The sequence below is a fragment of the Myotis myotis genome, unplaced genomic scaffold, assembly GCF_014108235.1.
Source record: "Myotis myotis isolate mMyoMyo1 unplaced genomic scaffold, mMyoMyo1.p scaffold_m19_p_1, whole genome shotgun sequence".
Lineage (NCBI taxonomy): Eukaryota > Metazoa > Chordata > Mammalia > Chiroptera > Vespertilionidae > Myotis > Myotis myotis.
Window position 1 is genome coordinate 104,851,818 of NW_023416313.1, and position 144,179 is coordinate 104,995,996.

Sequence of the window (144,179 nt, forward strand, 5' to 3'; positions counted from 1 at the left end):
CAAAAGGAATATGACTATAACAATTTTTAAAACTGTTTAATGAGTGAGGAAATTCTATCATTTTGCTTATTTGTAATTTTAAAAGTAATTATAGGCAAGACAAATTCAACATAAAAGCACATAAAGTTATTCCAATATGACAAGAAAATTCTCATCCCTGGACAGATTACAAACTAACTCTCCTTAAGAGCAAACTGCATACTCCAAAACCAATATGTAATTTTAACAAAGTGGAAACCAAATTCTAGTCTTGCAGTAATATAACAATTGCCGGTAAAGAACTCATAAGATTTCTTTTTATTTTGAAAAATCTAATCCAAACAGAACCAAATTTGTCAAAATTTTAGCACATTTCATTGCTTCTTTTTAGGCTCATTATCTTCAGGTTTTTAAAAACAAAATACAAATTTACTTCTTCTCAAACATTCACTTCCCCTCAAATGTTCTCCCACTTTCTGTATATCTGAAAATTGATGTTTTAATATCTTCTTTCACTTTATGGCACAATTACACATTTTGAGTTTAAGGTATTAGTCTCTATCTCTTTTTTTCTTTAATAAATGGAAACTACAGTATTAGTTAAAATATACAATTTTCAATAAGCATTTATATTTCTTTAATACCTTGGTTCTATTATCGTTTGATCATCCTTATTAATTATAATTGTAACTGAAATAATTTTTTTCTACAGACATGTGGAAAATTGAGAGAAGGGTAATTATGTATATTATACATAAAACCAGTATTGCTCACAAATTTATACTGTATGTTCCACATATCTACTTGAAATTAGGGAAAGATACAGTATTAATGTTGTATGTTTTCTTTTGCTACATAATGAATTACCACCATATGTCCAGCTTAAAAATACACAGATGCATTATCTCAGTTTTCATGGCTCAGGAGTCCAGCCATGGCTTACTAGTATTTGAGCTCCCTACTCAGTCTGGGCAGGCTGAAATCAAGGTGTCTGTTTGGCTAGCACTGTAATCTTTACTGAAGTTTGGGGCCTTCTAAATTCATGCCAGCTGCTAGTATAATTAAGTTCCTTGTGACTGTAGGACTAAGATTCATTTCCTTTCTGACTGTTGAATTAAGGGTCATTCTTACCTCCTAGAAATTGTCCTCATGTCTTAGCCATATGGCTCTCATTTTCAAAACCAACAGGAGGTTCTCTGTGGGCAATGATAGGCTGGGACCTCCTATTTTGCCATTTGATGGCACCAAAAGTTCAAGGAATTTTTTTATTAACTAGGTTTTCTAAGAAAAACAAACAAATAGAATCCTTAAAATTTTGAATATGTACTTTTATTATATTCTACACAAATAAAAAAAAATAGTGATTGTGCTAGCAGCTTCTGTGAGAAGGCATTTTTATGAAAAGTCTAGTATATTTAAAGTATTAGAAGTTTAGCTTCTTTATTTTTTTATCAGATTTCTATAAGCATTTATTCTTCATTAGCCAGCCAGAATAGGAACTTCTGTAAAGTTAAGAAACTTTATAATCTAGACAACTTTATAATTCTAGAAAAAAATTTACACTAATATTAACACAACAAGAATGCTTTTTCTTTTACAGATAAAATGCCAACCACAAAGTGCTTAAGACTTCTGTTTTACAACTTTATCCATAGATCAAATAAAATACAGGCACAGAAAGACAAAAAAACAACTCCAGTAGTGTTAAAGGGACCAAAAAAACAAAGAAACAACAACAACAACAAAATTCAAGTGGGCAGACCTCTAAGAATGCAAAAATTCTTACCTTAAAATATGTATACATTATTTCACTCTTTCTTCAATTGTAAGAAACATTTTCTTTCCCACTTACTTTGTGATACTAAGGAGATAGAACAGGGTTAGGCAGCCAATTCCAAAAAGGAGGCGATGGGGCAGAGTGCAGCTTGCTTACTGAACCACAGAGACAAACAAGGGACCTAGAACTGAACCCACCTAGGTGGGAGTTGCTAAGACAACCTAGTTGGACTGGGAAAGGCTGGCACCTGTGGGAGACATGAGCTTTAAAATGTATGGATGTTAAAACAGGCAGCTTGCAGATAACCAATCGCAAGAATGTTACTAAGGCAGAATTCTTTGAAAGAACCAATCAGGAGTTAGCAAAGCAAATATCTACTCCTAGATAAAGAATCACTTCTTTTTTTCCCCCTCTTCTCTCTCTGGCACACTGGGTCCCTGGCTTTCCTATGGCAGGGGATAAACTCCCTGCCACCACATGGATTATGGTCATGTGGGACTCCATACATGGGCCAATGGACTTTAATTAGCTGGCTGCTGAACTACATTTGATTGCAACATGGAATGAAAGCTGTGGACACTGGCAGGATGCTTTTGGATCTCTTGGAACCTCAGCTGCACATTTTTCAGGACTGACTTAAGGAGCATGAGACTTTGGAACTGAGACAAAGAAGCTTCACCAGTAACCTGGCTTTCGGCCCCCTCCCTGCTGCTCCCTGCTGCAGGGAATCCTTCTATCTCTCAATAAACTTTGCTTTTGCTAACCATTTTTTGTCCGCCAATTCATTCTTCAATTTTGTGAGACAATGAACTCAAACCCGACTGAAAATTTTGACATAAATACCAAGCTCTCAAAGCCATAAAATTCCTTAAACTGAAGAAATACTAACAGACATCTCAAAGTTCATTTTCTAATTTCACCTTTTGAAGCTTTGACAGATTTTTTTACATTGAAACAGTGGCGTCCCAGACAGTATACCAGCTTCAAAACTAAAAAGACAGATGTACAGCCAGAACCAGATGGACAAGGTTCTGACTTTGGGGGCAAACCTGCCACTCTGAACTCCAAGACCAGGCCAGACTAGAGATTTCAGACTCCTATTTGAAAGATAATAAACAGAATAACAAGATCATAACCAACTTTCAGTCATTACTTACAGGGTTTTTTTTTTATTTTTTTAATTTTTGAAAGATAAATATGTATTAGGTCATTAGACATTAACATATGAAGCTTTGGAAATAAAGCCATTGGGCCACAATTCAGCAAGAGCTCCCTGATCAGAAAGGTCAGAGATTTCAAAGTTGTAATTTCCTGGATCCACGAGCTGTTTCCAATCCAGTGTGTAAAACCTCAGTGGGACTTCTATAAGAGTCCCTGATAATTCTCAAAATGTTGAAAACATAATGCTCAAATAAATAAAATGCATGTATCAAAATTGCATTTACTTAATAAGGGAGCCAGCAGGATGCAAAGCTAGTTCAGAGAAAACTTGGGAACTAACATTTTGTATAGTCAGTGAAGAAAAGGAACAATGAAGTGAGATCAGTAAATTATTAACAAATGATTTTTGTAAACTTTTAGGCTTATTCTCTCTTTACTGGACAGAAAAAAATCACACTTCTTAGTTTTTATAGAATTACAAACTACACCAGCCCCACACAATTGTTCAAAGTTTCAATCCTCCAAAAAGTGAGGCAGGCTCATTTGCTCAGGCAGACTTGTTAGAAAATGTGCTAGCATAGTCTTTAAAGAATACAGTCATCTTTTACCTTATTTTAAACTTTGGATAATTTTTATTAACATATACAAGTTAATTTTTTCTTTTACTATAATAAAGTGTGTGTGTGTGTGTGTGTATATATATATATATATATATATATATATATATATATATATATCACAAACACCCTCATACATAGTTTGTGCATGATAAAAATATAAGAAGAACCCATTAATTCACAACCCAAATAAGGTATTAAACAATGGCAAAAATAATTGGATTTTTTAGTCCTTTTTATGCTGAGAGTTTATCACTGATTCCAACTCTCTTTTCACCCAGAAGTAAACCACTTGCCAGAATGTTGTGTTTATAGCTTCGTGGTTATAGATTTTGTATAAATCTATACATACTGATTAGTTTTGTGTGATTTGCTCTTTATATTTAATGATATAATATTGGTTGTTTTTTTCTCTGACCAGAGAGAAAAATGATTCATTTTGATACATGCAACTGCATTTCATTAATGTTCACACTATGAACATGTTGTGATTTATTTATTCATTTCCTTAGTGATTAAAACATTGTTTCTGGCCGTAACCAGTTTGGCTCAGTGGAAAACATTGTTTCTGGCCTTTTTCTATTCTATTATAAACAGAATTGCTTGGGCATATTGGAGATGTTACCTAGTATATATATCTATTGAGTATTTATCAAGGAGAACAAGTCATAGGTTGTTTAGCTTCTCAATTTTATAAGATAATATCAAAATGAAATTATTGTACTTTTTTATTCTCAAATATAACATTTAAGCATGTTATTCATTGCACATTCTCACATGGTAATCATTTTAATAACATTGTAGAAGAAAATTTATGAACATGTCAATGCCCTTCAACCAACAACCACCAGAAAAGCACCTGTAGTTAAATATCTTGAGTTTACTACTTGTTGCAATGTTGGAGAACACAGTTTTGGGAACTATCAAGGGTCTTAGTAGTTGGATTTTAAAAATATATATAGTGTTTAGGCTCTGGCTGGGTAATTTGGGGAAGGTACTAAAGAAGCAGGGGTTCATTCTTGATTGGATACTGTCAAAAAGTAGGAGAATTGTATAGGTTGGACATGTCAATAAATATTTTCTGTAAGAGGGCAGACCAGTATGAGAATCCTATATAATAAAAGGCTAATATGCAAATTGACTGAATAGCAAAACGACCGGTCGCTATGATGCACAGTGACCACCAGGGAGCAGACACTCAATACAGGAGCTGCCCCCTCATGGTCAGTGTGCTCTCACAGAGGGAGTACTGCTCAGCCAGAAGCCAGGCTCACGGCTGGCAAGTGCAGAGGCAGTGGCTGGCAGTTGGACATCCCCTGAGGGCTCCTGGACTGTGAGAGGGCACAGGCTGAGCCGAGGCAGCCCCTGAGTGCACGAATTTCATGCACCAGGCCTCTATTAAAGTTATAATTGGTAAAGTCCCTTAGTCAGTGTGGGGACCCTATTCCAGATACACCAGATGTTCAAGGTCACTCTGAGTGTGGAAATCTTAATCAGGGTGTACAAGGCTAAGATACTATACATAGGTGCAAGGACACAGCAATCTATAACTCAAAAGACTGAGGTCACTATTTAGAAAGAAGCCTCTTTTGTTTCATAGTATAAAGTTATTACTGAACAGCTGGTAGTGGTAGTGCAAGGCTGCTTAGATAATGATTGTGAGTACAGAGACTGCTACTACTATGTAGGAAAGATCTATTGTTACCTAGCAGGTATGTGGCTACCTGTTGTATGGGACTTTGCTTTGAAGAACTGTTTTGTCTACTGGCTCCTTGTTAGCAATGGCTACATGGCCACTAACTTCTACAATAAAGACTCTCTTATATACCTATAACTTCTCATGTCTTCTTCATCTACCAGCCAGCCTTCAAGAAGGTCAAACCCTGGCATAGGGGTTTGAACCCAACAATGACCATTAGTATTTTGTGAATTGCCTAGTGGCCTGGTTTTTGTTTCATTTTATCATGGTCTCAGAGTAACTTTAAATTGACATCTGTTACATTGTTATGTTAAACTAGAGGCCCGGTGCACAAAAATTTGTGCACTTGGGGTGGAGGGGGGTCCCTCAGCCCGGCCTGTGCCCTCTTGCAGTCTGGGACCCCTCGGGAGATAACGACCTGCTGTTTTAGGCCTGCTCCCGGGTGGCAGAGGGCAGGCCCAATCCCTAGGTGCAGCCCCTGGTCGGGCTCAGAGCAGGGCCGATTGGGGAGTTGGGGCGCCGCCCCCTGTCATGCACAGAGCAGGGCGGATTGGGAGGTTGCGTTGCCACCCTCAGTCACGATCAGGGTAGGGCCGATTGGGGAGTTGGGGCACCGTCCCCTGTCACACTCAAGGCAGGATCGATGGGGAGGTTGCGGCACCACCCCCTGTCATGCACAGAGCAAGGCCAATCAGGGGGTTGGGGCACTGTCCCCTGTCACTCACAGAGCAGGGCCCATCAGGGGTTTTGGGGCTCTGTACCCTGTCATGCACAGAGCAGGGCCAATCAGGGGGTTGGGGCACTGCCCCTTGTCACTCACAGAGCAGGGCCCATCAGGGGGTTGGGGCGCTGCCCTCTATCACCCACAGAGCAGGGCCGATCAGGGGGTTGGGGCACCGCCACACTCACACTAAGGGCAGGGCCCATGGGGAGGTTATGGCTCTACCCTGTCACACACAGAGCAGGGCCCATGGGGGGGGGGGGCATTGGGGTGCCGCACCCTGTCACACACAGAGCAGGGCTGATCAGGGGGTTGGGGTGCTGCACCCTGTCACACACAGAGCCGCAGGGCAATCAGGGGGTTGAGGAGCTCCCCCCTATCAGGCACAGAGCAGGGCTGATCAGGGGGTTGGAGCACCTTCCCCTGTCAGGAACAGAGCAGGGCGGATAGGGAGGTTGTGGCCCCGCCCCTTGTCACACACAGAGCCTCAGGCGATCAGGGGGTTTGGGCGCTGCCCCGTGTCACGCTGATCCCAGTGCCGGGAGGCCTCGCGGCTCCGCTGATCCCGGTGCTTGGAGGCATATTACCCCTTTACTATATAGGGTAGAGGCCTGGTGCACGGGTGGGGGCCAGCTGTTTGCCCTGAAGGGTGTCCTGGATCAGGGTGGGGGTCCCCACTGGGGTGCCTGGCCAGCCTGGGTGAGGTGATGATGGCTGTTTGCAGCTGGTCACACACCCTTCAGAGTGGGGGTCCCCACTGGGGTGCCTGGCCAGTCTGGGTGAGGGACTGAGGGCTGTTTTCAGGCTGGGGGTGACTGAAGCTCCCAACTGCTCCTTTTTTTCTTTTTTCTTTTTTTATTCTGGGCCAGCTTTAGCTTTGAGGCTTGGCTCTAGCTCTTAGGCCTCCGCTGCTAAAAGTATGTTTCTGGCCTTTGTGTACAATATTGTGATCCTGCGGGCTTCAGGACTATAGCAGGTTTCTGGGGTTTTGTTTAGTTTCTATATTTGTTACATAATTGCTTAGAGTTGCAGCTCAGAGGCCTGCAGCGGCAGGTGGGGAACGTTGGAGTCCTCCGTCACTGAAGCAAGCAAGCCTCATATTAGTTTCAAGCTGCCTGGCTGCCGGCCGCCATCTTGGCTGGCAGTCAATTTGCATATTGCCCTGATTAGCCAATGGGAAGGGTAGCGGTCATATGCCAATTACCATGTTTCTCTTTTATTAGATAGAATAATGGGAAAAATGATTTTGGTGTAAGCATTAATCAGTTTGTAATAACATCAAGTCTAGTTAAATAAATTTCTGGATATCAGAGGCTGATTTCCCCCACTTCCCACTTTTTTTCAACAAATATAATAAAAAGTCTAGGAAGAAATAAATAGAGTTTATGAGAGGTTCTTATATTAAATATAAGGCACTATAATATCACTTGAAGGTAAAGCATAAGTTAAAGAGGTATATAAACTCGAAAGCAATCATTAAAAAAAAAACACAATTAATGAGCAAATAAAGAAGATAAAATTGAATTTAAAATGTATTCAATTTGTCTAAAATAAAGTAGAATAAGAAAAAAAAATGGAATAAGAACAGATGGATAAACACAGCTAACAAAGCAAAACAGTAGATTTAAACCCGGCATTCTCAATAATCAAAATAAAGTAATTAGAGTAAGTGACAGAACTTGACATATCCTATATAATAAAAGAGAAACATGCAAATTAACCACCACTCCATCACTGTGCCACTCCGCTACACCCCCCAGCCAATCAGAGTGACTATGCAAATTAACCCAACAAAGATGGCGGTTAATTTGCATACACAGGCACAGAGCGAAGACTGAAGACAACATGGAGCTGGAGCGAGCAGGAGGCTTGGGTTGCTCCCAGCGACAAAGGAAGCCAAGCTTCCTGCAGGCCCTGGACTCCACTCAAGGAGTGGCTGGGGGCCTTGGTCACCCAGTGCCCATAGCCACAAGATGGCGGCTCCCAGTCCCCTCAGCTCTGCTGGAGTCCCTGATCCTGTCAGCCCCACAGGGTGAGGGTGTGGTAAGCGAGCCCCACCCATCCCCATTCCTGTCAGCCCCGCCTATGAGCAGTCCTGTCAGCAGCCTTGCAAAGAACATACAGCAAGGCCAGCTGGCCTGCTCGCCTGGTCGCCATGGCAACCTGCAAGCAGGACCTGCTCTTTGCTCTCTGCAGGGCATGCTTGTCGGCTCACCACACTTCCCTCAGTCCCACTGGCCCTGCGGCACCCTCCCTGACCTGTTCCCAGTGAGGCCTCTGTGAAGATCCCACCCTCCCAGCACTCCTGGCTCTGGAGGAAGCAGGCAGAACCACAGGCATCACAGCAGGCAGCCTGGCTCCCTGTGTGCTGAGGGCCTGGGAGGACCCCACCAACAGAGTTAGCACCTGCCCAGGACTTCTGGCCCTGCCCCCTCCCTGCCAGGAAAGAGGAAGAGGGAGACAGGGAGGCAGGGCGGCCTGAAGGACTGCTGAGAAAAACAAAGAGAGACAGAGACTGGGTTAGACAAGGCCAGCAGGGGAGGGCAGTTAGGGGTGATCAGACAGGCAGAGGCAGTTATGGGCAAGATCAGGCCGGCAGGGGAGAGCACTTGGGGGCTATCAGGCAGGCAGGCAGAGGCAGTTAGAGGAGATCAGGCAGGCAGACAGAGAGGTTAGGGGCAATCAGGCAGAGGCAGTTAGGGGTGATCAGGCAGGCAGGCAGGTGAGCAGTTAGGAGCCAATGGTCCCAGATCGTGAGAGAGATGTCCCCAATTGGAAAGGGTGCAGGCTGGGCTGAGTGACCCCCCCTCCCCATGCATGAATTTCGTGTACCGGGCCGCTAGTTGTATATAATAGAAAACAAGGCCCAAATACATGCAACTTACACAAAAAACACATTAAATATCCTATATAATAAAAAGCTAATATGCAAATCGACTGAACTGCGGAAGAACCAGTCACAATGCGCACACTGACCACCAGGGGGCAGATGCTCAATGCAGGAGTTGCACCCTGGTGGTCAGTGCGCTTCCACAGGGGGAGCACCACTCAGCCAGAAGCCAGCTCACGGGCTGGTGAGCGAAAGGCAGTGGCAGGAGCCTCTCCTGTCTCCACAGCAGGGCTAAGAATGTCCAACTGATATCCTTAGGCCCATGGGAAGCATGGTTAAGCCTTCAGTTGGATGTCCCCCAAGGGCCACCAGACTGCAAGAGGGCACAGGCCAGGCTGAGGGACCCCTGAGTGCACAAATTTCATGCACTGGGCCTCTAGTATAACTATATAACTATAAAAAGTTAAAGGTAAAATAATGGAAAAGATTACTATGCTATATCTTTCAAAAAAAGAGGTGTTTCTATTAATGTCAAAGTAGATTTCAGAGCAAATGATAAATGATAATGATAATTATACCATGACAAGAGGATCAATTAATCAAAAAACAAACAGTGTAATCATAGATATCTTTGCACCTAATAAGAAAGATTTAAAATACTTAAGGACAAACTGATAACACTGAAAGGTGAAATTGATAAACCCATAACAGTACTTGCAGATATCAACAAATAGACAAGAAAACCAGTAAGGTTTGAAAAAATTGAACAACACTATTAAACAAGTTTATCATATTGATATTTATAGAACATTTTACCCAACAACAGCAGAATGCACCTTCTTTTTCAGTGCACATAAAACATTTATGAAGAACATGCATTCTATATTATGTTATAAAACAAAGCTCAAATAATTCAAAAGGATTTAAATAGTACAATATTCTGTGACTATGAAGGAATTAATTAAAAATCAATAATTAAAGATAATTTCAAATATTTGAAAATTAAATAGCATACTTCTAAATAAACATGGGTAAAATTAAAAATAAAAGGGAATTTATAAATATTTTCAATGTAGTGAAAATGAGAACACAACATCCTAATTTTTTGGATGCAGCTAAAACTTAAAGGGAAAATTATAGCAGTAAATTTCTAAATTAGAATAGTATAAAGATTCCTAATGACTGTGCTTGATATTACCTTAAGAAACTAGAGAAAGAAGAGCAGTTAAATAGAAAAGTAAACAAATGAAAAGAAATACTAAAGATCAGAGTAGAAATCAGAAATACAGAAAACAGCAACAAAAAACTCAGTGAAAACAAATGTTTCTTTTAGAAAATTGATAAAATTGAATAACCTCTGTTAAGACTTATATGAAGGAGAGAGAGACACACACAGTATTTACAAATATTAGGAGTCAGTGGTGCCACTTACAGTAGCATAAAAATACAAACTACTTAGACATAATTCCAACAACATAAATCTAAGAACTATGCACTGAAAAATATAAAACATTAAGAAATTATAAGAGACCTAAATAAATGGTAATATATACAATATTTATGCATTAAGAGATCCAATATGTTTATTTCAATTCTTCCTAAACTGATCTACAGATTCAATACAATTCCAATAAAAATCCCAGCAGGAATTTTTGTATGACTTAACCAACTGAAAGTCATGTTGAAATGCAAAGGACCTACAATAGCTCTGATGGTTAGGTTTATGTATCAATGTGACTGGGCCACAGACTGTCCAGATAGCCCATCAAATATTACTCAGGATGCTTCTGTATGGGAGTGTTTGCAAATGAGTCTACATTATAATTGTTAGATGGAGCAAAACAGATCATTCATCATAATGTGGATGGGCCTCATCCAATCAGTTGAAGTCTTAGATAGAACACAATGGCTGACCTTTTTTCAAGTAGGAAAGAATTCTTCTTCCTGACTACTTATAACTAGGACATTGACTTTTTTCTGCTTTAGGACTCAAACTGATACATCAGCTCTCCTGGGATAACAAGCCTGTCAGCCTTTGAGTTGCTAGCTTGCAGTCTCAACATACAGATTTTAGGACTTGTCAAGACACACACACACTCACACACACACACACACACACCCTGTCAGTTTTGTTTCTCTGAAGAACCCTGACTAATACAATAGCCAAAAGAGCTTTCATAACATAGTAAAGTTAGAAGATGTGTTATAAACTTACAGCAATCAATAAAATGTGGTACTGGCAGAAATAGATCAATATAGAGTTCATAACTAGATCCATAGATATGTGATCAATTGATATTGGTCAAAAGTGAAAATGCATTTCTGTGGATAGAGAATGGTCTTTTCAACAAATAGTGTATAAGCCACAACTATAAAACTTCTAGAAGAAAAGATGATGGGAATTTTTTGTGACTTTTTGTTAGCCAATATTTTTTTATATGACACAACATCATCACTAAAAGAGAAAAAACACAAATTGTTCTTATTAAATATAAAAAATTGCTCCTCAAAAACAATGGTAAGACAATTAAAAGCATACTATAGAGTGAATATTTGCAAGTAATGAATCTGATAAAATACTTATATTCAAAATATATAAAGAACTCACAAAACTCAATCAGATGAAAAGAAGCAACATAATTGTTTCAAAAATGAGCAGAAGATTTAATCACATGCTTTATTAAATAAGTTATATGGATCAAATATTTGTGCAAAATCATTAGTCGTTAGGGAATGTCAATTAAGCCACAATGATATACCATTATATGCTTAATAAAATGCTTTAAATTCTAGTTAATAACAAACACAGAAAACCAAGTGGGAGTGAAGATGTAGAACAATTAGAGTTCTCATACACCTAAAGTAGTACAACCATTTTGGGTAAAGGATAAAGTAACAGTTTGGAATGTTGTAAAAGTGAAATCTATGATTAGCATTAAACTGGCATTACATTATTAGGTGTTTACTTAAGAGAAATGAAAGACTGTCCACAGAAAGATTGTTGTACAAAATTTCATAAAGAATTTGTTTGTAATAACTATAGTAAAAAATTTTAACAACATAAATATTTTTCAAGTGGTGAATTAACAAAACATGGTGAACTGATTAACAAAATGTTTAGTCAACATTTTTATGATGAAATATTAATTTTAAAAAAATGTTACATGCAGCAACATGGATCAACCTCAAAGTAGTTAAGCTGAGTAAAACAAGCCAGACACTCTCTCCCACACAAAGATATGGCATAGTAATGATTCCAATACATACATCCTTAAATGCAAACAAATATAGAATGATATAGGGTAGAAAGAACTGTGGTTATCTGAGGCATAGGAGGGATGCTTAACGGGGTGGACATGGAGGTGAAGAGTGGCAGGATGGATGGAGTAATTTCGAATGAGCATGAGGAAGCTCTCAGAGGTGATGGATAGCTCAATTATCTTCATTGTGGTGATGGCTTCATGTCTACACAGAAAACTTACAAAATTATGCACTTTCAGCATATACATGTCAACTCTACTTCAATAAATCTATTAAAGCTATTTAAACAATTTGCATTTATTATATGGCAAGTAAAGCAGGATATGCTAGATGACTGAAGGAATAAAGCATCACATATATGTACTAGAGGCTTGATGCACGAAGATTCGTGCAAGAATGGGCCTTCCTTCCTCTGGCTGCTCAGAGGTCCCAAGGGGCTGGGGCAGTGCAGAATGCCTGTGTTGTTGACATGGCAATGATGCAAACATCCTGCCCCACCCCCGGCAGCTCTGCATGCCTACATATGCAAATTAACCAGCCATCTTTGTTGGGTTAATTTGATACTCACTCCTGATTGGCTGGTGGGCATCACAAAGGTATGGTCAATTTGCATCTTTCTCTTTTATTAGTGTAGATTAGCCCTAGGTTTTTTCTGTTCTGTGAAATACCAGCTCGTGTTTGACTCTGGCAGGGTCTAGGACCAGTGTTCAGTTTCCCCTTAGAACTATAATGCCTTCAATTTTTTCCAGCTTTACTGAGGTATAACTGACAAAGAAAATCGTATATACTTAAAGGGTAGCACATCATGACTTGATCTACATATACAACGTGAAATGATATAATAGCAAGTTATTTATCACCTCTGTTACCTCACACAGCTACCTTTTGAGTGTAGTGTGAAGGCACTAAATTTTGATTTTCTGTGTTGGGGGTGAGAGAGGGGAGGGGAACAAAACCATCTTCTGCATTCATTCATCTTTTTAACTTACCTCTGGTTTCTAGAATCAGATACAGTTTTTGGTTGTGGAAGTTTGATTTGCTTTTCTTGGATATTTCTTGTATAAGTTCTTAAAAGCTTCAAAATATTTTTATATTTGTTTTATTTATCTAAATCATAAATGCTTTGCTTTTCATGATGCCAATAATGCTATGCTGTTATAAACTGATGTCCTAGATAGATTTATGTGTTTTGGTGTGTGTGTGTGTGTGTGTGTGTGTGTGTGTGTGTGTGTGTGTAAAACACTAAAGACTCATATATGTGATTCTGGTGTAACTCTGGAAGAACAGGAGATATATTTTGACATAATTATAAATTCATAAAAATTTCAGTGCTAATGTCAAATCTCCTAATGTATGAGATAATTTCCAACTTGATAACAGAGGAGAGTTTTCTTGCCTTAGAAATCTTTTTGTTTCTTCTGTGTATGTGTGTGAGAGAGAGAGAGTGTGTAAAAGATGACAATCCCCAGAGGTTGCTATAGAAGTAAAGGTTAAAACTAAGAGCAGAATTGAGAGAGAGAGAGAGAGAGAGACCAGGAAATTTGTGAACCAGAAATCTTGGAAAAGAGAGAAAAATCCTAAATCATGGAACCCTGATCTCAGAATCTTAAGCTCCAGACTTGATCCTGCCACATACTAAATATAAATTTGGGAAAATCATCAAATCTGAAACTCAATTTTCCTTCTTTAAATTGGCAATGATAATTTACTTATGAGATAAGGCAGTGACTTTCAAATGTTTTTCCTATGCTCTACTGTAATAGGTGCATTGCATTAAGAACAGAATCACCTGTGTGCCCGCATGCGAGTACATGCAAACGCGTGCATGTGCACACACACACGAAAATTCACACAAAAGTTATACAGAATAATGCTTAATCTTTCTAAAAGTGATGAACTGCCGGGGTCCAACCCCAGCGGGTCCAGGGGTCCCCAAAGGTGTGGACGGAGTCGGTGAAGAAGGAATGACACGGAGATAGCGTTCAGTTGATCAGCAGCCTAGCCAGGATCTCTAGCCAGGATCTCCAGCGAAGTTCTGGTCTGGATCTCCAGCCAGGTTCAGTCACCAGGTTCTAGTCAGGTTCTCTTGCCAATTTCTGTAGTCAGGTTCAGTCCAGGATCTTTTGCCATGTTCTCTCCAGCGAAGTTCTTCTGTCTGTAGAGAACGTTCTGTGTAGGTTCTGTGCTTAGGTTCCGTCTCTTTTGGTTCTGTCTTCTGAGTTCTGTGTTCTAAGTTCTGTCTCTTGCTGTCTTATTACATCTGTATTTATACCAGTTGATTCAATCCTATCAATCTCTATTACAAAGGTTAGGGCATTTCTTATCTTCATTCCAGGGGGTAAAAATTATGTAGCTTAAGCACGATTGTTCGTAGTTAAAGTGATTAATTACCCGCCTGGCACTTAGTTAAGAGGTTTTATTCCCTCCCTAACTTCAGGGGAAAATCCCTACCTGGGGAAACACCCTTTCTCAGAGACCTTGGTTAAAACACATAGTGCCAAGAAGGTGAGCAAACATATTAAGAACAGTATGCCATATATGCCAGGTCCCTTGAAACAGCAAGCATGGACCGGCTCCCGGCAATGAACTCTGAAATACATATTCTTTTCTATATTATTCTATGAGAACATGTGGTTTGAGACAGTAAGATGATCTCATGGCACCTGGAGGGGGTTAGATCATAGTTGTAAAAATGCAGATAATGTACATAAAGCCCTTATCACAGATATATTCTAAGCGATTTTTAAAAAATTGGTACTTATTGATTTTTTTTAAAGAGAGAGAGAGAGAGAAAGCATCAATTTGTTATTTCATTTATTCATGCATTCATTGGTTGATTTTTGTATGTGCCCTGACTGGGGATAGAACCCACAACCTTGGAATATCAGGATGATGCTCTAACCAACTCAGATACCCAGCCAAGGCTTAAAGCAATTATTTAAAAACCATATTGCTCTGCCAATATGGTTCAGTGGTTGAGCATCTAACCATGAACCAGGAGGCCAGTGTTGTATTCCTAGTCAGGGCACATGCCCAGGTTACAGGCTCCACCCCCAGTCGGGGATGTGTGGAAGGTAGCTGATCAAGCATTCTCTCTCATCATTGATATTTCTATATCTCCCTCTCCCTTTCTCTGAAATCAATAAAAATATTTTTAAAAGAAGTTTAGCATCTTAGTTTTTGTATTACATTTAATTTTTTATTCTTTTTACTTTTGCTTTTTCTTTTTAAATGATTGTTTGCCTTGATGTCCATAGTATATTTCCATTCAGTGTACATAATATAAGCATTTATTTCCTCTGTATTTTCTTCTATGTTTGCTTTTTCTTTTCAGATTTTTTAAAAAACAGCGTATGTTTTGTGCAATATGAATATGATAGCACTTTAATGAATATCCTTGTCCCTGTATCTTATATTCAGAAAGTTCATAAAGATGGAAGTACTGGTCTTAGGATTTATTCAATATTAAGGATTTTTCTACATCTTGATAAATTTATTTGGTTGCTATAAAATTTGCATATTTTTCAAAGTATATTTGTCAGTTTAATATTTTTAGTTGACTCTGTCCTCCCCATATCAATTGTTTTTTGTTTGCTTGTTTTTCTTTATTGCCTTGATGAATGAACTTTATGAGAATTAAAGAGATGAAATGCTTCATATTATGCAAATTCTATTAAGTATCTGAATACATTTTAAATTAACATAATATGATTTTGAAACACCATACACTGAGTAATATTTAAAAATACTTATTACTGAGGGAAGTAGATCAGATTTTTATGCATTTCAATTATATTCCTTACATTGAATATTATTAAACATTTTTTGGCTTAATTGCTGTCTGTGGAATCAAACCTTAATTACTAATTATTTTAATTTTTTGCTACCTCATATCATTCAAATATGTCTTATTTATATCTGCATCCCTAGAGCCTAAAATAAAGGCGCACTGTGGGAGCACAGTAATCTTGAATGGAATTTTTAAAAAGTCATCAAGATAAATGTTGTTTATAATTTTAATAAGTTGCTCAATATTTAGAAAGAAGCAGTATAATTAATGTCTTAGGAAAGTATTAATAAATAATCCATACAAAGTGTTAATAAATTCAAGGGTTCAACATCGGAGTTAATGTATTTTTCTTTAACTCTAATCCCACTGGACAATGAACTCCACTGGAACTGGACAGTGTCTTTTCATCTTTATATCTCTAGGACTCAGCACTGTCCGCAGAACACATAAGACACTCAATAAAAGTGTTTTGAACAACTGAATCGATAAGTTCAAAAAATATGTTACAGTATATTAATGGACAAAGGATTATTTAGAAACACTACGGATTAGAAATCTATGACCATCAATTTTATCACTATTTTATTTTGAAAGTCCCCCTCAGAATCATAGGTAATATAGCAGAATTTTAATTAAAGGAATTTAAGTAATATTTATTTATTTTAAAAATATCTGCCAACTTCTTGAGATCACTAAAATCATCTGGAATACTTCAGAGGTATAAATAAAAGAAAAATATCTAAGTTTACTAATGGAAATTTATCAGGGAAGGTAATAATTAGCTATGTTTTTCCACTTAAAATAATTAGAATTCAACAACTCACAAGAATAAATTACTAATTTCATGGTATATAGTTTATATTTGTTTAGACTTTTTATATGCATAGATATTTATAGTTAATAAGAATTTTTGATAATTATATCTATATTCTACATATAATAATGAGTAGTTTTTCCACAAAATATAACAACTTTTTCTGTTATATTTTTACAGGTAATTTGTAGCTGTTTTAATGACTACAAAATATTCCATCCAATAAGATGTTGTTAACTATTTTTGTTTAATGATTTTGGGCAATTTTTAAGGTAATAATCATTATTATTAAATTCACTGGGGCTCTGTTTTCTAATCTATACAGTGAAAATATTAACAGTATAAGAATTGTAGATTTTTTAATGTAAGGAAAATCACATGATTTATTTAAAGCACTAAGCAGAGTGCTTGACACAATTTACAATGAGTAAATGCATTGACTATAATCAATATTAATTTGAATTAACAATGACACTTTCATTAAGTAAGACCCAGACTAAACTGTAATAGTGATGAGATTAAATGAAACTGTATTCTTTTTAAATATGTTTTGTTGTTGAGAGAGAGAGAGAGAGAGAGAGAGAGAGAGAGAGAGAGAGAGACATTGAGAGAGAGAGAGAGAGAGACATTGATGTGTAAGAAAAATATCTATCAGTTGCCTCGTGTATGCACCTCAACCAGCAATTGAACCCAAAACCTGGGTATGTGCCCTGACTGGGAATGGAATCAGCGACCTTTTTGTGCACAGGGCAATGTTCAACCAACTGAGCCGCCCTGGCCAGGGTGATACTGTATTCTTTATTTAACTCATGAAACAATCTAGAGTGGTTCTCAACCTTCCTAGTGCCGCAACTGCGACCCTTTAATACAGTTCCTCATGTTGTGGTGATCCCCAACCATAAAATTATTTTCATTGCTACTTCATAACTGTAATTTTGCTACTGTTATGAGTCGTAATGTAAATATCTGATATGCAGGATGTATTTTCATTGTTACAAATTGAACATAATTAAAGCATAGTGATTAATCACAAAACAATATGTAATTCTATATGTTTTCTGATGGTCTTAGGCGACCCCTGTGAAAGGGTCGTTCGACCCCCAAAGGGGTCGTGAACCACAGGTTGGCGACCCACAGGTCTAAGGAGGTTTGCAGTTCTGTTCCAGAGCCTGTGGCAGCCGCCCTAGAGTATGTTTACTGGTCTCTTTACCAGTAAGCTAGATGGAAATTCTGCTTTTGTTACTTGTTTTTGCCTCCCAGTTAGTAAAAGTTATTGAATTTCCTTTGGTTTCTTCCCATGACTCTGTCTATGCTGGCATTGTTATCATTTGTTTCATCTAGCTGAGTTCTGCCTATTTAAGTGCAAACATCTTTTTAAACTTCAAACACTTTTTCCTGATCATTTTTTCCCTAAGAATATTGTTCTGTATTTTACTTCATAAACTGACCTGACATAATTGAAACTTTACTAGATGACTCAGCATTTTCTTAAAGAATCTTTATTCTCTTACTGTGTGATGGCATCACTCAAGTCAGCTTGTTATTTTTTTATCTTTCAGTCTCAGTTCAGTCTCACCTTTTACCTGTTCCTAATATTCTCACTCTGGTTTTCTATTCCAATCTGTTTCACCAGAATGGAGACCTGGTCTTGAGTGGGTCAGCCTAGGGCTGCCTGGTGGTGGGCGGATTCTCTACTTCATGCAGGAAAGATTTCACAACATGAGTCCAGGTAAATTTCAGAGGATGTTTATTAAAGCTGGGGTCAGTGAAACAAGGGAGGGCCTAGGATAGAAGAAGCAACAGGAGAAAGACTAAGTGGGGAAATGAGCCTAGGCTGAGCTGCTTTGACTCACTAAGAAGTCAGAGAAAAGGGGGCCTTAGAGAGGATCTCAATAGAATGAATATTCATCAGCTTTATGCTAATGTGCCAAACTTAAATTTATTCCATTCACTTCATTTGTCCTGGGTGTGGTTGGCAAATGGAACTAACTAGATTTCTGCTTTCTATCTCCCTGAATAGGGTGATTTAAACTATTTATACTCTGTTTGGGGAGAAATGTAAATCACTTATTCTTAAGTGTCCTTGTTTTAGGTGGCTGCAAACTGCTTGTTTAACTATCTGTCTCAATTTCCCTATGCAGCTTGTCCTGGCTCACTAGCCTGTCTTATTTGCATAGGCTGATACCAACTAACTAATTTTAAAAGTTATATATTAAATAAAAATCCCTGGTTTGGTGAACATGTGGAGATTTGGGGAGACTGGCATGCTCCGAGAAGACATGAAAGCTCTCTCTAACCTTTCTCCATACCTTTCCCTATGCATCTCTTCCACCTGACTGTTCCTGAGTCATATTTTTAATATAACCTGTAATCCATTGGTTTCCAACCTTCTTCCTCCTGAGAACTTGCTGCTTATAGAAAGATTCCCTGGAAGAGAGGAGGTCAGTGGGAAGGACAAAGCCTCTGTGATGCTTGTCATCACCCAGGTTCCTTGTCATACCTCTGAGATACCATGGCTCAGTTCTAGATCACTGCAATACAGTCCCTAGAAAGGTTGGAGGTGTTTCCATCTGCAGTAGGTGACTGCACAATTCAGCGCCCGTCCACTGATAGAGGGAGGAATCAACAACTTGGAAATTCATCTCAGCACCCCCAGATCTGTGCAGGAAGCAGCCTGCCAGCCATAACCCATGTGGAACCACCACCCACAATGCACTGGCAACGAGCAATGCAGTACTGCAATGTGGGTCTCAGACGTCTTCAGTGAGAAGGCATCAGACAGACCTCCGGAGCTGAGCCTCCTAACCAGAGCCAGCATCCCAGGATACCATGCTTCAGGTCCTCATGCTGTAAGTGCAAGCCACAGGTTCCTCACTTCCCACTCCATCCCTAATCACAATACAGAACCTCAGCCAGGTGTGTCCTACAACCCTGCCCAGACAGAGTCCTAGCCAGGCGAGCACCACACCCCTGGCACAGACTGAGTGCACGCCACCACCAGCTTAGGCAGAGCCCTCACAGGGTGGGCATCCCACCCCTTGCACAGACTGAGTGTGCTCCCTTGGCAAACAGAGCCCTCATGGGGCGAGTGCCCAGCCCCCGGCATAGAGAGAGCAGACTCCGCCGCTAGCAAAGATAGACCCTTTGGCTAAAGTGTACACCACTTAGGCACAGACAGAGCTGCAGACCAGTGAATGCTACACACCTTGCAGAGACAAAACATTGAGCCAGTGGGTGCTCTGCCATCATAGACACACCCTACCCTCAGAAGAGACAGAAATGTCACCTGGTGCACGCCCTACCCACAGTTCAGATCAGAGCTGCTGGAGCAACCTGGTATGCCAAAGCACAGGTCACGGGTCCATGCTGCAAGTGCACTGCCAAAAAGACTAGTGCACCATCTGCCTTATGGGTTGGAGCAGCACAGTGAACTGCATTCCAGAGAGGTCTGGGCCCTCATGGAGAGTCTCACACTAGGGTTACTATGCACCTGCCCTCCACCAACCCAAGAAACAGATAATTGAGTGACCAGAACTGTGGGAAAATGGGGTACAACTCAGAACAGAGACAATAAAGGTGTGAAACTCACAACAAACCCAGCCCACAGGGCTAGCTAGTCCAGAACTATTGGACTGTGAGGGGCCTCAACCCCTTAGACCCCAAGCAAGTAGCCCAGGGCCAGAAAGAGATAGCAAAAATGGGGAAATAAAAAAAAAAAAAGGAAAGAAAAGGAGGCATCACCAGAAAAGGAACTAAATGAAACAGAGGCATGCATTATGTCAGAAAAAAGAATTCAGAATAAAGGTCATACAATTCTTAAACAGGATGGATGAGAAAATCAACAACCTATGTAAGAATCAGGAAGAAATAAAGAGTGATATAGCTACAATAAAAACCACCATGGAAGCTTTCAACAGCATACTAGGAGAAGAGAAGGATAGAATTAAAGAATTAGAAGACAGGGAAGCAAAACACAGCCAATCTGAACTGCAATTGGAGAAAAAAATCAAAAGGCAGAAAGAGAGCCTGAGGAAACTTTGGGACAATATAAAATGAAGCAACATACGTATAATAGGGGTTCCAGAAAGACAAGAAGATGATCAAGGCTTAAACAACCTATTTGAAGAATAATGTCAGAAAACTTTCCTGATTGGGGGAAGAACAAAATTAGACAAGCACAGAGAGTCCCAAATAAGATGAACCCCAAAATACCTACACCAAGACATGATGTAATTACAATGGCAAACAGTAATTACAAAGAGAGAATCTTAAAGCCTATAAGAGAGAGTCAGAAAGTTACCTACAGCCCTAACTGGTTTGGCTCAGTGGATAGAGCGTCAGCCTGCAGACTGGAAGGTCCCAGGTTTGATTCCAGTCAATGGCATGTACCTTGGTTGTGGGTACATCCCCAGTAGGAGGTGTGCAGGAGGCAGCTGATCGATGTTTCTCTCTCATCAATGTTTCTAACTCTCTATCCCTCTTGCTTCCTCTCTGTAAAAATTCAGTAAAATATTTTTTAAAAAAGAAAGTTACCTACAAGGGATCTACCATTAGATTATCAAATGATTTATCAACAGAAACACATTAGGCCAGAAAGGAATGGAAAGAAGTATACAAAGTGTTGCAAAGCAAGGTACTGAATCCAACAATACTCTGAATCCAGCAAGGCTATCATTCAAAATTGAAGGGGAAATAAGGAGCTTCACAGACAAAAAAAGGCGAAGGGAGTTTATCACTACCAAGCCAGCAATGCACGAAATGTTAAAAGGACTGTCATAAAAAGAAGAAGGAGAAGAAGAAGAAGAAGAAGAAGAAGAAGAAGAAGAAGAAGAAGAAAGGAACACAGGCACCAAAAATAAAAATGGCTACAAACAAGTACCTACCAATAATAACTTTAAACGTAAATGGACTAAATGCTCAAATCAAAAGGCATCGAGTGGCTGAATGGATAAGAAAACATGACCCATATATATGCTGCCTACACGAGACCCACCTAAGAATAAGAGACTCACACAAACTGAAATTGAAGGGATGGATAAATATATTTCAGGCAAATGGAAATGAAATAAAAGCTGGGGTAGCAATAATTATATCTGACAAAATAAACCTCAAATTGAAGGCCATAACAAGAGATAAAGAAGGCCACTTCATAATACTAAAGAGGTCAATACAACAAGAGGATATAACTCTGGTAAACATATAGCACCCAATGCAGGACCACCCAAATACATAAAAAAAATAAAATAAAAATTCTGGAAGGTAGCAAGGGAAAGATCTGCAGCAATACGATCATAGTAGGGGACTTAAATAAACCACTGACATCACTTGATAAATCATCTAAACAAAAAATCAGCAAAGAAACATCAATCCTAAATGACTCACTAATCAGATGAACTTAAATTGACAACTTCAGAAAATTTCACCCCAAAGCCTCAGAATATACATTCTTCTCAAGGGCACATGGAACATTTTCAAAGATAGACCACATATTGGGTCACAGGCAAAGTTTCTACAAATTCAAGAAGATTGAAATCATATCAAGCATCTTCTCAGACCACAATGGCATAATATTAGAAATCAACTACAATAAAAACAATAAAAAAATTCCAACACTTGGAGGCTGAATAGCATGCTATTCAACAATGATTGAGTTACCAAAGAGATCAAAGAAGAAATTAAAATCATCCTGGAAATGAATGACAATGAAAACACAACAATCCAAAATGTATGGGACACAGTGAAAGCAGTCTTGAGAGGGAAGTTCATAGCTCTACAGGCCTACCTCAAAAAACAAGAAAAAATGGTAATAAATTATATAACTCTACAATGTAAAGAATTAGAAAGAGAGTAACAAGAAAAGCCCAGAATGAGCAGAAGGAAGGAGATAATAAAGATCAGAGCAGAAATAAATGACATAGAGACAAAAAAAAAAAAAAAATCAATGAAACCTAGAGATCTTTGAAAGGATAAACAAGATAGATGAACCTCTAGCCAGTCTCACCAAGCAACAAAGAGAGAGGACCCAAATAAACAAAATAAGAAATTAAAGACATGAAATAACAATGGACCATACAGAAATATAAAGGATTGTAAAAAAAAATAATATGAACAACTCTATTCCAACAAACTAAACAACCTAGAGGAAATGGACATATTCCTAGAAAAAATACAACCTTCCAAAACTCAATCAAGAATAAAAAAATCTCAACAGGCCCATAACTAAGGAGGAAATTGAAGCAGTCATCAAAAAACTCCCAGCAAACAAAAGCCTGGGGCCAGAGGACTTCACAGAGGAATTTCACCAAACATTCAAAGAAGAACTAAAACCTATCCTTCTCAGACTATTCCAAAAAATTCAAGAGGAAGGAATACTTCAAGCTCTTTCTATGAAGCCAGCATTACCCTAATCTTAAAACCAGATAACGACACTACAAAAAGGAGAACTACAGGACAATATCCTTCATAAACATAGATGATAAAATCCTCAACAAAATTCTAGCAAATCAGAGCCAGCATTACATTAGAAAGATCATACACCATGACTTAGTGGGATTTATTCCAGGGATGCCAGGATGGTACAATATTCACAAATGAATAAACGTGATACATCACATAAACAAATCAAGAGACAAAAACCACATAACCATATCAATTGATGCAGAAAACGCATTTGACAAAATCCAACACCCTTTCTTGATAAAATCTCTCAGCAAAGTGGGAATAGAGGAATCATACCTCAACATAATAAAAGCCTTATATGACAAACCTACAGCCAACATCATACTCAATGGGCAAATACTAAAACCATTTCCCCTAAGAACAGGAACAAGACAGGGATGCCCATGCTCACCACACCTGTTCTACATAGTTCTGGAAGTGCTAGCCATAGCAATTAGACAAGAAGAAGAAACAAAAGGTATCCAAATTGGAAAAGAAGACTTAAAACTGCCATTATTCACAGATGACATGACACTGTACATAGAAAACCCTAAAGACTATAAAAAAATACTAGAACTAATAAATGAATTTGGCAATGTAGCAGGATACAAAATCAACACCCAGAAATCTATGGCTTTTTTTATATACCAATAATAAACTCACAGAAAGAGAAACTAAAAAAAAATCCCATTTACCATTGCAACAATCAAAAATTAAGATACCTAAGATAACTGGAACTGTGAGCAGTGGTGTTTTGCCCTGAGGGCTCGTGTTTCGCAACTCAGAAGAATGATTTCCACAGACCAGAAGATTTAAGCAAAAGTGTGGAAAGTTTATTACAAGCAGATTCAGTCTCCCCTCAAGAGGAGGGGAACCCAATTGTGGGCTGCCCATTAAAGCCTATTAGTCCAGGGGTATATATTTGCTACAAGCCTGCTCTGTGTTTACCTGGGTCATCACCTGATTGATTCCCTCATTGTTTTTGCCCAGCAACGACCTGAACTTTCCCTGATTCTGTGTGTTCTTTCTCTGCTCCAATGCTGAACTTTCTCTGTTTCTTTTTTTAAAATTTCTTTATTGATTAAGTTATTAAATATGTGTCCTTATCCCCACATTACCCCCATCCTCCCCAAATAGACACAGACAACAGGGAGGTGAGAACTTTCTCTGTTTCTATGCATTTGTACACCTTGCTGCTACAGGCTCTCCCTTGTTTTCCCATGCCTCTCGCTTTGAGTCCAGAAACATTTTATTATTTCTGCTTGGTTGGTTCCTGTGGTGAGGCTGCTCAAACTTCAGTGTTTGCCCCTGCCTATGCTCCACCTGCCTTTGTTTCCACTGGACCCTGCCCTGTCTGCCTGCATCTCAAGTTAACTCTCTCACTAGTTAAATGGCTTTTTTGCTAAATGTTGACATTTTATTGCCAAGCATGCAATCTTGAGACACTGCTGTTACCCGGGAGATGAGGAAACCTTGGTTCTTATCTTCTGGAGGGAAATATTTCAATTAAAAAAAAGTGTAGAAAAGCAAACAAGGATTTCTGACCTCAGAAAAAAATATATTTAGGAGAGTGTAACAAGGAGGGCAGAGAAGAAGCAACAGGAGAGCCTAAGTTGGGTGCCTTAGCTCATTGGGAAGTCAGAGAATAGGGGGCCTTAGAGGCAGGTTCAGGGGGTTAGTCCAGGACCAGTTGCTGCGGCTCATTTCCCCTCTGGTTGCAAATGTCAAGGGGCGCCTTAGAGGTTACAGGACACATGCCTGTGGAGAGGAGAGGAGAGGGGGAAGGGATTGGCACGGGCATGCTCCCTGGAGGGAGAGCCCTGGGGTTTTAAAGGCTGGATGTTTAGGGGAGGTCTTAGGTGAGAATGAATAGAATATTCGTAAGCTTTATGCTAATGTACTAAAATAAGATTTAGTCGCTTGATTTGTCTGGCCTTTGGTGTGGTTGACAAATGGCACTAATTAGATTTCTGTTCTGTTTCCCTGAGTAGGGTGACTGAAGCTATTTACCCTCTACTTGGGGAGAAGGAGTGCAAACCATTTACTCTTATGTCCTTGGCGTAGGGAAGATAGGACTTACTAGGTGACCACAAACTGCTATTTTTAAAAATTATACCATTTTTCTGTGCTTTGATTCATTTGGAAGAGATATTTCAAATATTCTATGTAATATAGGAAAATGCTGAATTTGAATTCAATAGATTAACACTGATATACATATAGTTATTTTCTCACTACCGACCCTAATATTGTGTTTAGACCATGCAGTAGTGACTCAGAAAGCAATACTGCTGTTGTAAACTGCTCAGCTCGGGCCAAATATTTCCTGCTCTCCCATCCCTGCTTCAAAATGTCATGTCTTTCAGCTGTTCAATTTCCAGCTGCCAAAAACCAATGATTTTGCATCTGCTGGTTCTAGTTTCTTGTTCTAAATCAATTCACTGCCAATTTGATAAAACAAAAATTAGCAACATGATATTATTGTTGGTAACAGTCATAACAAATACATTTACCAGAGGCATAAATCATCTAAAATTATGTTTTTATATTTATATTTTTCAAATAGGTGGGAAAGTAGACAGAATTTTTGTAATCTAATAAAGAAATTTCTGATATATATGTATAACATGTGAAGTTTGTTTTATGGAAGTAAAACAAAGTTTTAAGTTATTACTGTCCAAGCAGAAGTATCAGTATAACATCAATATCAACTCAAAGTTTTGTAATCTTTTTTGAGATTTTCTTGCAACTCAGCTAAAGTTTCATCATATAGAGAAATGAAAATCATAGAAAATTCTGTGACTGAAAATTTTCAAACGGTACTTTAAATTTCTGCTGTTGCACAGAAATGTTTTCACAAGCCTTTATCTTCACAGAAGCCAAGTACTGTTTTTTTTTAAATTTATAACACTTTTTATAATTGTCAATTTTTAAGATGCCTAAAATTTTCACATTAAAATTGAAATTGGCCATAAATAAATTGATGGATGGAATAAAGAAAATAGATATGAGGAAAAATATATATGTGTATTTTTTTATCTTTTTTTGTAAACCATGGAAAAAGACCGAAATTTTTAACTAAATTTTAGGCAAATACAAAAGTGAATACAGTGTAAGTTTATAAATTAATGCACTTTACTGGGATATTATTACTAATCTATTTCAACTATTATTTCTCCCAACATGTAAGGCTTATATTAGATATAGCTCTCCTGGCCTGACAGTTGAATAGTATAAAAACTAAGAGTAAGAACCATTTAGAAATAGGAATAGCAATTTTTACACACAAACATAAATTCTCATTAAGCTGTTGCCTAATTCTTTCCTCAAACTCTTTGTGCTACTTATGAAATAGGTATTAACTACTATCAGCTTGATACCTCTCCTGGGCAAGACAGAACACCTTATTTGAAGGAAATAATTTAGACATATAAAGTTTTCTATTTGCATTAATAGGAAGAGACCTAGCTAGACACCCGGGAAGTTTGCATTTCCATTTAAAAGGCTTTGCCTATTCTGATTTTCAGGGTAATAAACCTGAGAATGACTTGTGTAAGAAGTCTGATTAGTCCAGCATATAGGTCAAGCAGCCCTGAACTCGCCTCAATATGCTGAACAATAGATACCTAAGTTTTTCAGTGATTCATGATCTATTCTAATTAATAATTGCAAACTCAGCCTATTGGTCAGGTCTCAGTAAGGTGTGTTGAAGAAAATTAATTTATCAGAAAAATCTATAGCTAATGCTTGCAAATAACACTTGTAAAATTAAGGGAAATTTTAAATGCCAAGATTTTAAAAATGGACTTATTGCTTTACTTTCTGTTTAGAGCTGACCATAGGGCACTGTATAAAGATTATATTCAGTCTATATTTTTTCTTTTAAGGTATAAATTTCAGTTTTATTCATGCTGTAGTAACATATCTAAGTAAGTAAACTTGACATATTAAACATTTATAAAATTTTTTAATTTTCCTTTTCTAAAGGAAGTATTTTTATTTCCACACACAATTCAGTTTTTCACCTGAACAGCCTTTTCCTCCATATTATTGCTGCCTACAATGATTATACCAAGTTGCAACATCCTGAATATAACATCTTTATAGTAATGTATATCCAGAAAATGGCCACAAAATAACCCATCACCAGTTCACTCCAACATGTCAAACTGCGATTATCTGCTTAGTTGTATCTCCCATGCTAGTCTCCTTTTACTTTGAGTGCAGGACTGCATTGCTATTTACTGTTGTCAAATGGTTTATTTTTGGAAACGTCATCAATTCTAGTACTGCTGGCAGCCAATAGCTGGACAGATTTCCTTATGAAATTTGACAACTTGTTTTTATAATATTTTGAAGCAGTCTAGTAACTTTTCAGACAAATAGATTCTGAATCAGATGAATAATTCCCAGCTATCATGTTTGTTATTAATATGTTGATATGTTCTTTAATCATCAAAACACCTGGGATACACGCTCAGTTGATCAAGCACTTGGAACAAAAAGAGGGAAGGCAATCAATCAAAGACAAGAAACTCATGAAAAATTGTATGATTTTTCTAAAGGAAAGAATAAAACAATTTAAATTATAATAGAGATACCATTGAGTAAATTGGGACTCAATGAAGTGAAGTGAATTTTAGAAAAGCTAACTATACTGAGAGTTTCTGACTCAGAGTCACAAATTCCTTGGATCAAGTCCTTAAAGTAATTTAATGCCAATGTTAGTGGGCATAGTTTTCCCCAGATGTAAAGTAGAGGAAATACTACTACTATTACTGCACAGAAACCTTATTTTCTTTCATCTGGCCTTTTATTTTGATTTTTTCCCTTTGACTCAAACTGGCCTCAACCCATCACTCACCACCTCCTTCTTTCTTGCTTAATGATTAAGCCCTCAGGTCAGTGAGGTTCTGGTTAACAAAGTCCTGGGTCTATTGACTACTGAGACAGTTTTCAATCAAACTAAACATAATATCTTTGTCTCAGTTGTGTTTTAGCTCTGGACCCAGGAAAGCAGAATAATACCATAGAACAAATCCTTGCAAATTGGACAGAACAACCCCCTACTCTAGTAGCAACCAATCAATACAGACCATGACCCTAAATTCATTAGGTGCCATGACTAATGTGTGTTTTGTTTGTTTGTTTGTTTGTTTTTTCCCTATATAATCCATCCACTAAAGCCCTCAGGGGGCAGGTCTTTGAGCATGAACTACCTGTGACTCCAGGCATGGTGCCGTCTCCTTAATAAACCTTTATTTTCTTGGCTACAAACTTCTGTTTCTGTCTTATTGGGCAGGCAAATGGACCCCTTCAGTAAGGTAACACTAATTCAAGTAGGTGTTAGATAGACTAAGTGAGAAAATTAGTTGATTAATAATTGTAGCTCTTTCCTTTTTTCTTCTGAATTCAAGGCTTCTTTGAACTCTCTTTAAAGTTCTTTTAAGAATATGTATTTTAAGAATATGAATATTACATATATCAGGGCATATTCTATTTTTATAATCATTTAATTCTTTCCCTCTGGTGAAGAATTATTGGAATGTTCTACAAAAATATTTCATAGTCATAAAACAGAATTGTAATGCAAGTTTTGCCCCATCAGCAACATTTCTCTAATTAATGCCACTTCTTTCAGTTATTTACAGAATCTGGCACCATGGGTAAGAGATAGACAAAACAATGTTATTTCATGTGGTTAATGTTGTCTTAATGTGATAAGTAAAATAATGCATATATGAAGCTCAAATCTTAGTTCACATGGTAAAAAGAAAAAGTAAAATGCAACAAATCATGCAGCAAATACATGCACCAGTCCTATGAGGAGAGGGACACTGTGACTGTGGAAGTCTTCCCAAATGAGATAAAACTGATTCAGCCCTTGAAGGATGCGTATCAGTTTAGAGATAAACAAAATGAACTGGAGTTCCAGGTTGAAAGAAGAGCATATATAAATCAGTGAAGGAGTAGAAGATCATTAGATACACAGAAAACTACAAATTGTCTAGGATTGCTGAAGTATAGAGTGCGAAGATTGGTTTGAAGGATAAGATCCTATGAAACCTAAATAGTATGTCTTCCTAAGGATTTTGTATTTTTTTTCTAGAAATACAACAATGCTGAAATATATAGTAAAGAAAGGGGGGAAAAGAGTGGAGGAGAGGAGAGGAGAGGAGAGGAGAGGAGAGGAGAGGAGAGGAGGAGGGAGGGGAGGGGGGGGGAGGGGAGGGGAGGGGAGGGGAGGGGAGGAGAGGAGAGGAGAGGGGAGGAGAGGAGAGGAGAGGAGAGGAGAGGAGAGGAGAGGAGAGGAGAGGAGAGGAGAGGAGAGGAGAGGAGAGGAGAGGAGAGGAAGAGAAAGAAGAGAGAGAGAGAGAGAGAGAGAGAGAGAGAGAGAGAGAGAGAGATCTATGTGAAAGAGATACATCAACCTAATTGGTTGCCTCCCATACACACCCCAGCCAGGGATGGAAGCAGCAACCTAGGCCTAGGTATTTCCCGGACCAGGAATCAAATCCCCGACCTTCTTGTGTACAGGACAACACTCCAACCAACTGAGCCATACCCGCAAGGACAATGTTGAAAGGTTTTAAGACAGGCTATGGCTTGATATGATTTGAAATTTTAAAAGATTATTTGATACTAGTGTGAAAGATGGGTTTATTAATGAGGACATAAATGGAAGCAGATAGAGCAGTTAAAAGAATTTAGGTAAGAGTCTGGTATATCTTTATAGCAGAGAGGATGGGAAAGAGAAGATTTTGGAGCTAGATGTGAGGTAAATTGGAAGATTTTAATAATTAACTCAATGTGAATAAAGAGAATGTCATGGGGTAGGCTTCCCTGGAAACAGATCTTGTATCAAAGTTTATACTGGATTGTTCTAGGAGTCAATCCTATGCAGGAAAGGGCAGAAGCAGTTGGGTTATGGATGTAGATGCAACAAAGGACATTCAATTATATGGGGACTCTGAAGCTAGAATGGTAGTTCAGAGCTGTCCAGAATTGGGCATGGGTCAGTCATTGAGCTTGACCTTGGGTGTGTTCTTGAGCAAATTCAGGGCAATGAGGTTGGGGTCTCAAGTGTGAACTGTTAGTCCCAGGAGAATTAATGTGTTAGGATTGGGAGATATGGGCAATGCATGACTTTATCCATGGCAGAGAAGGAGGAAAAAAAAGGGGGAGGCTGAATTTTTTTTCTGAGCTATGCGATTAAGGTGATCTAAGTGTGATCTGGGGACAGTTTCCTAAAAATATATGTTCCTATCAATTACATTAGTTATCATATATCACTATTCAGGTCCTTTTTGAGAACCATCTAGAGCAACAAAAACCTTTGTGTGTGTGTGTGTGTGTATGTGTGTGATTGTCCTCAAAAAAATGGAAAACACCAATAAGATCATCTTAGGCCAAGTTATTTAAAGTCTGTCCTCTTTGGAATAATCAGAAATAGCCAAACTCAAAAAAACTTGAATATTAGATGACTTTGGTTATTTTGTCTCACTTCCTAAGAATATTCAGTCAAGCATTTAAACAAAAGATTTCAAATTTTAATATTAAAACACAGATATGATCTTATCCTAAAAGGGATGAAAACAAATTAACGGTTAAACAAATAGCTTTTGTTAAGAATGAATAAAGTTTATTTTATCTAGCATTATTAACCTTAATGTTTAAATATTTTTGCTAAAATGTCTTTAATTTATAAAAAATGTCTGTCTCCATGTAAAATTTATAGTTGCTATCTAAAATTTTAAATATAATTTCAATAGATAAATTTTCAGCTATATTATATATTGCATATGAGCTTTAAATATATTTTAAATCAAAATTCTGGATCTACAGATTTCGATCATTAAATTTATAAAAAAAATATTCACCATGTATTACCTACAGCCAGTTCTCACTGTCAAATTTATCAACTAAATTAGATTAGCTTTCTGCTTCACCCTTTTCTCCTTCCAATACATGTTTCTTCTAACTACTGAATTCTAACATAGATGGAGTGAAGGAAGGAAGGGAGAGAGAAAAGGAGAAAGTCATCTTCAGGTGGTAAAATTATTTATGGCACTTAAGGATCTACAATTCTTTTAAGAAATCCACATCTAAGAACCCGCTGGGAAGTCTGTGCTTTTCTAGGAGTACAGATACTCCAGTAGGTAGTGTTCTGTGGAAAAAGTCTGTGGCTATTTAACCTCACTTAGTTTGTATAACTATTACCTTCTTGTGGTCACTGACCACTTGCTTTATTCTTAAATAATATACTTAGATTAAAGGAAAAGAGTCATTCATTTTTTCTTAATATTTATCAGTACATTTTATGTTATCATATACCCATTTGTTTAATTTATTTATGGCTTGTTTCTCTTCACTAAAATGTAAGCTACCTGAGTGCAGCTGGTTCACACTATATTTCCTCTACTTACAACAAACTGTTTCTTAGGTATGTAGATAAATTTCAACGGTTTTATGTGTATTTGTTTTAGACACAACTATGGAAATCTTGGCAGGATCCATAAAGAAGTGCATATCACATTTTTCTATATAAAACAATTAAATATTTTTATTTTGCATGTAAAAGTGACAATTTCGCCCTGGTTAGCTTGGCTCAGCAGATAGAGTGTCAGCCTGTGGACTGAAGGGTCCCAGATTCCGTCCGGGTACATGCCTGGGTGGTGGGGTACATGCCTGGGTGGTGGGCTCCATCCCCAGTAGGGGGCATGTGGGAGGCAGCCCATCAATGATTCTCTCATCATTGCTGTTTCTATCTCTCTCTCTTTTTCCCTTCCTCTCTGAAATCAATAAAGAAATATATATTTTTTAAAAAGTGACAATTCCTTTTTTTCTGAAGTGAATATCTTATGTATATTATTGAGACATAATTAATATAACATACTAGAGGCCTGGTGCATGGACTTGTGCACCGATGGGGTCCCTCAGCCTGCCCTGTGCTCTTTCGTCATCTAGGACCCCTTGGGGGATGTTGGAGAACCAGTTTCAGCCCGATCCCACAGCCCAGGCTGAGGGACCCCACTGGTGCACGAATTCGTGCAGTGGGCCTCTAGTTGAGATAATAATGTGATTTTTATCCTTTGTTCTGTTAATGTGGTGTACCACATTGATTTATTTTTGCATGTTGAAGCATCTTTGTATCCTAGGGATAAGTCACACTTGGTCATGGTGTGCTATTCTTTTAATGTGTTAATAAATTCAGTTTGCTGGAATTTTGTTGAGAATTTCTGCATCTGTATTCATCAGGAATATTGATATGATTTCGGGATAATGCTGGCTCATAATAAGAGCTTGGAAGTATTCCTTCCTCTTCATTTTTTAAAAAGAGTTTGAGAAGTATTATTATTCTTCCTTAAATGGTTAATAGAATCCATCCAGTCCTGATCTATTCTTTTTTGGAAGGTTTTTGATTGCTGATGCAGTATCCTTGCTAGCTATAGTTCTATCCAGATTTTCTTTTCTTCTGACTTAGTTTTAATTGGTTGTATATTTCCTTTTTAATTTATTGTTGGGTGTTTTTTTGCACTTGGGAGGTGTGGAGGAAGTAAAAGGGAAAGGGAAAGGAGTGAGCTTGCTCCAGGGAGGGAGAGCCAGTTGCACGGTTGTATATTTCTTATTCTTTTTGACTTTTTGTTCCTCTGACTAGATAATTTCAAATGACTTGTATTCAAGTTTGCTTATTATTTTTTTCAGCTTGATCACTTCTTCTCTAGAACCCCTTTGATGAACTTATCAATGCAGTATTTGTATCCTTGAGATCCAAAATTTCTTTTTGGGCCTTTAAAAAATATTTTCTATCTCTTTGTTGAAATTTTCATTTTGGTAATGCATTGTTTTTCTGAACATGATGAGCATCTTTATTATGATTGTCTTAAGTTATTTTTCAGGTGATTCTGAAGCATAGTAATCCCTCCTTTGAAAAAACTGCTGTTTGAAACTGCTGTTGGAATTACTCTATTATTCTTAGTCTCTTATTCTGCAGGTCAACTCTGTTATTTTTAGACTGTAAAATAACTTTTTTTAGCTTGAATAATAGAAAAGATAAGCTTAATTGTCTGACCTTGCAAGCTAGCCATCTAACTGATACGCTGATATTGATGCCAGGTGCCTGTATAGATATGATACTCAAGGTTACAGGTGTCTGTATAGATATGATATGTACTCAAGGTTACACACAGTCTACATAAATAACTTACACAAAGAACTAGAAGGATATAGAAAGGAAATACTCCCTCCTGTGTTTGTTCAGAATTTGACAGAGTTCATCTGCTCTGAACCTGTGCGCAATAAAGATGACTCCTAACTAATTGGCTGATTAAGGTGTCTTGTCCAGCTCGCTGATTTGGGATACAACAATTCATAGACCTCGTTTATTTATATTTAATTTCTAGATATCTATTTAATTACTTTGAGCTATGTTTCCCTATTTGTTTGTGTTTCTCATAATTTTATGTTTGTATCTATGCATTTGAAAAAACAACCATCTCTTCCAGTCTTTACAGTCTCGATTCATAGGGAAACACCTTTGATGATCAGGCCCTTAGACATTCTAAGGGTCTCTCATAGTTTTCTGTGGATGTGGCTCTGCTGGCCAATGGCTTGTAAATTTCCAATTTTATGGATTTTTAAGGTTTCTCGTTTCAGGAGCCTGTGATCTCTTGCTCTCTCCAGAGTCTATTTGTGGTGCTGGTTTTGTGACGCAGCAGGAGGCCATGATATAGTGGTCCACCTCTCTTTTGTTCTCAGTGGCCCCCAGGATTGTAGAGTATTCTGGGTGCCATCAGTGTATCCAATAGGAAAAGAATAAATAAATAAATAAACCAGTGCTTCAGACAGCCCGCTGGAAAGCTAGAATGTCAGATGTGAACTTCAGCTCTTTCCCCTTCTGAGGGGGAGCCAGGAGTTGGGAGTTTTCTTATGAACACTCCATAGTGTTACGGGGGAAGGGCTCTGACCGGCATGTCCATTTGTACATAGTAGTCCAAAGTCACCTTTGTTCTTACTGCCTCCTAACTTGGCACTTTCATTTCAGCTCTTAGATTTGGGAAAGACAGGAACCAGTCTCGTGGGCAGATTCTTCTCCTCCCTGGATGTAGAACTCGCAAGCTTGCTAATCAATTTCTGTCTGCTCTAACGAGTGTCCTCTGAAGCAGGAGCAAGCCATAAACAAACAAACCTTCTCTCTTTTGTTCTCATTAGCTCCCAGGCAACTAAAATATATTGGTCCCATCAGCATTCAGAGACAAAGGATACAAAAACCATTTGAAAATGCAGCCTCTCACTCCCCCAAAGCCACAGTGTTGGACTCGTGCTCCGACATTTTCTCTCCACAGAGAGCAGCTGGGAGTTGTTGCTTTTTATTGCTTTGTGATCTGCGTGGGAGAATGGTGGGTGTAATACATGTTATTCTAAACTATCAGTTTTGTTCTCTGAGTCCCCTAGATTCAGGCAAAACAGAAATCTGTCTGACACCCTCCAGCAAAGTCAAAACATTGTTTGTATGGTCCAGTCTTCTTTCTTTTTTCCACAAGAAACTGAGAGTTGGGATTTTCTTCTGCATTGCCCTATACCAGTGGTCGGCAAACTGCGGCTTGCGAGTCACATGCGGCTCTTTGGCCCCTTGAGTATGGCTCTTCCTAAGCCTTAGGAGTACCTTAATTAAGTTAATAACAATGTACTTACCTATATAGTTTAAGTTTAAAAAATTTGGCTATCAAAAGAAATTTCAATCGCTGTACTGTTGATATTTGGCTCTGTTGACTAACAAGTTTGCTGACCACTGCCCTATACCAGTGGTTCTCAACCTTGGCTGCACATTAGAATCACCTGGGAATCTTTTTAAAATCCTGATTTCTGGGCCTCATCCTCCAGAAATTCTGTTTCTTTGTTATGGGGTCGGGCCACAACATTAGTAACAAAGAAACAGAATTTCCAGAGGATGAGGCCCAGAAATCAAGATCTTAAGAAGATTCCCAGGTGATTCTAATGTGCAGCCAAGGTTGAGAACCACTGCCCTATACACTGCTGGGGGAGAGGGTATGGAGAATGGATGCCACAGATTTTTCTATGAGCTTCAAAGAAGCTGGTTCACATTCACCTAGGATGCAGGAGCCTCTTAACTGATATTTGGATTTTACACAAAGAGTATTGGTCCATGTATTGCTGATTTACATGTATTGCTAATTTAAAATCTTAGTAGTATAGCCTGGCCAGCATGGCTCAATCGTTGAGTGTCTACCTATAAACCAGGAGGTCCTGGTTCAATTCCCAGTCAGGGCATATGCCTGTGTTGCAGGCTCGATCCCCAGTGCAGGGCCTGCAGGAAGCAGCCGATCAACTATTCTCTCTCATCATTGATGTTTTTAACTCTCTCTTGCTCCCTTCCTCTCTGAAAGCAATAAGAATATATATTTAAAAAAATAAAAAATAATAAAATTCTCAAGATCTCTTTAAAAAAATCTTAGTAGTGTAAATGGTGAACAAGGGGGTTTCTGGCCAGAGATAGTACTCTGTGCCCCCAGTTCTTGTCTTGCTTGTGGGAATAAATTCAAACAAGAGAAAACAAATAACAGCAAAGGCAGGTGAGGATTTATTTGTTGGAAAGCAATACACTCAGATAGGACCTGAGCAGGCAACTCAGCTGTCTGAAACCGAAACAGTGCCAAGATATTTAGGAGTTTAGAGGATTTATATCCCTAAGGTTGAATGTCTCTAGGCAAGGAGCTAGTCACCCCTCAATCATGTCTCAAAAAAATGTATCTTTAAGCTACAAGGCTCCTTCATCTAGGACCTAGATTCTAGGTGTTATGCCACCAGTTAGACCACATCCTGGCTCTGAATCTTTCCTGCTCACTTAGGGGCCCGTCACCTCCATTGTCTGTTTTCAGTTTGTCATATCTCATACCCATTTACTCCAAGCTCCAGCGGCTTCTCCCAGCCTCTCCCTTCTATCTTCCTACTCTAACAGTAGGTAAAGGGGGGTCTGGGATTTCCTCTTCTACCATCTTGCTAACATCTCTCTCTTCAAAGGCACTATGTTTAATCTAACTATACAATTATAAACTTTCTTCCTCTGAGTGTTGCAGCAGTTTATTTAAACATTTTAGAAACACACAATTTTGCATATATAAGAATTTAATATTTACTCTGTAATCCCTTATAGATTACAATTTTCAGAGAAAAGCAATGTCTTTTTTCAACTTTGTACCAGTACGTTAGCTAATCATTTTAAGGGCTTAAATAATTACTAAATGAACAGGGGACTGAATAAATAAATAATTGAATCATGTATTTCTTTCAAGTTTCTGCTCCATTTACGTAAAAAAAAATAATTCCTTCCCATTTGTCAACAATATCTCCAAACCTCTTCTTCACATGCTTATATGTGTAGCTATGAAGATCCCACTTTTCATTGTATTTTTTAATTTCAAATTACAATTTTTCATTGCTTGCCTATAGACAATCAATTAACCTTTTGTCATGTAATCTTGCTATAATTGTTTGTTAGTTCCAGGAGACTTTTTGTTGATTCCTCAGAATCTGAGGATGATTAGTGACTTTGAGCATTTTTTATGTCAATAGGCCATCTGTATATCCATTTTGGAAAAGTGTCTATTTAGGTCCTTTGCCCATTTTTTAATTGGATTGTTTGACTTCCTTTTGTTAAGTAGTATGTGTTCCTTATACATTTTGGATATTGGCCCTTTACTAGATGTATCTCCTACCTATATAAAAGGCTAAGTCAGTGGTTGGCAAACTCATTAGTCAACAGAGCCAAATATCAACAGTACAACGATTAAAATTTCTTTTGAGAGCCACATATTTTTAAACTTAAACTATATAGGTCGGTACATTGTTATTAACTTAATTAGGGTACTCCTAAGCTGGCCTTTGCTAAAAACGTCCTCAATCTGATTGAGGTACGTTCGCTGAGGTTGACCCCTTCCAACTCTCCCATCCACACTCGTCTTGTATACTTGTTTCGTCTATCTCCTTTCGTTCATCCTCTCTATATGTCCAAACCATCTCAACATACCTTTCTCAATCCTCGACACTACATCTTCTTTCACTCCACAACGTTCCCTAAAATTAACTTAATAAACTTTACTTAAAGTTTTAAGTCTTAGTTAAACTATATGTACATTGAATAAAACTTGATATCATACTTAATAACAGTATTATTTATTGATAAAATTAAATTCCTTACAATTTACCTTACAATATCCATAAAATTAAATCATGACAATGACTGACAAACACTAATGTGAACAATGGCCTTGCATCTCCTTGGAAAGTTTGGGTAAGTCAGGTTTCTATGTTGCTGTTTTTAATTTTAGGCACAATTCCAGGTTCTCATCAATAAGACGACATATCAATTTACTCTTGATAAGGTTCATGCTTGAAAATGATTGTTTGAATAAATATGTAGACCCGAATAAGGAAAGAACAGCAAATGCTAGTTTTTTCAGTTGATTATATGAGTCAGGAATACTATTCCAGGTGTTAAAAATCAACATATATTCCTTCTCCAGGTCTTTCAAAGCCCTTGGGGGATGTCCACTTGCCAGCAGGGAGCAGACCTAAGCTGCAGTCAGACATCCTTAGCACTGCTGAGGAGGCAGGAGAGGCTCCCACTACCACCGCTGTACTGGCAGCCATCAGCCTGGCTTGTGGCTGAGCAGAGCTCCCCCATGTGAGAGTGCACTGACCACCAGAGGGCAGCTCCTGCTTTGAGCGTCTGCCCCTGGTGGTCAGTGTGTGTCATAGTGACCAGTCATTCCCAGTCCTTCTGCTGTTAGGATCAGTTTGCATATTACCCTTTTACTATATAGGATAGAGGCCTGGTGCATGGGTGGGCGCCAGGTGGTTTGCCCTGAAGGGTGTCCCAGGTCAGGGTGGGGGTCCCGCTGGGGTGCCTTGCCAGCCTGGATGACGGGCTGAGGGCCATTTTCAGGATTGCCACACCCCTTTAGGGTGGGGGTCCCCACTGGGGTGCCTGGCCAGTTTGGGTGAGGGGCTGAGGGCCGTTTTCAGGCTGGCTGGCGACTGAAGCTCCCAGCCTCTCCTTTTATTCTTTGTATTTTATTCTGGGATTTATTTACCTTCTATAATTGAAACTTTGTTGCCGTCACTGGAGCTGAGAGCCGGCTCCTACTCGCTCCAGCTGAGGCCAGGGTCTGCTGAAAGCAGGTATCTGGGGTTTGTTTAGCTTCTATAATTGAAACTTTGTTGCTTTCGGAGCTCAGAGCCAGGTTGTGGCAGGCGGGGAACCTTGGCTTCCTCCATCACTGGAGCAAGCAAGCCTCCTGCTCACTTCAGCTGCATGGCTGTCGGCTGCCATCTTGGTTGGGTTAATTTGCATATTTCGCTGGTTAGGCAATGGGAGGTGTAGCGAAGGTATGGTCAACTACCATGTTTGTCTATTATTAGATAGGAGATATATATATATATATATATATATATATATATATATATATATTGCAGTTTTGATAACACACTCGCATTTATATTTTTCATTTTCAACAATACAATGCTATGATGTCTAGATAGGCATAGACTATTTTTTATTATACAGATGGTAAAACTGAGTCACATGGTAAATATTTTATCCAAGGTTGTAAAACTTAAAAAGGCAAATCCATCAGTCTAATGATGGTTCTCATTTTAAGAAACCATTTCCACTCTGCCATCTTTCCAATACTGTTTGGGAGGTGTGACAAAAACACCACACATCTAAGCTTAAGACTATAAAAATGATTATAAGAACACATCTAAATACAAATGCTTTCACTCACTTTTGGTCTTTCCTAATACTCATCCAAAAAGAGCGTTCTTCTCTGAGAGAGTCAACATAATGCACTCTCTGACACCTGCAATTTGATTTTGTGAACTACTTTTCTTCATTTGAGGTAAATATTCACATATTGGGAGACAAATCAGATGTCCCACTTAATAGAATTTTCCTCCTGAGCACTAGTTCTTAGTCCTCCTGGTAAGGTTTTAAGTTGAAAGATCTCTGCTTTTGGCCACTTGATATATAAGACAGTTCTACCTACCCATGACCCCACATTCAGAATTTTATGAATTCTGATATTTCCAAAAGCACCCAACCAGTGAGGCTTTCTTGAGTTATTACCCTCTTTCTTTATGCATTCTATTTTTAAATATTTATTTATTTACTTCTGTTCGCCTTGACTTTTAAAAATTAAACTTTATTTGAGAAGAGTTTTAGATTTACAGAAAAGTTGCGATTATAGTATAGAAAGTTGCCATGTATTTTACACCGAGTCTCTCCTATTATTAACATCTTACATTAGTATACATTTCTCACAATTAATGAACCAATATTTATGATAAAAGATAATGATGAAGATGGTGATGATTATTAACTATACTTCATTTTATGAGAGTGAGTTGTAAAGTTCTAGAACTGTGGGTTGAGAGACATCATTGTGACCATCTTTGGAAAATGCAATGCATCAATGTGAGGTATAAGCAGAAATCAATCTTATGGTTTTTCCTATTGACCCTTTAAAACTGCTCTGTGAACTCATTCTTCCCCTGAATAAAATTTCATTTCAATCCCATGCTATTGTGGACTGTATTTATCTTCATTTGGTGCCTCTCTCTGCAGGAGGCTCATACATTCCTGTCTTGATGAACTCAGGTATAGTCTTAGATGTATGACTTAAACAGTAGTGATACACATCACTTCAAGACAGAACCTTTAACAGATAACATGGGTTCACCATGCTTCCCTTTCCCTTTGTCATGATAACAAGTAATGTTCCAGAGAGTGGCCACTCCCTCAGTTTGGGTCTAGAGTGAACCATAACCACAGTCAGGCTGTAATAGGTGTGCTCTAGCACACTGCTTTAGGATGTAAGGGGCACATGGCATGTGTTACATAGCTCTGCTCTATTGGGCCTCTCTAAAACACTGGGAGTTTCTATGGGCTTTACTGACACTCCAAAACAGAAAGTACTATTTTGACATCCCATTTCTACTGTCTCTTACAGTCTTCTTTCTCAAGAGTTTATATGTATGGAAATATTTTACAAAATTTAGACCTACAGGGTTGTTTTGAAAATCAGTGTTAATATATAGAAAGAAAAGTATTTGTATAAATTCATGACCACAATAACAAGTGACATCCAATAATCGACTTCATTTCTGTGTTGTTTGTTTTTCTGGTAAGTGAAAATACCCTATTTTAAAGAATTGCTAAGAAAATATAAACTATGTATAGAATACATAAATTAACAAATTTTAGGGCACTGTTTTTGGCCTCTTTGATACAGACACAACTATTTTAAAAGATCTCTTTCATAGCTTCGCTCGAAAGCTAAGGCTGCATGCAAATAGATGACAGAACTATGCTTTAGTATCATTCTTTCTGCCTCTGTCCTATTTGGCAAAAATGTATGTCTACTGCCACTATAGATGGATATCATTTAATTGCTTTTTTCTACATCTTTGTCTATAACAGTAGGATAAGACAAAGGATAAAAGAAGTTTTGTGTCTTATTTAAAGTGACTGAGTATCTCCTTTGGTTCTGAAACCAGCACACATGAGTTTCTGCTTAATGTAAATAACTGTTTTATCCCTCCTTTTTCTTCTCATCACTTTCATTAAAAAGTTCCCCTAGCCCTGATTGGTTTGGCTCAGGGAATGGAGCATCGGCCTGCAGACCAAAGGGTCCTGGGTTTGATTCTGGTCAAGGGCACATACCTTGGTTTCAGGCTTCTCCTCTGCCTGGGCCCTGGTCTGGGCTTGTGCAGGAGGCAACCAATTGATGTGTTTCTCTCACATCAATGTTTCTCCCTGTCTTTCCCTCTCTCTTCCAAGCTCCATAAAAATCAATGGGAAAATATCCTCCGGTGAGGATTAAAAAAGAAAAACTTCCCGTACACAACAAACCACAGTAATGTGTCAAAGTTTCCTTCTCCATTATAGGTGCCTTCCTGGTAGAAAATAATGTCCTATTAATGTGTTGATAAGCAGGAGATAAGATTAAAACCACATAACTAGGCATTTCTCTACTTCCCACTGGCAGTAATGCTATCAATATGCCTTTTCTGTAATTGGGAAAATGGAATGCTACATTTTGAGAATGGAGGTATGGTGGTGGCAGTAGGTACTGATCAGAAAAAGCAATCAAAATCTACATGACCCTGGAAATCACCATATTGTTATTATAGTTGACAAGCATTGATTATTAGCCTTATTCATATATATATATATATAGTGTAATATGCTAATTATATGAGACATCCTTCCAGACAATCTTCCGGATGAAGCCGGGGCTGCGAGGGAAGCCTGGGTCCTGGGTGCCAGAGAGAAGCCAATGCCAGCAGCTGGGGGAAGGAAGGCCTACTCTTGCATGAATTTCGTGCATAGGGCCTCTAGTATATATATAATTTCAGAAAGGAAGGGGGAGGGAAAGATAGATAGAAACAACCACTAATATCAAGCGAGGTGAGAGAAAACAGAAGCACAAAAATAACCGGGGGAAAAAAACAACAGAAAAAGAAAAACAATCTCACAAACAAGCATTAAAAAAAACCAATATACTCAACCATCAAGCAAACCACAAAAAGACGACAGAGAGAAAAAAAAAGTTTGGATAGTGAAGAAAGATAAGAGAGAGGTGTATATGGATTTAGAGCAGGGGACTGGAAATTAGATATATAAATAGGATGAAATTTTGACAGGGGGTAAAATGAAGGAATAGGGAAAATCTAAAGCAGGAATAGGGTAAGAGAAACAGGACAACAAAAGGGGAAAAGTGAGGAAGAGACTTTTGGCATAAAGGTAAAGTTGAGGTAGAGAAAAATGATGCTAAAGGAACAATGAAAATAGAATGTAGAACACTAATCCCAAAATAAAATAAAGAGAAAATAAAATGACACTTTAAAAATGGTAAAATTGTAGTAGTAATAATACTGGTTAAAAATAAAAATGTAGTAATTAAAAAGGTAAAATCAGGTGATGAAAAAAGAAAAAAATTAGTTTCTTAATTAAAAGCTGAAAAAAGAATAAAAAAAATAAAAATGTGCAGTAGTGAAGGTCCTTCAGTTCCTCTACTCTTCTGTTTGGCATGTCTTAGTCCTGCCAGGTATTCTGGAGAGTGTTGAATTTCCCTGCGATACACTGTTCCTCCATGTTGTAAACCACAGTCCTGATTTTAAAGCGGGCAGTATTTGTTTCCCAGACTGCCTTTATTTGTATTTACAGAAGAGTCAGTTCGTGGTTCAGCTCCTGGGTGGCAGTGTTTCTGGATAAGTCCTCTCTATCCAGTAGTTAGGGTTTATTTTCCCTATCGCATTTAAAACTAGTTTGGGAGAGTTGACTGCCCAGAGCTGGTTCTTTAATCGTTACTCCCTGCTCTGTTTCCCAGGTTCCACAAAAACAACTTTCCTCTGCACTCTCTGTGAGTGACCCCAATTGGGCAATCCTATGTATTGTGTTTAATAATCAAACGCAAAGATTTAAGGGGAAGAGAAAAAACAAGAGCCTGAGAAGTTGCGTGACTTTGCAACCCTCCACCTTCCAGTTCTGTGCGCAGCCTCTTCCGCGCATCCTCTCTCCCCTGGCACTAAGCAGCCAGCACACTGGCAAAATCCGAGACTGCCTTTTTGCACCCAGTCCAGCTATGGGCTTATTTTTAGCATTCCCTTCTGCCAGCAGCCCTGCGGAACCCCTTCCACACTCGTGGATCACGCTGGCCCCAAAGGCCACAGACTTTGTAGGGCGCAGATTTCCCCACACACGTTCCTCTCTCCAACCTGAATTGCAAACCACACCTTTATCTAGGCGAAATCTGACCTTTCTGTGAGGAGGAGCAGGGCTCCTTTGAGTCCACGTAGTCGCGCTGCTTGAGATCTGGTGTTTCCAGGTTAGTAGCCCATCTCTGGATGCTGTGGATGCCGGGTCTTTGGATGTATACACTTCCAATAACAGCCACTCAAGATGGCACAGTCTCCGCAGCTAAGCCAGCGCTCCGGGAGAGATTTCAGCCACAGTCTCCAACCGTCCTTTTTCTTCAGGAGTCCTCTGTCTTTCCCGGCTGCAAGCTATCTCCCAGCTGAATATCTTCTGCTTATTCGGGCTGTATGTTACCCGTTTCAGCTGCTCACCCTATCTGCTCTGGGACAAGGCACAGGACACGTCCGTCTATACCTCCACCATTTTCTTCCTCTTCATTATGCTTTTAATTACATTTTCCTAATAATAATATTGAATATCTTATTTGCTCTTAGTGTGTGGTATTTTGTGAAATATATTTTCCTGTATTTTGAACATTTTTAATCGGACTGTTTGATTTTGATTGGTGTACCAGGTATGAGTGAAGAAACTGGGTTTTGTTGGCCACCTTTGGTTATCCAGGGAATCTTGATCTTTCTCTTGAAACTTCTACCCCACCCTAGTGCTGAACAAAAGAAATGGAATAAAAAATCTACATGATGAAGACAAAGACCTCAGAGGACAATGTTAAAGGAATATCCTTCCAGAGAGCAGAATCAAGGCTTTGTACACCACTGGACCATAAAGAACCACTTCTAGACCTAAGGGAGAAGACCTAAGCACAGCTGAAGGTTCATTTGAATGTGCACTGAAGGATCCCAGGTTTGATTCCAGTCAGGGAACATGTTCTGGTTGAAGGTTCAATCCCCAGTAGGGGGTGTGAAGGAGGCAGCCAATCAGTGATTTTTTTCTCTTCATTAATGTTTTATTCAGGTATAACCAAAGTACTAACATATTTCTTAGTATTAAAATTACTGATTAGTAAAGGAGGTATACCCTATTTAATTCCTCTGTATTTACCTTTTAGAAACTTACTTGTGTATTTTATGGTCATAAAGGCAATACTTTTTAATTATAAAACAATGTATTACATAGATAATTATAAGGAATAATCCTATCTATATCAGCCTAATCCTTTTTTTCATTCTTTTCTACTGTAATGGTATTGTCTTTTATCTTGAAATCATGTTGATCATTTCTCTCATGCTTTGCATTATATCACTTTTCTGCTTTCTCAGTAAACTTGAGCTATCAATTAACCCTTTGCCTTTAAACTTCTGCATATCTTATTTTCCTTCCATTAGCAATTATGTATGCTCAAGTGAGTCTCATTCAAAACACAAAGTCAAAGCAAAAAGCACAGAAATAACCTTCAATGTCAATTTTCCTCTCTGCATTTGATTTTCCCCTCTTACCAAATTCTATTTACTCCTTCTGAACAATATAGTTACTATCCTTGAATTTCCAAAGATGTTGCAATCATTAAAGACATCAATAATCTCAATGTTTTCAAAAAGTATACACAAACAGTTCTGCCACTTAAAATTTTCATTATCATTCATTGTTCCCCCATTCTCAAGTCAGCAGCAGGCACACTGTACTTTGTATTTAATGAAAAGGAGTTATAATGTGAAGCTAATGACACTTAAACTTTAGGACCCTTCACTTACACTGTAAGGTGCAGTAGCAATGCATTCACATTTTTGTATTTTTATACAATTTTAAAAAGTAAGACATTTTTATTGCAAAAGGTTAAAACCACTATCTTTTTATTTACATTCTAAATTATTTTCATTCACAGTTCCCTTTTGGGGGTGGCTTAGACATGGCCTCTGGTATTTCTGAGTTTTATCAAAGGAGGTGCTGAGATTTGGCTAGTGGGATATATTTATGTGGTTCATAACTGTTTTTTTAATAGTATTTTTTAAGTTGTGTCATAAGAATGGTTTCCCAGAATATTCCTTCTTTCTTCTATACCTACACACTAGATATCATGACATGAAATATAGAACCAGACATCTTACTGAAATATAAAAGTATTCTGTCATCCCCAATCCCAAAATACATGAGGAAAAAAAGGAACCTGGAAATGTGCAAAGCCAGACGTAAACCTTTGGAAAATTCTTTCAGTAATTAGATGTGAAAAAGTGTTAAGCAGAGCACTTGTTTCTTTCTGAAGCATGGTCAAACCAGACGTCCTCTTCTGACAAGAATATGTGAAGAAGTGATCATCGATGGTATATCCAAACTTTCAGAGAAAAATGTATTTGAATGGTATGTGAGGCAGTTAACCATTATAAACTTTGTTATTTTTCTGGATATTTTCAAGTTTTTGGTAGTATATAAACTTTTCCTTAAATTCTATTTTGTAGTGGCTTTTCTAATTCTAAATGAGCATCCATTTTCATATATGATTTTGTGCTTGTTATTGTTATTTTGTACTTTTTTAAGAAAACAGCAACCAAATTTTAAATATTCAGTTCTCATAAAACCTGCAGTTCTCTTTGTTTATTCCAGTGTTTATTTATACTTCACAGAATGGCCATTCCAACTAGACATCTCTGATCTGAGCCTCTGATATGTATGCATTTATGGAGAGCCTTTCTGTTTGTATATTTCTAATGAATAATTCTATAGCCATGTCTGAAAAAAGCCTAGGTACAGATCAGTAGCTGTTGAGATTAATAAAAATACCTGGACAGTGGGTCATATTAGAGCAGAGATCTCCAATCAGGTGAGTATCTCAACTTGCAGGGCACAAAAGCAAAGGTCAGTGCAAGGAAATGCATTTGAAATAAGTCATGTTCAGGAATTATGTATATGTAGCTGCCAAAGGACAAGGTAAGTAGGACAAGATGTCAAAATCTGAGAAGACAAGCCAGAAATCAAAATATTCTGAAGAACAATTCTGCCCTCTTTACCCTCAGGAATAGTAAAAAAAATAAAATCATTAAATATAGAAAATATGATAAAATAGCATGTTATTAATATTCAGAATATCAGTGAGTCCACTCTGGTCATGTGTAGGGAGGGCATGTGTATTAGTTTAAGTGAATAGCATCAATGTACTCCCAGAAATGGCTGCAGCATTTTAAACTCAAACCAGCTGGCAAATACTCCTTGATACTTGGCATCCTCCATATTTCAGATTATCCTCAACTGACAGACATGTATGCCATTTTCATTTGCATCCACAATGTGTATTTATGCATCTCTTCATGTGCTCACAACCTTGGCATTCATTTTATTGTATGAAGCTGTTGCCATTTTTACACTGAGGTTTCTGCCCTTTTATTTCTGGTTTCCATGTGTTATTGATGTACTCCAGATATTTAATAATTTTTTTTCTTAGGCACAGCATATAACCTTGTATCCTGTCACCTATATTCACTCTGTCTATGGTAGCTTTCTTTGTACAAAGTCATCTAATTCATTTGTGTGTGTGTGTGTGTGTGTGTGTGTGTGTGTGTGTGTGTGTGTTTAAATAAAAGGGTAAGTCTAAAATAAAGGCAGTCAATTTATAGAGTCTTGGGATAAATACTAGATTTACAAGAATTAGCACTACCATGTCATTCATTACCTATTTATCTTGACCTAAATTGGAAATATTACTGATATAGTTGATTTGAAAATATTAAGTGGAAAATGCCAGAAATAAGTTTTAAGTAGTGTGTTGTACTGAGTAGCATGATGCAATCTACTGTCCACCGAGGATGCGAACCATCCCTTTGTCCATCCTATCCACATCATATATACTGCCCACCTGGTAGTCACTCAGTAGCTGTCTAGGTTATCAGATCCACTGTTGTGGTATCACGGTACTTGCATACAAATAAATCTTAATTTAGCTAATAATGGACCCAAAGCTATTCACATAACTTTTATTAAAGTATAATACCATAATTGTTCCAATTTATTACTAGTTAGTTTTTTATTGTGATTAACATAATTTTATCATAGGTATGTACTAAGATACTTTGGAAACATTTTTCTACTCACATTGTTTAACTTAAAAAGTCATGAATCTTGGCAACATTTTTCTACACTCCTTCACTGTATGAGTTTATCTTACTGTTTTGATAAAGGCACCAGGCTTTCCATGGCATTTTACTTCCTGATATTCTAGTACAGTAATTGCTCTATATTCTCATCAACCTATTAGGTATGATTTTGTAAAACCTATGATAAACTTTGACAGTAGAGATCTCAAAGATCAATCAACCTAAAGCAATTCAATGCTTTAAGATATCTCAGCAGTATAAAATATAAAATAATGACTCATAATTCTTTCTCATTTTTTTCACCCAGATATTTAACTCGTTTAAACATTGATAACATTTTAAAAGGTATGGAAGCTAAAAATTAAATCAATCTGTTTTTTCATGGTATAAATTTCTAATTTAAAATTAAGTAATTGCTGTTTCTTTAAGAGAAAGAAATGACAATAAATAGAAGGGCAGTACTTTGGCAGATACCTCAGCAGAGAGAAAGAATTCCTATAGTTACCTAGAGTATAATTGTGTGTGTGTGTGTGTGTGTGGGGGGGGGGGTGTTGAACAAAAACAAAGTAACCTAGGCTTGCAGTTTATTATTAGCAAGGAAACTTACATAGCATACCAATAAATAAGTGTAATAGCTCAAGAGGAATGGGAGGCTCATATTTATTATATATTAATACTAGTATGCTATAATTAGTGCTGTCTGTTTCAGTGATGTTTCTCAGTCACTTTGTAATATATCATTTTTGTGTTGTAAACTAGAAAATTAAGGTTTAGAAAGTTTAAATGATTTGTCTAAAGTTACACAATAGTTAGAGACAAAACCAGGGTATCACCCAATTCAGGCTCTTTTCATTGTACTACACTGCCTCCAGGTACCTCTGGAGGGCATTGTAAGAGTTTCACTTTCAGCCATATGTTAGTGCCATTTTCCTTTTCCTTATTGGAGCATCAGAGAAAAGTGCTTATTCAGTCAGTCGTTCCAAGTATATTAAACTAGGAATTTATATAATTGTATCAAGTAAAGCTCCATCAGAATTCCTACATCAGATTTTTATTAACAAAATAGAAAAAAACGTAATCAATATAAGAAAAGAAACATTTTGGATGTTACATAAGTATATGGTATTTTAATCTGACTTCTGATTTAGACTTCATATTTCTCTTCTTAAGAAATAATTAGCTTTAAACAATTTCAACTGAAGTATCATATATTGTTGTACAATAGAAAATATATAAAGAATAGTAGTGTCATTAATTCAATTTTTAATTTGTGACATTTCTTTTAGCCCTAGGTATCATTTTACTTTAGAAATTAATGCTTGCCTGGCCCTTGTGGCTCAGTAGCAGAGTGTGGATCTATGAACCAGGAAGTCATGGTTCGATTCCCAGTCAGGGCACATGCCTCGATTTCAGGTGGATCCCCAGTGCAGGGTGTACAGAAGTCAGCCTATTGATGATTTTTTTTTCTCATCATTTATGTTTCTATCTCTCTCTCCCTCTCCCTTCCACTCTCTGAAATAAATAAAAACATATTTTAAAAAAAGAAATTAACGCTTGAACAAAAGCTGCCAGTATATTCTTGAGTTCTGTGTATTACAACTAAAATACTGCTTAATATTTCAAAAGGAAGCCAAAGCATATCATTTTTTAGGTCCCTGCTCAATAAAACTACATATAAAACAGATTACATGTTTGTTTTTGAAAAGTAGGTGTTATTAAACAGGTCCACAAAAATAATCGATAAAGGAAGACAGTTCTAGGGAAAAATCGGCGATGCTGAGTATGCATTTCCTAAAACCTGTCTGGGGAAGCAGCCACGAAAGCTCCTGGATATCCCAAGAGGAGTGACAGTGATTGAAGAAAGAGAGCCTACAAGAATTTTTCTCAGAGTTGGCCAGAGGTTTGGTTTCCATTAAAGGTACTGTGACACGGAGCAGAAGAAATATGAGTCTAAAACAAGTTGAAGGGATTTAAGTTAAGACTGCCTAACACAGATACGTACTGTATACTTGTTTGAGGCTTTGTGAGCTGGCTTCGAATATTGCAAAGCCTTGCCAAAACCACTGGGAGTTAGAATCTGCTTTGAAGCAGCAGTAATAAGTTGGGTTTAACTAGGCTGTCATAAGCGAAGTGTGAAAAAATATATTTTAGGAAACTCTGGATGTAGCTCAGTTGACAGTTTTTCTGACAAAAAAAAATTCATTTGTAAATTTATCTTTGGATCTCTGAATCCATTTCTCAAAATATATAATACTGATTAGTACATCAAAGTTAAGCTGCAGATATCTAATTAATCCATATATATATATTACTCAATATATATCATTGAGTAATGCTTTTCTCATATGGTGAAATTACAGTCTAAGTTCCCAATGAGGTTGGCCAGGACCTGCCTCACTGCCTGAGGACGCACCACCCCCAGGACCTGCTGGCTGTAGTGATGAATCACGTGGGGCGGGCTAGGGTATGGACTCAAAAAAACAAGTATAACAGAGCCTCTGAGAACTTTTTAAAGGTAGTTTTCTTTATAGCAATAAATGTTCTTTATAAGACTTTAAAGATAGTTTAACTAAAACATGTAGAATAGGTTTATAAGATGGTATTATATCTTTGGTCCTAAAGAATATTATTTTACTGATATTTATTTATTAGATGTTTATTCTCTGGTAGGTGTGGTTTTGTTTATTTGTTTTGTTTGTTACAATGGCATTAATTATCACTTGTGAAGCTTCTCCTACACTGGATTGTGTGTGTGTGTGTGTGTGTGTGTGTTTGAGGCGGGGGGGGGGGGGGGGGCAGGGGATGGTGCAGGGAGAGATGAGGGCATGCTAGAAAAGTCAAAATGGCACAGGGGGACTCAGGGGGAGGTGCTTGACCCTAGAGGCCTATCAGTCTAAACTGGGAAAGATTTCATTGGACCTGTCAGAAGCCCAGAAATCTTGGGAAGTTAATTGGTTATGTTAAAAAGTCTCCTGGTAAAACCCTTGGAGAACAAAGCTCTTTCTCTCTCTTGCTTGTGACCGGCACTCACCCCATCTTCATATCTCCCTCACCCAGGAACACATGGCCATGCCAGTCTAGTAGCCACGTGGGGCCCACAGCAGACTGCATAGGTCCCAAAGGACCGTGAAGCAAAAACTCTGGGCACTGGCCTTTGCCTTGGCCTTGCTGAAGACATATTGGACGTTTTTCATAGCAGGACAGAGGGAGATGGGACAATGGGAACCCAAGAGGAGAACTCGTTTGGTATTGCATCACAAATAAAACATCACAATCTCCCATGTGTGGGTCCCTGGAATTCTGTCCTCGAAATCCTGTGGAAGAGCCTGTTTCCCACCAACAGCACAACTACTCTTCTCCTTGTTTTCTTTCTCCCGCCTCCTTCTCAGATTGTCGCTCTCCCTCCCTCCCCCAATGTTGCTCTCTCCTACTCTTGCACATTCTCATTCCACAGATAAGCAATTATATGTTCCAGGCACTGGACTAGGTGTTGGGGAAACAGTGGTAACCAAGGAGAGTCTGCCTCTGCACTCAAGAGGCTGACATCTATTGGAAAAGACAGACATGAAACATCTGTTAAGAGTAAGATAATTATTACAAAAAAACTGTGAAATACAGGGAACTGTGAGGTATATAAAATGAGTTTCTGAAGTTAAGTTTACACTTGGGATAGGAATTAAATGAAAGAATTTATAATATATTGGTAAATTGAATAATCCACCTAAAATGTATACATAGCATTACATTCCAATATAATTTATTTTTTTCTGCCTAAAAATGTTGTTCAATTTGAGAGCAATTACAGAGAAAACAAAAGGAGTGATTTAGTGTTGGGACCCACACGACATAGAGGGCATTGGAATTTTGGACTCCCAGTAAAGACTTAAAGTTCTTGCTAGAACCAACTTCTTGCTTTTCTGGTGACCTGTTATTGACCCTTGTTCACAGATGCTTTGTTCTAGGAAACATAAAACAAGAGGTAAAGGAAGATAGCTCTAACCCTCTCTCTTTGGTTGTTATGCTGCTGCTAATGTCAATGCATCTTCCCTCTTTGTCTCTTTTTGTGTTTCTTTAGTTTGTAAACACCTGATGCTTAAACTCTTTTCCTTTAGGTCTCCACCTCTGTTAACCCAGATTCCTGTGCCTGGGTTCAGCAGTTTATTCCTTGAGCTTTGGCTTGACTTATTTATCACTCTTTCACTAGTAATGGTTTTGCCCATAATTGTCCCTTCCTTCTTAAAAAAAAAAAATCTGGATGTAACCCAGCTTGCCTTGCTGCAATCTTCCCTCCTTACTGATCTCATTTGACATTTGCCAACTGCTTTCCTAAGTGGAGCAGATTTTATGCCTGTTTCTCTTGCTTCTGGCACCACAGGATCCAGAGCCAGCCATGTCCATAGACTTGTCACACAGCCTGCCAACTGTCCCCTGTGCCAGCTGGGCATTTTCATTTGAAATCTTCATAGTTTTTTATACCTTTGAGCTCCACCTTTGCTAACCTGACTTTGGGTGCTCTTTCACCCAGTAGGAAATGCTCTCCTTGAGGTCAGGCCTGTTTCCATTATAGCCATAACTGAATGCCCAGTGTTCAATAAATGTTGAATGGTAAACTCATGCACCAGTGGGGTCCCTCCGCCTGGACTGCAGAATCTGAGCGAAACTGGCTCTCCGACATCCCCTGAGGGGTCCAGGATTGCGAGAGGGCACAGGCCAGGCCTAGGGACCCCACCGGTGCACAATCAAGGCCAGGGAGGGATGCAGGAGGTTGGTCAGTCAGGGAGGGACCAAGGGAGGGCTCCTGGGTGTGTCCGGCCCATCTCTCTCAGTCCTGATCAGCTAGACCCCAGCAGCAAGCTAACCTACATGTCAAGGCATCTGCCCCCTGGTGGTCAGTGCATGTCATAGTGCGTGGTTGAGCAGCCTTAGTATATCATTAGCCTGTTACACTTTGATTGGTTAATGGCCAATTGTTCAACTGGACACTTAGAATATTAGGCTTTTATTATATAGGATAAATAATTTGCTTTTTTTACTTTAAATCTTTCATGTTTATAAAATATACCTATAGTTATGTGTTTAAACTACTGTAAATATGGCTATATTTCATACCACTTTGTATTTCATAATTGTGCATCTGATTCAGTATTTTAACAAACATTTCTAAATGGGGAAACTGTGCTGAACTATGCTAACTTTGCTCCTTCAAAACAAAACAGCTGGGAATACTGATTTTATAGTTTTCCTAATAACACACCTTCACCAAGATATCACACATTGTTTATTTTGAATGTGATATATGCATTCTCTATGACATAAAAGCACTCCTAATGGAACAAAAATTATTTTTGTGTGAGCGTAAAATAATCTTACTCTTTTTATGTATAATACACATGTTTATAGAGTATAGAACAAATAGTATATTTGTGATATCAATACCTCATGGAATTGGTTAGAAAAAAAAAGTTGAGAAACACAAAAGTAAGAAAGGGCCTCATCCCTGCTTTAGAGAGCATCCAAGGCAACAGGTAACACCAGGGATTGACTCATTTAAAAATGGCATGTTTTGCCCCAGTCAGGTGGTTCAGCTGGTTGAAACATTGTCCCATGCATCAAAAAGGTTGCAGGTTGATTCCTGGTCAGGGCACATACCTAAGTTCAGGCTTGATCCCTGTCAGGGGGCTGGGGTGCCTACGGAGGCAACCAATTGATGTTTCTCTCTCTCTCTCTCTCTCTCTCTCTCTCTCTCTCTCTCTCTCTCTCTCTTTCTCTCTCTCTCTCCCTCTCTCTCTCTCTCTCTCTCTCTCTCTCTCTCTCTCATCAATAAGCATATGGGTGATGATTTTTTAAAAAATTTTGAAAAAAAAGGACGTGGCATTTTTTCCCCATTGTCCATGAATGTATTTAATCCAACTTCATACGCCCCATCTCTCCCCAAAGACCCTAAAACACCTTCACTAAGGCTTCCTGTCCTGGGCAGGTCACTCTGCTCCAGATGAGGCCAGGCCAGGTTTCATGGGTGGGTGACTTGGTGCTCTGAAGGGCCCAGCGCTTGAGTGCTCTGCTGTCTCCGTCTTTTAAGTTCTGAATAATTCTAAACGGCAGAGCCCCTCCTGGAATACCACCTGCCATCTGGAAAGGCCAGCGGGAGAGGAGGTAGAGTGGGTCTCGCACACTCAGCCTCCATCTCACACCTCCCAGCCACAGGATCCTGCTTCCGTGGAAATGGTCCCTGTCAATCACACATCATGACTCAAACACGGTGCCTCCAGCCAGGCTCACCGGCCCACTGGCCTCTTTTGGTTGCTCTCCCGTTCAGGTCACCTCCTTGCTGGGTATCGAATGTTGAGCGTGACTTCCGCGCTAAGTGAACCCTGATTTGGGGCAGCAACGTGCCCAGCCTTGGAAACGAGGCCCTGGTGTAGCCAGTCACTGCTCTTCTTTTTTTTTTTTTTAATTAAATCTTTATTGTTCAGATTATTACAGTTGTTCCTCTTTTTCCCCTCCATAGCTCCCCTCCACCCAATTCCCACCCCACCCTCTGCCCTTACCCCCACCACCCACTGTTCTCATCCATAGGTGCACGATTTTTGTCCAGTCTCTTCCCACACCCCCAACACTCCTTTTCCTCTGAGAATAGTCAGTCCACCCCCTTTCTATGCCCCTGATTCTATTATATTCACCAGTTTATTCTGTTCATCAGATTATTTATTCACTTGATTTTTGAATTCACTTGTTGATAGATGTGTATTTGTTGTTCCTAATTTGTATCTTTATCTTTTTTTCTTCTTCCTCTTCTTAAAGGATACCTTTCAGCATTTCATATAATACTGGTTTGGTGGTGATGAACTCCTTTAGTTTTTTCTTATCTGTGAAGCTCTTTATCTGACCTTCAATTCTGAATGATAGCTTTGCTGGGTAAAGTAATCTAGGTTGTAGGTTCTTGCTATTCACCACTTTGAATATTTCTTGCCACTCCCTTCTGGCCTGCATAGTTTCTGTTGAGAAATCAGCTGACAGTCGTATGGGTACTCCCTTGTAGGTAACTAACTTTTTTCTCTTGCTGCTTTTAAGATTCTCTCTTTGTCTTTTGCTCTCAGCATTTAAATTATGATGTGTCTTGGTGTGGTCCTCTTTGGATTCCTTTTGTTTGGGGTTCTCTGTGCTTACTGGACTTGTAAGTCTATTTCTTTCACCAGGTAGGAGAAGTTTTCTGTCATTATTTCTTCAAATAGGTTTTCAATACCTTGCTCTCTCCCTTTTTCTGGAACCCCCATAATTCAGATGTTGGTACACTTGAAGTTGCCCCAGAGGCTCCTTACACTATCTTCATATTTTTGGATTCTTTTTTCTTTTTGTTTTTCCAGGTTGGGTAATTTTTGCTTCTTCGTATTTCAAATCTTTGACTTGATTCTTGCGATCCTCTAGTCTGCTGTTGGAATTCTGCATAATATCTTTTATTTCAGTCAGTGTATGCTTAATTTCTAGTTGGTCCTTTTTCATAACCTCAAGGGTCTCACTAGATTTCTTGAGGGTCTCACTAAATTTATCAGCAGTCTCACTAGATTTCTTGAGGGTCTTACTAAATTTTTTGGCGGTTTCTAGAAAATTCTTGAAAAACCTTAAAAGTGTGGTTTTGAACTCTATATCCAGTTGTTTGCTTTCCTCCATTTCTGTCATTTGTGACTTGTTTCTTTGTCTCCGCATTTTGGCTGCTTCCCTGTGTTGATAGAGTGGCTTTCTGTGTTAGGTGTCCTATAGGGCCCAGTGGCTCAGCCTCCCCAATTACCTGAGGTGGACACTCTTGATGCACCCCTTTGTTGGCTTTGTGCACAGTCTTGTTGTAGTTAAGCCTTGATTGTTGTAGTTATCACTGGGAGGAATTGACCTCCAGGCCAATTGGCTGTGAGAATCAGCTATGTCTTCAGTGGGAGAGCTTCTGAGCTGGAGACACTCTTCTGGGGCAAGACTTGCTTCAGTGGGGCTTTGGTGCTCACTGAGTCTGCCCCCTGAGTGTGTCCCTTATGGATCTGAGGAGTTGTAATCTGGATGGTCCCACTCTGACCACTGGGTACACTGGTTCTTGGATCTCTAAGGAGGTGCTAATTTAGCCTCTGCCTGAGGCTACCCAGCAGGAGCTATGGAGAGATTCCTCTTCTTTGTTTGGGTTTTGGAGGTGCCCAGATGAGGCCCAGCTGTGAAGCAATGCAAGCTGCTGTGGGGCCATGGACCTTCTTTTGGAAGTTCTGGGTCTCTCTGTTTTAGCTGCAGTTTGTTAGGTAATTTTCAGGTTGCAAAGGGCCAGGCCTTTCATATGCAAAAGCCCCTGTGCACAGCTTGGGTGGGGCAGGGTCTCAGGGGATCAACAGCTCGGATCAAGCAGTTATGAGTGTTCCCCAGTCCTACCCTAAGAGGCCCTGCATCTCAGTGTCCCAGTAATTGCTGCAAGCACCTCTGAGAGAAAGCTGCCCTTGAGTTCTGCCCGATGCCAGACAGTCCAGTTTCTCCCCGTATGAGTCTGGGTCCCCAGAGACTTATCCGGAACTGGAGTTCAGAGCAGTCGGGAGTTTGAGACTCTCTCCTGATTGAAAAAGACAACAGTGTCCTCAGCTGCCAGCCCTTTCCACATGCAGTTGCCAGCCCTTCCCATGTGCGCCTCTATACCTCTGTACTTTACTTCCGTACCTCCTCTGAGTCTCAGTGTGCTTTTCTCTTTCCTTCTAGTTGTAGAATTTCCACTCAGCCAGCCTTCCTGTGGTTCTGGATGATGTCCGTTTTGTTTTTTAGTTGTATTTTTGAAGTGGTTGTGAGAGTCAGCAATTTCCGGTGTTTACCTATGCCGCCATCTTGGTTTTTTTCGTCACTGCTCTTCTGACCTCTTATGCCTGATCAGATGGGGCATGTTTTGAGAAAACTGTAAGCATAGCCTGGAAAACGATGTGGTAGACACAGAGGAACATAGTCAAGTGATACTTTCCAGATTGTCAACTTCTTTCAAACTTATAAAGAATTTTTAATTTGCTATCTGACAATCTTTCAAGCTTTCAATTATTTTTTAAATTTCCTATGTAAAATAAATAGCCATTTAATATATATATATATATATATATATATATATATAGACACAAGCTTTTCATACTAATGCCATATTACTTTTTAAAATATATTTTTTTATTGATTTTAGAGAGGAAGGGAGAGAGAGAGAGAGAGAGAGAGAGAGAGAGAGAGAGAGAGAGAGAGAGAGAGAGAGAGATTAATGATGAGAGAAAATAATTGATCTGCTGCCTCCTGCGTGACCCTCACAGGGGATAGAGTCTGAAACCCAGGCATGTGCCCTGAATATGAATCTAACCATGACCTCCTGGTTCATAGATCGATGTTCAACCACTGAGCCATACTGGCCAGGGTCCCATATTAATTTTTAAAGCCATATACAGATAGTCCCAGACTTATTATGATTTAACTTATGAATTTTTGCCTTTACAATGATGCAAAGGCAATACACATTCAGTAAAAATCTTACTTTGAATTTTGATCTTTTCCTGGGCTGGTGATATGTAGTATTCTTGTGTCATACAGGATAGGAGCAGTGAGCCACAGCTCCCAGTGAGCCATGCAAGGGTAAACAACCAATTCCCCACAGTGTACTCATTGTGTTCAATGCTTTTGCCCAACAGTTGGCTAATATAAGTATTCTGAGCACATTTAAGATGAGTTAGGCTAAACGATGATGTTCATTCAGTAGGTTAGGTGTATTGAATGCATTTTTGACTTAATATTTTCAGTTGATGATGGGTTTATCAGGATGTAACACCATCATAAGTTGAGGAGCATCAGAAATTATGTGAAGCATATATTTTAGTTCAAAAGAACAAAATAAATTGGATTCAAATAGGTATCTCTATTGTCGCCTGAAGCACACAAATTCATTTAGTCACAGCTACTTCTGAGAGGAAATTATTTTCTACAGAAATAATTCATTTCAGTTATAGCCAACTTTGCACAAGTCTCAAAGGTCCTGTATATTCTAAGAAATGAGCACGCTTCACAACTCAAGTGCCATCAGAGCCACAACTCCAACATTTGAAAATATTTTCTTTGGATTGATGACTTACATTAACTTTACTATCTCTAACCTTCCTCTCCATTCAATGACTTTCTTTATTCTGCCAATTACAACAACCCACTTCAATACTTATTGTCTTGGAATTCTGTAACACTTAAATGTTATATTTTTGTCATACCTATTACATGTTAAAGACAATCAATTAGATGATATCGTCTAAACTCACATCCACTTGATCTTTTGTAGCATTTGACAGATTTTAATATCCTTTAATTTTGCTTTTTTGTTACATGTTGTGGTACTGCATTTTTTCAGATTTTAATCTTAGTGCTATTTTCATTCTCTGTCCTTATCCCCTCTGTTCTAAGACTATTACCTTTTTCTTTCTGGTTATATACATTCTCAACAATTTCCAATAGTTTAATATCAGTTATGTAGCAAGCAAACTATATTAATATGCAAGGTGCTAAGTACATACAAAGGTAGACTAAATATAAATCTGCCTTCTAGAAGCTCTGATAAAATCTTTCTTAAATGTCATACATATATTAGGAACGTAAATTCAGAAATCTTTACTTTTAAGCTTTGAGAACATTTCAAGCTTACTCTATACTATAACCCTAAAACATATTCTTCTTCCTGCATGCCTCTATCTTGGTAAATGGCACAGCATCCGTCATAACAATTACATAGCTAACTTTTTCTCTTGTCTCTTCCTCAAACCTTAAATAAAACCAGAAAAAAATAATTTATTTTATAAGTATGTCTCTTTATTCAAGAGTGTATTAATGGTTTTAGAGACTCATTAAGATCAGTTTCAAATTATGGTTTCTCCACTTACAACTTGCATTGTCTTGAGCAAGACAAATAAAATCCTTGTAACTCAATTCCCTTATTGATACAATAGACGTAAACTCTAAATAATCGGATGTTGTAAGAATTACAATATGTGAGGCAACATGTGAAGTGCATAACACATAATATGTACTGAATACACTTTCATATTTTCCCTTTCCTCAAGTGTTCCTCCTTTCTCATGCCACTGCATAGATTATAAACTTATTCAGTATCACTTGGATATTCTGGCACAGGTTTACATGTATCTATTCTTTGCCAATATTTATCTAAATACCACTATGTATTAAGTTGATTATTCTGCTGAAAGCATTCCAGAATTATCAATTGTCCACAATAAAAACATTAATTTCTGTAACATAGCTTATAAGAATCTTTATCCCATCTTATATTCCTTAGTATATATATGCCCAATAGAACACAGTATTAGGCATAGAGCAGGTATTTGTCTAATGTTCTCTGAATTTGGTTACCTCTCTTTATAAAAACTTGTGTATAAAGGCCACCCTGATATTACTCATTTTTGAAAGACAGCTGTTATAGTCAATCTAATGTTAATTTAAGAATTGTATGGGTTTGGAAGAAGGGACTGAGTTAAGGCACAACTTCCATTGGTTTTATAGAATCTAATGTCTCCTTACCAAATTTGTTTCCTCTTATGTTTTATTGGCATCTTTCTGTGTAATTTTTATTGTTTGGGAGATGAGAAAAGCCCATAGTAAAGTCACATAATCTATATACTCTCAGTTGGAGCTAATACTTATTTTACCATCCTTTTTCATTCCTATACTATTCCCTGAATGAAAACTAAGTCTGAATAGTGATGATAACAATTAATAATAATAATGGGATATAAGCATCCCATTGGGATATAATCTCATCCCCTATGAGATTCACCTCTCTTGTATTTTTGTGGTGGGTATGGCTTCAATCATTATAGGAAAATCTGGGTTCTTACTGTTCTCATGTGATACTAGGTCCTAAACCTTGGTGATTGAATGTGACCATACTTTGACACTTTTTGGAAAAATATCTCTCTTGCTTGAGAATGAAGGTATTATGTACCATCTTTTAGCATCTTCATACAATTTAATCCAGATTTAACAAAATATGGCAATATTTCTTTCTAGTTTTTAGCTTGATGTTAGCAAGACTCATTTTTGTTAGTTTGGAGTGCAATGTTAGCAGGGCTTTTTTTCTGATTTCACATGTCTTTAACTCTGATGAAATCAAGTTACTTGTTAACAACAGTAATTTGGAAATATAAAGTTTTGCATAGATGAATATAGAAAATTTGATAGAATATGAAATGTCTAGTAATCAAATTGTCACCATCTCAAGCTCTACAGGAGACCTTTCCTTTAATGGTCTAAAAAGATCTCTTGAAGGGTTTTATTGTATGGACTCTAGAAGATAAATTTTCATTTCCAATATTTTGCATAATATAATTTTATCCTTGTTATAACTTCAATTTTGTATGAGCATAGCACAGTTCTTTTTGAAATGAAAGAAATTTTCAAGTTATAATTTTCATAAATACGTTCATACAAAATAAAAAGCAAAGTATAAATGTGTGCTTTCTTATTAAATTGATATATTTGGTTGCAATATACTTTTTAGCTCTAATTCCATTTCTTATCAAATATTCTAGTTTCTAAGCAGATCAAAGCAGTGGTAAAGCTGCAAGCACATCCTTAATTTTCTTTTTTTACCATGTGTCTTGACTACTTAAATTGCTGTTTTCATCTACAACAGTCGCCTCACAACCATCCAACAGAAATTGAAATATTTTACTTTTCTTCTGCTCTTCGTTGTACTCTAGGTTAGCATTGAGACCATCATATTCTGAGGTAAATTACTGATGTTTGATGTGTTACTTCTTTTTTTACCAAATTAAAGATTTCTTGAGGGTAGTAACCATGTCTTGTTTTGTGTGTTTTTTAATCTTTATTGTTGAAAGTATTATATATGTTCCCCTTTTCCCCCATTGTCCCCTTCTAGCCTGCCCCCACCTCCCGCTCCAGGCTTTCACCACCTTATTGTCTGTGTCCATGGGTTATGCATATATGCTTACAAGTTATTTGGTTGATCACTTCCCAAGCACCCACCCTCCCTAACCTTGCCTCCGTGATTCCATAGTCTGTTCTGTGCTTCTATGTCTCTGGAACTATTTTGTTCATCAGTTTATTTAGTTCATTAGATTCCACATATGAGTGAGATCATTTGATACTTGTCTTTCTCTGACTGGCTTATTTCACTTAGCATAATATGCTCAGGTCCCTTCATGTTGTCTCAAAGGGTAAGAAACTGCTGCTTTGTATCCCATGGTATAAGTGTACCACTGCTTTTTTATCCACTCATCTACTGTTGGGCGCTTGGGCTGTTTCCAGGTCTTAGCTATTGTAAATCGTGCTGCTATGAACATAGGGGTGCCTATCTTTTTTCATGCTGTTGAGCATCCTTGCCATCATTATTAATGTCAGACACTGTTTCTGACTGGCCCTGAGTACCCTGTTTGGAGCTATCAGCAATCCACAGCTGTGGCTCCCTCGGCTGGGGCTGGGTATCTTCGGAAAGGATGACGATGTGCAGCAGGGTCTGCTTTTCCTTGCCCTGAGCCCAGAAGGAGATCTTACAAAGACTCAAAGCCTTTACAGACCAGTCTCTGCCTGAAGTCTTATTGTATTCAGGCTTGATTAGCTTCAAGTTATGGATCACAGGGTGGGGAGAGAGGTCTACCAAGAGGGTGGAGCAACTGTCTTCCCCCAGGCAAAAACCGCCAGAATGGCAAAGGTCCATGGAGAAAGATGTCCTCTGCAGCGTGAGGGAATGACCACTCAGTCCAGGAAACCAGGGTGACTGCCTTCTGAGCTCCAACCCTAGAACCCTTCAACCCTGGACTCTCCTCACACAGCTTCAGTCCATTCTGCCCTCCCTCTGCCAGAGCCCAAGGTGAGTGGCTGACCATGAAATTTTGTGTGTTGGCCCTTTAATCGTGTGCCTGCATATCCAGCTCTCTCTGGTTGGCAGGCAATCTTACTGCTTTTCACAGCCAGATGTTCTGTGGGCACCTTTCTCAGTTCTGGTTCTCTGGGCTGGGTAGCCCAGCTTGGGGGTTAGACCCCAAAGTTCTCGGGGGAAGCCCCTCCTTCCACAGCTGAGATATCCTTCTGGACCTTCAGCTGCTGTCTATGGTTTCCAGGCCAGCCCTTTCACGTCTCCACACTTCCTACCAGTCTCTATGCAGTCTCCACTTTCTGTCCTTGGTTATCAGTGTTCTCTCCAGCTAGTCTTCAGTTGATTTTTCAGGATAGTTTTTCTGTTTTTTAGTTGTATTTCCAGTTTGGTCCTGGGAGAGTGTCAGTGTAGCTTCCACTTATTCTACCCCATTTTTAAGGCTAGTCCGAGGATATATTTTTCATTGATTTCTAGAGTAAATAGAAGGGAGGGAGGAAGAAGGGAAAGATAGAGAAAAACATTGATGTGAGAGAGACACATCTATTGGTTTTTCACCTGCATGTGCCCTGACTTGCAACTGAGGTGCATGCCCTTGGTTGGGAATCAAACCTGAGACCCTTCAGTCGGTGGGTTGATGCTCTAACTATTGAGCTAAATCAGCACCAGTGCTCTTTTTCTTTTTTTATGAAATTTATTGGGGTGATATTAATTAATAGGATAATATAGGTTACGGTTATAGATGTCTATGAGACAAGATTTGTATATTACACTGTTTGTGCCCACCACCCTAAATCAAATCATCTCCCATCACCATATATCAAGCCCCTTTCACCTCCTAACCTTAAGAAGAAACTTTTAAGAAACAGTAATAAGAGATTTTTTTCCCCAGACCAATGAACTGATCTTATTTTTCGATTAAAAAAAAAAAAGATATAAAAGAAACTGCTCTGGTTTGGTACTTCAGTAACTGAAATACCGTTACTAATCCTATCTAATAATAGAGAAACATGGCAATTAACCATAACTTCGCTACCCTTCCCATTGGCTAATCAGCGAGATATGCAAATTAACTGTCAGCCAAGATGGCAGCCTGCAGCCAGGCAGCTGAAATGAACATGAACATGAGGCTTGCTTACTCCAGTGATGGAGGAAGTCAACCTTCCCCGCCTGCCGCAGCTCAGCTCTGAGCTCCGGATTAAACAATGTTGAAATTATAGAACCTAAACAAACCCCAGAAACCTGCTTTCAGCCAGCGCGGCCTCAAAGCTTAGAGCGGCCAGTGATGGCAACAGAGTTTCAATTATAGAATCTAAACAAACCCAGGTACCTGCTTTCAGCGTGCAACGGCCTCAGAGCTGGAGCCTGCTCTCAGCTCCAGTGACAGCTATAGAAGGTAAATTAATCCCAGAATAAATTAAAAAAAATAAAAAAGGAGAGGCTGGGAGCTTTAGTCACCCACCAGCCTGAAAACAGCCCTAAGCCCCTCACCCAGACTGGCCAGGCACCCCAATGGGGACCCCCACCCTGAAGGGTGTGTGACCAGCTGCAAACAGCCATCATCCCATCATCCAGGCTGGCCAGGCACCCAAGCAGGACCCCCACCCTGAAGGGGGTGTGACCAGCTGCAAAAAGTCATCATCCCATCATCCAGGCTGGCTAGGCACCCAAGCAGGACACCCACACTGATCCGGGACACCCTTCAGGGCAAACCAGCCGGCCCTCACCCATGCACCAGGCCTCTATCCTATATAGTAAATGGGTAATATGGAAACTGACCCTAACAGCAGAAAGACTAGGAATGACTGGGCACTATGACACACACTGACCACCAGGGGGCAGATGCTCAATGCAGAAGCTGCCCTCTGGTGGTCAGGGCGCTCTCACATGGGAGGAGCTCTGCTCAGCCACAAGCCAGGCTGATGCCTGCCAGTACAGTGGTGGTGGTGGGAGCCTCTCCTGCCTCCTCAGCAGCGCTAAGGATGTCTGACTGCAGCTTAGGTCTGCTCTCCGCTGGCAAGTGGACATCCCCCAAGGGCTCCCGGGCTGCCAGAGGGATGTCTGATTGCCATCACAGGCCCAATCCCTTAGGGAGTGGGCCTAAGCCTGCAGGTGGTCATCCCCTGCAGGGTCCCAGACTGCGAGAGGGCACAGGCCGGGCTGAGGGTCCCCCCCATCTCCCCTGAGTGCACAAATTTTTGTGCACTGGGCCTCTAGTATCTAAATAAGTCACATGGTAGAAATATATCTGTGCCTGTTGTATGTACTGAGCCTTGGCGGTCTATTCTTTGCATGTGAGTGGGAAGGAAGATCTCTAAGGAAGGCCTTTGCCAGGCATACTGAGAGCAGAAATGGGGTAGGAATGGAACCAATGAAGGAACGTTGGTGTATTTGTGACAAAATGAGAAAGTTTTTAGTGGATTTAAAAATGAAATTAACCAGCAGAAGGTGAAGGGAGGTGGCTCTTGAGACTTAAGGGAGAAAATATACAAGATTTTGCTAAGTTATTGGCATGTGTAAGGGAATGGTGATAAGGAAGGGAATCTACATACAAATAAACACATGGGCATTTATAGCATGCTTACTATGCTAAAGTACTTTCTAAGATATTAAAAAGATCTTAACTTTTTGTTGAATTAGATATAGTATTAAATGCATTTTCTAAGTTTTCTCTTAAAGAAAATAGCTTTTCAAAATGAAATTCATGCAAAAACGTAGGCATAATTACACATAAGAGTCATAATTTACTCCTTCATTATACAGCCTAATGCTTAAAGTGGAGATGAAGGGAATTTGAATATTTCCAGAATAGAATTCTGGGTGAACGATTTTTAGAGCAAAAGATATTAAACTAGCAGACTTACCTAAATAAGTTCAAACTTTAGCTTACAATCCAGGAATTACTGTATTATGGTCATTCTAATTTATCTTTCATCCAGTGTGTTTCACTAAAGAAGTTGATTTGAAACAATCATATGCCCTTTAGATCCTGTATAATGCCAGAGCACTTGAATGTAGAATTCTGAAGAGAGACATGCGACACAGAGCATCTTCTGAGCTGTGACTGTCAGTGCCAGACCTGTGGGGATCAGCACAAAGATCAATATTTCTTCTCAACCACTAATTTTCCAGCCAGGCAGAGCTGAATATGAGTGAAATTCTGCAAACATGTGTTAAAGCAATTGCCTGCTTAGGAAATCTGGAGAATAAAATAAAGGTATAATTTAGTTAAAGACCAGGAAATTAAATGAGGAGGTTTAACAGGAAATTAATGGTGAAGACAATTTTAGGAAAGGTTTGATTGACAGAAATATCTGAAATTACATCTGGCTACTAAGTAGCAGATCTGATCTATGTACCATTTTACTCCATTGTGCTCCCTCTGAACATATTCTCATCCTTATTCAGACAGTTTTAGGATTTTTCCAGGGTTCTACAACTATTCAGTCATCTATGCACTGCCCAACAGCATTCACTTGGTATACAGTAGACAAGTTAAAATAATTATTTATACATATAATTTATTTTGTGTCCCCATTTTACAATTGAGTATAATAATGTCTTTCCAGCCAGAAGGCAAGTGTCCAGGAAAATCAATTTATTGAGTTATGAGGCTGAGATTGTTTTATTATGTGACAAGTCAGTTTATTGCTGTTTTGCTAAATTGTTGTTACCGATGATCATAACAGTTAGCCTTCTCAAAGTTTCTTGGTGAATGCAGTAATAAAATGACAAACTTTGTTTAGTTTTGATTCTCGCATGTATTTTAGAATTATCACTCAGGTACTCAGCCATGAATTCTTGGTAACTGCTCTTGTAGAATGATTTGAGTTCAGTACTCAGAATCATCTTCCTCTTAAGTTAGTCCATTGTCCTTGCACTTAAACTACACCACCAATCTTCTCCTTTTTCTTGGTTTAATATATGGGGTGTCCCAAACAAGTACACACACACTCTGAATAATTATAAAGGCAGTGTTTATTAAAATACATTTCATCTTCAAAATTGAGCGATCAGCTGTTAAAGTGTGCATACACTTTTTGGGACACTCCCTCGAATAGACCATTGTTTGCTTCCTATCAGTTCTCTGGAAATGCTATTTTTTTAGGGTGATCAGAATAAGGATATGAACCCAGGTCATCACAAAAAAAAATACCTGCCATTCAGCTCACTTGAATACATAGCCACAGTATTGTGCTTATGGGAATTCTTTAAGGTTTTACATTTGGAAGAGAAAAAAAACTAGTGGAATATGCTTTTCAGAGTAAAGAAGATGGTGAACTAGAAAAAAATTTTAAACAGCAACATTCAAAAACAAAAACTTCATTTGAAAATGATAAAAGGTTAGATCATATGGGAATTATTAAAAAATACTTTTCAAATAGGAGGTAATCAACTATAAATATATATTCCAGGGAACAATTGAAGATATGAAACATGAATACATAAAAATCAATTTAAAAAGTAAAATCAGACCTAGTTGGTTTGGCTCAGTAGGTAGAGTCCTGGCCTGCAGACTGAAGGTTTGAGTGTTCAATTCCAGGTCAAGGGCATATACTTCTGTTGAGGGCTCGATCCCCACTAGAGGCAACTAGTGGGTGTGTCTCTCTCTCATCAATGTTTCTCTCTCTCCCCTCTCCTTTCATTTTTTTAATAAAAAAATCAATGAAAAAATATCCTTGGGTGAGGATTAACAAAAAAAGGATAAATTATTATAGGCCAATATACTTGATAGTGTGCTATCACACAGTTTAATTTTTTTTTCTTTTAAATCAAATGGTTATAAATATTGCTTCAGTTTTTTTTTTAATTTTTTTTATATGTATTTTATTGAGTTTTTACAGAGAGGAAGGGAGAGAGATAGAGAGTTAGAAACATCGATGAGAGAGAAACATCGATCAGCTGCCTCCTGCACATCTCCTACTGGGGATGTGCCCGCAACCCAGGTACATGCCCTTGACCGGAATCGAACCTGGGACCTTTCAGTCTGCAGGCCGACGCTCTATCCACTGAGCCAAACCGGTTTCGGCAAATATTGCTTCAGTTTTTTAAATATAAAATTTTATCTCCTAAATTCACTATTTTTTTTCTGAAATCTTTGGAGAGTAGCAATACCTTTCTATAAATGTCTATCCTGTGATTCACCTTTATTTTCTCAATTTCCCTAAGAACTTAGTTTATAGCCCATTAATGTTTTCTTCAAAATATTAAACATAATCCAGCTAACTCAGATTCCTGTCCTCAAATGTGAATAGTAGACAACTACTACATTTCGCAATCTCTTTCATTCTCTCACTTAGGAAAATATTTTATTTAATTCACAGTTGTCACTTACTTTTACAAGTTTACCTGACTCCAGCATCCTATTCATTCAAATTCCCATTTCTTTAATTACTTGCTGTATGTAAAGGTTTTATACAGTCTATCTCTTTTATTTCACTGGATCATCAGATAAATTTTAGTCACATCTTTTGAAGAAAATGAGATTGCTAGGATATAGTTTATCAATTTATAGATGTTGTCATTTATAGTTGTGCAAGCCACATGCTGAAATCCTGAATTTGAGGGGAATATAAAATGTTTGCATAACTTAACATGTTATATTTTAATATAATTCTTAGGAACCTGTTATTTCTTGATAACAATTTAATACCAATTTTGAGTCCTTTTTCTGTCAGAGGGGTGAGATATTCAATCTGTTACCCCAGACTTGTCCCACAGTTCTAATATTCTATATAGAGCAGTGGCGTAAGTGATGAAGCTTTGATTAACAGCAGTTGACTGGATCCTCAAGAGCCCATTGTATGGTCTGTAAAAATCTCCAGGCTATTAGCTCTGTTGCTTCCATAATGCAGCCTCTGAAGGCACATAGCACAGTCATCCCCCTCCCGCTCTTATCACCCCAAAAGAAGTGCCACAGATTTGTGGCCATATCTCTACTTTCTGTCACCAGCCCCACCACACCTCTCAATTTTTCACTGTATTGTTATCTGAAAATGTTAGCCTTTCTCCTCTCTTGCCCTCAAGAGTAGGGCAATAAGGACCCAGAACAGCCCCTCAATAAGTTTAGACTTCTACGAAAGTTGGAAAGATGGCTTCACACAACTACTGTTTTCTGCTCTGTAAAAAATATCTGAAGCAAAAACATGCATGGGGTTTGGGTATATGCTTGGAAGTAAGGGGTAGGAAATGGGGAGAAATACAGTGATGCATAGGCACTCCATCTTGTTACCGTAATTTCTATTTTGTAAAAACTGCTGTTTGAAATTTTAACCCTGCTATTCTTGGCTTCTGTAAACATGCTTGTTTGCTTGAGTAATAGAGAAAATAAGCTCAACTCTCTGACCTTGCAAGCCGCTCCGCTGCCGTCCCTGGTTCCTCCCACCCCAGGTGCCTGCCAGTTATCTGAAATGTTATGCTCAAGGCTACTGAGTTGTGCTGTGCTCAAGGTTACAAACTTCTTGCAACAAATGTCTGCATAAGGCTCTTTGAAAAGCCTGCAAAATACGGAAACTCCATATTTGAGAGACAAAGGATCTAGAGGGTATAAAGGGAAAGTTTTCTCCATGTTGCTTTGCTCAGACTTTGAGAGACAGCTCCTCTGAGACCGCTAGCATAATAAAAGACTCCAAATTAATTTGGCTTACTGACTGATTAAGGCATCCTCTGTTTAGCTCACTGATTTACAATATAACAACAGAAACACATATTCTTACCTTACTAAATTCTCCTAACATGTAAACAAATATCTTAGGCTTTGAAAAACTTTAGTAAACATTCATTTTCAGGCTCAGCTTTGAAACAGGTAAGGCATATTTCATAGTTATGATAAGGCAAATGAGGATCGTACAATAGTATGTAACTTACCTAAGGTAAGATGGGGAAAAGTGATGAAGAAATTGCTGTTGTCTTTATAAATTTTATAATATAGTGGAGAAAATAAATATTATAGATATAGGAGTAAAAGAACAGTGTAAGACAATAGGGTTTAATGTAAAATCATAAATTCTACTTTGGATTGTGTATTAGCTTTCTACTTCTAATTTAACAAATTACCATACACGTAATGGCTTAATGAAGCCCAAATTTATTATCTTAAAGTCCTGTAGGTTAGAAGAACACTGGACTAAAATAAATGTGTTGGCCTGGCCATATTCCATTCTGGAGGCTCTAGCAGAGAATTCATTTCCTTCTACCTTCTAGCTTTAAAAGACACCTTACATTCCATGGTTGGTGATCCCCTTACTCCATTTTCAAAGCCAGCAACATTTCATATCACTGGGACTTTTCCATAATCACAGCTTCTGACCACATTCAGAAAAGGTTCTCAGCTTTGAAGGACTCGTGGGATTATACCGGACCCACTTGGACAATCTCTACAACTCAATATTTTTAACTTAATCTTATCTTCAAAGTCCCTTTATAATGTGAGATAACAAAATCATGGCTCCCAGGAATTAGAAAGTGGACATCTCCAAGGGGTGGGGTGGGTATTAGGTATCTTTGAGACAGATTTTTCCTCAGTAGTTTTTGAACTATGGTTAAAAATATCTGTTCTCTGTTGGAGTTTCTTTCTAAATAAAGTGTTCAGAATGGCTTATTGGCCTCATTTAATTGGTTTTAAGTTTTGGGCATGGGGACATTAGCCAGGAAGAATAGAAAATCCATTACCTGGACCTCACTAAATATCTTGATTAGAGAAAAGTAGATAAAATCATTGACTTAACAGGTTTCAAGTGGCTAGAACAAAGATCTCCTTTTAATCTTTTTTTTTTTTTTTTTAGTGGAATAAAAGCCAATGTGTTTCAAATAGTAATAAAAATCTGATTATTCTGTTGACCATATGCATGAAAGTGGGATCTTAGGAAGTATCTTACTATAGAGTGCTTAATGCTAAATTCAAACTCTAAGCAATTCAGGAAAATATTAGAAATACAGCCCTAACTCCATGAGTACACATGCTCACCGGCACCAGTGTTAACCTCTGGCAAGTCTTGGCAAGATATTTTAAATACAGAGATGAGAAACTTTAGAAAATATGAGAGTGATAGCCATCATTGAAATACATTTTTATGGATTTTCTAAATCTATAAAATTGTTTATTTTGCAAACTAATAGTTATTCCTGAATAAAAGCATCATACATCTAGTTAAATACAGATAAAAATAGAATTGATTTATTTTTATGTAGTCCCATTTGTTTATCTCCTTAGATTCCATTGCTACAACAAATGTCTGCTATTTTGCTGCCTATAGCTTCTTCTAAGATTTTTATGGTTTCCTGTCTTACATGTAAGTCCTTTATCCATTTTGAGTTTATTTTTGTGTATTGTGTAAGTTGGTGGTCTAGTTTCATTTTTTTGTATACATCTGTCCAATTTTCCCAATACCATTTATTGAAGAGACTGTCTTGACTCCATTGTTTATTGCTGGGATACAGGAAAACAATTGACTTTATATGTTCTTGTATTCTGCAACCTTGCAGTAGTCAATAGTTCCAGGAATACTTTTTTGTTGATTATTTGGTATTTTCTTCATAGAGAACCAAGTCATCTGTTAACAAAGGATACTTTATTTCATTTTTTTTCAAAACTATATAATTATTTTATTTATTTGTCTTCTGTTAAGCTCCCATTGAACATCCAGTGCAATTTTAAATAGCAGTATTGAAAAAGGATAACTTTTCTGATCTTAAGTTAAACATGTCCAGTGTCCCACCATTAAGTACAATAGCTATATATTTTTGAAATGTTATTTTTCAAGATGAGGAAGTTCCTAACTTATTAGAGTTTTTACTATGAATGGGTGTTAGATTTTCTCAAATGCTATTCCTGTATCTATTGATATGATCATATGATTTTTTTCTTTAGTGTTTTGTTGAATTGAATTATACTGTTCAATTTTCATTTTTTGAACCAACCTTACAAAACTGGAATAAATTTCACTTAATCATGGTATATAATTCTTCTTTCATATTCTTGGATATAACTTGCTAATATTTTGTTGAGGTATGTTGTCTGTTTGTTTATGAGAGATATTAGCCTGTATTTTCCCTTTCTCCTAGTATGTCTTACTTTCTTGTAATTAGTAAACTTTTAATCTATTGTCCTAAGGTGAAAGCTAAGATTACTTTTTTAGGTCTTTCTTCTTTTCTTATACGTGTGTTTAATGTCATGACTTCTCTAAGCAGCAATTTCACTGCATCCCCAAATTTGCATAACTATTTTTTTCATTTTCATTTAGTTTAAGATATTTTTTAATTTCTCTTGAGTCTTTTACCTATGTGTTATTTAGAAATGTTTTGTTAAATATTTTGAGATTTTGAGTATTCTTTCTCTTATTAATTGCTAGTTTATTTCCATTGTGGTCTTTGAACATACTTGATAAAATTTCTATTTTATTTAATATGTTAATGTGTTTTGTAGCCCACTATATTCCATCTTGTTGGATATTCAATGGGAGCTTAAGAATCTATATTCTCCTGTTGTTGGATGAAGTATTCTATAAATAACAATGGGGTCCGGTTAACTCAGAATGTTGTTTAGGTCAGCTCTATTTTTACTGATTTTCTGCCTGCTTATCTATCATTTACCAAAATGGGGGAGTTAAAATATCAACTACAACAATGGGTATGTCATTTCCCTTTGGAATTCTATCAGTTTTTGCTTCACAATTTTGGTACTGTGTGGTTAGTTGCATACACATTGAGGATTATTCTTTTTGAAGAATTATCACTATTAATTCCCTTTATCATTATAAATTCCCTCTTTATTGCTGATAATTTTTTTAAGTTAGCTTTGTCTGTAATTAATATAGCTATCTCTTTATTAGTGGTTATATAGCATATGTCTCTTTACCTCTAAACTTTTTAAAGTCAATAAACTTTACTTTTAGAGCAGTTTGGAATCACTATTGAGTGAGAAGTATGGGATTACTATATAATCCTTACACCCACACATACATACTCTCTTTATTCATTTATATTGATGAACACTGACACATCATTATCATCCTCAGCCCATAATTTGCATAGGGTTCACTTTCTGCATTGTATATTCTATGGGATTGGAAAAATGTATGGATTTAGGAAAGCATGTATTCACCACAGTAGTATCAAACAGAATAGTTTCTGTGACCTAAATGTATTCACCACAGTAGTATCAAACAAAATAGTTTCTGTGCTCTGCCTATTCTTTCCTCTCTAACCCAACTCCAGGCAACCACTAATAATTGCACTATCTCCATACTCTTCCACAATGTCATAGAGTTGAAATCACATAGTGTGCAGCCTTTTCAGATTGGGCTCTTCAACTAGTAATATGCACTTAAGCTTAAGTTTCTTCCATGTTCTTTCATGGCTTGGTTGCTTATTTATTTTTAGTACTAAATAATATTCAGTTTTCTTAATGTACAAGTCTATTTATCCATATATTTATTGTAGGACAACTTGGTTGCTTTGAAATTTTGGCAACTATGAATTAAGCTGATATAAACATCAGTGTACAGGTTTTATATGGAAATACATTTTCAATTTATTTGGGTGAATACTAAGGAATACAATTGCTAGATCATATGTTTCATTTTGTAAGAAACTTCTAAATTGTCTTCCAAAGTAGCTGTACCATTTTGCATTCCTATCAGGAGTGAATGAGAGTTCCTATTTCTCTATATCCTCACCAGCATTGGTATTATCAGTGTTTTGGATTATGGTCTTAATAAGTGTATAGTGGTATTTCGTTATTTAAATTTGCAATTCCCTAAAGTAAACTATGCCTAAACTTTACTGTTATTGTTGTTTTTTTTTAAATGCTTAATAACCAATGTGGGCTTCCTTTTATCTCCTAGATTAAATCCAGGTTTAACTTAGTTTTCAAGAACTGCACTAAGGGGTGACATCACCGAGATAACAACATAAGCCATTTCTGACTTCACCCCCCGTCACAAGAACAACTAACAACTATTCATAGACAGTATGCTACTGAGAAAATTCTAGAACATGGGGGTGAAGCTGAAGCATCTCTCTGCACCCCTGCAACAGACTGCATTAGAAGGGTAAGAGGGGCAGCTGCCTGTTGACCGCATTACTCCTTTCTCAGACAAGGGCAGCACCACACCAAGGGGCCTCCTAGCCTAAGCCTAGAGTTGCTCAGTGGCAAGAGAGAGAGCCCAGGATGGGAATCCAGCTTCCCCGGCATTGAGGATTGCTTCTTGGGATTACCCACTGCAGTTTCACCCCTTGGGTACTAGGGGGACCTATGGGACTTGACCATTGGGAATCTGATTGAGACAGAGAAGGGGGAAGGCCTTGCAACCAGCACTCCGATATTGGCAGACCAAGTTCCTATCTGCTGCACCTAAATAGTGGCCCCAACCAGCAACTACAGAGCCAAGATTGTGGCACACAGGCTGCTTGATTTGGGATTTCAAATAAAGAGCATTGTCAACTTCGGCGCTTAACTGCCTCCTCCTCACCTGCTGCATGGGCAGGGAAACTGAGTCAGAGCCCGGCCTATTGGTGAGTATAACTTCTGCCCAACCAGAAAGCCATCCAGAACACCTGAAAGCTTTGTAGCCCAGCAAGTCTGGAGCAAAGAGTCCAGCAGGCAGGACCAATTAATCACAAAGCAAAGCCAGCAGCACTTCTTAGCCATAGAACTTGAGGCACAGGTGGCTTGAGTCAAGTCCACAAACAATTTAGCCAATCTTGGAGCTGGTTTACCCACCCTGCCTAGGTATAGGAGCTAATTCACAGCCTTACCCTGCAGCAGAGTGTGTAGCTCAGCCCTGCCAGGCCAGAAAGCCTGATTGGAACACCTGGGAAGCTGGTTGGCACAACTCTGCCACCCTACCTGTGCAGGGGAGCTAATGCATAGCCTCCCACTCCACCTGTGCAGGGGAGCGAATGCATAGCCTCCCACTCCACCTGTGCAGGGGAGCGAATGCATAGCCTCCCACTCCACCTGTGCAGGGGAGCGAATGCATAGCCTCCCACTCCACCTGTGCAGGGGAGCGAATGCATAGCCTCCCACTCCACCTGTGCAGGGGAGCTAATTCAATGCCGCCCTCACTGATGAGCATAGCTTCCAGCTCCACCCAACCAGGAAGCCTGGCCTGAGCACATGGAAACCTGTGTAGCCCAGCAACACTCTAATGTAGAGCCAGCCAACAGTGCTGCCTGTCAGTGGAGCAAAACAGGTGGCCCATTTTCGGTAGAAAACTTGGTGTGTGGTTCTGCTTTACTGGCCTTACTCACCTTTGAGCCAGTTTTGCCACCATGAGTGGGAAGGGGAACTAATTCATATCCTGGCTCATGCAGAGGGTAGCTTCTGGATCTGTCTGACCAGGAAACCTGGTCCAAGCACCTGGGAAATGGTTTGGGCCAGCAGCACTCAAGCAGAGATCTGAGCCAGTGACTGCCCTCTGAAGCGATAAGCCAGCTATTCCATCTGCCCCAGGAGTTTGATGCACAGGTAAGCCTCATTAGGCCTTGCCTGACATGGGGCTTGCTCTGAGACTGTGCCTCAGACAGGGGAGCTATTTCATAGCTCTGCCCATTGCTGAATACAGCCTCCAACGCTCTAACTAGCAAACTTCACCAGAGTTCCTGCGAATGTTGGTAAACCACCTGCATCCCCAATTACAGCAGCACTTAATTAAAGAACCCTACCAGTGGTCTGACATCTGCAGAGCCAACACAGTGGCTCCAACTGCTCAGGTGGCTTAGCTAGCAGGACTGTCAGATTTAATTTCCAAATCAAGAGCCTTGTTAACCCTGAGGCCTGTTCTGCAGTGCCAAATGGGCAGAGAAGCTAATTTACAGCCCCCAGCTAAAGCTAAATACAGCCTCCAGTGCAATTCAACCAGGAAAGCTAACCAGAGCTCCCAGGAACCTATGTAGTCCATCTTTGCAAGCAGAACTTGAGCAGAGAGCGTGGCAGGCAGGCCTGTTCATCTGTAGAGCTAGGAGAGTGGCCTGTCAGGCCAGGGAACTTGGTGCATATTTCTGCCTAATTTGAGTTTCAAGTAAGAGCCTTGTCACCTGGGCAGAGAAACTAATGTTTAACTCTACCCGCTACTGACTATGATCTTCAGCTCACCTGACCAGTCACAGAGCACAGAGGAACTTAGCAGCCCAGCCCATCCTACAGGCCTATCTGTAGTGGCACTAGAGCAAAACTGTAGGGCAAAACAGGGCCCTATCTGACCAGGAAATTCAGTGCTCAATCCAGCCTGAGCTAGGTCCCCAAACAATGAGTATTTCTGTCGTTGAGCCCATTCTGCTGCCAACTATTGCGAAGTATAGTACCCAGTCCAGGAGCCCGACCAGAGAATGCAGGAAACGACAAAACCCATACTACAGCCTTGCTTGTGCAGAGAGCCAAGCCAGCAGTCCTACCCAACAGCTCTCAGCCGGCATGGGCAATGGTCTTTCCCTAACGTAGACCCTGATGGTTTCACCTGTACTAGGACATTACCTGCAGGCACATCCAGAAGATCAAGCCAAGCAGACAGGTGAAGAACTGCCTCTGCCAAAGTGAGCCTATGTGATATATTTGAAAGTTGCTAAGAGCTAAATCCTAAAAGTTCTCAAGAAAAGAAAAAAACTTTTTCCTAATTTTTTTTTTTAATCTATATGAAATGATGGATGTTAACTAAACTAGACTTAGTGTGGCAATCATTTCATATATATGTAAGTTCAGTCATTGTGCTTCACAACCTAATCTTATATTGTGCTGTTTGTCAATTACATCTCAATAAAACTGGAAAAAAAAAAAGAACTGCATCAACTCATAGCTACACTACCTTTATTTTGTTTTTATTTCACACAGATTCTTTTTTTTTCTGCTTTAACACATGTGGTTTATACTACCAATTAGATATGTAAACAAATTAATGCAATGTAATCCTATATATTAAAAGGCTAATATGCAAATAGACAGAACAGCGGAACCCCCAGAACAACCGAACAACCAGTCGCTATGACGCGCGCTGACCACCAGGGAGTGTGTGTGTGTGCAGAACATGGCGGGTGTTGGCCGCAGCTGGATGGTAAAGCAGGTGAGCGAAGGTGCCAGACCAAGGTAGAGTGCCAGTTGCTGTCATCGGGGTGAGCCTCTGGTAGTTACTGAAAATTCTTTGCTCCGGAGTGCCACAGTCCCGCCCTGTGCTTGCACCCCCTGCCGCCCAGCACCGGTCCCGATCACTAGGCGCCATCAGCGGGTGTGAGCAGCAGCTGATGGCCCTGATCGCTCTGGAGGGCTTCTCCACCTCCCCCTGCTCCTGAGGGGCTAACAGGGCCGGCAGCTGGCTCTCGCACCCGCTGATGGTGCCAGCCCTGCTCACATCCACTGCTGGCACTGGCTCCAATCGCCCCACATCATCAGCAGGTGCTAGTGGGTCTGGTGCCATCAGTGTGTGGGAGCAGCAGTGGGAGCGGGCCTACCAGCAGACAGGGGACCAGAGGCCATGGTGGGAGGGGCCAGGTGTGAGCGCAGAGGATGGGCCGAGACCAGCCCCTATGCCTACCGCAGCCTTGCGGCCCACAGTTCTTTCAAGGTGCACGAATTTGTGCACTGGGCTCCTAGTATGAAATAATATAGTAAATTCTTGCTACTCACATAGCCCTGCAAGCAGCTAAAACTGAGTTTTGGGTGAGTGGAAGATATCCTGGAGCAGGTGACATTTTGGCTATGTTTATAGAGTAGGTACAAGAAAGTAATTGAACAAAAGGGCTGACACACAAGCCAAGTGAATGCAATAGTGTGTGTATAGTCCCCAAAGGTTAGATGAGCTGAGGATTTAAAAATAATATTTTTTCAATATAACTCAAGCATGGCATATGGATCTAGAAATTGCAATTGTTGAAGATAGAAAAGTAAAGAAGACTCTGATAAGAAGAATCTTAAGTGTAGCATCAAGAATTTGATGTTTCCCTTAAAGATATCACTGGATTTTAGAGAGATGTGACATGGTCAGATCTGTATTCTATATTTTAAAATTTTTATTGAATTTATTGAGGTGACATTAGTTAATAAAATTATATAAGTTTCAGGTGAACAATTCTATAATACATCATCTGTATACTGAATTGTGTGTTCACCACCCCAAGTCAAGTCTTCCATCACTATTTATCCCCCCATTTACCCTCTTCTAGCTCCCCCACCTCCTTTACTCTCTGGCAAACACATTCTGGCAACAACAAGACAGATAAATTAGAGAAGAAAAACATTAGAACAAGCATATCAAACTCAAAGGCTAACATGGGCTAAATAAACAAGGTTTAAGTTTATGTGGGCTGCAAAAACACAAAAGCTTCAATTTTCATAGAAACATGGGTTTATTTCAATAGAGACATGCTAAATACAAAAGGCTAAAATAAATGAGTAATCCTTAACATAAAATAATAGAACATTAATATTTTTCTTGAACATTAACTTACCAGACACTGAATAACTGCACAAATTAATAAGCATAATGCAAATAAACCTGTTTTTCTTGTTCACTGAAAGCGAAATATTTCCTGTTGCACACACCAAGTAAGTCGGTCCAAGACTAATGACATGGCAATCGGCTGCTAAAAAATTCACTGCTAGTATTATTGGAGAGAAATGGCGGGCCTGCGCATAAGGCGTATAAGGGAAATGAATGCAACACGGTTATATTAATCAGTCATTAGCGAACGTTGTACTTCGTTACTAATAATTATTATATAACAGGGTATTGTAAAAATTAAATTATGAAATTTTTATTAAAACGTTTCTTACACACTGTTATATTGGCTGGGCCACAAAAATACTTGTTGTGGGCCACATGTGGCCTATGGGCTGTGAGTTTGACATGCTTTCACTAGAAGAAGGAAAACTAGTAAAGAGACTATTACAGTGTACAGTTAAGGAACAATGGGGATCTGAACTAAGGAAGTGATATTCACATAAGCAAAACCCATGCAGAATTTAGTGTCTTAGCAGGTCATTCCCAGAGACCTCTTCCTGCTTTGGTATGCCCATCTCATAACTCTTGCCTATGTTGCTGCCAATGGCTCCCACCTGTAGGCTCTGCCAAAGAACTGTCCTTGCATAAATGCAGCAATCTCACAGTTTTTATCATCCCATGATCTACTGATATGAATGACCAATTTTATAGAATTGGGGATAGGGGTGGGGAGATAACTGGTGGAAAAGCCTAATTCTATAGCCTCAACAGGACTAATTCTGTGGCACAATTTATACTTCCCTCTGAATCAAGCTAAACCTAGACTTCACCTCAAACTTCAATATTGTTTGGCTTTCCCCTCAATTATGGACTGAACTATATATCCTGGAAATTCTTATGTTGAAGTATTAACTCCCAAGGTGATTATCTTTGAAAATAAATTTCTGTTGTTTACTAGTAAGCCACCCAGTCTGTGATATTTTATTACAGCAGCCCCTGCAGACAAGTTACTGCATCTCCTTTTCTATATTATTTTGCCCTCACAGTTTCTCCTGAAAAAATATCCTTAAAGTTATCACTTGCATGAAAATCCCCAGCTCAGGCTTTGGATCTAGGGAATCTGAGTTTATAGGTGACATATTGAATATTAAATGGGAGTAAATATAGGGAGACCTCCAGATTTGGGTTTGTGGCATTGGATGTAGACATTGGGGAGAAACATGGAATTTTATTCTCTCTGAGTCATTAACTAAGGGTGGTATTTTTATTGACACTTACATTCTTAGGCTTCACTTTCTCCATCTTTAAATTGGATCCCCCTGACTCTAAGTCAGTTGGTGTTCTGCATCCTGTACTAGGTTTTTAACATTTGAGTGCATTAACTGGCATTACACCTTTATTTTTTATCCCCCTGCTTTTATTTTATTATTTTTTAAAATTTATCTTTATTGTTGAGAGTATTACAGATGTCCCTCTTTTTCACCTATTGCCCCCCTCCACCTGGTTCTTGCCCCACCTCAGGCCTTCACCACCCTAATGTCTGTGTCCAGGGGTCATGCATAAGTGCATGTAAGTTCTCTTGTAATCTCTTCCCGCCCCTACTCCTCCCTTCCCTCTGAGATCCATCAGTCTGTGCCATGCCTCGGTCTATTTTGTATGTCAGTTTATTTTACTCATTAAATTCCAGATATAAGTGAGATCATGTGATACTTGTCTTTTTCTGACTGTCTTATTTCCTTTAGTATAATAATCTCCAGGCCCCTCCTTGCTGTCTCAAAGGGTAAACAATCCTTCTTTTTTATAGCTGCATAGTATTCTATTGAGTAAATGCACCATCCATCATTTGATGAAGCCCCTCTACTCTATTGGAGGCAGTGAATGATCAGTTATATTCTTCACTTACTAATCTCATAGAGAGCAGTACAGAGAGGCCAAAGGAACCCCTCACACATCAAGTACAAATTAATGTCCCTTTTCAAGTGTTGGGGAGAAAGACACCTAGAATATATATATGTATCTGCAGCTATTTTAGCTCTTTCAATTAACTGTGACCATTTTGGAGAAAGATAAATGAGATTAGCCAGCTAATTTTTGCTTCAATCCAAACATTTAAAAGGTTAGCTTTTGTTTTCTAAACATGCTAGATTCTGTGTCTGCAGAGAGCTTATAATGCACAGACATGATAATCAAAGTAATCTGCTCACCTTGGCAATACACGCAAGATTCTGGATAAGAATGAAGTAAAAAAATATGTGAAAAAAGTCAGATTGGCACACAATATGGGCCATAAAACACTATGATGGCTAAAGAGAATGAGAGCAGACTGAATAAAAAACATTAATCAAGAACTGACATGTGTTGTATTCAAAGCAGGACATGAGTTTGTTGAAAGTCCTTCACATTTGTCAAGCTTATACAGAAAAAAAATGGCAAATTTTACTTTGGAGGACAAAACAGCTTGAATGTGAGAATGCTAATCATTCAGTAACAGCAAATTAATTTTAAAGAGGTAGACATTTATCTGAGGGTTACATTATAATTCATATCATGTGCAGGCAAAAAATAAGTCTCTTTGTGCAGGAATCCTACAAGATTTTTCTAGGGTTTTGCTTTATCATTAAGACATTATTTTTTCTCCTACAGGGGTTGTTGTAGAATGGTTCAGGCTTCATTGAGTTAATTCATGACCAATATTATGATGGTTACATATACCAGTGAATAATTATATGGTAAGGACTACCCAAAACACCAAAAAAAGACCCCAATAATTTTTTTAATTAGCATTTGTAAAATGCAATATCTACTTTGTGACAGAAACTCCATGTGACAAAATTTGGAATGTTCTTTCCTAGAAGGTTAATAAGTAGTTGGTAACTGAGGTTGTAACAAAGCAGACATTTTAGCAAAGACTGCATGTCGAGTATTTCTGAAAAGGAATTACATGTTTTATTACATTCTTATACTTATGTGTGCAGAGTAACTAGCGCACATCCCCTTGTATACCCTTGCACGTTGCACAAGAAGTTTCAGACTCTTTGTAAATACAGTCTTTACAAAATAAGTGACCTTTCTTAGGTACACCTGTTATGAAAGAAATTTCTTTCAAGTACTTGACAAAGACAACTACATTCTTTTAGCAAAAATTGTATGGGGGTGGGGGAAGAAATACTTTGTGAAGAAAAATCAACAGTGAAGTTTTGACTCATAGCATTTGAGGTCCCCATGACCCTTTTCATTGCCAAATTTTTGAAATATCTTTATGTTGTAGGAATAAAGGGAATAAATTAAATTTATATCTGTGACTATATTGGCTTAGAAATAGAAGATAACTTCACATATTTATGGGTTCAAATAATGTTGCCAAGACTAAAGGAGCTCTATGTGGTCTTCAGTTATTTTGGCCTCATTCTTTAAATTTTTTTTAAATGGGGAAGAGATGACTATAGAAAATAACCTATGAAAGAGGACACTCATAATAAGAAAACATATGTTACAGCACTAGGTAGAAAGTAAAAAAATAGGAATTCTAGCCCAACTCAGCCACTTATTTACATGACATTAACTTTATGAAACATGTTTCCTTATCTTTAAAATGAATATAGAGAACTCCCAGTTTATGAGGTAAAAATGCAAGGTAAAAAAATGCAGCTGTTAAATCTACAAATGGCTAGTGAAAATAAATTACTACACAAAAGCATAAATGTTACTGTAGTTATTATCATCATCTTTTTCAATGGCTGACTTTCTAAACAGTCTACCAAAATAAGCAGCTGGCCAAGCAAAGATGAATTGTTACTTCCGGCAGTAATGGACATCGTCAGGGTCTTAGTAGTGTCTCTGAAAGGCAGGTGAGTAGATATGACAAGGATTAGACTCTGATTTAGGGCGGTCTTTTACTATAACAAGCTATAATTCATGATATAATAATTGAGAATTATTAGAGAGTAGCCAGGGCTTTGAAGGTGTCTTAATGAATGACCATTCGTTAGATAAGAGAATGAGTTCACTTCTTGCATAATTCATTGCCCTGAGAAGGCAGGCCAATGGATTAGTCTATTATTCATATTAAGTAGATTTTCAGGAAGTTTCTGAAACAAACAGTATTTTTATTGCCATATTATCTTCCTGGGCAAAAATTTCCTGAAAAAGTAAAAACATGTCAATTTAGACTGTCTTAGTTTGTGTGTGTGTGTTTTTTAATTCTAGTAATTATATGTTTACATGCAGTTTGTTATAACAATTATAAAGTTAAGAAATTATCTTGTGGGCTACATTGAGGCATTCTTCTACTTGGTGCTGTACATAACAAATCTTATTTAATTCTCACAGCTAGCCTACAGTATTTTTATTGCTATTTGAAAGATCCAGAAGGTGAGGTTAGCAGGCTTGTTTAATGACACAAATCCTGATTTCTTTAAGTAAGAAATCCAACACACACACACACACAGAGAAAGAGAGAGAGAGAGAGAGAGAGAGAGAGAGAGAGAGAGAGAGAGAGAGAGAGAGGAAACAAACAAAAGAACATTGATAAGTCACTAAACTTTTAATACAGGTATTTGCTCTCTCATGAGTATATTGGAGGTAAAGTTACACATGTGTGTTCAATTCACCTCAGGAATGCCGGAGGTACAGACTGCATGGACTTTTGTTAGCACACTGGGAGGTCATTAAAGAGTCCGTAACATAGTTTAAATATTTTGACATTTACTCAAGTTCTTAGGCAATAAAGGCACAATTGTGAAAGGGTCTTAACATTTTGTCACTATGACTATAGTGGAAAATAAAGATAGACTGAAAATTGCAAAGTTATTAATTACTGGTTCTCTAGCACATGAAAAATCATTGCATTCTACGTGCTAAAGAGGCAGGTGTATAATTGCAGAAAGGTGTATTGAATATCGAAAATGTAAAAGTCTTTAACAGACTCTGAAATGGGACTAAAAACTCAGGCTTGTACAAACTCTAAATGTGCACGACTTCCAATGACTGCCTCAATTTCTAATCCTCTGCATGTCCATTACTTCTCCTATTTCAGAAGTTAGAATTACCCCCAAAGAAGGGGCATAAGAGTTGGTGGTTGGATTCCAGTGAGGACACATACCCAGGCTGCAGTTTGATCCTGGTCAGGGTGCGTAGGGGAGGGTACTCATCTGGCTGGTGTGGATCAGTGATTGAGCATGGCCCATGAACCAAGATGCCTCCTATTTGATTCTGCGTCAGGTCACATGCCCAGTGTGTAGACTTGGTTCTTGGCAGGGGGCCTGCAGGAGGAAGCCAATCCATGTTCCCATCTCTCCATCCCTATACCTTCCTCTCTCACTGAAATAAGTAAAAACATGGTGTTTTTTTTTTAAAAAAAAAAAAAGAAAGAAAAATATGTGAAAAGTATAGAACTCAAGAATAAATCACTCTTTTTTTAAAAAAATCTTTACTCAAGGATATGTCTTTTTTGTTTGTTTGTTTGTGTGTGTGTGTTATTGATTCTGAGAGAGTGAGGAAAGAAGAGAGATAGAAACATTGATGTGAGAGAGAAACATTGATCATTTGCCTCCAGTACCTGCTCCAAGGAGGAATGGAAACTGAAACATAGATATGTACCCTATCAGGGAATCTAATCAACAACCTTTTTGGTGTATGGGATAACACCCAGGGAAACACCTGGCCAGGGCATGAGACTCATTTTTTAAAGAGATTGTGATTTAACAAAGCATCCTATGTAATAAAAGCTTAGTATGCTAAGTGTCCAGTCGTCTGATCAGCCAATCAAATGTAATATCCTAATGATATGCTAAGGCCACTCAACTGCTCGCTATGATGTGCACTGACCACCAGGGGGCAGATGCTCTGACTGGTAGGTTAGCTTGCTGTTGGGATCCAGCTGATTGGGTCTAAGCGAGATGGTCCAGACATGCCCTGGAGCCCTGCCACAGTCCCTTCCCAGCTGGCCAACCTCCCATGTCCCTCCCTACCCCAATCATACACTGGTGGGGTCCCTCGGCCTGGCCTGTGCCCTCTCGCAATCCAGGATCCCTCAGGGGATATCAGAGAGCTGGTTTTGGCCCAATCCTACACAACGCAGGAGCTGCCTCTGTGCTAGGGATGTCCAACTGATGGCTTAGGCCCGCTCAGTCAGTTGGACATCCCCTGAGGGCTCCCAGACTGCGAGAGGGATCAGGCCGGGCTGAGAGACGCCCCCCTCCTAAGTGCACAAATTTCATGCACCCAGGCCTCTAGTTGTTTATAACATTCATGAGATCATAAAGATTTTACTGATAGTAAATTTATTCAAATGATGGATTAAAATTAATTTAAAAGAAAAATGTATTTTGTTTTGTAACTTATTAGTTTAACCTTGATTTCTCTTCTATTCAGGAAAGATTTCATTCCATAAAAAAATTAAATATTTTGATTACAGAAAGCTATAAGTTTTTTACTATACTAATTACTGCTTATACTTAAGCAAGTTTATTTTAGAACAAACTTACCTGAGTAAGATGATACTTATCTATCAGCTGATTTTGAGAAAATTAATCAACTATAAAAAGACTATATAAAATATAGTTAAAAGAAAACTGAAAATCTGTTGTTGAATTTACACATAAAACAGAGTAAGAACAATTTTAGTTTTCTATATTTAGAAACATACATTGAGAGAAAATCAGAAAGTAATTAGGAATATCACCAGAGTTATAAAAATCCATTACTTAAATGTTCATTATACAAAACTAATATGCTCTCTTTGACACTGAAAAATAATATATTCTTCTTGAGAACACAGAAAATGAAATACCTTGAAGTTATATATTTTCCTAGCTATAATATTTGGTCAAATATAAATAATTTTATAGAAACAGAATGGGTGATCACTAGAAGATTGTTTATCATATGTGTGTAATACCTAAGAGCAATCTATTTTGAGCTGTCAAGAAGGAAGAACTACAGTGAAAATCCACTTTGGAATATCAGAATGTGTTTAAGAAAACCATTTGATAACCAGAATAAAGTAAAATGTATCAAAAATACAAACAGTACATTTGGTTAAAAGAAACATTAAAATATGGTTCATTCTGGTTTTTCATTGTGTGTGTGTGTGTGTGTGTGAAATTGTGTTTCTATTTCTATGAAGGAAAATCTAATGTTCTCTCCAAGTGTAATTAATGCAAGTGTAAGCTATAAACATATTTTAAAAGATAAAGCTATGACAAAGCAATGTTTTCTAAGTAGGAGACCCTTTTCTATAGGTGTAAAGAAAGGTAGTAATGGATCCACAAATATGTAGAAATTTACAAAAGTACTTAGTGCAATTCATGCATTTAATTGCAAACAGTGGAATAAAATTATAAAATTATTAACGCCCTTTGTACCAAGCTAATAGGTATACAGGCACTGTTCTTTTTGCCTTTTCAACAAAATTCAACTTATACTTAAGGACCTCTGATATTCTGATAACATGTTTAATTTTTTTTTAAAGTACATACCCCTTACTGTCTAGGAATAATATAAAAGATAAATCAGTTTCTTAGTAAATAAAAGATAGTTGAGAAAAATTTAAAACACGAGTGGTATGGATAAATAAAAGAAAATGCTAAAATCATTTTTGCTCACTGGGCCTCTAGTGGATAAATAAAAGAAAATTCTAAAATCATTTTTGGTGGGAAAATTTGGCTAAATATATAAGTACAAGTAACATATATTTACTATAATGACACCATTCTTTTAAAAAAAATATGTGTTTTGTTTATTTTGGAGCGAAAGGGAGAGAAACATTGGTGAGAGAGAAACATTCATTGGCTGCCTCCAGATCTAGGGATTGACCCTGAAACCCCAGCATGTGCCCTGATCAGGGATCAAACATGAGACCTCTTGGTGCATGGGAAAAGGCTCAATTCATTGAGCCAAACTGTCTGAGGCAACGGTACCATTCTTGTCTTTGATTTTTACTTATTTTATATTTTAAAGATCATTGATGTTTATATAATTCTATCTCTATACCTGTCATTTTTCTATTTTTTTAAAAATTTATTCATTGATTTTGGAGAAAGAGGAAAAGAGAGTGTAAAATTTGATTTGTTGTTCCATTTATTTATGCATTCATTGGTTACACACTTTGGAGCAGAACTAATTTTACAAACTAGAAAATGTACTGGAGGGGCTCTCCCTACTTAGAGGGCCATTTTGAGTCCAATGCTCCAAGTTGAGTCTGATTTGTTGTTGTTGGCATGTTATTGTCCCTATGTCCCCATGTCATGGCTAACTCTGGGAAAATTTGTAAAGTCAGTAATGCTGTCATGTTTGGGCATCTTATCTCCCTTCTGAGTGACTAGATTTTATCTATCTTTTATTGGATGTGTCAGTACCTGAGAAAAGTACTGAATAAATTATCTATAATAATAAAAGCGTAATATACTAATTAGACTGAACAACCGGACAACCTTTCGGATGACCTTCCGGACAAAGCCAGGGCTGCAAAGGAAGCCCTGGTCCTGGATGACAGAGGGAAGCTAGTGCCAGCAGCTGGGGGAAGGAAGACCTACTCTTGTATGAATTTCATGCATCGAGCCTCTAGTCCTAATATATAAAAGCCCAGGGTCATAACAACCAATCATGACCGAAGGCTGACCAACCCGGAAGTTCTTCAGTCAGCGCTCGGTTGCCATGGCAACCAAACACTGACGGACCTGCTCCAGCCTGGTGACCCAGCACTGACTGCCCAGGGGGCTGAGACCCAGAGAGAGAGGCAGGGTCTGATCCGCAACCTCAGTGGCAGCCACTGATCAGTACTTGCCTCTCTCTTTCTCTCCCTCTTTCTTTCCTGGCTTTGACAGCAGCTGGGCCTTTCTTTCACTACTGGCATCCATAGGGGCACCTCTCTGATCAGGCCCAGAGATAGGCCAGAGAGTCTGACTGGCATAGGAACAGACCAATCAGAACCAAATGTGGGTGCTATGAAGAACCAATGGCTGCCTAGGAGGCAGAGCTTTTGACATTGATTGGCATAGAACAGATCAATCAGAATCAAATGTGGGTGCTGTGGGGAGCCAACGGCTGTTTAAGACATGGAGCTTTTGATGCTGACTGGCATAGGAACTGACCAATCAGAACCAATTCTGGGTGCTGTGGGGAGCCAATGGCTGCCTAGCAGGCAGAGCTTTTGATGCTGACTGGCATAGAAACCAACCAATCAGAACCAAATTGGCCAGCAGAGGAGGGCAGTTGGGAATGAATGAGATCAGGCCTGAAGGGGAGGGCAGTTGGGGGCAACCAGGCTAGGAAGAGAGGGCAGTTTGGGGCAAGAACAGGCTGGCAGGGGAGGGGCATTGGGGGTGAGATCAGGCCGGCAGGGGAGGGCAGTTGGGGTAAACAGGACAATAGGGGAGGGCAGTTAGGGGCAATCAGGCAGGCAGGCTGGTGAGCAGTTAGGAGCCAGTGGTCCCAGATTGTGAGAGGGATGTCTGGCTGCCAGTTTAGGCCCGATCCCACATAAACCGGCAGTCAGACATCCCCCAAGGGGTTCCCAATTGGAGAGGGTGTAGGCAGGGCTGAGGGAACCCCCGCCCATGCATGAATTTCATGCACCAGGCCTCTAGTTTTTAAATAAATGACTAATCACATAACTAATGTTATAGTCATTGCTAATATACTACCCACATTGATTGAACCATTTGCTATATACTTTACCTACATTGTCTTATTTATCCCCTAAAACCACCCAGAGATGCATGTATGTTCTATGATCATAATCATTTACAGATTTTTAAAAAATAACACGTTAGGAAATATTGAGTGACATCAGTGCTGCAAAACTAGTATGTGGTGTGACAGCCAGGTTGCCTTCATAGACGTGAATGCCACAGATCTTTACTCCGGAAAACAAATGAATACTAGTAAATATACAAGCACAGCACCAAGTAAAGAGAAAAAGCAGGTAGCTGCCTTTATTCCATTAGCAAACTGACTTGTTGGAAAACAAAATTGTGCATATTAAATTCAAAGAAATGATAAAAACTTCTTTATAAAGAATAACATCATATAAGGATAACATTTTGTTTTGACACTAGAGATTTATTAAATCCTTGAACTAGAAACTGTTTCTTGAGATTGAGTTTCATAGCTCAAATAACTACCTCCAATATATTTATTCTCCTGTTTGAATAATGGAATGTCTAAACACCTTAAAGTATTAAAAAGAATAAAACAAAAAGTGAAAATCCCTGATGCCTACAGGCCATAGAGAGCATGTTCAACAAGCCAAATTGGAGGTGTGGTCTCAGGTTGGAAATCGGGAAGCAAGAGTCAGTGATAAAAGCAAAAGTAAGTAAAAATTGTAGAGCTGAACTTTCAGCATTTCATATTAAGAATCTTTGTCAGTTACATTATAAAATTAAAAATAATTTGACTTGAGGTCAATCAAAAAAATTCAAAATTATCAATTGATTACATTGACCCTGTAATGTAATTTTCTTTGAGAACACAAGGCAAGAATAATAATATAAAGTTTGTATGTAGTATATTATTGAATACTAGAGGACCGGTGCACGACATTCATGCACTGTGTGTGTGTGGGGGGGGGGGCGGGGGGAGTGAACAGTCCCTCAGCCTGGCCTGCACCTTCTCGCAGTTTGGGAACCCTCAGGGGATGTGCACCTGCTGGCTTAGGCCCGCCCAGGACTAAGCCAGCAAATGGATCCCCAAGGGGTCTTTAGAACTGCCAATGAGGCGGGAGAGGCTCCCGCCACCACCGCTGTGCTCGCCAACCAGAAAGAAGCCAGTCTCTCTGCTCCTTAGGGCTGCCTCAGAGACAGGAGAGGCTCCTGCTGCTGCCATGGTGCTCGCCAGCCGTGAGCCTGGCTTCTGGCTGAGTGGAGCTCCCTGTGAGGGAGCACACTGACCACCAGGGGGAAGCTCCTGCATTGAGCGTCTGCCCCCTGGTTGTCAGTACACGTCATAGCAACCAGTTGTTCTGAAGTTTGGACAATTTGCATATTAGGGTTTTATTATATAGGATTCTGACAATTATCTTATATACAAATCTTTTGAAATATTCAGAAATAACTACAGATTTCCAAAACAAAACAATCTAAAAATAATTTTAAAATGTTCTCTAAATACTCCCAATTCTAAATATTCTCCGACAATTCCACTAAAATGATCCCCCAGCAGCCCATGTTGGACTAAAAACAGCAAAAAAAAGGAGAGCCCCTTTAGTCGCTTTGCCACTTTGTACAACTGTTCCTGCCCTAAAGTGTGTATCCAATGAATGCATAAATAAGTAGAACAACAAATAGATGTTTCTCTCTCTCCCTCCCTTCCTCCCTTCCTCTCTCTCCAAAATCGGTGAATCAAAAAAATAGAAAAATGGCAACTATAAATATAGAATTGTATAAATATTAATGATTTCTAGAATATAAAATACATAAAAATAAAAAATAAGAATGATGCCATTATATTAAATATATATTATTTGTATTTATATATTTAGCCAAATTTTCCCAAGAATTATTTTAGCACTTTCCTTTCTTTTATGTTTCCATACCACAAATGTTTTAATTTTTTCCCAATTATCTTGTATTTACTAAGAAACTGATTATCTTTTATATTATTCCTAGACAGTAAGGGGTATGTACTTTAAAAAAAATAAATTTAAACATGTTATCAGAATATCAGAGGTCCTTAAGTATAAGTTGAGTTTTATTGAAAAGGCAAAAAGAACAGTGCCTGTATACCTATTAGCTTGTTACAAAGAGCATTAATAATTTTATAATTTTATTCCACTGTTTGCATTTAAATGCATGAATTGCATTAAGCTTTTGTAAATTTCTACATATTTGTGGATCCATTACTATCTTTCTTTACACCTACAGAAAAGGGTCTCCTATTTAAAAAAAATTGCTTTGTCATAGCTTTATGGTTTACAATATATTTATAGCTTAAACTGGCATTAATTACACTTAGAACATTAGATTTTCCTTCATTGAAATAGAAACATAGCCTTAGCCAATTTGGCTCTGTGAATAGAGTGTTGGCCTATGGACTAAAGGGTCCCAGGTTGATTCTGGCCAAGGGCACATGCCCAGGTTGCGGGCTCCATCCCCAGTAGGGGGCATGCAGGAGGTAACCTATTAATGATTCTCTCTTATCATTGATGTTTCTATCTGTCTCTCTTCCTCTCTGAAATCAATAAATTAAAAAAAATTAAAAAAGAAATAGAAACACAATTTCACACACACACACACACACACACACACACACAAAATGAAAAACCAGAATGAACCATATTTTAATGTTTCTTTAAACCAAATATGCTGTTTGTATTTTTGATACTTTTTACTTTATTCTGGTTATCAAATGGTTTTCTTAAACACATTCTGATATTCCAAAGTAGATTTTCACTGTAGTTCTTCCTTCCTGACAGCTCAAAATAGATTGCTCTTAAATATTACACACATATGATAAACAGTCCTCTAGTGATCACCCATTCTGTTTCTATAAAATTATTTATATTTGACCAAATATTATAGCTAGGAAAATATATAACTTCAAGGTATTTCATTTTCTGTGTTCTCAAGAACACAGTGTCAAAGAGAGCATGTTAGTTTTGTTTAATGAACATTTAAGTAATGGATTTTTATAACTCTGGTGATATTCCTAATTACTTTCAGATTTTCTCTCAAAAGCAGCCTGAATTTATAATGCCTACTGACTATGATGAGATTAGTAAGAAATTATACACACTTCTTAATATGATGAATGTTTTGGAATAAGAATCTACTACTAGATTTAATAATTGTGATTTTAGGGAAAATGAAGTTATATAATAAGTATCAACAACACAATACAAATAATATATTTTCATATGTGTTTTTAAAAATGTATTTTCATATATTATGGGCAATTTCCCATATATATACATTTACAGTTAATATGTAGAGCTTTAAAAATCAATATACAATGAGATTGTAAACTAAAAGCTATAAAGTCGTCAGAAAATTAGGAGTTTCTATGTAAGAGCTATTCATAAATGCTTTAGGGGTAATATTATCTGGCTTCCAATCACAGGTTAAAAATTCCCAACCTTCATCAATAGACATAAGAAATTAATAGAGATATAGTAGAGTGTATTCTCTAAAGATAGCTAAATAATAAGCTAAAGCACAAACATTCAACTTCAGTGCAATTAACAGTACAGTAACCTCTAGATCTGGGAAGTTTAAAGTCAATAGCCGAGAACCACTTGAATGGACAGTGATTGATTTTGCTTACTCTAGCCTAGAGGGGAATGATTGATCTAAGCTTTATTTGTGGTAGCCCTTTTTCTATTCCAAGCCTAATGAGGCATAAGGGGTAAAGTGAAAAAGGAAACAATAGAAATAGATTGTGTCTGTATGGGGCCAGCCAGCAACATGGTGATGAAATAAAAAATTAATCCAGCCAGATATTTGGTATCTTTTAAGCTACACTCTCAAATTTCCAGGAGTTTTTATCCCCAAATTTATTATTGTTATTATTATTATTATTATTATTTACATTTCAGCAGTTCAATTGTCTTCAATTAAACAAATAAATACTTAGTAACTTCTATGAACCTAGAACTTGCAGGAGAGGTTTAACAAAAAAACATTTTATTTCATATATTTTATAGAAATGCCATTACAATTGAAGATTCTGTTGCCAGAATATAAAAATATATTCTTGGCTTTCTACTATAAACAACATTTGTGAGAATCAATCCTCTTGGTAAATACTTGTTTTGATGGTTTATTTAAGAGCTTAAAAATAAATTATATCAAAAAATCATGGAATATAATAGCTCTAAGACTCCATTAGGCTCATATAGGCTCTCAAACCATCAGCACATGATACCTTGAGATTTGAAACCAGACATATTTACAACTAGAAAAATACATTTAAATAATTTTGTGGAGATTGTAGTTAGGATGTAAATAAAAGATGTTTCATAAAAGAAAAATATATTAAATGTTATTGGTCACAATAAAGAAATATTTGATGTGGCCAATAAAAATTGTTGTATTTGTCTCTAGAGTATAGTTTCACAGACATAAACTACAGTATTTTATTCATCCAATAAACATTTATTATGTTCCCTCCTACTTCACTTAATTAATTCCTACTCAGTCTTCAGAATTCACCTTATATAACATTTGCTCAAAGCAATTTTCCAAACCTTCAGACTATGTCAGTTCCATCCTACTTTATATCCCTATAATCCTTTTACTGCCTTTCCTTGTACTTTCCATGCTAGTAAAGATAAATAATTGTGTGATTAGCTTTCCCATGCATATGTATACTGAATGGAGGCAAAAACTATTTTCCTTTTACACATCTATATCTTTAGCACCTCGCCCAGGGCTTTTCACTTAATACATAATAAATAAAAACTGTTTAATCAGTAATTGCATAAATCTGTCAATATAATTGTAGGCATTAAATTTATAATCAGGCATGTGGCATGTCCTTGGAAAGAATAGGTGTTTGGAGACTACAACAAGTGAATGAACTGTTATAGTTCAAACTCTGGAGCAAAGATTCCTAGTTAGAGGGTCCTGCATTGGGCAGAAGTGCCCAGGCCCTAGTTACCATAGTCTTACTCAGCCATTAGCTGGGGCCACCCTGAGAAGAGTATGACTCTGCTCAAAAGCTGAAGCCGACATGAAAGAGGTGTAGCTGGTTGCCATAACTTGCCCACACTCCTAACAGCTGGGCAGTGAGTCTTCCCTTGAAGTTATTGCCTGTCTGCTACAAGCAGCTTGAATGGCATGATGTGTGCAGCAGCTGTCTCTATTCCATACATATTCAGGGTGTTAGGACAAGAGCAAGGACTGTGGCTGGTGACAAGGCCAGAGTGAGGACTTGGAGGCCCTTGTGCATCTCTCCAGGAAGTTTGGATTTTATCCCATAGGCAGTGGAAGCCATGGAAAGTTTTAAGTAAGGAGGCAAAGGGAGCATAGTTGTATTCTAAATCTCCTCTGCAGGATTGAAAATGAAAGCTGAATGCAGGCCATGGGTGATGAGCTGTTGGAGAAGCACCTGTACCAAGAAGCATGCACCAGGAGCCCCCTATAGGAATGAGCAGCCAGGTAAATGAGACAGACTCTAAGAAGGCACGGTCTTCAGGATATGAAGACTGATAAGACATGAAGAATAAGTAAGAGCAAGGAGTCTGGGCCACCTTCTAACTTTCTATAACATATAATTTCCATATGCTCTGAGAACAAGCTTTAAAGGAACTAATAAAATGAGGCTCACTGTAAACTTCTACCACTCAAATTTTAAAGTTGTCCAATTATTGCAGCCAGATCCTTGAGCAACTCCATACAATCTAGTTCGTATTGTGATTACACAGCACGGCGTCTCAGATTGGTATCAAGTGTCAAATGAAGAAATATCAAACATTAAACATGATTTGGAGCATGGGATGAGTCTCAGGATCTCAGTCTCAAAGGAAAGCTTAAGACAGGTGGTCAGAGAAAGTAAATGGAGAGAGTTAATTATTAAAAATAAAGTAAAACAAAAGACAAATATCTTCTCCCTCATACACACACACACACACATAAAATGGAGTGCTAAATGTGATATTCCCTGCATCTGAATTTGAAATAAAATAAAATGCCATAATTATTATTAGATTATGTTGTTGTCAATGAAACTAAATGTCTAATTAAACGTTATGCATAAACTACACAGCTGAATTAAGTATGAAAATAGGCCACTTACTCCCTGGTCTCAAGATACTTATCCAGCATCATTCTCCAAAGAAACCCATATTTGCCTTTACTCATATATTGTGCAGCCTTTTCCTCTTCTCTCTGTCTTCAAATTTCTACTCATTCAACAATGTTCAGCCCAAATTTCATCTTTTCTGTGTGTTTATTTGTCATGTTCTCCCATGAATGAATCAATTGCTCATTCATCTCTGCCTCTATGAACAGTAACACATATGGAAATTGATATTAATATATACATACTAGGGGCCCAGTGCACGAAATTTGTTCAGTGTGGGGGGGTGTCCCTCAGCCCAGCCTGCCCCCTCTCACATATGGGGAGCCCTCAGGGGATGTTCTAGTCACGGCTTAGGCCCAATCCCTGCTCCCCTTGGGGAGCGGGCCTAAGCCGAAGTCTGGCCTCCCTTTGTGGGAGGTGACCGGGCTGATCAGGGGAAGGAACCAGCCCCATAACCCCGCTGCTGTAGCCACTGCCAGTCACCACAGCCACCAACGTTTTTTCATCAACATGGGCTCCAGTCCCTTCACCATGAAAAAATGACAACTTTCTTTAGGCATTTTCAAGATGTGTCTTTCATATAATAATAATTTCTTTATTATTTTTTTTATCCTCACCTGAGGATATATTTCCATTGATTTTTAGAGAATGTGGAAGAGAAAGGGAAAGACAGAGATAAATATCAAAGTGAGAGGAACACTTTGATTGGTTGCCTCCTGCATGAGTGCTGACCCGGGCCCCGGCCAGGGAGGAGCCTATAACCTAGGTACACGCCCTTGGTCTGAATTGAACCCAGACCCTGCCATCAGCAGGTCAAGGCATTATCCACTGAGCCAAACAGGCTAGGGCAGGATATGACATTTCTTAGCCCTCTAGCAGGGGACCTTCGTTTTTTTCTCCCGGAGTGTGGTGAAAAACCCTAGATCACCTTTTTGGATTCTTATTACCCAAGTTACTAAGAATATTACCAGTGGCATACAGGGAGCTTAGCCAATGAGCCATCAGAAAAGGTGTTTCCTCTGTAGTTCACATCAATCACTGGCTTGGCCCCCCAGGCCCAGGCTTCAGGCCTGGGCAAGGGACCCCCATCTCCCCCCGATCACCGGCTCCACCCTCGCCCAGGCCTGATGCTTCGGCCAGAGGCGTCATGCCTGGGCAGGGGACCCCCAGACCCCTCTGATTGCTGGCTCTGCCCCCCACCCAGGCCTGACACCTCAGCCAGAGGCGTCAACCCCCATCACCCTCCGATCGCTGTATCGGCCCCTTGCCCAGGCCTGACGCCTCCACCAGAGGTGTCAGGCCTGGGCAGGGGACCCTATCTCCCCCCAATCACCGACTTCTGGGTGGCCTCTGGGCAGCTTCTGGGGCCGGCCTGTGGCTAGGATCGGATCCAATCACTGGCAGCAGGCAAGCAGCTGCTGGGGTCACACACGGGGCCTGGATGGCAGCTCTCACAGTAGCGGCTGCGCTGTCCCGCCCTGCCCACCGTATGCAAATTAGCCGCCATCTTTGTTGGCAGCTAATTTGCATATCATGCTAATTAGCCAATGGGAGGCATAGCCAAGGTATGGTCAATTACCATGTTTGTCTATTATTAGATAGGATAAATATTTAATTTAAAATTATCAAAATATTCACTGTTATATTTCCTGAGTCTAGCACTATGTTTAAAAATACTTACTGAATAACTTTAATTAAACTGATTTTATTGGAGACTGTCACTTGATCATTTTAAGTAGTACAAAAACGTTTGAATGAAATATATGTAGAGATAGAGAGAAAAAATAATATACAAATAGAGGAAGATTTGGTATTTTTTATTACAGAGTTTGGAAATTTCTTATCCTTGAATTAACATGTCTAAATCCTACTAATCCCTTAAGATGGAATGAAAGTAAACCTTGCTTCAATTGTTTTTCTAGCTCACCTGGAGTGGTTCAGTTGGTTGAGGGCTGTCCCATGCATGGAAAGGTTGCCAGGTTTGATTCCCAGTCAGGGCACATACCTGGGTTGTGGATTTGATCCCCGGTCGGGGTGTGAAACTGATTGATGTTTCTCTAAGCATGTCCTTGGGTGAGTATCAAAAAATGAAAAAAAAGTTTTTCTAGATTCTTGCTTAGGTTGAAGTAATTCTTCAAACTCCTATATGTTTTCAAAATTTTATTCCTTAATAACTGTATTTTAGCTTTACTAATATTTATATTTCTGTATATGTGTATGTATATATGTGATATACTAGTTAAGTAAATTGCATATAAGATATATATTAGATGAGGAAAATATACATAATATAATAATCAGATATATAAAATAAGTCTTTTTTTAGATTAGACTAAAAGCTCCTTGAAAGCAGGTTTCTTATGGAATTAATTATTTTGTTCCCAATAGCACCTAGTACAATGTGCTATGATAAAAGCCAGTATTAAGTGTTTGGTAAATGCATTAATGAAATATATGATTTTCTCTACTGGAGTATTTTCTAACATAAGATGATGTCTAAACCAGGGTTTTCTAGCCCTAGCACTATTCAAATTTTCGCTTTCTTAATGGTCGCATTGAACACTGGAAATTGCCGTGGACTGCCCTGTGCATTGTAGGATGTCTACAACATCTCTGGCCACTATCCACTGGAAACTAGTAGCTCCCCCCTCTCTCCTCCAGCTGTGACAACCAGAAATGTCTCCAGACATTGTCAAACGTCCTCTGGTTGAGAGTGGGGTGTGTCAAAATTGTTTGGAGCCACTGACTAAAATAATGAAGCTATAATTGTATATAGGCAATAATTACTCTTTGGCCACTGTATCATGCAGGGGCCATGTAAATAATGTGGGGGTCACTGAAATTGCCAGTGTGTGTTTATCTAGAAAATGAGAAAACAAAACAGAAACTCAAAATTTTTGAACATTGCCATTATATTCTTTTCATAATAAACATTTTTGATAGTGATATAAACTGACACAACAAATATTTTCAGGGTCAAGTGAAAACCTCCGTGACTAGATTTTTTTAAAATATATTTTATTGATTTTTTTACAGAGAGGAAGGGAGAAGGATAGAGAGTTAGAAACATTGATGGGAGAGAAACATCCATCAGCTGCCTCCTGCACACCCCCTACTGGGGATGTGCCCACCACCAAGGTACATGCCCTTGGCTAGAATCAAACCTGGGACCTTTCAGTCAGCAGGCCGACACTCTATCCATTGAGCCAAACCGGTTAGGGCTCTGTGACTAGATTTATTTATATGTTGATGAAAGCACAATTTACCCCTGAGCTAGATAAACCATCAATTCATATGGAAGTACATAAGCTTAAGTACTCAGCACTAAAGTCTAATATTTTGAATGTGCATTGTATTTTCATATATATAGAGAGAGAAATATTAATTACGTTTTGTGAGTTAGCACTTTGTTTTATATCTTGCTATAAAATTTGTTTGGTTTTTGCTATTAGTAATCTGAATAACATATTCTTTTTTTAATATATTTTATTGATTTTTCAAGAAGAGGAAGGGAGAGGGATAGAGAGTTAGAAACACCGATGAGAGAGAAACATTGATCAGCCACCTCCTGCACAACCCCTACTGGGGATGTGCCCACAACCAAGGTACATGCCCTTGACCAGAATCAAACCTGGGACCCTTCAATCCGCAGGCCAACGCTCTATTCCCTGAGCCAAACCGGTTAGGGCTGAATGACATATTCTATTTATCAAATACTTATTAAGCAATAATTTTTTTAGAAGTTCTGATAGCATACAACCGAATAGACATAATTGTGGTTTTCAAGGAACTTATATTTAGTGGCAATAAGTTATCCAATAAAATAAAAAAGCAATATAATGTACTTGGTTTTGTGATACAGATGGAAATATTGTGGAGGTGCAGAAAAGATTCTCTTAGTTCAGTCTCAAACACTATACAGGAGGCGGCTTATGCTTTTAAAGCAGAAGAATGATATAGGTATGAATGTGTTGGCAATAAAGCATTAGAATTGGAGGCAAGGAAACCACTTCAAATAATGTAGATAACCTAGATAAGATATATTAAGGGCTGAAATAGACCAGTAGAGAAAGGTGGGGGAAGAGGGAGGGGGACAAGACAAACTTGAGAAATACTTGAAGACAAATATTATTAGAATATCATGAATGATGTAAAGTTTTTGGTCATAAAGGATTCAAATTGTTTCCCCAGATTCTATCTATAGATGACTAGGTAGTTAAGTTCTCCACTAATTAAGATAAGAATAACAGAAGAGGAAAAGATTTTAGGAAAAATACCTTGGATTCCCTTAATTTTAATTGGCAATAATGCACATAACTGAAGCATTTTACCTGATCTAAGAATAGGAAGTTTAGAAGTAGTAAAGATAAATATTAAGGTTGATTCAAAAGTACAGATTTTCGGATATAAAAATAGCCATGGGGATGTATAAAGTACAACGTAAGGAATATAGTCAATACTATTGTAGTAAGTATGTACAAGGTACTAAATTTATCAGGGTGATTACTCCATAAGTTATATTAATGTCTAATCACTAAGTTGTACACTTTAAACTAATATAGTTATTTCAAGTTTAATGGAAATTCTACTTGTGCAGTTCTCTGATAACAGTATGAGAAGTCTGGATGGGAAAACAATATTGAGCAAGTGATGAGCTGAAACTTAAGATTTCTAATTTGTAATAGATGGTTAACAAAGTTTAGGCTATCACCACAGGTGTAATACATGGAGTGAAAGTAAGAACTAGCTAGAAAATACTGTTTGAATAAAACATCAACATGAGACTTTCAGTAAGCCAATGTTATTACAGGATTTAAAGAAAGAATATTTAATAGCAGTGTTTTCAATGTCTGACCAGATCCGGGATACTAAAGAGTAGAAAAACTGCATGGGGAGGAATTCCAAAGAAAATAAGAATTGTTTTAGATCTTGTACGCAGCACTGGGAAAGTAGTCAAGGAATTGGGTGAGGCAATAAATGTCTTCCATTGGAAAAAAAAGACAAACTTAGCATGAGCTAAGAAAATGTAAGGAAAGAATCAAAGCTGAAGCAATAGTTGCTCAGTGATATGAACTAAAATGATTTCACTATTTCTCATTCACTTTCATGCTGCTTGGGAGCTACTTCATAAAAAGCCCAAGTCAAAATGTTCTTTAAAATAAGACCAAAACTTGGAAAACACTACAAAATTTAATTCGTCTTGATAAAAAAACAAAGCAGATTTAGAAAGAAAATTTGTCATAAATATTAGAGAAGAGTGTCCCAGTTTCATGGTGTAATTTTCTCATTAAATACTTAATTCCTTAAGACATATAAAGATGATCAAATCTCCATTTGAGCATACTTCCCTGCTTCTCTAGTGATAAATTGGATTTAAGATCCTTGGGATCAATAAGCAGTTAAAAGGTTGGGAGTATATCAAAGCATAGTAATAAAAATGAAAACACTGACTAGAGGAAGCATTAAATGGATTCACTGAAAGTATGCAGAAAAGCAAATGAGAGCAGATTATAGTAGACTTTGTAACAATTGTAGTTCCCCCTCATTCACTGGAAATATATTCCAAGACCTGCAGCAGGTGTCTAAAACTGCCAATAGTATTGAATTATATAATGTATATATAATGTATTTTCCTATATATACACACACGTTATGGCTTCTCTTTGACATATTTGAATTCCAGTACCACCTTGCATGTTGAGGTTATTAGTAAGTAAAATGAGGGTCATTTGAAAACAAGCACTGAGATAGCAAGCCAGTGCATCTTACAGTCACAATGGCTGGTTAGTAACTAATTGGTGGGTAGTGAGCACAGTGTGGATCCCCTGGCAAAGGATAACATTCCAGGCAGCACAGAGCAGGACAATGAGACTTCATTAGGCTACTCCAAATGGTGCACAAGTGAAAAGTTATGAATTATTTAATTCTGAAATCTTTCATTTAATATTTTTGGACCAGGGCTGACCACTGAAAATAAGCATGGATAAGAAGGGACTACTATATATGATAGTGTATTTACTAATACAAAGTCCTTTAACAACAAAAATTATCATTTCTAAAGGTAATTGAGTTACTACAGCTGTGAAAATACAATCCAGTTCAGCAGAGAGCACATTTTACATTAGTTTGCGGAGAGTGTATGGTCCTGGTATGTTTTCCAAAACCCCAAAATAGTGCCCCAAACCCTGCTGCTTTAAATAGTCATAGCTTAACAACTTTCTTTCCTTTCCCTTTCCCTTCTTTACTCGTCCTTTCTTTCCCTTCCTCCCACCCTTTAATCCCACCAAAGAGCCCATGAAATAGAGCCAGTAACATTCCCATTGCACAGCATGAAAAACAAAAAGCCAAAAGGCTTTTATGATTTCTGCAAGGCTACACAATTAAAAATTCCTTACTATTCAGTGTTTTATTCAACAAATATTCATTGATCACTTACTATGTGTTAGATAGCAAACATGACATTGAAGAAAGTTTCCCTTATATTCATTTTTACAAAGGAAAAATAGAGAAAATAAATAAGATGAATAAGTAAAATATACACTGAGTGGCCAAGATTATCATGACCACCTGATGTTTGTAGGCAAATTAGCTATAATTTCCCACTGAATTGCTAGAGGGCCAGATAATTATAAACATCTGAATAGCACAACATACCTAAGTATCATTGATGATCAAGTTCATCCTATCATGTTGATGGCGTATCCCAATGGAGATAGCTTCTTCCAACAAGACAATGCGCCATGCCACGGTGCTCGTATTGTGCAGGAGTGGTTTCAAGAACATGAGGGAGACTTTACCTTGCTTAGGTCATCCCCACAATCACCAGATCTCAATCCAATTGAGCATTTCTGGGATGAAGTTAAAAGAGCCAACAGGAAGCTGATTCCACAACCATTAAATCTCACAGAACTGGACAGTGCTATTCACCAGGCATGGTGTCAGATACCTGGCATCACCTTTCAACATTTCGTGGAGTCAGTGCCAAGAAGAATCGCCGCAGTATTGAACGCAAAAGGTGGCCCAACGAAGTACTGATGGGGTGGTCATAATAATCTGGCCATTCAATGTATATTATATGTAAGCTGATGATAATAAAGAATAATAAAGGAAGGAGAATAAGCAGAGTGGATGGAGGGTGTTGAAATTTTAAATAAAGACAAACCTTAATGGGAATGTGGAATTTAGATAAAAATTTAAAGGATTGGGAGTCATAAGTCCTACCACACATGAGTAAGAAGATTCTAGGCAGAGAAAACAGCAAACACTACAGTTCTGAGGAGGGAACTGTGGCTCAAATGCCCAGAAGAGAGGAGGGACAGATGGTGGAATGCAGTGAATGGAGAGAGTAATGGGAGATAAGACAGAGAGCTATGTGTGATGGGCAACAAGCCCTGTCATCTAGGCCCATTATAATGAATTTAGCTTTTACTCTCAGTGAGTCAAGAAGTCATCTGAAGTGTTTGATCTGAAGTAACATTATCTGACACATTTTAAATGGTGTCCATTGTTTAGAAAGGACAAAAGGGGACAAGAACAGAAACAGAAAAACACCTAAAGATGGCTGAGAATCCAAGCAAGTTGTCTGGAGTGTGGGAGTCCAGTAGCGATGGTGGAGATGGAGCAGCTGGGTTCTGCGTCAGTTGTGAAGGTCAAGTGTCAGGAGTGAGTAAGGGATTGCATGCTGGTTCTGAGAGAAAGAGGAGTCAAAAATCCAAGTTGTTTGTCCTGAAGAATGAAGGATAAAACTACTAAATAGATGAGATGGTTAACTGGCCTTTTTGTATCTTGACATTTGGTTTTCTTATTGTTGGTTTAGTTCCAAATTATATCAAACCATCTCAAGTATTATGTCTATTAATAATAAATATCCCCATTCTGTTCACATTTTTTCAGTATGATCATATAATAAATGAATAATGATATCTTAACTCCTATTTGCTTATGCAGTTTGAAAGGGTTCTGGTAGTTTTAGTCTCACCAGGGAATCAGCCCCTCTCAACAACGACTCTTCTCTTTATTTTACCCATCGATTTAGTAATTTTTAGACTACTGAAATGTTAAGTTGCCAATTTTAAATTTCCTGAACTTTTTAAGTGAAAAGATACATAGATATAGATAGCTTTTTAATTCAAACAGAGTATTAACCTTTTTTTTTTTTCACCTATTAAAGGACAATAGTGAGCTTTGGAAATAAGAAAAGAATCTTAAATGGCTATAGCAATAAATGAGAAGACAAATGATACAGAAAGAACCAAATATGTCCAGGAATTAAGTTAGCCTCTATCCAATTTGTGAATAGCTGAATCCTTTGGTAAAGTCACATAATCTAGTTGAACCTCAGCTTTCATAATTATACTATGTACTAGTAGCATGGTGCATGAATTTGTGCACATTGAAAGGAAATTAATTAGAAGAAATATTTTAATATTACTATTTTCCCTTTCTCTATAATAGAAGTGTCAATCAAATTCACAATTGACAATGACAGATCAAAACACACAAGTGTGATTGGCGCCAGCAAGAGCTTTATATATAGATAGATAGATAGATAGATAGATAGATAAACTTGCTTAATTAGACCTGCTTTCTGAATTAGCTAAACTTTTTCCAGCCCAGTGAAGTACCCCAACTTCTCTTTCAGGTAATTGTCAGCCACAAAGCAGTAAATATCAACACAAAGCAGATTATTATTGTAGATCATGCAGGGAGAACAAAGGGTAAAATATTTCACTGCAGCAGTGTTTGACTATATTCTGCGCAGTGAGAAAACCTGAAGTCATTTTCAAGGTCTTCCATTTCTTACTTCTTTTCAGTTGGGTCAAGTTTCTAAGCTTTCTAAATCTCCATTTTATGGCTAATGAAAAGAAAATAGGATTCCACCAAGTCTCCTACCTACCTACTCCAGGACTTCTGTGAGGATCAAATGAGATGAGGCATGCGAAAACACTTCACAGACATTTGGTTAAAATGTAAGATGTTTCTACCTGACTATAAAGCAAGTCATATTCCTGGGCTGAAGAAACTCCAAGGAGACTAGTTGCTAGAGGAAGGAAGCCGGGAGTTGCTACATGATGTCATTACCCAGTGTCCACAGAGGCATTTTCTGAGCTGAACTGGGCTGTAGGCTGCATTTGGACCAGGGGGTCTCAGCAGCATCAGCTGCAATTTGGTGGGGTGTTGCTCTGGGGTGGTGGCAGGGCCTGTGAAAAAAAGACAGATGGCACATCCCAAAGCCTCAAGTGTGAACCAATTATACTTTATTCCTCTTCTTTATGCTTCTTTATTTACGTTTTGTTAAAGTTATATTTCATTAATGTCATTTCTCCATGTTTAGAGGCAGAACTCTTGCATCTACAACTTCTAGCACAAATATTTTTCCATGAGTAACCATAAGCATGAAGTAAATGGCAGAGAATGTTCTCTACCAGTTACTCTCATTATGTTGCACAAGCAGAGGCACTTTATTTTCCAATTCTTAGTTGTTGTTTTTTAATTTACAATGTTTTCCATAATATAAAAAATTAACAATGTAAAGAGTGTATTCAAATTGAAAAACTGTACAAACATGCTTGTGCAGCACAATACTTATACTTTTAGTAATTGAAGTTAGAACAAACTAGCATTTTAATAGATACAGTTAAACATAAACCACTCAGACAAAATAATTACATATACTTTTCAATGTACTAAATCAGAGGAAAAATTACAAATATAAAATCAGAAAACAAATATGATTTTTCTATTTCAATGACCAATTTAATAATCTAGTTTCAGGCAAACACAGAAATTAAATTTTTAAAATCAATATTAAGTTATAGGTAGGTGTTAGAAGGCAGAAATACCATTAAAATTATGTCATTTTTCAGATTTCCCTATATATTATTTACTTTTCAACAACAATGCTGCTAAAATTTTGACAAAATCAGCCCAAAGGAGATTACTGCAATATTTTTCATTTATTTCTTTTAGCCACAAAATTTTTAGTAATAACATAAATTTTTAACTGCTCCCAAAAGTACATTATAAAATGTACCATCTTCAGATCAAATTTAAATAAAGAATGTAAGATTGATAGCTTAAACTCTATAACTCAAATTCTATCCCTATGCCAGCTTTGAAAATTTGACCAGATTTTCACTATCTTTGGCATCTAAGTAATCATTATCAAAATTTGTTAGTAATAGATATGAATACAAATATTCAAGAAAGACCTATTACTGCTTCTTTATCCTATTGGTTCTCTTTTTTTTTTCATAGAAAAAGCAATTTAGAAAACACATAGGCATATTTTCTCCAAAACTACTAGTATGTCCCTCACAAACAATCAGAGTCACTTCTCAGTCTAGTATTAAATTCATGTTTTAGGTTACACAGCAATTTGTTACTAAAAGGAAACATGTAGGTTGGTGAAGTAATACACTGCTATTATTGATTTACATATTTGGACAACTTAAATTTTTCCACTTTTAACTCAGCATGTCATGGAAAATATATTATTTTAAACAGAAAATTAACTACAGAGAACATGAGAGATCTGCACAGGAATAAGTACAGGGGGATCCCTACGCGGAAAATGAGCAAACATGAAAGGCAAATTCTTCTACTCTAATATTTTGTCTGGATCTAGCTGTGCCTTATTCCCCTCTAACATCAGAAGTGATTGCAATCACATGTTTTATTTACTAATGTTTTTTCCTTAGGCTAGATATTCATATCGCAATGTCTAAGACAAAAGAATGTTTATAGAAGAAGAAATGCGGGACTGGAGAAATGACACAGGGAAAGCTAATGAATGCTTCATTATTGACTTTGTCATTGCTGTGTATGTGATTAATTCTCACTACTGCTGGGTCCTATTAAGGAGCATTAGGAAAAGTCTCTCAGAACCATGCCTCCCAAGGACAAGGAAGGGAAACATTTATGTGTCACTCTCTCCCTTTATGGAATAAAAGACTGCTCAATGGGATATCAACTCTTTAATACTTGAAAATTGTAAATGTGTGGAAGACATAAGATTTCTACAAGTCCTCATGCCAAAGCATCAGAGCAAACTAGGGCAAGAGGTGAGAGGTGCAAGACACGTGCATGGCATGAGACACTCTCAGGTATCACCCACTCAAATCAGTGCCATGGCTCTGCTAGTGCATTGAATGAAGCCAAGAGGATGTGAAGGGCTTTAAAGAGGTATTTTATGCAAGTATATATATATATATATATATATATATATATATATATATATATATATATACTAGAGGCTCAGTGCAGGAAATTCATGCATGGGGGTGGAGAGGTCCCTTAGCCCAGCCTGCACCCTCTCCAATCTGGGGCCCCTCACGGGATGTCCGACTGCTTCTCGCAATCCAGGACCACTGGCTCCTAACCACTCACCTTCCTTACTGATTGCCCCTAACTGGCTCTGTCTCACCCCACACCCAGGACCCGGCTTCCTTCCCTCTGGCCAGCCACAGGCACCCAGGACCCAGGCCGGCTTTGCCAGGGCCAGCCGCAAACACAGGGGACCATGGGTGCATGGCTTTGCCTGGGCTGCCGATGCAAGCGCCTGGGATTGTGGGGTGGGCAGCTTGTCCCTTTTCTTGACCACAGCCACAGGCATTAACACCTGGGACCATGGAGGGGGTGGCTTGCCTTCTCCCAGGCCGCAGGCACAGGCACAGCCTCTAGCACCCAGGACCAAGGGGCAGGAGGTTTGTCCCTCTCCCAGGCTGCAGCCCCAGCCACTGGCACCCAGGACCGCAGGGCTGGCAGCTTGTTCTTCTCCCAGGTCACAGCCTGGCTGGTCCCCATTCCTCTCTCGTGAGCTCATTTGTGCCTGACTGGTCCCCATTCCTCTCTTGTGAGCTCATTTGTGCCTGGCTGGTCCCCATTCCTCTCTCGCGAACTCATTTGTGCCTGTCTGGTCCCCATTCTTCTCTCCCCAGTGTTGAGTGTCTGAGCCTTTACAGTGTGAGGGAGTGATGACAATTTGCATATTAGCTCTTTATTATATAGGATATATACTTGTCATTAACTCAAATCCATCCTATAGTTCCCTCTAGCCAGATCCAAAGTGTATGAAGTTTCATAAAAGACAAATATTATGACTAATTCTATTCCCTGCTCCTTCAACTCACCCTGAGTCCTTAAATGATATTCACCATTTTCCTCCCATCCATCTCTACCATGTATTCTAGATTTCTTGATCCCTCATTTTCCATATCAACTGGTCAAGTGTTTTTTGTCTGGTATTGTAACTGGTAATATCATCTTCCCAGCATTCCCTCAATTGCCTTGCCCTTAGGGGGCTATGGATGCTGCAAGTGTAGGTCAATAGAAGTTAAGATGAATGGGTCCCAACTTACTTCCACTTTATTCTTCCCAGATGAATGTTATTTTAGGATGTAACACAACATGCCAGTCATTAGTTCAACATCTATGTCACATCTTGGAAGATAGAGCTCCAACCCTCAGTGGTAGTCCCTGAGCTTGCACCTTGGCTGAAACTTTATAAGAAACAATCTATTGTTCCAGTTTAAGTGTTTCTGAGTGACAAGATATGGAAAGTGACAAGATATAGTGGTCCCATAGTCTTATTCATATTCTAGACTCTGTTTTATAATAAGTAAAGTTTATTATAAAGTTAAATGAAATCCTTCCTCTAAAAATATTAAGCCATAAATTGGGTATTTTCCCATGTGAATACATTAAGCAGAGTTTGATAGCAAAGAATAGGGGTTTGGCAATTCATCTAAGGAAAATTTATGTTTTTCAAGCTTTTGCATCAGTGGTCTGATAAAGCAATTGTTATTCTTGTTGTTTTCCCTTTCAGAATAAAATTAGATAAATTAAAGGCATTAATGAGTATACTCTTGATTTCATGGTATTTTTGTCATAATTATGAGCTATTCTAAAGTAATATCAAACTAGTTATATGATTTTGCTAGCCAATAGGCTTGTTCTTTACTCAGGCTTAGTTAAGACATCAGGTGATTACATTTCATTTATTAGAAATGGATGTCATTAACTCTTCCATAATGTACTTTCAGCAGTGAGCTTTGGGATAAGTTTATAAATTGAATTATTATCACAATAAAATTTTTTTCCAGTACATCTTTTTAAGAGTATTATAATTTATTTTCTAGGCTAAAAATGTTACTCATCCCACCATCCCTCTCCTCCCACAAATAAATCTTTGCATATTTGAAAAAAATATAACTTCTATAAAAATATGCAAATAGACCAGTCGGCAAAACAACTGAACAACCAGTCACTATGACGTGCGGTGACCACCAGGGGGTGCATGCAGAACATGGCGGGTGTCAGCAGTGCATGGGAGCGGTGGTGGCGGGAGTGGGGCTGCTGGCAGACAGGGGACCAGGGGCAACAGTGGGAAGGGCCAGGCAGGGGTGTGGAGGATGGGCCGAGACCCGCCCCTGTGCCCACTGTAGCCTCACAGCACACAGTTTCTTTCAAGGTGCATGAATTCATGCACTGGGCCTCTAATATATATATAAGCCTAAGCAACCTTCCGACTGTTCCATTTTCGACCAGTAGCTATGATGCGCAATGACCACCAGGGGGCAGTGGCTCTCACTGGTAGCTATGATGCACACGGACCACCAGGGGGCAGACGCTCAAAGGAGAAGCTGCCGAGCAACAGCAACTTTGTAGAGTGCCCTCTCACACTCTGGGACCCCTTGGGGGATGTCGGACTGCTGTTTTTGGCCCAATCTCCACAGGCCAGGCCTAGGGACCCCACCTGCCAGAGGGAACTCGCTCACTCCACAGATGCCCTTCAATCCCTGGTGCCACCCCAAGTGCGGCAGGCCAGGGAGGGACCGCGAAAGTTTGGTTCCAGGGCATGTCCAATGTCCAGCCTATTGAAAATACCACATTCAAGGAATGTGAGGATATGATGGGGTACACAGTAATTTCCCCAGGCCCATATTTGGTTGTTCACCTTTATCCTGGGGAATTTCTCTCACTGGAGGACAACAATATATTTATCCAGAAAGGCTCTTCTTCATCCCAGCACTGGTTCTCTTCTCCACAAAAGCTGTGGCCTAACTTTTCACATTCTCTGAACAAAAACCCTTTGAATCCAGGCCCAACAGAGTTTCTCTGTCCGGTCCTTACCTGCAGGCAACTTGCCATCTAGTGTATGGGAAGCAGAGAATTCAGTATAATAGAAGCTATCATAAAGCAATCATTAAATTGAGAACTACTGTTAAAACCTGGACATTTGTCTACCTCTCAAATCTAGGAGAACTTGTAAAAATATTATGCACAACTGTTAGCATAGGTAGCTAGTTAGATCTTAACAAAAGAGAAGGAAGCTAAACTGACTAAGCCTGGTTAAGTCTGGAAGTTACAGCTTCACAGACACCTCAGGGGACAGCTGCATCCTCCACCAAAGGGACATTAATCCCTGAGTAGGCAGTAAAGGCTTGCTTTCCAATCTCCCCAGGGAATAACCGGCCTCTTCCCATAGATTACTGGCTGGTGGATTTTATAAACAGTGAAGGGGAAATTCCTCTGCTGAGGCATGTGTACTGGAAGCCAGATGAGGAAGCAGAACTATGAGGCATGAGTAGTAGGAGCCAAATTAGCGACTGGGCAGGGGAAAGGATGAGGGCGTGGAACCCGGCAGATCCAGGAAAGAGATTGGATAGGGGGAGAATCCAGCACAAGTCCATAAAGAACTAGGAAGAAGATTGCTTAGTTTGAAAGAAAGCTTACCCCTTCCCAAACCCAAGGAGATATAACCAAAGTTTAACAAAGGCCCCAAGTGTGATCTCTCTCCATAGCAGCTGCACAGAACTGGGTGTGGCTGGAGGAGAATAGACACTAAGATAGAGTGCCAAAGCTTCATAAGCACTGCAGGGGTAATGGTGCAGCATCTCTGGGCTTTGGCCCCTCCTTCTGGGCTTGGTGAGGAAAAGTGTGGGCCTGTGGCCCCAGAGGCTAAACTTCTGTCACCTTAAGAGGAGGCTAACCCACCTGGTTGTGGATCAAGCAGTGTGGCAGCTTTTGCAGGAGCATCTATGCCCTGTATGTACCGCCAGTAAATCGTACCGCTCTCCTTCCAATCCTCCTTTGCATGAGTTCTCAAAATTCTTTTATTCTGACTTTGCAAGAACCCATTTCCAGTAGACCTACATTTGTCCTGGTCTACATCCAACTATATAAGTATTTGGGAAAATTAATTCTCTGAATTATTTTATGGATAATTAATTTCAATTAATTTCTTATTTTATATTAATTCTTTCTGTTATGATCTCTCAACCATTTTTTATTTTGATGAAAATTGGGTTATGGAAGTAGTTCACAACTTGTAAGCTATTATTATCTATCTTCTAGGTCATTATTAGATTAATTACAATGCTTTAAACTTTATTATAAGGCTAGACAAACTAATAAACAGTCTTTACAATACCAAACCAGTGCATACAGATAAAAATAACTTTTATACTGGTTGCTAATAATAAATATCAAAATATTTGATGAGTGAATTATTAAAAAGGACTACATGGTATGTACATCACTTTACATAATAAGTTAATCCTATTAACTATTTCTCTCTACAAAAGTGTTAGGTATCAGTCTGTTTTCTCTGAGACAGCAATATAAATGATAATTCTAAGATAGGGCATCTTAAAATTTCTGTCATCTAGGTGAGATTTATGAACACCAATTTATTGGCAATAGTTTGAAAGAAACAATGATTACTTAAAAGAAATTAAATGAGCAGCTACAAGATTTAAGAAAGTATAATAGTCAGAGAGTTGACACATCTTTTTATCCATGAATCTTTCAAGAAATCTACTTGTCCCATTATAGTTGTTTCATTTGTCTCATTCTATGTTTGTCCAAAGCAACATCTGTACATTTAAGAAACAGAATTTTAAAATGCCAAAATAAAGAACTGGCAATCTGAAAGCATCCCAAAAGTTAAGGTTTGATCCCTTCCTATGACCAATTTGTTCTAAACTTCCATATTTTTTGTAGTTCTTCTTTTCAGGGTATTTATTAAATATTACTTGCAAATAAAGCTAGGCAGAGAAAATACAAAGTAGAAATGCATTAATGTAAATTTAGGGAAAATACAGCTATGTGTATATATACACTAGTCCTGTCTTATGTTTCAGATAGAGTTTGCTGCTTACTATTAGTCCTGACAGATGTTTATTAAAGGTATTTGAGCCGTAACCGGTTTGGCTCAGTGGATAGAGCGTCGGCCTGCGGACTGAAAGGTCCCAGGTTCGATTCCGGTCAAGGGCATGTACCTGGGTTGCGGGCACATCCCCAGTAGGAGGTGTGCAGGAGGCAGCTGATCGATGTTTCTCTCTCATCGATGTTTCTAACTCTCTATCTCTCTCCCTTCCTCTCTGTAAAAAATCAATAAAATATATTTAAAAAAAAAAAAAAAAGGTATTTGAAAAGCCTATAGAAAAGGGAGTCCAACTCATGTCAGGTTAAAAGATGAAATGCCCAGAAGGCTCTTCAGCTTACCATCTGGGTGTTTGGAAGTCAATCATAAGTGGAGTTAGCAAGGTCAATGCAGATAAATATGGATCATCAAATAGCAACCAATCAGAGAAGCAAATTTGTGGGAAGCATGATTAGTCAGCATTCATGGCAGATAAGCGCAAGCTGTCAGATTGGCCAGTGAAAAACAGGGCAAGCATAGATGTAATCAGGAAGATAAAAATAGAAAGATGCTGCAGTAGGAGAGAATTAGGCACCAGGGTTGGCTATGCCATTGAGTAGTGGGACTGAAATGTGTAAAAGGAGTTGAAGTAACATATGAAAGACATATGGGCATATTAATATCAAGGAGACATGATTCAATGAGGCACTTTTCTGCTTCCTGCCTCTGGTTTATGGTCTTAAGAGCTATTAGTATATAACCAGCGGCAATATAGTCCAGATGAAAAGGACCAAGTGAAGTTTGAAAGGCATATTTAAGTTTCACCTGCCTCAGCTGAATGCTTGATTTATTCATTAAAATATGTCTTTGTTAAATAAGATTTATTCTGTTTGACAATGATGTGGTCAATATAATCAAGAGCAATGTTGGCTCTTTAATATTTTATTTTAAATTAATCAATATATATAAAAGCCTAAGCAAAAATTTCAAAAATAGATTACATTTTATATGTTTCCATACTTAATAGATCGATTTATTTGCTTGGTGCAGATCACTGAGTCTATGTTGCCCTTCTTTTCTTTCTCCTAGGCACACAGCAAGATTACATAGCTTAGCTTGCTTTCAATTTGATATGTCCAGGTTACTGAGCCCTAGGCAATCAATTTTGAGAAGAATTTATGTGGTTTGTTTTCAGATCAAGGCTTTTATAAGTGGCTATGTTTCCTCCAAAACCTCTTACTTCCTCTCCCAGCAAGATACAGATAGCAATAATAAGACTCTAAATTTACACTCTCCAGTACAATAGCCACTAACTACGCATGGCTATTTATATGTTAACTAGAGGCCCGGTGCACAAATTTGTGCACAGGTGGTGTCCCTTGGCCTGGCCAGCAATTGGGGACTATTGGGGGTGGGGGGCTGGCCGGCAGGGGGGAGGGACCCTGGGAAGTTGGCCGGCCGGTCGGGGAGAAGGGGCCACAGAAGGTTGGCTGTGGGAGTACAGTGACCACCAGGGGGAAGCTCCTGCATTGAGCAGTTGTTTCCTGGTGGTCAGTGTGCATCATAGTGACTGGTAGACTGGTCGTTTGGTTGTAATGGTTGCTTAGGCTTTTATATATATTGATTAATTTAAATTAAATACAATTACAATTCAGTTCTTCAATCACATTAGCCACATTTCATGTGCTCAGAGGCCACATAACTCTTGACCACTCCCATCATAAAATGCATCTATCATTACAGAAAGTTCTATAGTATAGTGTTGCCCTGACAACAGTGAAGCAAAAGTACAGAAATAGACTAAAGCACTGAGTCACCACAAGGAAAACCACACAAAAGCCTGTACCATCTACTGTGACTATTATGCGAGTGACAATGAAATTTGCACTGTGTTCAAAGGATTCTATAGTTTCGGTCTATAGTGTTACAGCTGCTAATTACCCTATCTAATATGATTAGTATGATATATTCCCAGAAAATGTAGTTCCAATTAACCAAAAAGATAGTCCATTACCAGTTAAGCCTAGCTTAACATCATGTAAGCAGCACAGTATTTCACTTCTGTAGCAGACAACATATAATACTCTGGTAATACTTAGTATGAGTCTTGTATAACCAAGTGTAATTCCATCATCTATGTGGGGCATATATCAAGTTAAGTCAAGGCACTTCAAAGTTTGAGTACATGTGGAAAATTAGGTTATTTTATAGCCAACCCCATCCCCATTAAACAGCATAAGAGATTCTCATAACTAACTGTGGGAAGTAGCTGTTTCATCTACAGCTGGTCTATTCAAGGACAGAGAGAAATGGAGGCTATGTAATTTCCTCAAGGCAGCAAGCATTAGCACATTTACACTCACAAATCTGGGAAAGATTAAGGAAAGAATATCTAAACATTCACTTAGAATAATAACATTAAACTGATGAAAAGACTTTGAAAAGGGTCTTGATTATTTATTAGGAAATCTCTATGACCTTTATCAAGGGAGCGCATTTTATGTTAAGATTCTTTGTCCTGCATATTGAAAACTGATTGTATCAAGTAAAATTACAAAGATACAAAGACCCCTTATCTTATTTTTATTTCTACAAAAAAATGATGACCAGAAAAACAGTTCAGAGAATGTTGTGAGTTAGAAAGTACATTTTTACTCCTGTACTGAAATTAAAAATTCAATTGAAGTATAAATCTTCATAGGATGAAAAATGACACTTTCCATTCAGAGTGATTTTTTTCCTTCCCAGAGTTTACTGCAAGAAAAGTAATAAAAAATATGAAGAAGCTTTCATGTGATCTTATAAAACAGTAAAACATAATCACTCTTCAATCACTAAGCAGGTACATGCAGGAGAGTGATTTACCCTGTGAGCCTTTTACTTTGTGCCAGAAGGTACATTTGTAATAGCTGCTTAATCTTAACCTCAGGATTTTACAGCTCATGAGCTTTTCTATTGACATTAATGAACAGGCTGGACAAGGTAAAATGCAGATCAACACAGACATCTTGGTTTTTTTAGAAAATTAATAAGGAGCGTTCTCTGGCTGAGAATTTACTATGAGTGCCTTGAAAATTAACTGATTTAATGGTGAGTCTTGATTGATTGAGAAAAAAAAAAGTTTTGTAAGTGATGGTGTGAGAAATTGCCACACTATATCTAGTCATCTCCGAATTTCATTATATTTTACTTTTTCCCTTATTATCATTCCCTATGCAGTGAGTGCTGAATAAGATAGTAGATTGGCAATTAGAAATTAGAAACCTTGGGAAAGAATCCAGTTGATTAGCAAAGTAATTAACCATTTCTTAACACAGATAATGCTTCAATTAAGTATAATTTATGGTGCTATACTTATTGAAGCTGAGAAATAGAATTTTCCGAGAATAACACATACACTAATATATTATTTTTCTTTCTTAGGAAGGAGCTATTTCTATAATGTGTAGCCACTCTGACCCTACCCTGATTTCCCATATGTCTGAATAAATGTGAGATGCATAACATTGATTCGGCAGTTTATTTAATAATAACCTCAGTGCCAAGTAAACCTGTTTGACAAAGTCAATGAGTAGGAGAAATTGAGCAGCTTTTGCCCTTTCTGGGTCATATATCTTTCCAGACCATGTGCCTGACAATGTGATTGTATTTTTACTATGCATGCTGAAGAAACAGAATTTTGATGGCAGCTGTAAGCATGTGGAAACACTAAATGATCCATGTTACACAACTTTACTTTTAACTAGAATTCTTCCCTCTAGTCATAAAGGTGCAGTAATACTAAATGATTCATGCCACCTAGTATCTTTGTCAGGTTGGGCCGATATAAAAATTACCATAGCTTATAAACAACAGAAATTTGTATCTCAAACTTCTTCAGGCTAGATGTTCCAGCTCACGGCGCTGCCGCAGTCAGGTTCTGGTGAGAACTCTCTTTCAGGTTGCAGACTTCCCCTCCTCCTTGTATGTTTACATGGCAGAAAGAGGGCTAGAGGATTCTCTGAGGTCTCTTTTATAAGACACTAATCCCAATCATGAGGGGTCAGCCCTCATGACTGAGTCACCTGCCCAAGGCCCCACCTCCTAAGACTGGGAGTTGGGATTTCAACACCCTGCCCTTCATGTGTCAGAGTGTGAGAAAGGCCATGTCCTGCCACGCTGCCTGCTAAAATCCTATTGCCCTTTCATAATGAGCACGTTAGACAGATGACGACTATCAGAGGTTCATGAGAAAATATGTGAAGGTCTGAAAATGTGTATAGAAACAAAGTGGAGCACAATTCAATGTTTTGGCCATTTTGTATTATAAAATTCCATTCTGGTTTCAGAAATGGTCAGTGGTTATGTTTGATGGAATAAAATATTGCCATGATCTTGTCATAAAAGAAGACCAGAAATTGCACTATTCTATTATTCTTATTTGATGGTTTAGAAAACAATTAATATTAAAACCTTTAAAGAATCAAATAAACCAGCTCCCAGGGAATAATAGACCTCCCTAATTGGTGACATCAGAATCTGTGATGGACATCATTTAATCAAAGTAAGGACCAGATTCCTTAGGGAAGACACAGATTTCTCTCAATCAGCCTGTCATCTGCTGGCATAGGCACCATTCGGCCATTGATATTTGGGTGGGAAGTTAATGTTTGTACTTGAGATTGCTGGTTATTTTAGGGAAAACAAATCAATACACTTCATTAGTTCTACATGTTCCCCCTTCCCCAAAGGGTGAAAAGTGCTTAATTAAGACTTCCAGTATGGCATTCTCAGGCCTCAACCCTGTGTGTCTGCTGTCCTTGTACTGGTTATTGCATTGCCCACGTAACCAGATTTAACTTAATTTTACCTTTAATAAGGGAGAGTTTGATTCTTTGCTCTGGAGCTTTAGGGTTCATCTTTAAGGACCTCTCTTACTACTAATACCAGATAATCCCATCATGCACCTTTTTCAATCCTTCATGCTTAATTAGTAGCCTAGTTCATTTTTTTGCATGTATCTGCCCAATATTCTAAAAGACATTTATGGAATAGACTATCTTTACCCCATTGTATGTTTTTGCCTCCTTTACCCACATGTGTCAGAATGGCTATCATCAGTTTTGAGTTACCTAAAAATATATGATTATATAGATAAATTTAGGAAAAAGCATTTGACAAAATGCAGCACACTTTCATGATAAAACTCTCAACATATTAGGAATACAGAAAAGCTTTCTTAATTAATTTATTTAAATCTACAAAAGGCCTACAATTAACATGATACTTCATAGTGAGAAACTGTATCCTTTCTCCTAATACAGGGAAAGAAGCACAGATATCTCCTTTAAACTCTTTTTTTCAATATTGTACTAGGACTTTAGCTGATGCATAAGACAAGGGAAAAAAAGATACAGACTAAAAATAAATAAAAACAATTGTCTGTTCATAGATGAGATAATTATCATGAAAAAAATCCCAAAGAATTGAGAAAAAAAACCCTCTTGAATTTATAAGCAATTGTCACAATGTTGCATGATATGAGGTCAATTTACAAAAGTAAATTGTTTTTCCTATATATCAATAATTATTTGTTTGAATTTAAAATTAGAAAACACAATAACAAGTATATTAGGATCAAGGAAGTAAAATATGTAGGTATAATTATAACAAAATTGTATACAGAATCTATAAAAAACTATAAAATTATGATGAGAAAATGTAAGAAGATATAAATAAATGGAGAGCCATTCCATGTTAATAGACAGGAAGATAATACTTTTAAGATGTCACTTCTTCCAAAATACATCTATATGCAATCTTAAACTCCCAACAAGTTGCTATGTGGATCTCAGCAAACTGACTCTAAGGTTTATGTGGGTATAAGGACACATATGTAATAACTTAATCAATAAAGAAATGTTAAAAAAGAAAGAAAGAAAAGTACAATATAAAAAGAAAATAAGGTTTATATCCAAAGGCAAAAGACCCAAATAGCCACACAGCACTAAAAAACAACAAATTTGGAGGACTGACTATACCAATTACAAAGCCCAATGTAAAAGTACACTGATCAATATAGCATTGATTAAGTATAAGTATGTTTTACAATATACATAGGTCAAAACATTGTGTTGTACTCCTTAAAGTTCTATAATTTTGTATGTCTATGTCTCAAAAAAAACTGCCCCCCAAAAAATAAAACTAAACAACAACATAGGCCAATGAAATGGAATAGAGATCCCAAAAATAGACCCACACAAATACAATCAATTGATCTTTTATAAGGAACAAAGACAATTCAGTAGGGGAAAAACAGTCTCAAAACAAATGGTACTGAAAAAGAATTGAATTCCCAAATACCTCAAAATATTAGCATAAGCACAGACCTTACATCTATTGGGGAAGATCATCAAGAAGACCACCAGTTTACCAGCAAGCTGGACCAGGCAACTGGATTTTTCCCAACCACTCCTCTGTGCTTAGAACATGTGTTCCACTTGCCTTCTCCATGGAAGAAGCTGTCCAAGGACAGAGTCGTGATATAATAATGTGGTGATGAGACCATCTAGGCTGGGTATGTGACTGAAACCAATTAGAGCTTCTATAGAAACTTTTAAGATTTAGCAGGTGGGTGTGAAAAAGTCTTTGTCTTGAGACCACGCAAGACAACCCTCATAAGGAAGTTCTCTTGCTTATGGAGCCTGCTGCCTACCAATCCTGAGCAGTCTGTCTCCCGGCTTGCTATATATGGGGGATGGGCCAGCTTCAAATTTTACCAAGGAAGCTCTTGAGGAGGTTACGACCCAATAATAACTTTCCCAAAAATTATTTCAAAATGGATCACAGACCTATGTGTAAAATGCAAAGATATTGAACTTCTAGAAAATAGCATAGGAGTCAATATAGGTGACCTTGGATTTGATTAATAGTTTTAAGACACAACACCAAAGGGGACCCATAAAAAATATAAGTTGACAAGTTAGACTTTATTAAAATTAAGTATGTATATTCTGCAAAGGACACTTTTAAGAAAGTGAAAAGACAAGCTAAAAACTGGCAGAAAATATTTGCAAGCCATATCCTATCTAATAATAGACAAATACGGCAATTAACCGTACTTCCGACATGCTTCCCATTGGCTAATCAGGGCGATATGCAAATTAACTGCCAACCAAGATGGCGACCGGCAGCCAGGCAGCTGAAGCGAACAGGAGGCTTGCTTGCTCCAGTGAAGGAAGAAGCCAACGTTCCCTGCCTGCCGCTGCTGGGCTCTGAGCTGCAGTCTAAGAAACAATGTTGCAATTATAGAAGCTAAACCATCCCCATGCTTTCAGCCAGCTGGCCGAGCTGGAGTTGCAACAGAGTTTCAATTATAGAACCCAAACAAATGCAGATTCCTGCTTTCAGCAGCCGAGGTCTCAGAGCTGGAGTTGAGCCTCAGAGCTAAAGCTGGCTCTCAGTTACAGTGACAGCCATAGAAGGTAAATAAATCCCAGAATAAAAAAAAAAGAAAAAAAGGAGAGGTTGGGAGCTTCAGTCACCCGCCAGCCTGAAAACAGCCCTCAGCCCCTCACCCAGACTGGCCAGGCACCCCAGTGGGGACCCCTACCCTGAAGGGGGTGTGACCAGCTGCAAACAGCCATCATCCCCTCATCCAGGCTGGCCAGGCACCCAAGCAGGACCCCCACCCTGATCCAGGACACCCTTCAGGGCAAACCAGCTGGCCCCCACCAGTGCACCAGGCCTCTATCCTATATAGTAAAAGGGTAATATGCCTCCCAGCACCGGGATCACCAGAGCTGTGAGGCCTCATGCCCCGGGATCAGTGGAGCCGTGAAGCCTCATGTCCCAGGATCAGCGGAGCCGTGAGGCTTCCTGGCACCAGGATCAGTGGAGCCTCCCAGCACTGGGATCAGCGGAGCAGCGAGGCCTCCTGGCCCCTGGAGCAGTGTGACAGGGGGCAAAGCCCAAACCCCTTGATAGTCCTGCGGCTCTGTGTGTGACAGGGGGCGGGGCAACAACCTCCCTATTCACCCTGCTCTGTTCATGACAGGGGAAGGCACCCCAACCCCCTGATCGGCACCCCAACCTCATGCTCTGTGTGTGACAGGGGGAGCTCCCCAACCCCCCATGGGCCCTGCTCTGTGTGTGACGGGGGGTGGTGCCGCAACCTCCTCATCGACCCTGCCTTGAGTGTGACAGGGGGCGGCACCCCAACCCCCCAATCGGCCCTACCCTGAGCGTGACTGGAGATGGCATTGCAACCTCCTGATCCACCCTGCTCTGTGCATGACAAGGGCCAGTGCCCCAACTCCCCAATCAGTCCTGCTCTGAGCCTGACCAGGGGCTGCACCTAGGGATTGGGCCTGTCCTCTGCCACCTGGGAGCAGGCCTAAGCCAGCAGGTCGTTATCTCCTGAGGGGTCCCAGACAGTGAGAGGGCACAAGTGTGGCTGAGGGACACGCCCCCCCCCCCAGTGCACAAATTTTTGTGTACTGGGCCTCTAGTATCTAATAAAGGACTTTTGTCTAAGGTATGTGATGAACTAGTTAAATGCAACAATTTAAAAAACAACTAAAATATGGGCAAAAGATTAAAATATCTGCCTCACCAAAGAAGACATACAGATACCCAATAATCAGATGAAAAGATGTTGAACATCATAGATGATTAGTGAAATGCAAATTAAAACAACAATAAGATACCAATATACACACATCAGAATGGGGAAAAAAACAACAGGTGACAATACCAAATGCTGGTGAGGATCAGGAGCTACAGATTTCTTGCTAATGAGAATGCAAATGGCACAGCCACTTTGGGATACAGTTTGACAGTTTCTGAGAAAGCTAAACATTTTCATATAATACAATTTAGCAATCTGTCTTCTACATATTTACTGAAATGAATTGTAAACCTGTATCCAAAAGACCCTGAACACAATGTTTATAACTACATTACTCATAATTGTGAAAAAGCAGAAGCAACTAAGATGGTCTTCAATAGGTAGATGAATAAACAAACATTGGTATCTGTATATTAGAACATTATTCCATGATAAAAAGAAATTATCTATGAAGCCACAAATAGACATGGAGAATTCTTAAATGCATATTTATAAGTGAAAAAATACAGTCTGCAAGTATTATTATTCCAACTAGATGGTATTTTGGAAACGGCAAAACTAAACAGTAAAAAGAATAATGGTTGATATGATTTCATGGGAGGGGAAAAGGGATGATGAATATTTAGAGTACAGAATATTTTATAGTCATGAAATTATTCTGTATAATACTGTAATGATGGACACATTATATTAGGCATTTGTCAAAACCCATAGAATCATTCAATACAAAAGGTGAATCTTAATATAAACCATGGTTTTTAGTAAATAATAATATATCAAACTGGTTCATTAATTATAACAAATGCGCCATACTAATACAAGATGATAATTACAGGGAAATCTTTATGTAAGAAAGTGAAGAGGGCACAGAAAAATTCTAGGCATTTTTTTCTATAAATCTAAAACTGTTCAAAATTGTCTGTTAATTTAAAAAGTTTAGAAAATTTTAGATTAAATGTCTTATTCCCCCAGCATAATAAAGTCATCAGTTCTGTATGTGTAAAGTTTTCCTGTGACATAAGATATTTTTTTGTGAAGTGACTTGATACTTAGCTTTTAAGCACTGTCAATATCCTATATTATAACAATTAGCACAATACCAAACTAATTGTTATTTTATTGGAAAGAATAATTGTATCATTAAAGTCTTCCACTGAGGTTTCTCATTAAGATAAGTTACAGTATTATAACATTCGACAATTAGGGACAGATTTATGTCCAGACCAAACAGATACTTCCTCAGAAACTCATCAATAATTTGCTTAATTTTTTTTCAATCCAAATAGGCCACACTTTGTATATTCATGAATTCCTCATGCCCATATTCACTTTGTACCTGTATTACTTTTATTTAAATTTATCTTTATTGTTGAAATATGCCGCCCTTCCTCCCCCTCCCATTAAACCCCTCGACCCCACGTTCCCCAGGTCTACTGCACTACTGTCTGTGCCCATGGGTTATATATATCTATATATATAAAAGGCTAAGTGTCCATCCTTCTCTCCAACCAGTAGCTATGAGGCACACTGACCATCAGGGGGCAGACACTCAATGCAGGAGCTGTGATGACATGCACTGGCCATTTAAAAATAAATGGCACCATGGACCTGGTGCCAACACTCAGCTTCCCCCAAGTGGGACACAGGCCCCGCCACCACCCCTGAGCGACACCCCACCAAACTGCAGCCAACGCTGTCAAGACCCCATGGCGCAAAATGCGGCCCATAGCCCAGTGCAGCCCAGAAACAGTCGCTATGGGTGCTGGGTAATGACATCATGTAGCAACGCCTGGCTTCCTCTCACTAGCGACTAGCCTCCTTGGAGTTTCTTCAGCCCAGGAACCTGACTTGCTTTATAACCAGGTGCAAACATTTTACAGTTTAACCAAATGTCTGTGAAGCGTTTTCATGTGCCGCATCTCATTTGATCCTCACAGAAGTCCTGGAGTAGATAGATAGGAGACTCAGTAGAATCCTATTTTCTTTTCATTAGCCAGAAAACAGAGATTCAGGAAGTATAGAAACTTGACCGGACTGAAAAGAAGTAAGCCATCTGACACTGGCCTCCCATTTAAATGAATTTGAAGACAGTTTCCTGTGATGCCAGCATTTGCGATGACTATTAATAAATCACAAGGACAAACTCTAGACAGAGTAGGAATATTCCTACCTGAACTCATTTTCAGACATGGTCAGTTATATGTTGCTTTCTCTCGAGTTCAAAGAGTGTGTGACATTAAAGTTGTAAATACTTCATCACAAGGGAAAATAGTCAAGCACTCTGAAAGTGTTTTTACTCTAAATGTGGTGTACAGGGAGGTATTAGAATACGTTTAATCAATTTATCAGTCATTGTTTTTATCAATGTTTTTATATCACGTTTTTGTTGTTTTCATATCATGTCTTTGTTGTTATATCATGTTGTTATTGTTTATTAATCAATTTATATAATATTTTCATTTATGTTTTACTAGTTTTCTTTCATCTCTGACACTTCTATGATAAAGAAAGGGAAAATAGCAATATTAAAATATTTCTTCTAATTAATTTCCTTTCAATATGCATGAATCTGCACCAGGCCACTAGTATACATACAAGTTCTTTGATTAACCTTTGATAAAAAGTATCTTTTTAAGTTTATTCAGGTACATGTTAAATGGCTTCTATTGGTTCCTATAATCCAGAAGTTGTACATGATGTTTTCATTTATAGATATTTTCTTCTAGAAATTTCTATAGCAATCTCAGAGATTGTCACTTTTATTCTTATAGGAAAGGAAATTTAAGCTCAAAGAAGTTAATGTAGGAAGTGGTAGAGTTGAGATTTATATCAAGTTCCCTCTGAAACAAACAAACAAAATTTATAACATTTTCATTGCCCGGTGATATGCTTTTCTCATGAAGGGGGAGAGAAATATGTATAATTACAGTATTTCTCAGATTAAATTCTAAAATATGAATCAAGAGAGCTGAAAATGTTTTCAATAAGCAATGCTGAGTGCATTATCTCAAATGACCTCCATGAGGAAAAGAGGGGTTACCTGGAGAGTTTGGCTGATATGCATAAATAACTCTTCAATCATTTCAGACTTTAAAGAGTCGTATACAGTAGACCTGTGGTAGGAAAACTGTGGCTCGTGAGCCACATGCGGCTCTTTGGCCCCTTGAGTGTGGCCACAAAGTTTCAATCGCACTGTACGTGCGTGCCCACACGTGGTATTTTGTGGAAGAGCCACTGCAGTAGACAAATAGAAAATTTGATTAAAAGATTGATAAAAGTAGGTACAATGGAGCTGAAGAAATGATGAAAAGAAGATTAAAGACCTAAATAAACAAGGATTGCTAATATATTTCTATTATAGAAGAAAGAGAAAAAATGAAATAATAGGTCAATGTGTACATTTGATCATAGGGAAAGACCTGATTTCTCTTTTTAATCTTAAAAGTACTAACTAAACTGTAATAATACTAATAATACCTATCAGAAACCAGTGATAGGTAGAACAATTGTAAAACTAATCCAAATAAATTAAATTTGTTTAATTTAATTTGAAATCTTTTTGTCTGACTGTAATACTGAATGATTTATATAATAAAAAGTATAGAATTGGTATGCTTTCGTAAATTTGGGGGCAAGGGAGAGGAGGTAAGAAACTGAAGACTGAGTAAAGTTCTTACAACTTTTTAAAATAAAAACAAATGGATTTTAGAAATAAAATTTTAGAAATAAGTAAATTTGGCATCCATTCAAGACAGATCTGCCAAAAAGGATCCCAGGGAAATTTAGGAATTAGAAATGGCTGCTGTACAGTGGTAGGGCAGGGTGATAGAGTTTAAAATAGCATAATATGCTTAAATATTTATATGAAAAGTCAATATTTTTTTAACTTATAAAGCCTCTTGAACAGATCTTCCAGTAATAATCAAGAAAAAAAGAAAGGGAGAAAAAGACATAGAGTACTTTATACTAGAGACTGAATAATCTCAATAGTATCAATATTAAATCATGTTAATCTGAAGACCATAGGCTAATATGCCACATCCAAAATGAGAATCCTAACTGTGCTTTCTTTTTTTCCCGTTTTTTAGTGATTAAACATAAATGGACAATAAAGGATAAGTACATACTTGAAAACAGCCATATGAAACAGAAAAGCAAGTTGTGGGAACTGCAACGAAAGTACGCCGGATACTCAAGGTCAATTTGTCATAGGCAGGTGCAAAAGCAAGGGCACAGTGATTGTACTGTACACAATGAACAAGCATGCCTTTCTGTAGCCCAAGTATTGATGTCACTAATTGGCGAGAAGCCTCTTTTGTCGAAGTTGGTAAAAGGATGTGTGGTTGACCAGGTGATAAGAGACTGCTTTTATATAGGGCTGGACTACCGTGCTGGCTCCTATGGCTCCTGTGTTTGCTACTGTGTTAGCAAGGGCTGCTTTGTGTGGCTACTTTGAAGAACTATTTTGTCTAATGGCTACTTAGTCTGTAGTAAAGCCTCTCTTATATGCCTATGACTACCAATATCTTCTCCATCCACTACCCGGCATCCTGGCAGGGGAACTGAAGCCCGACAAACATAAATAAAAATATGTCTCAGGAAAGAAGGAAATATAAAAGAACCTCAACAGACCTTTACAGAAAACAGCACCTCACAAAACTGCCTTCAAATAAAGAATAAGAGAATTCATCCATAGATCGAGAAGAAAAATCTTAGAAAAGATTAGAAATAAATAATGCTGAAAGATAGAAAAGTTGTTAAAAAACTTTAGTAAGTCAATTTAGAGGACTCAAGAACTGACTAATAGAAACTATAAAGGGGTAACAAAAACTACAAAAGGGAGAAAAAATGTTTTAAATAATGTAAGAAATATTTACAGAAATGGAGGATATGTTTCCTGATTGAAATGGACCATTGAGTTACTCCTTGACAAATAAGAATGATGAAAATTAGAATGTCACAGAGTCACATTCTAGCAAATTCATGAAGAAATGAAAGACATTGCTTATTGGTGTGACATTTTATACACAAAGGGAAAGAGACAATTATAAAAGTTGCCACATGAGAATAAAATAGAGTGCCTATAGTAAAATACAAATCTGATTTACATCAGGTCTTTCTTCAGCAATGATGATTAGTAAAAGCAATGCAGAAATTGCTCATGCCTGAAGGAAAATGTAAGATTTCTATCTAAAACTGCTCTTTCCATCCTGAGCCACCTTCTTCTGGATAATAAGGACAACTTAGAATTATTTATTTATTTATTTATGCATTTATTTATTTATGCATTTATGCATTTATTTGTTTTACAAGTGATCCTTACTAAACTTTGATGTACACATGAAGTATATATTACAACATATATACTACAAAATTAAGTGGAGAAATCTCTAATCTATTTTCTTCAATCTCTAATAATCTTGACATGAGAAAATGATTTTTTCATTCCATTTACAAATCTAGATGCAATTATTCTACATAATCTATCAGTTTATGGACTCTAGTACAATATCATAAAGTAAATTATAACTATATACATATTTGATTTCAATTTACTAAGATAATTCTTAAGAATTATTGTATCTAAGTTACTGTATTCTTTTCCTATGATATCTTGTATGTTTTTGGTATCAGGTTATTGTGGTTGTACTGAACTGAACACTTAAAATCAGTGCATTTTATTGTGTGCAAATTATGCCTTAAAATTTATTTTAAAATCTCTTTAAAAATGAGTATATCATGGTTCCTAGCTTTTAGGAGGTAACTAAAGGGAAAATAAATACCTTAACTTTTCCCAATTTAATATAAGTCATTATGGAAGAGAATAACAAACGCAGGGCCTGTGGTCCATCTGTAGCCAGCAACATGATGTTTAAAAGAATGTATTCAGTCTAGCCGGTGTGGTTCAGTGGTTGAGTGTCAAACCAGGGTCCAAGAGGTCATCATTTCAATTCCCAGTCAGGGCACATGCCCAGGTTGCAACCTTGATCCCCAGTAGGGGGTGGGCAGGAGGCAGGTGACCAATTATGTTTCTCTCTTATGATGTTTCTATCTCTTTTCCCTCTCCCTTTCTCTCTCTCTATAAAGTCAATAAAAACGTATTTTTTTAAAAAAAATAAAGAATGGAGTCAAGTGATTTTAGTAGGAATAGGTTCTCTCTACTTCAACTCACTGCCCACAATTTCCTATTGGCTTCACATATTTATGATTCTCTCCCGGCTTTTGAAGACACTGGAATTTGCCACTTCTGAATTTTGGCTAAACATTCCCATATTATGCCCACTGCCATAATCAAAGGCAGATTCCACCAAATTCCAGAAGTTGGAACAAGCTGCTTTTGAAGTGCTGCTCACTCTGGATATTTTCACTTAACTTTATTTTATTTATTTATTTTTTAATATATTTTATTGATTTTTTACAGAGAGGAAGGGAGAGAGATAGAGAGTTAGAAACATCGATGAGAGAGAAACATCGATCAGCTGCCTCCTGCACATCTCCCACTGGGGATATGCCCGCAACCCAGGTACATGCCCCTGACCGGAATCGAACCTGGGACCCTTCAGTCTGCAGGCCGACGCTCTATCCACTGAGCCAAACCGGTTTCGGCGACTTAACTTTAGATTGCCCTATGTATTCATCATCATATAAGCACATTCTTGGGCAATTGGCTTACACGCTTCATTCAAAAATTTTAAGAAATATGTTACGGACTCACTTACTTGTCATATAGTCATGCATATATTTAAAAAGGCTTCCTATTTCCACCTACTTAATGTAGAATACTTTGAGGTATATTTACATAATAATATACTTTTGCCATCTAGATATTACTCAGTATATAGCATTTATATGGTCTAATAACTTTATAAAGAAACCGATTTTCATATATCATTCTAACAAATTTCTGTTTTATATACATTGTTCTAAAGATGAAAATTTAACTATTCAATTAGGATTGTTTATGATGTATTTGGCCAAGCATAGTAATGTTCTCATTTGATACAAACACAAATTACAAACACATTGCGGTCAACTTATTTTAGTGGAAGATTTTTCTAACAGCAGATCCACTTCAGCTTCAAAAATTAATAAATTATTAATGATAACTCTTGGACACTAAAAAATTTCTTATCAAGAGCGTCTCTATACTTTTTAAGTAGTTATAATATGAATCAACTTTATTGCCTATTTTTTTTTTGTTTCCTAGTATATGGACTACTTTAGATTCATGTATTGTTTAAATACAACTGAATAGATTTTTATGAATTCCTCATGTTAGAAAAATCATGTCCAAATCCCACAGTCTTTCCTCTGGAGTCTGGATACTGCTTTAGAATTCCATAAATAATTATCCTGTGCAATATAGTTTTTACTTTTTCAGACATAGTTTTGAAAATATAAATCATAAGGAAAGTCACTAAAGATTCAAAAACATGGTCAACAGAAGACTGGTTTACATGACTCATTATTAATAGCCCATATGACTTCCTTGGAAGGCTTCTTGTATTTATTTAGAATATTTCTCCTTGGAGAATGCAGATCTGATTTCTGAAAATGGCTCTTAATATTCACTATGGAATAGAAAAAAATGAACTAAGCCCACACTTAAAGTGTATCAGGAAAAAAAACTACACTAAATTCAATGCTGAAGGGAAAATGTTCGCCAAGTCACTAGAGATTTATTTTGGTTTGCTACAGCCCAAGGTGCTAATTCTAAAACTCCATTTACATGTTAGTGCTCTCAGAAGTCCTTTTATAACTTGTATGGATTCATTTCCCATTACTTACTTACCAAAGTAAGTGCATGAAAGTGGTAATACACAAATAGGCTTTATTGCATTGACATTGTCATACTGTGTTTTCAAGCAAAATAACTATGTTCATTGCAGTGTTATTTATAATAGCCAAGATTTGAAAGCAGCTCAAGTGCCCATCAGTAGATGAATGGATAAAAAAACTGTGATACATTTACACAATGGAATATTACTCGGCTGTAAAAAAGGAAATCTTACCCTTTGCAACAGCATGGATGGACCTGCAAAGCATTATGCTAAGTGAAATAAGCCAGCAGAGAAAGACAAGCACCGTATGATTTCACTTACATGTGGGTTCTAACGAAAAAAATTAACAAAGTGGAGACAGATTCATGGATATAGAGAACAGACTGTCAGCTGTCAGAGGGGATGGGCTTGGGGACTGGGTTAGAAGGATGAAGGGATGAAGAAAGAAGAAGAAGAAGAAGAAGAAGAAGGAGGAGGAGGAGGAGGAGGAGGAGGAGGAGGAGGAGGAGGAGGAGGAGGAGGAGGAGAAGGAGGAGGAGGAGGAGAAGAAGAAGAAGGAGGAGAAAGACTCGTGGACACAGGCAAAAGTATGGTGATTGCCAGAGGGAAGTGGGATGAGGGGAATTAGAAGAAGGTAAAGGGGGAATAAATGGAGATAGAAGGAAACTTGACTTGGGATGGTAAGCACACAATATAATATACAGATGATGTATTATAGAATTGTACCCCTAAATCCTACATAATTTTATTAACCAATGTCAACCTAATAAATATATTTTTAAAAACTTCTCTTTCTACACATTATTATCTGTTATAATCAATATAGGCTTGATTGATTTACATGAAATAACCCATCTTTATAAAAATGAAAGTGAATATTCCTTAATAATAACATTAATACATTTTTATTTATACTTTTATGATAGTTTTAATATTTCACAATAGTTTTATTTCTTAAGAAAAGGAGACATTATTAAAGGAAAAATATAAAGTGCAAATATAATCTTTGACATTCTATTAATTAGCCATCATTAAAATAATTTACTTTAAGAGCTCATAAGTATAATAATGAAAGAGTAATATGCTAATTAGACTGACGTCTTCTGGACATCATTCTGGATGTCCTTCATGACGAAGCCGGGGCCAAGGGAAGCCAGCCCGGGTCCTGGGTGCCGGAGGGAAGCCGGTGCTGGCAGGCAGAGGAAGGAAGGCCTACTCTTGAAAGAATTTTTGTGCATCAGGCCTCTAGTAAGATAATAAAAGGGTAATATGCTAATTAGACTGGACGTCCTTTTAGACATCCTTCCAGATGACCCTCCAAATGAAGCTGGGTCTGCAAAGGAAGTCCTGGTCCCAGTGCCAGAGGGAAGCCGGTGCTAGAAACCAGCACCAGCAGCCAGGGGAAGGAAGGCATACTCTTGCACAAATTTTGTCCTTTGGGCCTTTAGGATATTATAAGAACAAATTTCCATAAGAAGAATGAGATTTGAAGATTTTACAAAATCAAGACAATTAGAACATTTTAAAAAAAATACTTTATTCAAATGCATATCAGGTCTAAAGATAATCATAGCAATTATTTCCTCATGAAGAATAACCCAGATTTCACCCTATAATTAATCACCTTGCCAGTCACTGAAATATATCATGTATTATTTATATTATTGAGAAGCTGTTTTTAGTAGTCATAAAAATGTGTGATGAAGAATAGAAGCCCAGAAGTAGATTAATGTGAAGCTAATGAAGCTTAACTTTCAGGCTACTCACTCTCAGGTGCCTCTTCCTGGGCCTTGGGTGAAATTCTGGCAATGTGTTTAAATGATCATATATTTTTTAAAAATTACAAGTTTAATCTTTAACTACAATCAAAATCCCATACATTATAAGCAGTCATGTTGATGGAGTGGTTGTGAGCATTTGGGGGATTCAGGAAAGTAAAGTGAATTTGTGTTACATTTAGTTAAGGTATAGAAGAATGTCTCCATATGAATCGCAGTGACCAGGTTATTGGTAAGTATCTGCTAAAGAAGATTTCCACTATGCCATCTTACCTAGCATCAGAACACGGATGTGCAGGGCCTGAGAGCTTATCATGCTAGAACATGCCTCCTGGTCCCTCGCATCAGATATATGTACACAGTGGAAGAGAAACAAAGTTTGAAATGAGCAGAGTAAGAAGTTAGTCATGAAAAATTTTCCAAACTTTCCATAATCAAAATTAAAAGTGAAGGATTTACTTCTATTCAATCCCTAATCAAATTCTCCTATCAGGACTATATTAAATAATTATTCATAATATTTTTCTTTTAATTTTTCTGATGGCAATTATGCAAAAGAGAAATTACCAGAATTTCTAGTTTGTGTAACATATCTGCAGTGATAAGAAAGTATATTGTTGAGTCAAATCTCAATAACAATAAAATTTTGATCAATTAGAATAGAAGAAATACTGAATTACCTTTCTATTTTCTATAGAAAATTTTATTACAAAGTCATGGTCATATAAAAAGGAAATATGAAAAGGCAAGCCAAAATATGAGAACAATTAGAGATGTATTAGGAGATTCATTTAATAATTATTTTTCTATATTTTATGATGTTTGTGGTATTAATAAGCATTTTACAACTTAAAATTTGTCATTTCATTTCTCAATGTAAAGGAATGGAAAGAAATTACCTAATTTATTATTTATAATTTTACATTCTGTTTTTAAAAGAAGCTATAAAAAATTGTAAAACCTTTAGGCTCTCAAACACCTGTAAACTCATACGGTTTATCTAATAAAAAAAAAAGCATCTTTAAATAGACTGTGAACTACTAAAAAAATGAGCATCTGTTTTAAAAACACCTCCAAATCTGCTGATGCTAGTTAAAAACTTTATTGCTTGGTAAGTTTTCCTCTCTTTTACTCAACATTCTTTGTTCCATTGAAATGCATTTTCTTTTGTTTCCTCTACAGATTTTATGGGAAAATGCTGTTTATTGCTTATATTAATATCTTGCATTTTATCTCCAGAAACATTTAAGAATAAAGAATCTCATTTTTAAGCTGAAATAGGAGGAAAATAATTCTCTTCCATAGTTTGCTGCTGTCATCTTGGTGATGGTACTTAAGATACATTTGAATTTCAGAAGAGAGTATTTTAAATTGGCTTATGTAACTTATCCTATACTAGAGGCCCAGTGCATGAAATTCGTGCAAGGGTAGGGTCCCTAGGCCTGTCCAGCTATCAGTGCCAATCTGTGGGGTGATTGGTGGGGAAATTGGGGGGCCCCCCACTGGCAGCCACCTTGGCTGGCCTGGCACCGCTCATTGCTAGCCCTGCCTCCCACCGCCACCACCTATCACCTTCTCTGAGGGGCAACTGGTGGGGCGATCGGGGGGGCCCCCCACTCGCACCCGCCTTGGCTGGCCAGGGGCCTCCAGGCTGAGGGCAGCTCCTGTGTTGTGTGTCTGCCCCTTGGTGGTCAGTGAGTGTCATAGTGACCTTTTGTTCTGCTGGTCGTTCCACAGTTTGGTTGATTTGAATATTAGGCTTTTATTATCCTATCTAATAATAGATGAACATGGTAATTAACCGTACCTCCGACACGCTTCCCATTGTCTAATCAGGGCGATATGCAAATTAACTGCCAACCAAGATGGTGGCCAGCAGCCAGGCAGCTGAAGTGAACAGGAGGCTTGGTTGCCCCAGTGATGGAGGAAGCTAAGGTTTCTTGCCTGCCACCACCCGGCTCTGAGCTCCTGAAGCAACAGCTCCAAAAGATACAATGTTTCAATTATAGAAGTTAAAAGATCGTGGTTAATTTGCATACGCAGGCTCCAAGTGGTGGAGTGAAGCCAAACAGCCCCGAAGCCGCAGAGCAGTGAGGCCTCACTGCTTCAGGATCAGCAGAGCCTCAGACCTCCCGGTCCCGGGATCAGTGGTGCCATGAGGCCTCAGGATCCCAGGATCAGTGGAGCCGCGAGGCCTCCCGGCCCCGGGATCAGCAGAGCGGAGAGGCCTCCGGCCCCTGGAGCAGCGTCATGAGGGCGGCGCTGCAACCCCCAGATAGGCCCTGCTCTGTGGGTGACAGGGGGCGGCACCCCAACCCCCTGATTGGCCCTGCTCTGTGGGTGACAGGGGGCAGCACCCGAAACCCCTGATCGGCCCTGCTCTGTGGGTGACAGGGGGCGGCACCCCAACCCCCTGATCAGCCCTGCTCTGTGGGTGACAGGGGGCAGCACCCCAGCCTGCTGATTGGCCCTGCTCTGCGTGACAGGGACAGTGCCCCAACTCCCCAATCAGCCCTGCTCTGAGCCTGACCAGGGGCGGCAGGGCAGGCACCTAGGGATTGGGCCTGCCCTCTGCCACCCGGAAGCAGGCCTAAGCCAGCAGGTTGTTATCTCCCGAGGGTTCCCAGATTGTGAGAGGGCACAAGTGGGGCTGAGGACACCCCCCCTGCCAGTGCACAAATTTTTGTGCACTGGGCCTCTAGGATAGGATAATAAAAGCCTAATATGCAAATTATCCCCTTGGGTGGTCATTTGACTAAGAGTAGACTCGCTATGATGTGCGCTGACCACCAGGAGATTGCGTGGAACATGGTGGGCATTAGCGACACACTGCAACCTCTCTCCTGCTCCCTGGGGGCGGGGGTGACAGGGATGTAGGTGTGGTGAGAATGCTGAGTGTCCGCAGAGCTCGCTCTCACTCCTCCTGCTACCCTCCCCCAGTACACCAGGGCTAGCGTGCCATGGAAGCCCCTGCGCTCAGGTGCCAGGCACCTGCCAGGAGCCTGCCCTGCACACATGCAGCATGTTTTGGGTGAGCTGGTCTGCAGCTTTCAAGACTGCAGGGGCCAGTCAGGCTCCTTGTGGGTTTGCATAGGAACTGGTCTGCAAGGTTGGCAGGGAGAGAGCAAGCTGCACACCTGGCTTTTGTGCAATGCCACTGGGCAGCCCAGAGGCCCATGCTGTGTCCCAGCCTGCAGCGTCCAGCCACGCTCACTGCATCTACGCATGTGGACTCAGGCACTGTGACTCAGGTGGAGGTGGGGGGGCTTGCAGGGGCTCGGGGGCACAGTTACTGCCCAGGGCTCAGAGATCAGCTGGGACCTGCCCTTCCACACCAGATGCTCACGCTTTGGTCACTGGCCAGGCCTAGGCATCATACCCCGTGCATGAATTTCATGCACTGGGCCTTTAGTTTAATTATAAAATAAAAATTCAAACACACTCAAATAATCAGAAATTTAAAATTTAGTATTCAAACTAACATATTGTTATTAGAAAACCTATACTTTTTTAGCTAATTTAATTTTGTGATTGGGGTTCAGGCTTTACTCACTATTCATTTTAATTAAAACTATTTCTTGTACCCTTATATTTTTGCAATAAAGAAATATTTGTTGTCAAATAATTGACAATGTTTTATATAATACAAATTAGATATTCTTTGCAAATAAGTAACTCCTGTACTTGTATAGGAGTTACTCATAATACCATGCTAAGCAAGTGGGTTGATGTAAGCTAATAAGATTTTGGATGATAAATGTATCCTGAAAAGTAAAATAATATTTCATACTAGAGGCCTGGTGCACGCTCTCAGCCTTTTTGCTACCCCACCCCCACCCCCGGACACCAGGGCCATCTTGTAACAATGTGGGGGTGGCCATCTTGTGGCAGCCATCTCGTGACGATGTGGCGGGGGATGTCCCTCAGCCCGGCCTACAGGCTCTTCAACCTGGGACCTCTTGGGGGATGGCCAACTGCCTGTAGGATTGGACCTAAACTGGCAGTTGGACATCCCTCTCACAATCCGGGACTGCTGCACCCTAACCACTCTCCTGCCTGCTTGATCAGCCCCTAACCACTCCCCTGCCGGCCTGATTGATGCCTAATTGCTCCCCCACCGACCCGATCACCCCCAACTGCCCTCCCCTGATGGCCTGATTGCCCACAACTGCCCTCCCCTGCTGGCCTGATCGCCCCCAACTGCCCTCCCCTGATGGCCTGATTGCCCACAACTGCCCTCCCCTGCTGGCCTGATCGCCCCCAACTGCCCTCCCCTGATGGCCTGATCACCCACAACTGCCCTCCCTTGCCGGCCATCTTGTGGTGACCATCTTGTGAAAATTGGGGGCGGTCATCTTGTGATGACATCACTGTGTCCATCTTGTCACAACGTCACACAATGCCACCTAGGCTTTTATTATATAGGATTAGAAGAATTTCTACATATAGGGAGCTAACCAGGGTATTCATGGTTTTATTTTTTTGTTTTGAAATTAAATTTTAATAAGTGTAATAACTACTTGAACATTTAAATCTTCATATTTTCAGCTTTATTGAGATATAATTGACATGTGCTAATGTGTAAGTTTAAGATGTATAACATGATGATTTAATATATGTGTATATATTGCACAATGATCAGCACAAGTTTAGTTAATGACACCACCACACATACTTACAAATTTGTTTTTTCCTTCTAATGAGAATTTTTAACATCTATTATCTTAGCTTTTCGAACATACAAAATGGTATTAGTAGTTATAGTGTCATGTTGTACATTACATTTCCAGAACTTATTTATTTTATAAGTAGAAATTTGTAATTTTTACCAAAATCACATCACCCACATCTTGCTCTTTGTAACAAGTTCAGAAAAAGGAAAAAGTTTTCTTCATATTTTGAAGAAATATACTATGTCCAATTTGAAACCACTTATCATATTCCTAGTTTTAAAATTTTACTTTTCACTATTTTTTCCTCAGAATCTCCTTGCTTTAATTTCCACTCTATGATTAGACATATTTTAGTACAATCTCTTTGCCCTCTTCGAATTATTTTTTAAAATTATTTTTTAAATTTTTAATTACAGTTGACATATATTTTATTAGTTTCACCACAGTGAATAGATATTACATAACTTAATAAGGCATCATCCCATTAAATCTTGCACGTATCTGATACCATACATAGTTATTAGAATATTATTACTATATTCCCCATGCTGTACTTTACAGCCCCATGACTATTCTGTAATGTTCAATTTGTACTCCTTAATACCTTCACCTTTTTATACCCATCCCTCCAACCCTCACTTCCATCTGATAACTGTCAAAATTTTTTCTGTATTTATGACTTTGTTTCTGTTCTGCTTGTTCACATATTTTGTTTTTTCGATTCAATAGTTGATAGATATGTATTTATTGCCATTTTACTGTTCATATTTTTGTTTGTTTTTTTCCTTCATCTTAAAAATACCCTTTAAAATTTCATATAGTACTGGTTTGGTGATGATGAATTCCTTTATTTTTTTTCTTGTCTGGAAAGCTCTTTATCTATTCTTCATTTCTAAGTAATCTTGGTTGTAGGTCCTTGCTTGTCATCACTTTGAATGTTTCTTGTCAATCACTCTGGCCTGCAAAATTTCTCTTGAAAATCAGCTGACAGTCTTATGAGACTTCCCTTATAGATAGCTAACTGCTTTTCTCCTGCTGCTTTTAAGATTCTCTCTTATCTTTACCCTTTTGCATTTTAATTATGATGTTTCTTGTTGTGAGCCTCTCAGGGTTCATCTTGTTTCAGACTCTCTGTGCTTCCTGGACTTGTATGTCTATTTCCTTCATCTAGTTAGGAATGTTTTCTGTCATTATTTTTTGAAATAGGTTTTTAATTTCTTGCTCTCTCTCTTCTTCCAGCATCCCCATGATGCAAAAATTGGTATGTTTGTAGTTTTCCCAGAAGCTCCTACCCTATCATTATTATTTTGGAAATTTTTCTTTTTGCTGTAATGATTAGGTTTTTTTTTTTTTTTGCTTCCTTATATTCCAAATCACTGATTTGATTCTTGGCTTTATCTACTTTATTGTTGACTCCCTGTAAATTATTCTTCATTTCAGTTAGTGTATCCTTCATTTCTGACTGGTTCTTTTTTATGGTTTACATGTCATCTTTTATACTGTTGAAGTTCTCACTAAGTTTCTTGGGCACCCTTATAACCACTGATTTGAACCCTGCGTCTAGTAGATTGCTTGTCTTCATTTTGGTAATTTATTTTTCTGGAGTTTGTTCTGTTCTTTCACTGGAGTGTTTCTTTTGGCAACTTCCCTGTGTTTATTTCTATGTATTAGGAGGAGCTGCTATGTCTCCCAGGCTTGGTAGAACGACCTAATGTAGTAGGTGTTCTTAGGGTCCAGTGCCTTGCCTCTCCAGTCACCCAAGGGGGCACACATTGGCACACAAGGTGGGCTGTGTACACCTTCTATTGTAGTTGAGCCTTGATAGCTGTTGGTACATCAATGAGATGTATTTACTCCCAGGCCAATCAGCTGCAAGGACTGGCTATGACCACTGACCACTGACCTCTGACCCCTGTGGAAGATCAGCTGTGCCAGAATTCACTGCATAGAGCATGGCTTACTTCAGTGGGCTCTGGTGCCTGCTGAGCCCACCCCTTGAATGTGTTATTTATAGAGGTGAGGCTTTTACGTGGTCTGAAGCCTTCCACTTGGTGAGCTGGCCCTGGGTCCTCCCAGGAAGTGCACACCAAGTCACCCACCACCTGTGTTGTGCCTGGGGCCACCTGGAATGAGCTCAAAGTGACCTTCAGATGGCTGCTATTTGTGCTTGGCTTGGAACTGCCCTGGGCCAAGCTGTGAACCAAGGCAAGCTGCTGATAGTGCTAGGCCTCTGGCCACGTAGTGAGAGGAAGGGTGCTCACTGAGGCCAGATGCTGCTTGCTGGAGAGATTTTAGGAAAATCTGGAACATAAGTCAAGACAGACCATTTGTATGGGTGGACTCACAAGTTGGATGGGGCAGGGCTTCAAGGCATCACCAGAGTGGGACAATGTGAGCCCGTTTTATGGAGACTCAGATATAGTGTAGGCCTGTTGTGTTGTGGGGGGGGGGTGCAGGGGGTGGGGGAGAGGGTTCATCAAAGGAACAATGGCCTCTGCCAGAACTTCTGTCTAGGGAGAAAGCTGCCCTCCAGCTCTTGCTTCTATGCCAGATAATTCAATTCCTTCCCTTGTATCTCCAGTGCCTTTTGAGCTGCTGCCTAAGCACTGCAGCAGTGGTTCTCAACCTTCTGGCCCTTTAAATACAGTCCCTCATGTTGTGACCCAACCATAAAATTATTTCCGTTGCTACTTCATAACTGTAATGTTGCTACTGTTATGAATCATAATGTACATATCTGATATGCAGGATGGTCTTAGGCGACCCCTGTGAAAGGGTCGTTCGACCGCCAAAGGGGATGAGACCCACAGGTTGAGAACCGCTGCGGAGCTTAGAGAGAGTGAGTCTAAGTAAGTCCATGTGTGGGCCCTTGAAGAGGAACTGACCAGGAATTCAGCAGCTTGTCTTTCTCAGCCACAATCCCCACTAGTTTTTGCAGCCAGAAGTTATAGGCACTTCTCTTCCCAGCAATGGAACCCTGGACTCAGTGGCCTGTAATGGGGCTGGGACCTGTTGCTCCTCAGGGAGTACTTCTGCAGATGAGATATCCCTGCTGATTTTTATCCGTCACAAAGTAGGTGTGGGACAAACCTGTTCCACTTCTCTTCACCTCCTACCAGTCTCCATGAGGCTTCTTTAATTCATTAGTTTTAGGACTTCCATCCAGCTTGATTTAAGCCAGTTCTGAATGATGGTTATTCTGTAGTTTAGTTGTAATTTTGAGGTGGTTGTGGGAGGAGGCGAGTACTGTGTTTATTTACACAGCCATCTTTCTCCTAATTCTCCAAATGGTTTTCTTCCTTATACCTATCTCTTTCCTACTCTTTTGACTGAATCATTTTGTGGATTAAATTCATACATAAATTTCAATGAAGAGTAATATTTTTGAGTATCAGACATGCTGGGCTGTTTCTTGGATGTCGTCACTGGATATCTCACAACATCAAACTCAATATGACCAACACAGCCCCTCAGCTTTCTCCAGCAACCCAAACTTGAATGCTACCATCATCACTTAATCAACAAATTTAAGACATATTAACAATTCATCATGTCATGGAATTGATATAAAATTCTGCCAATCTACATCTTTAAATGCATCTAAACTTTCTCATAACCACTTCTCCACAATATCTTAACAACCACCTTCCACATGCAGCTGGAGTGATTTCCTAACACTCCCTTGCTTAAAAACTAAATGGTTCCCCATTTGACATAAAATATATATTAACTTTAAAAACATTGTGTCTTAGTCTTCTTGGGCTGCTATAACAAAATATCATTGCCTGGGTGCTAAATAACAGAAAGGTATACTTTCAAAATTCTAAAGTCTAGAAGCCAATGATCAAAGGCAAATTTAGTTTCTTGTAAGAATTCTTTTCTTGGTTTATAATGGCCACCTTCTCACTATGTCCTTACAAAGTCTTTTCTAAGTCAATCTCCATCAGAGAGAGATAGAGTTAGCTCTGTGGTATCTTTTTATAAGGAGTCAATCTAATTGGATCAAGGTTCCACATTCATGGCCTCATTTAACCTAATTTACTGCCTTAGAGACCCCTTATCAAGTATATTTACACTTGGGATTAGAGTTTCAACATAAGAATTTTGGGGGGACCAAATATTTAGTCTGTAACAAGTGGTAATGAATTAAAAGCTACTTTCTGCTATATATTCTAACTTTATATCTATGTTAAACTTTTTCAATATATTCTCAACTTGACTAAATATTTTTATGCTCCTTTTATTCATCCGTTTTGTTTTGTTTTGTTTTGTGGGTTGTGTTTGTGTGTGTGTGTGTGTGTGTGTGTGTGTGTGCATGAAATGTTCTATAAAACATTCTCATTATCTGGGGCAACATCTGAAGGGAAAACAAACACTGTTTCTACTTTCATGAAGCTTTTATTCTTGTGGGAAAAGACAGTAAAAACCTAACTAAAAATAATGTTTCTAAAGATATTTCCCAAGCTGGAATATTATTCCTCTCTATCTCTCTACCTAACCTTAGCCATATTCTATCTCCTTTCTTTCCCTCTTTCCTTCCCTTACTCTCTCTGTCTCTTTACAGTAGTAGTAGTAGTTTCTAGTAGATCATGGAAATTCAATAAACACTCATTGAATATTGTTTAATATTATATTACATTTCTTATACAGCATTTCTGAAAGTATCTTGCTAGAAACACTATTTATTTGGACTAATAATGGGTGTTACCTTGGGAAAAAAATAAAGGTTTGTTATATAATAATGAATTTAACAATGATCAACTTATTTATTACAGACGTACTCAGAGAATTTAATATGATCATGTGAATTATAGATTATTAAAACACATTGTGTCCTGCTTTTCACAAATGATTCTCTTGTGTAATCTTTCTATCTCACAGCATGTCGCATAATGAATAATCTGTATAGCTAACTTTTACTCAGTACTCTTCTACAACCATTTTCTCTCTCTACAGTTGGATGACAGGTAAATCTTCCTGCAAGAGTTAATGGTGCCCATTACTCTGAACACCTGTAAGCTAATGAGTGACAAAATTTAACACTTCCACAGATCAAAGTTCATATGAATGTTATTTTACAGAACTATTTTTTACTGACTCATTTATACTCACCATCAAAAGAACATGAAAAATATAATGACCTGTTGTCAAAAGAACTAAATAAATAATCTCATTAAAATTTAACGGAGAGTGCATGTATTAAGGAACAATTAGAGTTTTCATGATAAACATTTTAAGTGCTAATTGATTCCAAAGGGAGATCTTAAGATTATAATTTATTTGAAATTTGTGGGCTACTGCAAAAAATGCCCAGGTACATGCAACCACAACAAAACAACAAAAAAACATTAATATAAAGCATCTTATCAATTGACCATAGTGAATATAAACAATATAGTTAAGATGAACTTCATGAGCTCTATAATCAATCATGAGACAAAGAATGATTCTAAAAATGTAGATATAAGTCATCAGAATTAGGGTGCTTGCTAAGTTTCTGGTTGTCTCTATGAAATATAGATTCTGGTTTAATTCATCTGCCGTAAGAAAAGCCTGGGATTCTCTGTTATTAAAATGTCGTAAATAAGACATTCGCAAACTTTCTCCATTCCCCATACCCTGAGTGTTTTGTTTTATCACACAACACTCTTAGGCCCAAATAAAAACGGAATAGTTTGCTTATTGACTGGTTAGGTCTAAATAACTTGAGTAGTTAAGTTTTAAAAACTTAATAACTATTTGAAAAAGTAATGAATGTAAATTGAAATAAAATAATATTTTTATTTCATCGTTAACTAACGTCTATTACTTACTGGGGTGTATGCAAGCAGTTCTTGTGCACTGCAAAGCTTCTCAAACTTGAGAATCAGATTGGACACTATCACCACCATTTCAGGTTCCACATTGACTTTCATGCATCATCAGCTTCTCATCATAGAACCTAAGAAAAATGAAACTATTGACTTGATATTATTTTTCCTAACTTGACATAAATGACTAATTTTAAGAATCTGATTTTCAGAGCTCCAGAGGTGCTCTGGCAATAGCAGAAAGGTGTTAGTACAAATAGGGTCTTACTACAGTTATGGAAACAACAGGTATTAAACCAACTGTACTCTGTATTTTTTAAAATGTTATTTGTATATGCCATTAAATGATGATTTTAAATTATATGTAAACCAATTCTAAACAACATATATTTCTGCTAATTTTTAGCATGCTTTATAATTTTATTATCAATAAAAGCTACCAAATTTTTGTATATTTATTCTTTATATTATATTTAATATGCAAAAATATTCCAATTAGTGGGTTTGTTGTTTAGGTAGAAGGAATGGTAGGTTATTTAATTAGTGTAATAGTTAGATATATATCGTGTTAAGGGTTCCTAAGATCACTTTAATATGGTGATTTGTTAGAATTGAGGGATCAGAAAAACTGTTATACTCAAAGTTATGGTTTATATAGCAAAATATAATACAGATCAAAATCAGCAAAGGATAAAGACATATGAGTGAAGTGAAGGAATAATGAAGAACAAATTTATGGACTCGGAGAGATGATGTTTATTTCTCCCAGAAGCAATACATAACAATGTATGAATTGCCAAGAGGCGGCGGGGGGTGGGGTGGGGGGTATTGCGGGTGAGTAGAAATCCAGACCATTCTTCTGGATGGTCAAGCTGACACAGTTTGACTGACAGTGGAAGGAGTCAAGCTGACACGGCTTGATACAAAACCTTGAGCAAACAAAAATAGATATTCATTATTAATTACCTTATTAAAATTAACTATCTGGTTTGGCCCAAGTTCTCAGACATACAAAACACTATTATCAAATCCTTTCATTAGATTCCACATATAAGTGAAACCAAATGCTATGTGTCTTTCTCTGGCTGGTTTATTTCACTAACCGTAATGCTGTTTCAAATAGTAAGATTTCCTGCTTTTTTATAGCAGAGTAGTATTGCATTGTGTAAATGTACCATAGCTTTTTTTGTCCACTCATCTACTAAAGGGCACTTAGGCTGCTTCCAAATCTTGGCTATTGTAAATAACACTGCAATGAACATAGGAGTGCATATATTCTTTCAAATTAGTGTTTTGGGTTTGTTTGGATATATTCCCAGAAATGGAATTGCTAGGTTATATGCAGTTCCATTTCTAATTTTTTGAGGTAACTCCATACTGTTTTCCACCATATGGTGATTATCAGAGGGAAAGAAAGAGTAGTGGGGGAGGTAGAAGAGGGTAAAGGAGGTGTAAATAGTGACAGAAGGAGACTTGACTATATGTGGAATATAATATACAGATACGTATTATAGAGTTGTATACCTGAAACCCATATACTTTTATTAACCAATGTCACACCAAGAAATTAAAGAAATGTATTTTTTAAAAGAAAAAACAAATAAAAAACTCAAAACACTATTGTCAGGCAGAATATTCCAAGGCTCAGAACTGTCAGTTTCAGTCTTTGAAATGTGCAAAGTTTGAGTAACCCAGCCCTGTATCACCCAGCCTGCTTAGTTAACCCTTTACTGCACATCTATAATTTGGCTTTGCTATTGACAGCAACTGTACTTTTCAGATTGTTTTGTCAAATCATTATTTCTATCATATTTGCCCCCCCCATTCATTTTCAACTTTTAGTTTTGTATCTCTTAGTAACCAATAATTTTACTTCACACTTTCTTTCCTCTTTTGGCATTAATCAGCTAATTTATATATTTTTACATAAAAATTGCATTTCAAATTCAACAAGTACAGTAGTCTCCTCTTATCAGAGAAGGTGCTTTCTGTGTTCAACCACTTTCCAAACTATTAAGTAGAAAATACCAAAAACAAACAATTCATAAATTTTAAATTATGATGTAATCATGTGCCATCCTGTTCTACACATGCAGAACATGAATCCAGCACACTCATACTGTATATCTACCTGCCAATTAATCACTTAGTAGCTTTCTCAAGTATCAGATCAACTATTGAGGTATCATAGTGCTTGTGTTCAAGTAGCCCTTTATATATTACTTAATATGACCCTAAGGCTCAAGAGTAGTGATGGAGGCAATTGGGCTGCACCAAAGATAATCCATTAAGTGTTTATTTTAAAGGAAAATGTATGTGTTTACTGTAAAAATATATTATATATAGGGTTTGGTATTATCTTCAGTGTCAGACATCCACTAGGGGCTTTGAAATGTATCCCCTGTGGATAAAGGGTTACTACTGTATATTGATATATAAGAATATATCTCACACTATATGTGTAAATAGAATTGGAAAAAGTTAATTAAGTATATTTAAATGTCTCAATACTACAATATTTAATGTTAACCTGAAGATATTGAGTCTTTAAAAATATGATCTCCTTATATTTTTCTTTTTTATTTAAATTATAAATGGAATTTTCATCTTGCAAAATATTAAAAGTAAAAACAACCCACTGAAGTCAATTATGAATAGACTCTTTTTCTAAGTACACTTCCAAATAGCTCAGTAATTCTACATTTCTAGTATCTACAATTTGATTAGTAACACTGTATTGGCACACTATAGGAATTCATTTTTTTTCACATAGATTGAATAAGATGTTTAAAACTGAATGTAACTTAGAGGTCTTTCTGTTTGATCTACTTATTTTACACACTAGGAAATGAAAAAAGGAAGTAACTGGCAAAAGTTACTAGGAGGGGTTTATGGGTAATTATCCAAGAGAAAAAGTAAGTTCATAACTTAGAAACTTAATAATAATTATGTATTAAGCATCAAACAAATGTAGTAAATTAACACTACAATGTATAATACCACACACTCACAAGAATGATTACAGTACATACCTTATGCACCAGAAATTCCACTCCTAGAAATATAACCAACTGATGTGCCTTAAACAAAATTCCATGTACATGCACATAATGTTCAGATTTTAATAACCCCAATCTGGAAACCACCCCAAAGCTCATCAAGTATATAATGGATGAATAACTATTATTATGTTCAATGAAATACTACCCAATAAGGTAAATAAATGATCTAAAATGAAATGCAATAATATGAGTGAATTTTACAAACCTAATAAATGTTCATCAATAGAAGTTAGTAATTCACAGTAAATACCAAAATGATAAAAACTATGCTACTAGAACTGTACATAAATCATACTTGGGGTGGCTTTGGAGGGTGATAGCTACTTCATGAGAGGTCTTTAGAGCCTGGGGAATAGTCTATTTCATAATCTGGGTGTGCTACCTAGGTGTGTCCAGTTTGTGAAAAATGAGTGTTATATAATTATCATATGAGCACTTCCATGTGTGAATATTAAAATGAAATTAAAAATATAAACTATAAACACAAAAATAACCCCCCAAAAAAACAAACCTCTATCAGAATTTTTAAATAGAAAACTACTATATAGACAATATTAGGCATAGAAAGATATAATTAGAGCTATGGAAGAGATTAATAGGATAATAAAAAATAATATAAAAATGTCAATAACTTTTAAATGAGGAGGAAGTAAACTATTTGTTAGAAAAATACAATTTTCCAAAGCTGACTCAGTAGAAAAAGAAAGCAGGAATAGATCAATAACTATAAAACAAATAAAACCAAAAGAAAACATACTTTCATTTTCTTTCTATAGAACAGTTCTATCACACACAAAAGAGAAAATAATTTATGATAATTTATTGTTAATCTCTTCCATGACGAGTAAAAGTGGAAACACTCCCAACTAATTATATGAAACCAATATAATAGTAGCAGACAAGAAAGGAAAATAAAAACTAATATTTTTATGAAAGTGTTATAATTATAAAATATAAACTGAGTTTTCCAAAGGAACCCAAGAAAGTTCATTAATAGAACACCTTTAGCTGGCCAGAATGGCTCAGTGGTTGAGTATTGACCTTTGAACCAGAAAATCGCGGTTCAATTTCTGGTCAGGGCACATACCCCAGTTACAGGCTTGATTCCCAGTGTGGGGTGTGCAGGAGGCAACCAGTCAGTGATTTTTTTCTCCTCATTGATGTTTCTCTCTCTCTTTCCCTCTCCATTACTCCCTGAAATCAATAAAAATATATATTTAGCCATAGCTGGTTTGGCACAGTGGATAGAGCATCAGCCTATAGACTGAATGGTCCAGAGTTCGATTCCCATCCAGAATTATAAGCTGTACTTCTTTACACTTAAAAGCATCTGCTCAGGGCACAAGGATGGCTCAACATTCGTAAATCAATCAATGTATACACCACATTAACAAAAGAAAGAATAAAAAAAACATATGATCTTGTCAAAAGATGCAGAAAAAGCATTTAATAAAATACAACATCCATTTATGATTAAAATGCTCAATAAAATAGGAATAGAAGGAAAGTACCTCAACTTAATAAAGGCCATCCTATATAATAAAAGCCTAATATGCAAATCAACCAAACGGCAGAATAACTGGTGGTATGACCAGTCACTATGATGCACACAGACTACCAGGGGGCAGATGTTCAATTCAGGAGCTGCCCCCAGCCACAGGCTCCAGGCCAGCCAAGGCGGGTGCCAGCAGCCCCCCTACCAATCGCCCTGCAATTCTCCCCACAGATCGGCCCTCCCTGTGCATGAATTTCATGCACTGGCCCTCTAGTATATAATAAACCCACAGCCAGTATCATACTCAAAGGTGAAAAACTGAAAGGTTTTCCCTAAGATCAAGACAAGGATGTCCACTCTCACCACTCTTATTCAACACTAGTGGCCCGGTGCATGAATTCGTGCACAATGAAAGGAAATTAATTAAAATAAATTATTTACACTATTTACACTTTCTCTATAATAGAAGTGTCAACCAAATTCACGATCAACAATTGCAGATTAAAACACATGCGTGTGATTGGAACCAGCGAGAGCTATGTATCGTGCACATACAAGTCAAATTAGCCTTTTATATATATAGAATTAACTTGCTTAATTAGACCTGCTTTCTGGTTTAGCTAAACTTTTTTCAGCCCAGTGAAGCACCCCAACTTCTCTTTCAGGTAATTGTCAGCAACACAGCAGTAAATATCAACATAACACAGATTATTATTGCAGATCACGCAGTGAGAACGAAGGGTAAAATATTTAACTGCAGCAGTTTTTGACTATATTCTGCACAGTGAGAAAACCTAAAGTCACTTTCAAGGTCCACCATTTCTTATTTCTTTTCAGTCGGGTCAAGTGTCTAAGCTTTCTAAATCTTCATTTTCTGGCTAATGAAAAGAAAATAGAATTCCAAGTCTCCTATATCCCTATCTATCTAGGAGTCCTGTGAGGATCAAATGAGATGAGACATGGGAAAATGCTTTACAGACATTTGGTTAATGTGTAAAGTGTTTCCACCTGGCTATAAAGCAAGTCATGTTTCTGGGCAGAAGAAACTGCAAGGAGGCTAGTCCCTAGGGAAATGGAAGCCAGGCATTGCTATGTGACATCATTACCCAATTGGACACTTAGCATATTAGCCTTTTATATATATATACTAGAGGCCCAGTGCACAAAAATTAGTGCACTCAGGGGGGAGAGGGGTCCCTCAGCCCGGCCTGTGCCCTCTTGCAGGCTGGGACCCCTCAGGAGATAACGACCTGCTGGCTTAGGCCTGCTCCCGGGTGGCAGAGGGCAGGCCCAATCCCTAGGTGCAGCCCCTGGTCGGGCTCAGAGCAGGGCCAATTGGGGAGTTGGGGCGCCACCCCCTGTCATGCACAGAGCAGGGCGATCGGGAGGTTGTGATGCCACCCTCAGTCACGCTCAGGGTAGGGCCGATTGGGGGGTTGGGGCACCGGGGCACCATCCCCTGTCACACTCAAGGCAGGGTTGATGGGGAGGTTGCGGCACCACCCCTTGTCATGCACAGAGCAGGGCCAAGCAGGGGGTTGGGGCACTGCCCCCTGTCACTCACAGAGCAGGGCCCATCAGGGGGGTTGGGGCTCTGTACACTGTCATGCACAGAGCAGGGCCCATTAGGGGGTTGGGGCGCTGCCCTCTATCACCCACAGAGCAGGGCCGATCAGGGGGTTGGGGCACCGCCACTCTCACACTCAGTGCAGGGCCGATGGGGAGGTTATGGCTCTACCCCGTCACACACAGAGCAGGGCCTGTGGGGGGAGGGGAGATTGGGGCGCCGCACCCTGTCACACACAGAGCCGCAGGGCGATCGGGGGGTTGGGGAGCTCCCCCCTATCAGGCACAGAGCAGGGCTGATTAGGGGGTTGGGGCACCTTCCCCTGTCACGAACAGAGCAGGGCAGATAGGGAGGTTTTGGCCCCGACCCCTATCACACACAGAGCTGCAGGGCGATCAGGGGGTTTGGGCGCTGCCCCCTGTCACGCTGATCCCGGTGCCGGGAGGCCTCGCTGCTCCACTGATCCTGGTGCTGGGAGGCATATTACCCTTTTACTATATAGGGTAGAGGCCTGGTGCACGGGTGGGTGCCGGCTGGTTTGTCCTGAAGGGTGTCCTGGTTCAGGGTGGGGCTCCCCACTGGGTTGCCTGGCCAGCCTGGGTGAGGGGATGATAGCTGTTTGCAGCTGGTCACACATCCTTCAGGGTGGGGGTCCCCACTGGGGTGCCTGGCCAGTCTGGGTGAGGGGCTGAGGGCTGTTTTCAGGCTGGGGGTGACTGAAGCTCCCAACCCCTCCTTTTTTTCTTTCTTTTTTTTTTATTCTGGGCCAGATTTAGCTTTGAGGCTTGGCTCCAGCTCTTAGGCCTCCGCTGCTGAAAGTAGGTTTCTGGCCTTTGCTTACAATGTTGCGATCCTGCTGGCTGAAGCCCGGCGGACTAAATCAGGTTTCTGGGGTTTTGTTTAGCTTCTATATTTGTTACATAGTTGCTTAGAGTTGCAGCTCAGAGGCCTGCAGCGGCAGGCAGGGAACATTGGAGTCCTCCGTCACTGAAGCAAGCAAGCCACATGTTAGTTTCAAGCTGCCTGGCTGCTGGGCGCCATCTTGGCTGGCAGTTAATTTGCATATTGCACTGATTAGCTAATGGGAAGGGTAGTGGTCGTACACTAATTACCATGTTTCTCTTTTATTAGATAGGATATAGACTAGAGGCCCGGTGCACAAAAATTTGTGCACTCAGTGGTGTTCTTTAGCCCGGCCTATGCTCTCTTGCTGTCTGGGACCCCTCGAAGGATGTTCACCTGCTGGTGTAGGCCTGCTACCTGGGGGAGCAGGCCCAAGCTGGCAGTCAGACATCCCTCTGGCAGCCTG